The sequence below is a fragment of the Vitis vinifera genome, chromosome 7 (assembly GCF_030704535.1).
Source record: "Vitis vinifera cultivar Pinot Noir 40024 chromosome 7, ASM3070453v1".
NCBI lineage: Eukaryota > Viridiplantae > Streptophyta > Magnoliopsida > Vitales > Vitaceae > Vitis > Vitis vinifera.
In genome coordinates this window covers 29,315,090-29,459,268 of record NC_081811.1, presented here as the reverse complement: position 1 = coordinate 29,459,268, position 144,179 = coordinate 29,315,090, and the positions used below count along the sequence as shown (strand labels likewise).

The window sequence follows — 144,179 nt, the reverse complement described above, 5'->3', positions numbered from 1 at the left end:
ATTCAACATCTTACTATAGATAATTAACTGTACTCCAGTATCCTACGTAAACCAGTGTTTGTAATCTAACAAGGTAGTACTATCACCTATCAAGATTACCTCTCAAATCTTTGAGTTACAAATCCAAGTTCTTAGTGGGCTCAAGTCACTAAAGCCCAATGGGGAACCCCATAATAACCCCCTTAGGGGTTAGGGTCTCCAAAATTTTCCATAGAATTGTCTTCCACCTTCAAAGAGAAAAAAAACCATAACCTCCACCATCTCTTTCCCTCTCATCCATCTCTTCTCCCCATACTTGAAGTATGCTAAGATTAAGGAAGAGCCATCGAGTGGAAGATTGTGTGTCTATGAGACTTATGATCTTCCAGAGGATTTGTTTGTCGTCGTCATTGAGTGGATTAGATTTGGGAATGTCCAAATCTAAGGTATTGAAAATTCTATTTCTTATTAAATTTTAAAAATGCTTTTTTTTTTTTTTTTGTGCATAAGATTTAGAAAAACCTAATATAGTTTCACATGCTCCTAACCTGATCTGAGCATAGGGTATGGAAAGATCTTTGATAACCTATAATTAAGAAAACTTCATAATTGAATTTTGAGAAAGAAAATAGTGTCTTATGGGTCCAGTGGTTCCCACTCGAGCTTTATTCCTTTATGGCATGGTTTATAAGGGTTGGATGGGATTTTACAAGGTGCTTATATTCTACTTCTGCCAAGCAAAACATAGATAATGCCTTACAAAGACCTTTAATACATCCTAGAAAGAAATGATGGAGTTTTGCAAGAGTTAGTAAAACCAAGATAGATTTGGACCATAGAGACTAGTTAGAAATACCTTGCATAACAGCACATCGTTGCCAATATCCAACGTCATCAACTATTGGAAATGCATCGGATGGTCAAACGGTCACTTGTCCTATCATACATAGTGAATTTAGGGACCATAGACCCTTTAGGTTGCTCGTAACTAATGATGCGCGGGCTAAACGATGTGGTGAGCATGTCATCCACGTCTACTTATAAAACTAAGTGGGCCATTTCTCATCATGTCATTTGTTGGTGGTAGTTCTAATACTAGGTGTTGAGGTAAACAACTTGGTGATGTCTCCTCATTGGGTTGGCCCAATCGTGCCTTTAAGGCCTCTAACATGTGCGATAGTGCCAACACTCTTCTGTCCTAAGGCCCTAGACTGGCTTTCAAGGCATCAAATAAATGTGAACCCTATTCTTACCCTCTTTTTCATTTTTCTCTCACAGAACTTACGACCCCATTTGGTTAAGTCTAGTCAATTGGTGAATACACCAACTCAAGCAACGTTGGGGAACTGGTGGTAAATAGTTCCTTGTCCACTTGCAAAGTGACTCAACGTATCGCTGAGATGCTCTCTTCGTCTAGCTTCGATCCCATCTTGAAGTTGTCTACTAATTGAGGGTATGACAGCTTTTTGAGCGACACCCCAAAGCCATCTAAGCCCATAGTTCTTGGTTTTCTTGTTTTAGTTGTTTGCCTTGCCAAAGTAAGGATTGCATTCGTCGTTCTTTCTCTTCTTACTTATTTTCCATCTTTTCTTGCCAAGCTTGAAATCACTCGTCGACATTAGTTGATTGAGTTACAGGAGGCGTGTTAGCCATCGTGTTTTGTGGGCTTTTCTGTTCTATTCCCATAGACGACGCCAATGTTGGTGCACGACTAACAAGGAATGTTTGGATAGCCTTTGAAGCTTAGATGACAATTCGACCTACACATAGGAATGTTCAGATGGGTTTTTCGGGCATGCACCTCTAAAGCTTAAGTCAGAGAGAGAAAAGACTTGAGGAGGAGAAGAGTTTTTTTGGAAAAATGGCAGCATACCTTTTCTTATAGCCAAGTGTGGTTATTTATTCTTGCCTAATTGTAACGTATTATTTGGTGCCTTAATGGTGTCTTTGATTGCGTTTTATTGTACCTTACTGTCTTTAATGTCAATGATTGTTAGCTTATAACAGTTGTCACGTCTTGATGAGCCTTAAAGGCTAGCGTTTTAGCCTCGTAACGGTTACACTTAATGTCTGTTGCAATTAATGCTTATTAGGCATATTAGACGATGTATCCAATGCCTTATTGGTTTTGTGTCCGTCTATTACCCTTGGGCCAGACAGACAAAGCTACTTGGCCTTATGTTGTCAGGCTATGATCCAGATGGCTGCGAGTATCCCACATCAACGAAATATTCTATACAATATTTTTTTACAAAAAAATGATATATATTGATTAAGAGTTTTTAAAAATTCAAATTAGTTCATCAAACAAAAAATTAGACGTCAACCTTAGGAACGTGTGAGGTAAGCAATGTGGAGCAAAATATACACATATATCTATCTAGCTTAATAAGTCTAAGGAGGCACATATGACCATATCTAAGCCAACTTGAGGATGGATAGATGATCAAACCACCATGAATCAAGTTGGCTCCCTTCAAATTTTTATATTTATTAGATCAAGAAAAACTGAAATTTTACTTAGATTTATAGGTCACCGATGAAAACCGAACTTACTATCTGCATATTTATTTTCTAAATTCTTAGGCTAACCCATTACAAGAACACTAATAGTCAATGTCATTAGCCAACTCCCAATAATCAATATTTACAATAATACCACATACTTCAATGCTTTTTTTTTTTTTTACTTTTATTATTAAGTAGAGTGCAATAATGTTAATCATTTGGGTTTTGTAACAAATGTGGAAAGAAAATGTATGAGCCTAATTTTAACCTAAATTTAATGAATTGAATTAGAACAAACTAAAACGATATTAAGTTGTGTTGATAAACAAATGGGCTCTAAATAGTGTTTAGAAGTGACTCAAACCCATTTATAATGAATGAAAAACTAAGTTTAAAGTAAAAGGACACCTATTTTCTTTTTTCTTTTTTAGAAAAAACATATTCTTTCTAATAAGATATGCCTAGTGTCTTAAGACACAACTACTCCAACAAGCATCTTAAAGATACAACCTCTTTAATACTGTCACATACAACTATAAATAAAATAGTGTATTTATGATTTATTTATAACTTTCTCATATGCCTTCTCCATATAATAATTCCTCTTTCAAGTCTAATCAATTTTTCTTTCTAACACTCAAATCTAGTCTATAACTAGTTTTTTCTCATGACTTGAAGTGTTATTACCATAAGAAAAGTGATTGTTATTTTTAGGAAGATATTTGGCTTCATCTCATAGGAACCTAAACGACGTAAAATTTATCTTAAAGACATAGGGTGGTCTCTAATCACCCCAAGAAAATCCTCATTTCCTGCTCCTCTACAATTCCAAACCAAAGTCCTCATTGGTATCCCATCAGGTAATTCATTAAAGAAGAGAGTTGTTTCCCGGATCCAAAAGAGTACTTGGGTTCTTTCAATAACTAAAAAGCGTATCATGTCTAAATGTAACTAGGGTTCACGATGGTGGAGGAACTAGATTGGAATAAATAAATAAAAAAAGATTCTAATTGTAAAATATCTAATAAAGCTATGGCTAGAATTGAGATCTCATTCAAAGAAAAAAAATTATCAAACTTTGGCATCAAACAATCAATTATTTATGAAATTTATTTTATTTTACAAAAGTTTTTTCTTATAGGAAATTAAAGTTCATCTAATAAGCAAATCCGAAAAAGTTTGGAATCATTCTCACTTCATATGCAAGCTAGTTTTTTCTAACTGAAATACTATTGGTAGCGAATAGAAGTCAACTTGTCTTCATTGTGTTCAGAAATAGACACCAGAAACGAATTAAATTATATGCTACTATGCCTGCATGCCATCAACATCACAGTAAAGATATGGATGGCTAAAATTTAATGATTGAGATTAATTTGAAACATCATGGATCAAAAGCACGATATGAATGCCAAATTTTCTGATAAATATACTCGATTTTATATTGAAAAAAAAATTATGTTGATAATATTTGAAGATGAACATGGGATGTGTCGGCTAAATTCTAGACGGCTGGCTGAATGATTTGGGAAGAAGAAATATATATTGTTTGGACTTTAAAAGTGAGGGTAGAAAGTTGAATTAGTGGTAAGAGAAAAACGAGTGGTGGAGAAATGGTGGACTTGAACCTCCTCCCTACCGCAATGAATGCCGCTGTCCTGCACCACCTGCCCCTAATTGTGCTTCCTTCCCTCTCCCCCACCAGTCCTCTCTCCTACTTCTTCTTGTCCTTCTCTCAACTTCACTCTTTACTCTACTTGTTCTTTCTCTATTATCAATATGAATAAATAAACAAATAAATTTCTCTGCCTCCTCTCTCTCTTCCCAACGGCCATATAGATTCAACTCTAGTAGTCTGTCTTTCTCTGCATTTTTGCAACTTTGTGGTCTTCTTCCACAACACAAGAGTTGGAGTTCCGGATATGGCAGATGTGGGTGGCACTATGAGTGAAGTGAGTGCACCTGTTCGTCGCGTGCTTCTCATTTCTGCTGGTGCAAGTCACTCAGTTGCTCTTCTTTGTAAGCTTTTTGTTTCCCAGCCTTTTATGACCTTTTTCTTTTCTCTACTTTTTGCTGATGGGTTGTGTACTTGTGTGTTTATACCCACAATCATGGATCCTCACCTGGGTCTGGGTGTCTTTCGATTGTGTTCATCCAAATGGGATCTTGGTGATTTTGCTTTTCCCACCTTTTCTTTCTCTGCTTTTTACTAATGGGTCGTCGAATGTAAACCCACAAAGCTGGATCCAATAATTTTGTGTCTTTATATAGTGGACCTTTTCAACAGGGAAAGCAAGGCTGCTATTGTATGCATCCAAATTGGGTTTCACTGAATTGCCTTGTAGTTTCTTGTAGCCTTTTCCCCCCCTGTGTAATGAGTGACTTTTGTTTATGTGGTGGGTAGTGTGTTTTGGGCCATGTGTGTTTATCGGTGAGTGAGGATTGAGTGTCCCTACAAAATGTGTGCACTGAATTGGGAAGAAATCCAATTCTATAATGCTGCTCATGGATCAAAGTATTGTGTGGTTTTGGGGGATTTTGAAGAAAAAAAAAATGCAGTCATTTAAAAAAAAAGTATATATATTTAAATACGTTAGTTCGAAAACTCTTCTGTATTTTTTGAAGAGAAAACTTTAATTTAAATTTTGAAGTTGTCTTTCTTTCCACAGTTTTGAAATATTTTTCCAATTGTCATATATTAAAAAATAATTTTTAAGATTACTATAGATATACCTTTTTTCAAAATCCCGTGGTTTAGGTGATCTCACTCTGTGCTGGTGGTTCTTGTCTTTTATATGGAGCAGATCATTTGTTCTCTATAAATCAATTGAGTAAGCAGAAGAGTGGCAAAAGATATATATATATTTGGGTTCAAGTTCCATGGGAATTTCAAAACCAAGTGCTTATTTATGAAATCATCATCCCTTCTTGTGCATTGATTTTGTGGAAGCATTTATAAAGCCATATGATGTCCTGAAAATCACCACGGAGATTATCGTTACACACTTTTCTCCTCCTTTTTGGAGAGGGTCCTCCCAACAAAAAATTTCACAGTTTGTATTTGCCTTTGTGCTTATTGGCTGGTAATGACTTTATTTTGACATTTCTGTTCAGCCAGAAGTTGGTTTTGTTATTGTTGCACTTAACTCTGTTATATTCTGTATTATTACCATTTTCTGAGGGTATAATAGGATCATGATCCAAATTTGACCTGTCAAGATTGAGTTACAAGATTGATTAGGCTTTCACATTTGGATCTTATGGACAAGAGTTGATGATAAGAAGGATCAAGCTTGGTATTTAGTAGATTCAATAATTTTAAGCCTGTTATGGTATGTCTCTGGGCATGTAAAAGTTTTTTCTGAGATGTGGAATATAATATGCTTATTCAAAATTTGCATTTTCAATTTCAAATTTCTAATGAATCAGGACTTGGACTCTGATGCACTTATTTAGAATGTGCCAGATTTGGATTTGAATTTAGATATGGGCATGTATGATTGGATTCAAACTCCATTCCTTCCAGATCCGCACAAAGTTTGCCCGGTTTACCGCATTACCATTTGCATACTTACTGCCTATGTTCTTCCTCATTTCCTTCAATTTGTAATGACATTCACTTGACTTTACTGTTTGAAAATTTCTTAGTTCATGGTACTTCTAAAGGTAGCTAAATCCTTTTAGTTTCAGGCTCTTTGGCCTAATATTTAGCCCATGTCAGTTTTTATAGCTTATCTTATTGCATCAGGCTTGAAGATAGCTAAGCCTGTGAATTGAACATGCAATTTCCTCATGTTGGTTCAGCTTATTATTTGGTGCTTCTTTTTGGTTTTATATAGTTTGTGCTGGTAGCTTTGTTTTTGAAACTTCTTCCACCTCATTTTAGGACCTACATTTAACTTGAAAGAATTTCCATTGATCAAACAAATGATGTTGTGGTCCATTTTTTTACAGCGGGAAATGTTGTTTGCTCTTGGGGACGAGGGGAGGATGGACAGTTAGGTCATGGAGATGCTGAAGATCGACTTTCTCCTACATATCTGAGTGCACTGGATGGCCATGAAGTAGTTTCTGTTACTTGTGGAGCTGACCATACAACTGCATACTCTGAGTCATTTACACAAGTGTATAGTTGGGGATGGTCCGTTCTTCATCTATTAAATATCTCTTCTTTTGTAGATCAGTTTGCGGAAAAATAGTCTTTGGCTCTTTGCTACTTGAGAACATGTTCTTTAATTTGGAAGTTGACTTGGTCTGAATGATCTTGGCATTACACTAGCGGTTTCCCATTTGTTTGAATCACCCAGGGTCTATTGGGGTCTCACTATGGGGATTGTCCAGGCCTATGTAGAGGCATCTGAGATTTTTTTTTTTCCAGATGAATCCTCTGGTATGGCAGACTCTAATGGGGACTTCCGTGGCCATTGCATTTCAATTTCCAATCTGCATATGTAGCCACAACACACAAGAAAATCTCTGCTTCCATATCAAATGAATAAGCTTCATTTTCTGCTGAGTTTAGTTCTGTGGTTCAAGTCAAATTTCAGAAACTTACATGACTTAATCGGTATTGGATTTGTGTGTTGGTTAATGTTCATTCATTGTTGTGAAATTTATCATATGAAGCAGTGAGAGATAGTAATGTAAACACTGTAGTAATTGCTGTCCTTTGCAGTTCCAAGTTCCAACACTACTCTGTAGAGTTTCCATATTGAATTGACTAACTAGTGCTTTCTAGTGTAGGAAGTTCTATTTTTACTTATCTCACATTCTGAAATTTTCGGCAATTCATACAATGTTCTTGTCAAACTGGTCCATCTTCAGTTTAGTGAATGTTTTTTGCCAATTCTATTTGTCTTATAAAGCTCGTAAATCCTTTTTGTGATTTTCCAGGGGTGATTTTGGGAGATTAGGTCATGGAAACTCTAGTGACTTGTTTACTCCTCAGCCAATCAAAGCATTACATGGTTTGAGGATTAAGCAAATTGCTTGTGGGGACAGCCACTGTCTGGCAGTGACTATGGATGGCGAGGTGCAAAGGTTGGTGGTCTTTTTTTGTATACTTTCTTCTCTGTTATTGATCTCTTTATCTCTTTATTTATTGTTAGTGCACAGTGTGACTAGAGTAATGGTTCAAATCCACAGGGGTCATCTTGATATCTAGACATTTCTTTTTTATTTTTTGTCTTTCTATATAGAAAATGAAATCTATAGAGACTGAATCATGGAGGCTGCCTCCTGAAATAAATATGTACAAAAGAGTACAAAATCTAGTGCATGCCAAGGGGCACTCCTATAGAAGAACCAACTGCTCTGCCTAACATCAGTAATCTACAAATGTCATTTGCACCTCAGTTTGTGTGTATGTGCTCAAACACCATCTCCCCTCAAACACACAGGCTTTGAAAAACAAAAGATAATTATGTCAATAGACCATTGTCTGAATCACCTAGTTACGTTCGTCCCTTTTTGGTTTGAGCTGTCTCTTTGTCCATTTACATTTGATTTAAGGGATAGAAGGAATGCACTGTTAGTCAATGATATCTGAAATGGTAATCCTTTAAAACTCACTTGATCCAAATGAAGTGGTGGCTTGAAGTCTTTCAGTTGTCTTCCTTGAACGTGAGAGCTTATGGATGATGATTGTTTTATTAATCTTTCTTAACCATATATGAAAAGAGACTGTTGAATGCTTCCTTTGTCTCTGCAATAAGTGCAAAACATTCACCTTCTCAGTTACCTTACGCATTCATCCAAGCTAAGGTGTTGATTTTAGAGGCATCTTTGCAGACAAAAAAGAAGAGGTTTAAAGATGGAAATAGTTGTCATTCTGAACTAAGAAGGCTAAAATAAATTCTTGCTAGTGTAGTGGCCACTTGTTTTAAGATTCAGACTAAAGGTTCTTGGACCCTAATGTGAGATTTTGGGATTATGTCAAAGTGCAAACTCATGATAACAAATGGATAAGGTTTGTGAGGGATTCAATTCCAGCATCACCAGGGTGTGATCTTGATTTGAAATTCCAATTCAGATGGCAAAAGATATACAATGCTAGCATTTTTGTCTTTGTACAATAAAACAATTGGAAGCTAGAGTAGAAAGGGGCATCATTCCACTACATAGCATAAATTTTGATTTGATTTTGAGCACCAACATTTATAATAAGACACAAATATATTATGTTGGCATTCACTGCCTTGTTATGTTGCTTTGAGGAAATTCCAGTGCAGGCTTTTTTGGCATTCACTGCTTTTATTATGTTGCTTTGAGGAAAATATCAATTCTTAATATTTTTGAAATTCTTTCCAGATTTGATTTTATCCACTAAGTGCATTTGTTTTTTCTGTATTTTATTTAAGTTGGGGGCGTAATCAAAATGGTCAGCTCGGTCTTGGCACCACTGAGGACTCTCTTGTTCCACAGAAGATTCAAGCTTTTCAGGTAGTGGGCGTAATCAAAATAATGTACACTCACCTTCCTATGGAGCCTCCTCTTATCAGGAGTCCCTTAACCATTGCACATTCTTTGAATATGCCTTATCCCTGTATTTTCTTTTTCTTTTTTTGTAGAGTATATCTTACTATCTATACTCCCATGGGGACAAGTTGCTACATGATTTCTTGATGTTGGCACAAGCTGCACAACTAAGACTTGTTCCTCAAGTGCCACAGCTTATAATTAATGTCCCCTAATCTTACTAGTTGAGCGGCTATGCTCTTTGGAATAGTTGTCGTTTTTTTATGGCTCCCATTGAACTTTATTGTTTTATAACTCACTAATATATATGCCAATCCTATAAAAGAACTATTATTATCAGTTTGAAAATGAAGAGGAAGTGCAAGTTGAAAATTATTTCCTTTCATTTGCACAGGCTTTAAGGGATAGAAAAGTAAAATGTATGTGTGTGTGTAGTCTTCTAAAAATTGAAATTGTTTTAAGGCAGAGATGATCTTGTGTGGTTGATATTATCATTGATTATCATGTTCCCTGTCAATAGAATATCCTCATTCTAGTGAACATAGAAACACTTCTTTGAAATGGTTTAAGAACTTCACTTGATTTATGCATTTAGGGCGTATCTGTCAAAATGGTTGCTGCTGGTGCTGAACATACTGCTGCTGTTACAGAAGATGGTGAGCTCTATGGTTGGGGCTGGGGCCGATATGGAAACTTGGGCCTAGGTGATAGAAATGATCGCTTGGTTCCTGAGAAAGTTTCTACTGTTGAAGTATGTCAACGAATGGAGATCATTTTTCTTTCCAGTTTTTTTTTCCCTCTTTATCTGTCTAAGTTTTTAGGAATATTAATAAGCCTATCAAGATATATTTTACTATGTTAAACTTCTTTTCATTTCAAGCAGGCATAGTTGTCAATACCGTACTCCATGCAATATGTGTGGTATTGTAGCCTAACTGGTTCAGGTTATAATTTAACGTGCAGGGAGTGAAGATGGTTAAGGTTGCATGTGGATGGCGGCATACGATATCTGTTTCCTCTTCTGGTGGTTTATACACATATGGGTGGAGCAAATATGGTCAGCTAGGACATGGTGATTTTGAGGATCACCTCACTCCTCATAAACTGGAAGCCTTGCAGGAAAATTTGATTTCTGAGGTTCTCTTTTACTCCTATTTGAATTGTGTTGATTTTCTTCATTTATTCAGGTTGAAGATAATATGGAATATTAATGTTTTGTGTGGGAATAGTATTTGTGAGATCCCAACTTTTCTGTTCATTTCTTCCACCTTCCTTGCAACAAATTGTGTATTATTGAAAAATGTGATAAAAATAAATAAAAAAATTCAGCTGTGGTATATAAGTTGGTCCTATAGGATTGTGTTTTTAAGGATATAAATTTTCTATCTTTAACCAAAGAATTTTGCATACCTCTTGAGCTATATCAATAAATTGCACTTCTATGCTTGAACTTGCCACGAGATTTATGCATTCAAATGGAGAGTGCTTATTCAACATAACCCCCTATTGTATCAGCATCAGGCAGCTCTAATCTCATACCATGTTTTCTAAATAACAGAACTGACCCTCACTGGGTGGCAAATTTAAACTATATGGAAGTTTAGTTGGTCACCTCCAGTAAGGACTCTTTCATCCTAGTGACTCTTTGGAACGTTCATATTGAATCAACAGCTCAGGAACTGTGTAGAAGAATCCAATGCTTGCATTTGGAAGCTCCACTGTGATGGAGTCTGTAATCACATGGACTGATGGATAATTCTCTTATCAGAAGAAAGAAAAATAGAGCTAGACCACTATAAATGTAACGCCACCATAGTCTGTGAGGAATTTTGTTTTAAGAACCAAACTGGGTAAAGGACCATAGTGTCTAAATTTTTGAACAATTATGATTAGAGAAACAAACCGGGTAGAATATGGGAGCCTTGCATACACCCCATTAATACATGGTAGAGGATAGTTTCAAAGTTTTTGGATCCAAAAGTCTTGGTAGAACGAAAAGTTAGAGAGTTAGGTGAATATTAAATGCAATTAACTAGAAAATCTTTACAAGAAGTGCTAATGTAAGATACTTCTCAACTTAAGTTTGATGAAAAGCTTTAATGTCTAGAATTTTCAAATTTTCTTTTCTTTTTAATCTTTTCAGATATCTGGTGGTTGGAGGCACACCATGGCTCTCACGTCTGATGGAAAACTTTATGGCTGGGGATGGAATAAGGTTAATGTTACTGTTTTTGTTTATAGTAAAGATACCGATATTGTTGAATAGATGTCTGAGTCAGTGTTTGCTTCCTGGTTCCAGTAAATTTATTTTATGGATGAATCAACAAGCTTAGTGCTTAAATATAACTTCAATATTCTGGGCTTAGATGAGGTGGTAAAAAAAGTACCCTCTATCAATTATGTCAAGGCACTTGGCATCCTTATAATAAGAATACACACATGGCTGTTCATCATCAATCATAAGGCACAGCTCTTGTAATATGAATTATGGCTTTGACTATAAAGAAAAATTTTGCTTAGTTTTATTCATTAGGAAGGAAAGTAAGGAAAACCTTTCAAGTACTTCACCTTGTGCTCAAGGGTTCTGCCTTGTGTATTGCAGTTTCTTGCTCTCTGTATATTTCTTTTTTCCTAAAAGCAGTGATCTTCCTCAGTTGACACTGGCAAAAAACAATAATACAGGGGAAGGAGATCTTTAATTTAAGAATGAGGAATGACTTCTTGTTTATCTAATCCTTAAATTCTCTTAATTAAGTTATTTGTATGTTAGCTTATTATTTTGTCAAAACCTTTGCTTATTGACTGGAGCTTCTCTTTTCTTGTGCAGTTTGGACAAGTTGGTGTTGGTGACAATGTTGACCATTGCTCTCCTGTGCAAGTTAAATTTCCTCATGAGCAGGTACATTCTCTCCCCCTTCGTTCCCCAAGTTGGTAAAGATAGCCCATTGACAATAATGTTCAGTGCTTTGGAGTTTTTTTTTTTTTTTTAATTTTTTAATTAATTATTTTTTTAACCTTTTTTTGTATGGGGTTGTATTCTATTCTAGTTTATGTCTGGTTTTCACTTTTATTTTAAAATTTTGATATTTCCTCTCCTGCAGAAAGTAGTTCATATCTCATGTGGATGGAGGCACACACTTGCTGTTACAGAAAGGCAAAATGTATTTTCATGGGGAAGAGGTACAAATGGACAGCTTGGGCATGGCGAATCCATTGACCGGTAATAGCATTTGGAACTGGATCATGTTTGAAATTGACTGTCACTTGGTTATCAATATCTGAAAATTGTTGGGTTTTCATGTGATTGTCACTGTTTTGTCATTTGCATGAAATGCTGAAATTCCTCTGTTAAATGATGCATGATAAAATTGGATTTACTCATTGATTGTTTTCTTAAGCTTATGTTTGTATATATCAAACTGTAGCAGCATTGACAATCTTTTATTTTTATTTTTCATTTTTTGGTAGGAAATAAAATTTGCTTATAAGAAACAGATTATACAAGGAAAATAGAAGTCATTAAAAAAAGGAGATTTCTTTCTATTTCTTTTACGTTTTTTTAAACAGAAAAAAACATAAGGGGAAGACAGAAGACAAGAACAAAATCGAACAATCGAACATAATTGGACGAAAGCTAAGTATGATGAATAATTCCTGTTTAATATCCTTTTTGTTTTATGAGAGACTGCACCCCATTTGAAATATGAAGTCAGTATTTCAGTTTTTTTATCTCGAAATTGAGGCAAGTGGAAACACCAAGGATAAGGAAAACAAATTTCTGCACATAAACCTTGTGGGACTTTTGGGTTTTTTATGTTAGAATAAGCTGGTACCATTTTAGGCCTTCCTTTTCTTAAATAGGCAGGCAGAGGATGATTAAACTCCGACCATATATTATGAAAACAAGCTAAACTTATCCTCCACCTTCCTTAACACCAACATCACCACCAATCTGCATATATCTTATTCCAAATTCGCCTCCACGTTTACCTGACTGACCCCCATGTGCAGCACCACTCTCATGATTACATATGATACCTATATCACGTCCAACCATTGGACTGCCACTCCTTCCACCAACAGCAATGGGCACTTCACCTTCACACATGCCTCCTTTACCTCTGCTGTGGCTTCACTTTCTCATCAGAATTCTAGGAATTACCATTTCAAATCCCCAAAATAATCAGTAGGAAAAATTTCTAGTTCTTAAGACTAAAGTCTTGGACAAGTTGTGAAACTTCAAAATCTTCAAGACTTGAAAGTCTCGGGAAAAGAATGAAACCAAAAAGGAATTGTCGGTTAAGAGCAAAATCCCTATTTATGAGAGCAATAACACACAATAAATAGAAAAATAAACAGAACACACAGGATTTATAGTAGATCACTCTTAATGGTTCACTCTTATAGTGGTTCACTCTTAATGTGAGAGTTGTGTAAACTTTGTTGCTACAGATTTTCACTATGATTGAAAGATATAGGGTGATCTCACACCTTACATTTATTGTCTCTCCTATGTCTTCCCATAGAAAAATGGTTGCTCTAATAATCACCCTATATAATATGAAAATTAGGTCAGGCTAATATATATGTAAAACAACTAAAATACCCTTTAAAACAATTGAAGGGAAAAGTGTACTTTATAAATTAGGCTCCACACAACTCAACATTGCCAACTTTCTTTTATGATGTATGTCTGTACTTAATGGTCTTCCTTTTGTGGCTCATTGGGTGAGTCGAACCTGGGGTCCTTGGTTGCATCCATTATTAGTGTCAAACATATGTTGCCACCTGATTATTATAAGATTTTGGGTATTCCTATGTTTCCTTGCTCGTGAATATCATATCATCTGATGAATCTTTTAGGATTTTTTCCTCTCTTAAAGAACTGATTAGCGAAAGAAAACCCTTATAACAGTCAAAAAAAGGAATCAGATATTTTCCTAAAAAGACTTTGAGCATCACAAGGAGTTAATATAAATAAGATCACATTCCTACTTTCAGCTATGGTTTAACTCATCTTCTGTTTTGTGAAATTGAAATCAGATATGATCAAAATTTGGTAGCGTTTTATATTAAGTCTGGAATTAACGACTTCCTTTTTCTTTTTTGGGAAACTGAAGAAATATTCCAAAGATGATAGAGGTGTTGAGTGCGGATGGATCTGGTGGACAACAGATAGAAACCTCAAAAGTTGATCCATCAACAGGTTCTGTATATTCTTCCTGTGTTTAATAGTTATGCGGTGGCTTCTCAATATTTTTGAATTATTCCTATGTTTTCCTTGAGCAGGGAGAATCTGGGTCTCACCGTCAGAAAGATATGCAGTCGTTCCTGATGAAACGGTAAATTTTGTATAATTCATTATATTACTATTAAGAGACATAAGCAATCAATAAATCAAGTTTTTTCAAGTGAAAGCTATATACTAACTGCATATATGATGCTTTAACAACCAATATTGTAAAATGATCCATGTTTAATCAACCATTAAATGGATCATGGGGTCACTCATTCTCAAATAGGTGTTATTTTTTTAATCAACCATTCTTGGAAACTTCAGGTTTTTTTTGTCGTATTCCTTTTAGTTGTTATGTTTTTATTTAATAAAATAAAATTATATTGCTCAATAACCATAAATTTGCTATATCAATAATCTCAAATGTATACTCCTATTGTCCTTTGGTGTCAGTTAAATGTATTAAAGATTTGTTGTGGTAACTTTTTTGTTGCTTAGTTATAAATAAAGGATAAGGAGTGTTTATACAAGGTAGCTTATGATAAGAGGATAGAAGTAGTTTTTTATTTTTCTTTTTTGCTTTTCCTTAACAATGATAGAAACCCTTGTGCTAAATCCCTGACTAGACACAACCAAAAGCTAATCTTTTTCAAACTAAAACTACTTTAGCACCTCATTGTCTAAAGCATCAATAGATTTGAAACTAACCCTAAAATGCAAACACAATTGGTAAAGGAAATTTGAGATCCTTCACTTAATTTTAGACACTTGAGAGAGTGATAGATGTAACCCTCAGCTTGTAGATAAAATTACCTCTCCTATGGCCCTTGGTTGTTCTATGAAAAAAAAAAAATTATTTTTGTTTACTTCTCTTTAACCAAAGAACACAAGATTTCCACCTCCAAGACATGTCTAACCTGACAAGAGTTTATCTTAAAAAGTTGACCCCCTTAAACACAAAGCAAACAAAGTGTCAATACTTCCCCTATTATCTTAAAACCTAATCTACTCCAAAGCACAAGCTTTATGAGCTACTATATTCCCAAACACTTTCTCCCCTCCCCCCAATTTTTTCAAGTCTTTTAATGTCTTTTTCATTAAAACAAAACTTAAAGAGCTCATAATCCTATAACTTTTCCACGAACATTTAATCAAATCCCTAAACCCTACTTCCACCACTATCATGGAGAGTGAGGGAATAATCTAATGGAGGCCTTAGAAGAATTCTTTGGGATACACTGGGGAGATGCTTTCCATGGCAAAAAGGGATCATAAAGATAAAGAATGGTTACGCTAATCACCCCAACATGTGAACTCACTACAAGCCAAGGGACATCCAACAAATCAAGCTCCTAAATGAAATTTGAGGAGCCTCACATAGGTGAGTTCATCCTTTCATGAAGGAACTTGACCACATAAAAATCTCCACCTCTACATCATGTATCATCCCACAATCTTCCAATGGCGCTAATCTCCTCTCAAAAGGCCTCCCACTCTTTTCTCAACATAGGGTCCTTGTACACACCTAAAACATTCATTGAAAGTTATCCTCACAATTCCCAAAATTTCATGAGGGAATAAACCCAACAATTCCAACACCCTAACTAAATCTAAAACAACCCACAAACCCCACAACTTCTAACCAAATCTAAAGACATGCAACCTATTGTTAATCTAATCCTAAGAAGAAAAAGTAGAAGTTCATTCCATGAATAATGTATTTGACCTATTGTGTCTCTACAGGCAATTGACTTGTTATGTTTATGCAGGGGTCAACCCAAACAGGTGTTTCAGTCAAGGGTAATGGAAATGATGCAAGCGTCCCTGAGAGTGATGTCAAACGAATTCGATTAGCTGAATAACCTATCTCTCAACTTACAACATCAATCCTTTGTGACCGCATACCATGTCCTCTTCACCCATCACTGTAAATCCATGCTACTTTATTATTAATAATGATGTATTAGTTGTTCGTCTATTTGGAGGGAATATTATTTGAGCTTACTCATCTAGTTTCATGTAAAATAGTCTTTTTGCCTTGTTGATAGGCAAAATCTAGTTTAATATTATTCGAGTGTGTTTCTATGGCTAAATTATGGAATACTATTTTCATGTTTCTTGATGTTGTCTTTTTGCTAGAAAAACACCAAATCGAAAGGAACCCTTCTCCAAATCATTCATTGAAGAGTAGAGAGAGGATATTTGTGTCTAGGCACAGTTGTTGCTTGAGTTGGGGGGATCAACCTGGGAAAATGGGTTGTGTTCATAAGTAAAGATGAAAATGGTTTTTTGTTTTCAATTATTGAAGTATTTTTCTAAAAGAATGTGGAAGGAGAACCATTCACCAACATAGTCTTATAGTAGATAATCAAAATCTTATCTAATGAATTATGAATCTAATTTTGGCCAAACTCCATATTATTCATAATGGAAAGTAAGAAGGTCCAATTAACATGATTGTGGGCTTTCTCATTATCTAATTAACAAATCACCTTTCCTCTCAAATTCTTTAATTTAGATTTTATGACTTAGTTAACAAAGTTGCATCTAAGATTTGATAGCCCTTCATAAAAGGGTGCTAAGTCTTTGTGCTAACCTTTTCTGAGGGACCAACACTAAGAAGGTAGTGTTAAGGCTTTATTTAAAGGACGTGTCCTTAAAGAATTCTCTTAACATTGCCCAAAACATCCCTTTTGACAATAACCTAATAATTTTGCTAGAAAGTCAAAGTGAAACCATTTGAATTAGGAGCCTAGCCCCCATATAAAACATATAGAGCACTCTTTATCTCTCTCCTTAGAAAAAGGCAGCTCTAACCTCATAAAGTCAACTTTGTTTGAAGTTTTAAAAGCAATCTCTTCCAAAGGTGGTCTCTGATGGTTAAAAAGTCTAAAACTTGAAACTAATTCAAAGTTATCTAAGCCTAATACACAACAAACAAAAACTTAAAAGATGGAGTAGAGTACTTATCAAATTTTTTGGCTGATGTGTGATAACATTGTTCTTAGAGTAGATTTGCCCTCCTTAAGGTATCAACCTCGATGTAGTAGGGATCCAATGTCCTACCTTTAGGATTCAACAACCAAAAAACCTCACCTTAGGTGACACTATTGGCAAGGAATAGTACAACTCGTAACAATTAGAAGATAATTCCTCTAGGAAAAGTTAAGGATGAATGGTGTAATTGGAAGCTTGTAACACAGGGTCAGAAGGCAACAATAGTATGAGATGGTTGCAATATGACTAGAAGGTCTTATAAACTTGTAGTCAATCTAGTCTACACAGAAATCAAAATTAAACTGTCAGGAATTATTTGACCGGATGCAGTATGTAATGAAAACCAAAAAGAACAACGACGTGATCAATCGTATAGGTGCATTCTATGTCAAAAACGATATAGAACTGTTGTGACCAATTGGATCAGGTACAACCTATGACAAAAACCAGACAGGACAACGATGTGACCGATCATATAGGTGTGGTCTATGTTTTCATGATACTGAACTGTCGTGACCAATCGAATCGGGTGTCATCATTGACAACAACCGGATAGGATAACTAAATGACTGATCATATAAATGCAATTTATGTCGAAAATGAAACTCAGTTGCCATGACCAATTAGATCGGGTACGGTTTGTGACAAAAACCAGTAAATACAACAATATGATTGATCGTATAGGTGCAATCTACGTTTTCATCATGCTAAACTGTCGTGATCGATTGGATCAGGTGCCGACATTGATGAAAACCAAATAGGACAACTATGTGACTGATTGTATAGATGCAATCTACACCAAAAACAAAACTCAGTTGTCATGACCAATCAGATCGGGTACGGTATGTGATGAAAACCAGTAAGGACAATGACATAATCGAACATATAGGTCTAGTCTATACCGAAACTGAAACTGGACTATCAAGAATTATTTGATCGGGTGCGGTTTGTGATGAAAACCAGAAAGGGTAACGACATGACCGATTGTACAAGTGTGTTCTATGTTGAAAATGATACTAAATTGTTGTGATCGATTGGACCTGGTGTAGCCTATTATAAATACCAAATAGGATAATGATGTTACCTATCGTACAGGTGCGATCTACATTGAAAACGATACTAAATTATAGTGACTGATCGAATCAAGTGTTGATTGTGACAAAAACTAGATAGGACAACGATGTGACTTATCGTATAAATGCAATCTATGCTAAAAACGAAACGAGTTGTCATGAATGATTGGATCGCGTATAGTCTATGACGAAAACCAAATAAGACAACGACGTGATCGATCATATAAGTCTGGTCTACACCGAAATTGAAACTGAACTGTCAAGACCTATCTAACCGGGTGTGGTCTGTGATGAAAACCAGACGGGACAACAACGTGGTCAATCGTACAGGTGTGTTCTACACCAAAAACAATACTGAACTGTTGTGGTCGATCAGACTGGGTATAAACTGTGATGAAAACCAGACAAGAAAACAACATAACCGATTGTATAGGCATGGTCTATGTTTTAACGATATTGAACTGTTGTGATCAATTAGATCGGGTGTTGACTTTGATGAAAACCAAATAGGACAATTGTGTGATTGATCGTATAAATGCAGTCTATGCTGAAAACGAAATTGAGTAATCGTGACCGATCAGACCGTGTCCAATTTGTGACATAAACCAGATAAGACAACAACGTGATCAATTGTATGGTTCTAGTCTACATTGAAATCGAAACTAAACTGTCAAGACCTATCTGATTGAGTGCGGTTTGTGATAAAAACCAAATAAGACAATGACGTGATTAATCGTACAGTTGCTTTCTTTATCGAAAATGATATTGAACTATCGTGACTTATTGGACCGATTGCAATCTATGATAAATACCAGACATGACAATAACATGACCAATCATATAGGTGTGATCTACGTCAGAAACGATACTGAACTGTCTTGACTGATCGGATCGGGTGTCGATTGTGACAAAAACCAGATAAGACAACAACGTGACTGATGGTACAGATATAGTTTACACCAAAAACAAAACTAAATTGTCATTACCAATCGAATCGAGTACGATCTGTGACAAAAACCATATAAGACAATAATGTGATCAATTGTTTAGGTCTAGTCTACATTGAAATCAAAACTAAAATGTTGGGACCTATCTTATCGAGTGCGGGTTGTGATGAAAACCAAACAGGACAACGACGTGATCGATCTTACAGGTGCAGTCTACTCTGAAAACAATACTGATTGTCATGACTGATCAGATCGAGTACCGTCTATGAAGAAAACCAAATAGGACAACTACGTGACTAATCGTAAAGATGCGGTCTACATCAAAAACGAAACTGAGTTGTCATGATTGATTAAACCATATTCAGTCTATCACGAAAACCAGACAAGACAACAACATGACCAATCATATAGGTATGGTCTATATAGAAACCAAAACTTAACTATCGGGACCTATCTAACTAGGTGTAGTCTATGATGAAACCTAGATAAAACAACAACATGATCGATCATACAGGTGCGTTCTACATAAAAAACAATACTAAACTGTTGTGATCGATCGGATCAAGTGTAGTTTGTGCGATTTACACCGAAAATGATATTAAATTGTCATGATCAATCGGATTAGGTGTCGACTGTGAAGAAAACTAGATAAGACAACTACATGACCGATTCTACAAATACGATCTAAAACAAAACTAAGCTAGTGTGAACAATCGGATCGAGTACGGTCTTTGACAAAAACCAAACAAGAGAACGATGTGACCAATCATATAGGTATGGTCTACACCAAAACCAAAATTGAACTTTCAGGACCTATCTAATCAAGTGTGGTTTGTGATGAAAACCAAATAGGACCACGTCATGACTGATTGTATAGATGTGGTCTACGCCGAAACGATACTAAACTGTCATGACTGATTGGATCGGGTGCCGATTGTGACAAAAACTAGATAGGACAATGACGTGACTAATTGTATAAATGTGGTCTACGTCAAAAACAAAACAGAGTTGTCGTGACTGATCGAATCGAGTACCAATCGTGACAAAAATCAAATAGAACAACTACATGACCAATCGTGTAGATGCAATTTATGTCAAAAATGAAACTAGGTTGTAGTGATCTATCGAACTAGGTCTGATATGTGACAAAATTAGATAAGACAATGGTGTGACTAATTGTATAGGTGTGATCCACATCGAAAGTGAAAATGAGTTGTCATGATCGATCGAACCAAGTGTCATCAATGACGAAAACCAGACAGGACAATGACGTGATCGATCGTATAGGTGCGGTCTACGTTTTCATGATACTGGACTATCGTGGCCAATCGGATTAGGTGTCAACTTTGACAAGTACCAGATAGGACAATTATGAGATTGATCATACAAATGCGATCTACGTCAAAAAAGAAATTGAGTTATCATGATTGATCAGATCGTGTCCAATCTATGATGAAAACCAAACATGACAATGACATGACCGATCGTATAAGACTGGTCCACATTGAAACCGAAAATGAATAGTCGGGACCTATCTGATTGTGTGTGGTCTGTGATGAAAGCCAGACAGAACAGCGACGTGGTCAATCATACAAGTGTAATCTATGCCGAAAATAAAACTGAGTTGTCGTGATCGATCGGACTGGGTACGATCTATGCCAAAACTAAAACTAAACTATCGGAACCTATCTGACCGGGTGTGGTTAGTGAGGAAAACTAGACAAAACAACAGCGTGATTAGTTGTATAGGTGCAATCTACGATAAAAAAGAAATTGGGTTTTCATGATCGATCAGACCAACTGTAGTTTGTGATGAAAACCAGACAGGACAACGACATGACCGATCGAATAGGTGCAGTCTATGCTGAAAACGAAATAAAGTTGTCATGATCGATCGAACTGGGTGCAGTCTATGATTAAAACAAGACAAGACAACGGCGTGATCGATCAAATAGGTCTAGTGATTCGCGTGTAACTCCAAATGGGTCATTTAATCAAAAACATTTATAAAACCTATGACCTCATACTAATGTAGCAAAGCTACTATAGTATAGTGGCTCTAGGGTCGAACTCTGGGATGGGTTTTCATTCTACCAGTGATATACTCAAAATTAGAAATTGTATTTAATGATTTCCTTAATCAAAAACTTAAAGTTTAAAAGAAAATAAAATTTGTTTTGAAAGTGTTTGAAACTAAACTAACATAAACTAATTAAAAATGGAAGAAAGAAAGTCTCCCGGAGCTAAGGGTTGCTAGGATCAAGTTCAGAATAGAAAGTGGAAAATTCCGGATTTTTCTCCTCGCATTGGGGATTTAACCTATAGTTATTTCCCGAACCGGTATAGGTTTGACAATGAAGATTTAATCCATAAAAGATCAATAGAAATGGTAGTCAAGGTCCATTAATGGCTTAAGACACTATGGGTCTTCACCTTGAATCACTTTCCAATGACTCGTACATGATAACTAATGGACTAATATGAATCTAGCAATAAGCATCCATAAAGACCTGAAGCTTACCATGTATTGGTCATTCAAAGTGATTCTAAGGGGTTTAAAGCAAAACTTTGGATTTAGAAACCATTTATGAATTCCAACTACCTGAATTTAATGCATGGAAGCTTTCCACCTTTTCATCTGGACTTTTCACCTAGCTTCCTTTACTTCAAGAAACCGAAAGTTTAGCCTCTCATCCTCCGGGCAAACATCCTTAGAGGTTGTTTGGCTTCCAAGAAAAAGAAAATAATAAAGAGAAAAGAGAACGAGAGAGCTCTGTAAAATTCTAAGTGTCAAACGTAATACGTATTCTCTATATTCCAAGAGGTGATTTCCACCCCTTATAAAGTCTTTACAAAAGCTAAAGCTTATGATTGGTTAATTACAAGGATAATAAAGGAAATTACATCACAAAATACAAAGGAAAATATCTAAAGTGGAGTCGGCAAAGGGCAGAGCAAAATTCGCAACACGCATAGGTTATGCGAACCATATGCGAATGTTATGCGAATTTCGCATAACCTCTTGTGGAATGCGAAATTTTCGCATAACCTGGAGCAGTTGGCTTCCGAAGGCCATATCTTCCTCATTTCAGCTCCAAATCGTACACGGTTTGAAGCGTTGGATTCTTGACTTCCAGAGCTTTGAAATGGTATATAGCATGTAAAAAATGGACTTCGGGAAGTGCTCCAAAAGTGTGAAAGAAGACTGCAGCTGCTACATCTTGATTTTTTTTCACTTTGCTTCTCTTTGCTTCTCTCCTTTGCTTGACTTGTCTTAATGATCCAAAAAGCTATTAAAACATTAAAACTAGCCACAAATATGATTAGAAGACATTGCTAGGTCCTTAACATGCCAATTGGACTAAAGATGGAGAACTACTACACAAAAGTGCTTAAAACATAATGCATTAAAGGTGTAAAATAGCACTTTTTGGGTAGTAATCATCTAGACTACGCCGAAACCAAAATTGAGTTGTCAGGACCTATTGAACCGGGTGCGATCTCTTATGAAAATTAGAAGAGACAATGACATGATCGATTGTATAGGTGTAGTGTACGCCAATAACGAAATTGGGTTGTCGTGATTGATCAAATCGGGTGTTGCTTGTGACGAAAATAATGACGTGATCTAACGTAGAGATGCAGTGTACGCCAAAAATGATATTGAACTATCATGATCGATCGGATTAGGTGTTGTCTATGACAAAAACCAGACAAGACAACGATGTGATCGATCGCATAGGTGTGGTTTACGCTGAAAACGATATTGAACTGTCATGACCAATCGAATCAGGTGCTAATTGTGATTAAAATCATATAGAACAACTATATGACTGATTGTAGAGATGTCGTGAACAATTAGATTGCATATGTTTTATAATGAAAACCAGACAAAACAATGATGTGACTGATCGTATAAGTTTGGTCTACACCGAACTAAAACTAAACTGTCAAAACCTATTTGATCGGGTGTGGTCTATGACGAAAACTAGAGCGGACAACAAGGTGACCGATCGTACATGTGCGGTCTACAGCGAAAATAATAATGAACTATTGTGATAGATTGGACTGTGCGTAGTCTGTGATGAAAACTTGAAATGGCTAATGTTGGGTTTCTTGTTTTTCCAAATCTCATATGGAGTCTTTTTAAGTATGGGCCTCAATAATACTCTATTTAAAACATAACAAGATGTGTTAACTGCTTCGACCCAAAAATATTTTGGTAAGTTGTTTTCATTTAGCATGGTTCTTGTCATCTCTTGAAGGGTTCTATTTTTCTTTTCAACTACCCTATTTTGTTGAGGAGTTCTAAGAGCCGAAAAATTGTGGTCAATTCCATGCTCATTGCAATAATATTCAAAATTGATATTTTCAAATTTTCTCCTATGATCACTTCTTATACAAGTAATTGCAAAACCATTTTCATTTTGAACCTTATTGCAAGACTTTGAAAACTCATAAAAGGCTTCATTCTTTTGACTTAAAAACAAGACTCATGTGTATCTAGAGAAGTCGTCCACAATAACATACTCATAAGAGTTTCCTCCAAGACTTGGTGTCCTAGAAGGACCAAATAAATTCATATACAATAACTCAAATTGATTTAGGTACCCATATCTTTTTGGGTCCTTGAAGGTTAATGACCTTGAATTTTTCAATCCAAAACTTTTTAGTTTTTGCATTTGAATTCTTTTGAGAACCATTTCTTAAAGGGCATGTACTACTAATGTGTCATCCTCTTCTACAAAAGTTGCAAGTAGTGGAAGGACTTGCACTAATGGATTCCTTTACAAAATAGTTTTTAAAATACTTTTGATTTTTTGAAGATTTGAATCATAGCCCTTGTTTTTCAAAAACACATTTTTGGCTAGCTAGAATCATTTCAAAAGATTTTTGTCCACAAGAAAAGATTGAAAGAGAAGAGGTCAACCATTCATTTTTCTTTCTTAGAATTTCATTCTCTTTTTCAAGATGAGTTTTAAAAACTTCAACATTTGAAAAAAAAAATTTTACTTCTCCAAGTTCTTTTTCAAGTTGTTGAACTTTCTTTTTGAGAGAAATATTTTTCAAACTAAGTTTTTCAAAATCCTCACACAATTCTTCAAAAGCATCATGTATATCTTCATCACTAAGATTAAAGTTTACCTCATCAAGTTCATCTATTGCCATGAAGCACATGTTTGCCACTTCTTTCTCATTTTCTTCTTCGAAGGATTCATCTTCACTTTCACTCCAAGTAGTCATCATTGCCTTCTTCTTTCTCTTCTTGACTTCACTTTTGTAGAGAGGACAATCATATTTAATGTGTCTCAGTTTCTTGCACTTAAAACATACCAAGTCTCTTTTCTCTTCCCATCTCTTCTTGTCACCATAAGATGGAGATTCCTTTTTAGAAAAGTCTTTTCTAAAAGTGAACATTTTTCCTCTAAACCTTTCACCTCTCATGGATTTGTTGAACTTTCTTGTGATAAGGGCTAAGTCTTCATCTTCTTCACTTTGTTTTTCTTCTTCAACTTCTTCTTCCTTAGTTGTAACTTTGAGAGTTATGTCTTTCTTCCTTTTGTCTTCCCCTTCTTGTTGCTTCTTTGCCAAATTGATCTCATATGTCATCAATGACCCTATGAGTTCCTCCAAAGGTAGCTTAGTCAAGTCTTTGGCTTCTTGAATTGCGATGACCTTTATATGCCACTTTTATGGAAGTGACCTCAAGATCTTCATCACTTTTTCGGATTCCTTGTAGGTCTTTCCCAAGGCTTCAAGACCATTGACAATGTCGGTGAACCTAATGATCATCTCAATAATAGTTTCATTATCTTTCATCAAAAACAATTCATAGCTATGAACAAGTAAATCGATTTTTGACTATTTAACTTGATTTGTTCCTTTTTGAGTTATTTCAAGTAATCTTCAAATTTCTTTAGTCGATTTGCATTAACATATTATATTATATTCATTTCTATCCATAGAGTATTGCAAAGTATAAACAACCTTAGCATTTAATTGAAAATTTCTTTTATCACGCTCATCCCATTCTTGCTTAGGTTTTCGAACCATGACTCCATCAACTAGTTTTGAAGGAAAAGTTGGGTCATTTTCAATAACATCCCATACGTCTAAATCGATTGATTGTAAAAACCAAGTCATTTTAGTTTTCCAATAGGGATAATCGATTCCTGCAAAAAATGGAGGTCTAGTGGTTACAAAACTTTCAATGTGAGATGAGCTTGATGGATTAGTCATTTCCTCTTAGATGATTAAGTCTTAAACAAGAGGGCTAACTCTGATACCAATTGAGAAAATAAATGGTTAATCTAAATGGATAAAAACACCTAAGAGGAGGAGAGAGAGAGAGAGGGAGGGGGGAAAGGGTTGAATTGGAGTTTAAAAAAAATTCTTTTTAAACACAATAAGATTAAGCACAAAAATAAAGAGATAAGGATATAGAAGGCAAACTCGGATTTATAGTGGTTTGACACTTTCTTGCCTACATCCACTCTCCTCAAGCTCCTAACCAAGTGAGGGTTCCACTTATACTTAAAGCTTCAACCAAGCTTTTAATCATTTTTTACACTTAGATTCTAACCCCAATGGGCTCTTACACAATCTCTTCAAGTCTCTACTCACTTGAAGGCTTTAACACTCAATTAACAAGTATGAATCTCTTAACCTAACTCAACAATGGCTCAAATACAACTCAAGGCTAGGATGAATCACAAGGGTGCACTAAAGAATATGCAAATGGGGATTTAATGCACCAAGAAAAGAATGAGAGCTTTTATGGCAAGAATAAGTAGATAAACAAATAAATACAGGTGTTCTCTTACTCAAATGAAATGGAACTCTCAATTTATAGGTTTCTAACCTCAAGAGCCAAAAAATCAAAAAACAACCTCAATTGGTCGAGTTGGGGGTCGACCAGTTCACTAGCCATTAGAGCATTTAATGCTTGGCAGGTGACTGTTACCCTCAATCGGACCTCAATCGAGAAGACAAATCCCTCGATCGAGAAAGAAAGGCTACTGGAAGAGAGATAGTGTTTTTGCACCTCTAGACCGGACCTCGACCAGGAAGGAGTAACCGGTCGACCGGTATCCTAGCCAATTGAGCTGGTTTGGCCAGTGCCTCAACCGGTTTACCATTTTTGGCCTGAAAACCTATCTTTTTATGGTCTTTTTGCTTCTAGCACTTAGGCAAGGTTTTTAGGTAAAATAATATGTCAATTTTGAAACGTTTTGCCTAAGGTTCATTTAATAGAACTCGAATTTTGATGGAAATATAACTTTAAAGTATAAACCGAGTTTTTCAAATATGCATGAGATGATATGTAAATCCTAAGTGCAGTCATGCATTCATCTTACAATGTTTCCTATGATTGAAAGGTCTTTTAAAAATCTTGATCTTACATCCATTAGATCATTTGATGAATTTCCAAATTAACATCTGAAATTCTTTATAATTCAAACTAATTATTAACTTAACCATGGTTTGTTATCGTCAAAACATGACTAGGAGAACCATTGGGCTAACACATGGATTAATCAAGAACAACAAATGATTTCAAGAAAAATTACACACACTCATGGATCATCAAAAATAAAAAATATAGACTTAAATACAATTTATAACAAACATGGATTAATCAAGAATTATAAATAACAAATGATTTTTACCAAAAATATATATAGTCATGGGTCATCAAGAGTTAAAGCTAAAGACTTAAATAAAATTATCAAAATTAAAGATATAACTAAAATTTTTAACAAACACGGATTAATCAAGAGGTATAAGCAAGAAATGATTAAATGAAAAATTATACAAAATCACTGATTCTCAAGAATCATAACTAAAAATTTAAATAAATTTTTAATTAACATGGATTAATAAAGAATTATGAACAACACCTGATTCAGAGCAAAATTATGCAGAGTCATGGACAATCAAGAATCAAAAATAGAGATTTTAATAAAATTTTAAACTAAATGAATGAATCAAGGGTTATGAACAACAAATAATTTTGAGAAAGATTATATTGTCATAGATCATCAAGAATCGAAATTGAGGATTTAAATAAAAAATTTAACTAACATTGAGTAATCAAGAATCATATACAACAAATGATTTTGTAAAATATTAAATACCAATGTGGATCATCAAGACTTAACACTAAAGATTTAAATAAAATTTTCAACTACCATGGAATAATGAAGAGTTGTAAACAATAAATAATTTCGATAAAAATTATATACAGTCATGGATCATCAAGAATAAAAACTAAAGACTTACATACAATTTTTAACTAATATGAATTAATCAAGAATTATAAACAACAAATGATTTTGATAAAAATTATATATAGTCTTGGATCATCATGAATCAAAACTAGAGATTTAAATAAAAATTTTAAATCACACAAATTAATTAAGAGTTATAAGCAACAAATGATTTCAAGAAAAATTATATACAGTCGTAAATAATTAAGAACCAAAGCTAAAGATTTAAATAAATTTTTTAAATAACCTGAATTAATCAAGAATTATAAGCAACAAATGCTTAAAGAAAAATTATACAGTACCATATCATCAAGAATTAAAACTAAAGATTTAAATTAAATTTTTAAGTAACATGGATTAATCAAGAGTTGTAAGCAACAAATGATTATTTTTAGAAAAATTATACATAGTCAAGGATCATCAAGAGATAAACCAAAGGCTTAAATAATTTTTTTAACTAATATGGATTAACCAAGAATTAAAACTAAAGATTTAATTAAATTTTTTAACTAACATGGATTAATAAAGAATTATAACCAACAAATAATTTTGTGAAAAATTATATATAGTCATGGATCATTAAGAATCAAAACTAAAGATATAAACAAAATTTTTCAATAACAAGGATTAATCAAGAATTATAATAAACAAATTATTTTTTTTAGAAAAATTATCTAATCATGAATCATCAAGAATCAAAACTAAAGAGTTAAATAAAATTTTTAAGTAGCGTGGATTAATCAAGAATTATAAATAAAAAATTATTATTTCAAGAAAAACTATACAATGTCATGCATCATCAAGAGTCAAAACTAAATATTTGAATAAATTTTTTTAACTAACATCAATTAATTGAGAATTATAAACAACAAATGATTTCAAGAAAAATTATATACAGTCATAGATCATTAAGAATTAAAACTAAAGATTTATATAAAAAATTTAAATAACATGGATTAATGAAAAGTTATGAGCAACAAATGATTTCAAGAGAAATTATATGTTGTCATGGATCATCAACAATCAAAACTAAAGATTTCCATAAAAAATTTAAATAACATGCATTAATTTTTAAATCAAAACTAAAGAAATTATATGACCACTTTAGGGTCTCACCCATAGGTCAAAATCTTTTGTTGATTTTGGCACAGACTTAATATCCTCTCAAAGTAAAAAGTTCATGCAATGTAGTAGTTTAGTGAATCATGACAATTGATTGTCTTACATCATGATTCACTATAAGTCTTATCCAGTATACATCACATACACTAGTGCACTCATTATGGAAAACTCACACTAACGATCAAGACAAGTCATCCCTCCAATTATGAGGCAATGCATTATAGTCTCTACTGAATTGTCTGAATCTATGAACCGATTATGAACAACTTATCTACTTACAAGGAACTCATAACTTATATCTTCCGTGCAACTCCTAATGCACACAAGTCGTGTGCAATGTAAAAGACATGAGTTGAATGTTCAAATTCATGTCAATACGCCAAAGAGATAGCTAAGGGATAGTTAAGTCTAACTTTATTACATCATGTCTTTAGGGGCTCAATCCCAAAAAATACCCCCACCAAGGGTACAAAAAGTCAACATCTTTTCCCTTGTTGACTAGGGTTAGATATCCAAAATGCACACATAAGGAAAAAATATAGTCAAAATCAAAATAATTTGCAATTTTAGTATTTCAAACTTATCTAAATATTTTTTTTTAGAATTTGCAAAAATATATTTAATCATTTATAACAAAAGAAAACATATTTTTATAAAATCCCCTTACTTGAGTTGGATAAACCCAAATGAACAAAGTTGTGGAAAATTCCTATGAATATGACTTGAGATATTTAAAGGAATTTTTGAAATAAAAATCAATTTCCATGATAAATATTACTTTAAGTATATATTTATTTATTAATTAACTCTATACCAATATTAGGTAAGTTAATTCATCTAAGGAAATTTTCATTACTTAAGTTGACTTAACTTGTTTTTCCTAAATAATTACTCAAATTTCTTTCCTAAGGAATTTTAGCATAATATTTTTTTGCATCCAATTATTTAATATTTTATTAAGATTAATTCTTCTATACCTCAAAACTACACCAAAAACACTACTACATCCTAAAGGCTTAAAAAAAATACCCATTATTTCCAAACAATTTTTTTTTTCCATCCCAAAAACACACTTATAAAAATTTTCATAACCACATTGTACTATTCTCAAAGTTTCCTGGAATAATCCTATAATCTTCATATGCAATTCCCATGGATTTCCCAATAATAACAAAATATCAATAAGAGCGGGATTTGATCTTAACACTAGTACTTTTTTTCTTATGGTCTCTAACAATAAAAATTACAAATACATGAGATATTTCTACAAAATTCAAGCTTTCATGCTAGGGTTAATTTCTTCTTCTTCAATTCTCATTAAAAAATTCTAGTTTAAAAATTTATAAATTCTATATTCATATAAACACCCATTTATTCATCTCCATATTTTTTCTATTAATTATTTCTTTTTCTATTTCTTTGTGAAACCAAAATAACAATTATAATTTATGAAGAAGGAACATAAGTTGAAATAAAACTCTTTTCTTGAAGTTTTCTCAGAAAAGAGAAAAATAACTTCTCCTCACCATGGATTTGAAAATCTCAACTTTTCTCTACCTTTTGTTTTTTATAATGTCTGAAAGTGTAATCAAAACTTGTTTTAAGGTTTTGTATTATTATTATTATTGTTAATAATATATATATATGTCCTAAATTTAAGCTAGGGATTTAAACCTACGGGGCCAAAATTTAATTTTATTGGCCTTCTTTTTTCTTTTTCTTTTTTGGTCTAATCTAACCCTTGGGTGTTACAAAATTACCATCATGTGCAGGGATTTTTCCCATTACATTCTTTTACATCTTTTAGGATGATAATTTCCCATTATGTAAACTCTTCCTTCATAGTATATTTTCACTCAATTTTTTTTTATTAAATTCCTTTGTGTAGATATCCAAATTTTTAATGAATTTATCACTAAATTGGTATTCAAAATTATGGTCAAAAGGTGGCATGTGACAAAATTTGGTTTTATAAATAAAATAAAATCTTCCAATTGAAGTCGAGAATTAAAAAATAAATAAATATTATTTTGTTGACAAATTTTCTTAGTGAAGAAAACAAGTTACTTAAATAAAGAAATCAAATTTTTTTGAATTAAACAACTAAATCTTAAAAGATTTCAAATTTAATTCTCTAATTTCATCTATAAATAAGAATGACTTTCTTCAATGATGAGATTTCGAATTGATAAAAAAAACTTCATAGGAGAAAAAAGGTTTCACAAAGAAAAAAAAATGTTTCACAAAATCTCTTTATTATAAGTCCAAAAATTCTCAAAAGTGTTACATACATGTTGTTTGCCTCTCAGACAAAGTCATTAGAGCGTAAGTCACTTTAGGTCCTCAATTAACTTTCAAAATTAAGAAAATACTTTTGCGATCTACTTTCGGATTGTAATCGTAGTCATTTAGAAATAAACTATTCTAGGTCCTTGATTAATTTAAGACTTCACAAAATTTTCTTATAAGTTCAAGAAATCGTAGAAGCAAAACACATATTTTTTTATCTTTCCATAAAGTCATTTAAGAGTAAGCTATTCTAAACTCTCGATTGACTTTTAAATTTTATTTTTAAAAAAAAAACTTTTATTATTTGTTTTCGAATTGTGATCGAAGTGAAAGGATGAGAAGGAAAAATATTATTTTGCAAAGAATATTAACATTGATATTCTGCCCTATAATTAACAAATTTTTATTGATATTTTTTATATATATAATTTTGTTAATTTTACTATACTTACACGAGATTTGTACGTACATTTTGTTATTTAATTATTTATTTTGCCTTCCTCCGACCATTGTCGAGATCAGTACTTGCGTGTGGATGTATGTAAATGAGCCATAGATTGGTGGAACGATGTGAGCAGTGAGCACGGAGCACCACAGAATTGAAACAAGTTGAGACTTCAACTAATCAGAATTTAATACACAACCATCTCGGGATGCTACACTCTTTTGCATAGTTTTGCTCAAGGATAAGACCTGTCTGTTTTTCAACAGATTGAATGCAAATAGTGTTAGTTGGCCAGCCAAAAAAATTGTACAGAATAAAGAAAAAGACAATAAGCATCACAAGGGTTTTCAAGGATTCAACAGATATTTTTCACCTTTGTTTTTATAGCACTTGGACTCTCGTGAATTAGAATATTTTTTAAAAACAAGTTAATTAGAAAAAAAAAAAAAAAAAGAAGAAAAAAAGCAAGTCAGTCCTACAATTTTTAAAATATTTTTCAATTTCCTAGTAAATTAATTGCACTAATTGTGTTAATGATAATTTTTTTCCTTTCAAAAACAAGATAAATCATGTAAGAGTTTATGATCTGACAATTATTTTCAAGAATAGTTTTTTGTTTTCTAAAACAAAAAATTAGAAAACACGTTTAACAAATAAAAATTATTGTTCGTTTTCGATTCTCAAGAATAGAAAATAAAGTGTTTTCAAATAATATCTTTTAATTATTTTTTATTATTTTTTCACTTATTTTCAAAGGGTTATTTTAGTAAATAATTATATAAGTATGTAAAATGATTAAAAATAAAGTACTAGATATAAAAAAACTATTTTTAAAATATATTTAAAAATATTAAAAATAAGTTAAAAATATTTTAGATTTCCAAACATAATTTTGTTTTATAAAACGTTAAAAAACTATTTTTCAAAATTATTTTAAAAAGTGGTTACTAAACGGAGTCTATATTTCTCTTTAAAATGCATATGAAATTAATTGACATAGTTGGATATGGTTATTAAATGTTCTTCTTGTGTTTGAATTTCTTCTTATTTCCTTTCAAGGGTATGGAGTTGAAGATCTAATAATCTATTGAATCTAAGAATGCAATTTACAGTGTTTTATCTAAAATGTTTTTAAATTGTATTTTTATTCGAAGCGATTTTAATGAAAATGTTTTTTTCTTAAAAAATGTTTTTAAAAAAATCACTTATGAAATATTTCACCAAAAAACACTGAAATGATTTTTCAAAATTTTAAAAGTGTTTCTTAAATTTTGTCGAACTCTATATTTTTTTTCGAAATCTCTTTTTAGGTTAAAAACACTTCTTAAAATCACTATAAAATGAATTATTTATGAAATTATATTTTCTAAAAGTATTTTTAGAAGACTATTAATATATTTTTAGAAAATATTAAAAGTGATATTTCAACATTTTAAATGATTTTTTAAAGTATTTTTTAAAAAATTTTAAATTTATATATTTAAAAAAAAAACATATCTTTTATATTAACCACGGTTTCTAAAATCAACAAGTAGACACTAAATATATTTTCCAAAAATTTTGAGATAAATACAAACACTGTGATAGCATTGAACTTGAGCTTTGCAGTCCTTGAATGAATCTTTAGAACAAAAATGCCAAAGGCTATCTCCCACCACAACTACCCCAATAAGCACAAAAAGAGCAACAAATATCAATAATTTAATTAGTTTCCCAAATAATTAAACTGGTTCTTTTTTATTTTTGTGAAATTAATCATTATTCCAATTTGCTTAGCACCCAAAATTATTTGTCAACTGTGGATCTGGCAGGCTTCATTGTTGCAAAAGACAAGATTTCTCTGATCCATTTTTGGGAAAGACAAAAGGTTGAATTCTAGCAACCGCATTATTGCTCAGACTGCAACGCACCATTCACTAAAAATATTTGTGGTCACCATTAGCTAATAAGGACAGGCTACTTACCGGACAAAATCAGTATTAACTTCATCATACAAGAGGAGTAGAGACGGGGTTTGAGTTGGCCTTGTGATTTTATCCAGCAATCACATTTATTAAACACTGCCACCTACCAAGAAATCCATTATATAATCAAATAACTACGATTATATGTTTTTCTTGTGTAAGCAATAACTTAATGTTGTGATAACATTTTATCATGTCCGAGGATAGATGCGACTAATTGCTCGTTTGATCGTGTTTTTTAAAATTTATTTTTTACGGGTCTATATTTAAAAAAAAAAAACAGATAAAAATAATTCATACTTATTTTTTAAAATTATTTTCAAAGAATAATAGTTAATAGTGTTAAAAAAAATTAAAATATTCACATTTTTACGGTGAAACAGGTAGTTTTAGCCTTTAGGGGAAAGGATGATTATGAGACTTATGTCAAGGCTTACTGATGTCAACTGTGACCACCATGCATGGGATAATTAATATAATAATAATAATAATAGCAGAGAGACGTAGAGAGAGGGAATTATCAAAGGGTCACGGGCTGGAGTAACGAATGGTTGGAAATGATTAGAGTATACAGGGAATGGGGCCTAGTCACGGGTGCTACATGTACACATGATGTGCGGACAAACTGAAGAAGAAAAAGGCAGGTCTGGTAAAATCTTCTCTTCTTATCTCATCCACAAAAAAGATTCATCACATGTCACGACCTTTCCCTAACCACTAATTCTCACCCCCATCACCATCACCCTTGTTATCACTGCTCCATGTCAAATCTCACCTCTTCCGGGCCTCAGATGCTCAACCTAAATATAAAAATAATAGAATTGGCAGCAAATATTTTCACTTTTATATATGAATAGAGAAATGGAAAGTGGAAACAAATTATAAGATCCATGGAAGATGTTGAATGTGCGCCAACTCAATTCAAATTCTGATTATTTATTGAACAATTTCTTTGGAAAAAAGGGGAATTGGGTGGTTGTGTTGACTGTTGAGAACAAAGGGTACTTTAAATAATTAGAATATTTTGAGGCAGGGCTTTGGATTGGTTTGAACCACTAAATTACAAGATGATTCCAGCCACACAATTGAGGGCGGCCCCATAGGGGGGGTGCAATTGGCATCATACCCTGCTTTACATATACCTTCATGAAAAGCCTACGGCTTTGTACTCGAATGTGTTTTCTTTCTAATTCTTTTTTAAATATTTATGTATGGTAACGCCATATACATATACATATATATATATATATATATATATATATATATAGACTTAAAATATAGTCAACAGTGCTTAATTCAACCAGCAAAGTTCCAACTAGAAAAGTAGAGATTGCAGGTGGCACAGCACATGGAGTATATTTATATACATATACGAGTTTCCAAGACATGGATTAATGCATAAATAAATATGAAGAACAAGTTCACGTGAACCATATAACAGCTTGCAGGATGCAATGGTGATTGGAGTTGGAACTTGGAATCCGAACCACACATTCATAGATAGTAGTTTTGAACTTTTGAAGGCTTGAGAGAGCCAAGCCAAGCCAAGCCAATCCTAGCTTTGCCTTTTGATTAATACCTCTTATATACAAGTTGAGAGTTGAGAATCAAAGGGCGGTAGAACAAGATTGGAGTTAATTCGTGATCAATGAAGAAACAAGGGTGCGAGATTGAAGCAATTGGGATCAACTACCAGATCTACACACATAAAGGAGAGCAGTCCTCCCCTTTTAAGATCTTCAACAAACAAGTAGTGAAAGGTGGAACATTAAGCCCAGGCGTTAGGCATGTCCTGAAGGATGTCAACTGTGAGGCCAAACCATGGGAAATTCTCGCCATTGTCGGCCCCAGTGGTGCTGGAAAATCATCTCTACTCGAGATCCTCGCCGGAAAAATTGCGCCTCAAACCGCATCCATTTGTGTGAATCAGAAGCCCATGGACAAGGCTCAGTTCAAGAAAATATCTGGGTTCGTGGCTCAGAAGGACACCCTCTTCCCCCTCCTCACCGTTGAAGAAACCCTCATGTTTAGCGCCAAGCTGAGGTTAAGGCTTCCTCCGGCACAGTTGATCTCCAAAGTGAAGTCGTTGATACAGGAACTGGGATTAGAGCATGTGGCTGGCGTTCGGGTGGGTGATGATAAGGCGCGTGGCATCTCCGGCGGAGAAAGGCGGCGAGTCTCCATCGGTGTGGATGCGGTACATGACCCCAAGGTACTGATTCTGGATGAGCCCACTTCGGGACTTGACAGTACTTCTGCGCTTCAAATCATCGATATGCTTAAGACCATGGCTGAAAGCCGGGGTCGAACCATAATTCTGAGCATACACCAACCTGGGTTTCGCATTGTGAAGCTGTTCAACTCCATTCTTCTGCTGGCTAATGGCTCGGTTTTGCACCATGGCACAGTTGAGCAGCTTGGACTGAACTTGAGGCTGATGGGATTGGAGCCTCCTCTTCATGTTAACATCGTGGAATATGCGATAGAGTCAATTGAAAACATTCAAGAACAGAAACAGCAACGGCAACAGAAACAGCAACAGCAACAGCAAGCTGTGGTCCAAGAATCAACGGCAGCGCAACTGCAGGCAATCCCACGAGGCAGAAGTGGCAACTGCACTCTTCAACAGCTATTCCAACAGTCCAAGGTTATTGATGAGGAAATAATCATCAACACAAGCATCGATTTTGCCCGAGGTTTCGCCAATTCTAGATTTCGAGAGACCATCATTTTGACACATAGGTTCTCCAAAAACATTTTCAGAACCAAGGAGCTGTTTGCATGCCGAACACTTCAAATGCTGATTGCTGGGCTTGTTCTGGGTTCAATCTTTTATCAGCTCAAAGACAACCTAATTGGAGCCGAAGAAAGGGTAGGTCTGTTTGCGTTCATTTTGACATTTTTGCTGTCTTGCACAACAGAGGCCCTACCGATCTTCTTGCAAGAGAGGGACATTTTAATGAAGGAGACCTCCAGTGGAAGCTACAGGGTCTCATCATATGCCATTGCTAATGGGCTTGTTTATCTCCCATTTCTACTCATTCTAGCCATATTGTTCTCACTGCCACTGTACTTGCTTGTGGGTCTGAACCCAAATTTCATGGCATTCATGCACTTCTTGTTTCTCATATGGTTGATTCTCTACACTGCCAATTCAGTTGTGGTTTGTTTCAGTGCTCTTGTGCCTAATTTCATAGTCGGATACTCGGTGATATCGGGGGTGATGGGTTCGTTCTTTCTCTTTTCGGGCTACTTCATATCGAAGAACGGCATGCCGGATTACTGGATTTTCATGCATTATATATCTCTGTTTAAGTACCCATTTGAAGGGTTTCTGATAAATGAGTTCTCGGGGCCGGGAAAGTGCTTGGATTACATGTTTGGGACATGTGTTGTGAAGGGTGAAGATGTGCTGCGAGAAGAAGGATATGGAGAAGAGAGTAGATGGAGGAATGTGGTCATCATGGTGTGTTTCATATTGCTTTACAGGTTCATTTCTTATGTTATCCTCAGGTGTAGATGCTCTCAGAGGAGTCTCAAGGGCGTGCTTGTGTGAAGTGTGAAGAGTAAAGAGTCTCTCTGTGAATCTCTAATCTCGTTCACGTGAGTGTTTAGCAGGTTGGTTTGTTGGTTGGTTGGTTAGCTGGTCCACCTGCATGTTTTGGAGTTTGTTTACATAGAGGAAGTGTCATATTAATAAGCAAAACAATATATCTGTAATTTCCTTTCCACAAACATATTTTACCGGGATGAGATGTAATGTAAATTCTCTCTCTCTCTCTCTCTCTCTAAGAATAACTTTTGCAATTACCCATGACAAGCAAAATTTTCAGAAGTAGATAGTTATTTATGTGTAATTTTTCTCCAAATAAACAACAGGTAAGTTCACAGAACAAATAAATATATATTTTATCTTTTGAAATAATTTGGCAAGGGTGAAAAAGACTCGTGGTGGATATGTTATGGTCTATAAAGGGTTGTGCCTTTTGACGCTTTCTCTTTATCATGATGCGGCAACGTCCGTGGATATGGCATATGGGAGGCCCGAGAAGGACCCACTGGACTAAAGCTACCTCTCTCACCAGTCACCGCAAACACATTCCTTCACTCAAAAGAGTACGAGAGGCCTGCTTTTCGGCCCTTGGATTACTGCATGACTGATACCGTGCATCAACTTTTGGGATAATTGTGTTTTGGATTTGGGCCAAAAATTAAGCTTTGCACCGTATAAATTCACCATTTAAACCCAATACCTAAAAGAAATAGTATGAAAATTGAGAAGAAATATATAAATTTTTTATCTTTCCAAAAATGATCTTTATTGACAATGAAAAAAAAAAAGTAAAAAAACATTAATTTAAATTTTATTCCTTTTGTAAACCTTAATAAAATTTAATTTAATTTAATGATTTGAAAAAAAATACACCATTTTAAAAAATAAAAATAAATTATTATTATTATTTAAAAATCAAACATCTTGGAAAATATATATTTTTAAAATTATGTATGTAAAAAATAACTAAAAATATATCAAAAGTATTTTTTTTTAAATGATATATTTTTAGAATATATTTTTAAAAAAAATGGTTTTCTAAAAATAATAAATTTTCAGAATAATTATTAAAAAAAATTGAAATAAAAAAGTTTGTCAAATATTATGGTAGAAAATACTCAAAATAGTTTTGAAGGGTATATTGGTCTCTTCACAGTTTATATCATTTTCATCAATTATACAACTTTTATGGGTCAAATCTTAATTTTTGGGCCCAATTGAATCCAAATCACAATTGTCCCTCAACTCTTTTCTACTGCAATTGTAGAGTATGAGAGGCTACTTACAATTGTTTTAAAAAATAATTTTTTAAATTCTTATTAAAAATAATTTTATTTAAAATCTAAAATATTTTTACATCTTTAATATTTTTAAATATATTTTAAAAATAATTTTTATATCTAAAACTTTATTTTTAATCATTATATGTATTTATATAATTAATTTTTAAAACAACTTTCAGGAAACAACTAAAAGATATTTCATGAAAACATCATGTTTTCTATTCTTAAAAATTAAAAATTAAAAACAGTTTTATGGTTACCAAGGTCTGTGATAGTGTTTTTTAAAAAATTGTTTTTGAAATAGAGAACAAAAAACAGTTTTTTATCATTTTTAAAAAATTAAAGTGTTTGGCATGATATTTTAAAAAATAATTTTTTAAAACAAAAAACAAGAAACTTGTTTGAACCAAAGAATTTGTTTTGTTTTAAAATATAATGTATTACTTTTATTTTATAAAATTAATTTATAATAATATGAAATCAAATTCAAGTTAAGACTTATTAAAAAATTAAAATTAAATCCACAATTATATATGAGTTAAAGATAAATAATTTTTTTTAATTATGAAACAATTTTTTTATTGTAGTAAAACAAAAAATTTTATAAAATAAAAATAATTTTAATATTCATTTTTAATACAAGTCAATTAAGTACTTAAATTTTTTTTCTTTTTTGTTTGATCATGATTTCTTATGTTTTTTTAGAAACTTTTTTAAAGTTAAAGAATAAAAAATATTTTTTAATGTTTTATAAAATTAAGGATATTTGGTAAATTATTATTATAAAAGGATTTTTTAAAAAAAAAAAAAAAACAAAAGACTTGTTCAAAATATATATATTTTTTTAAATATTTTGATTTTGTAAAAACATTTTAAATTAAATTTATATAATATTAATTAATTAAATTTAATTGAAGTCTTAGTGAAAATTGTTCTAATCTATGTTCACCATGCTTGAAGAGGAAGATGCAATTCCTTTATTATTACATTTAAATTAAAGAATATAAATCAAAAGTTCATTCACAATTAATGTTAGAACTTTAATTCTTTTACCACCCTTATTATTCTCATTTTATACAAACAAAAATTAAAAATAATTCAACTACAATTTTTTTTTATGGTTAGTAACATTTAGTAACATTTATTAATATGTTTGATTAGCACTGCAGATAGTGCAATTTGAATTAGGGATGGCAATGGAGCGGGTTTTTTTTAGATTTTTTTTTAAAGCCCCAGGGCTTCCCACCTCGATTATATATAAAATTAATTTTAAAATTGAATTAATTTAATTTTTATTTTACTATTTTTAATATGTAGATAATAATAAAATATTTTTAATAAAATAAGTTATAAAAATATAATAATTTAATTATTTATAAAATATGTTTATTTTAATGTAATTAATTTTTTTTTAAAGTAATTTTTTTTTTAAAAATTAAAATTAAAAAAAAAAAAGTTAAATGGGGTGGGTATGGGAATTTATCATACCCGGCCCCGTCCCACCCCACCCTATTTAATTTTTTAAATAGGACTAGGATGAGAATTGTTTTGAATAAACGGGGCGGAGTTGAGATGGGGGCAACCTACCCCGAACCCACCCCGATGCCATTCCTAGTTTGAATGGTGATCCATTTTCGTTGTAATATCTACTCAATGTCTCTTTGGGTAAATCTTAAATTCTTGGTTTTAATAAATATGTAAATATTATAATATAGTATCAGTAAATTCCTAAAAAAATATTTTAAAACAACTATTCACAACACGATATAAAATATGTTTTTTTTTCTCTTATACAACCCGATAATATTATTACCCAAGGTTTGAAATATCGATAAACACAAATATAACGGCACGGTACTTGAATTTTGACAAAAATATCAGTGAAACGAAAATTATTCAAAATTCATGCCTCCAAAAAATGATAAAATGAGTAAAAAATAAAAAACACATATTAAAGTTATTTTATAAATGTAATTGATATAAGTACGATTAAGATAATATTTATCAAATTTTATAAAAAAAATTAACTTAAATTCCTTTAATATATTTATATTTATTTATTTTAAAAATAAAAAATATTTTTATTAAAACATGTTTTATTAACATTTAAATAAAAAAATCAAATTGATTTATATAAAATATTTTATTTGAGATTTAATTTCTAAATTTTTATTACAAATGGTGATAATTTTTTTATATTAACATTAATTTATTTAAATAATTAAAATTATTAATAATTTATCTTATCATATTAATTTTAATTTATAAAATATTAAGACTTCATTAATTTTTTTATATTGTAGCAATTTTTAAGTAAAATTATATTATTAATATTTTAAAATAAAAACATTTAAAGTTAAATAAAATTAAAAGGATAATTAAAAAAAATTAAGAATGAAGTTATAGTAATTTTTTAAAATAGAATTAATGAGACAAATATGAAAGTAGTTAAAAATAAAAGGATAATATAAAATAAAATGATAATATAAATTTAAAATAAAAAATAAATTAAAAATAAACAAATAAATAATAATAAAAGATAAATATAAAAGAAACTATAAAAAATTGCCCTTTTTTTGGACCGCCCTATGCTATCACTTCTATGTTTCGATTTTTCGTTTCAAAACCGAAATTTCGTCAATATATCGGTGATTTTTTTAACATTTTTGTTATTTTCGACCAACCAATCATCGGTAGCTGATTTTGTTTTGGCCAACGCTAATAATCGGTTTTTCACGGATGTTTGGGTAAAAAAATCCAATTTTTCGAACCTCGTATCTGTTTACAAATTCAATACACAATACCAAAGGAATGATCTTTTTACACCCTGCAAAATTGTAGGCAATGGAAATGCTTTTACAAACCGGTAAAAACTAAAATTTTTAAAAAGAGGAAGGTGAAACCGTGAAAGTACCATTATTAAAGCTTCTTTGTGGTTTCAACTTTTATCGGATTCAGTCATGCTGGGGCACAATACAATATAATAAAAAGACCAATCTTATGGAACTTGTCAAATCATTCAAATCCAACCCATATGAGCCACAAGTTTGTGAATTTAAAATTTTTGGTAGAAGATAAAATGATTTAAAAGGCCGACGGACGAGTTTTGACCCAAAATAGGATATTTAAAATAAAAAAAATCAAAAAGTAAATCAATTTCTAAAATAATGTTCAATCTAGTGTTTCTGTGCCACGTAGGAGTCCAGGTCAAGTAGTTACCAATTAAGGTTTTGAATTTTTTTAAATCAGTCAAAACCGTAGTTACCAACTACGATTTTGAATCCTTTTCAATTCCTTTCCCTTTTCGGTTAGGTTTTTTACCTTTAAGATTTTGCCTTCTTATTCGTCCTTCTCATTGTCTCCTGTGCATCAAGTTGTCTTTGGTTCATCCTTGGCTCAAATTCAATATTTTTTAAATTTTCATCTTGTTCCATCATTGGTCAGGTAAGATTTATTAGTTTTTCCGTTCATGTAAATTTTAAATTTTTTTTTTTTTTTTGTAAATCTGTTTGGTTTTCACATATTTTAGTTTGTTGTTGTAGATATATTTGGTTTCTGATTTTATTTTCATTTTGAGCTTGGTAAAGATGTGTTTAGTTTTTTTATATTTTATTTTGATTGTGAGCTTGGCAGAAAGAAAAAAGCTTTGTTTTGGTAAAGAAAATAGATATGAAATGGAGGGCCACCATGAATTTTTTTTGTTAAAGATACCATTTTGGGGACCACTGTTAAGAACTCCAAAAATGGAGGGGACCACTATTAAAAACTCCAAAATGAAGGGGACCACTCTTAAGAACTCAAAAAATGAAGGGAATGAGCGCTAATTTTTGTTATAGGAATAGAAAAAATAAGAGTACTCCACTTTTCAAAGGCCAATGAATAGGGCTTTATCTTAAGCTAGGAGATTAAAGGTGTGGGGTTGTTTTCAATTTCTATATCATTCTCCAAATTATGGGAATGTTTGGTTGCCCAGAAAATAGAGGAAAGTAATGCTAAAGCGTGCATGTTTAACCTGTCATTTGGGTGGGGTAGAACTCCAAAAAATGATATCAGAATTTCCTCTACAATGTGAGTCACTCCATGGACACCCGTTCCTCTATAATAAAATAGACCTGGTGCGTTGCATTAGTGGTCCTGAGTATTTCGATCTCTTTCTTACTTTGTGGGTTTCAAATTCTCTGTTGTTTGGTTAACCTTAAAATTCAGGAATATGGTCCAGTGGTGAGAGATATATAGCTAGAAAGGGGGAAGTTATGAGGGTTTAAACAGAGTCATCATGGGCTAGTTCAGGTCTAGAGATTTGAGGCATTATTTGCATCCTTTAAGAAGTCTCAAACTAAATAGTTTTATAACTAATTAAACTTTGCTTTTAAACAAACTTTACCATTAATTTGCTTCGAAAAATCATTTGAAACCCAAATATACCAAAATCACTAAATTTATCTTCTTCTTTACCTTGATTCTTCACTTTCTCTCTTTAGACCCACTAGATTGCTGTAGAGACAAGGCTGGAAATGAGGGTTGGTAGCCCTCATAAAGGAGTCCCTAAGCTAGCATGCATGAGAGGTCCCTAGTGTCAATCCAATTCTCATAAACCATGTCATCATAATATATGAGCTCAAAGCGAGGACCACTAGGACAAATAGGATTACTAGCTTCCTCAAAATCCAATTTTGAAGTTGATTCAACATTTTATTAAAGAGAATCAACTACACTCCAGTACCCTATATAAATAACAATGAGATGAAGTTAGGGTTTATGGCCTACTATCCACTGCATGCAAACTCCTCATAAACTACCATCTATAATTTAATAAGGTAGTGCTATCACCTATCAAAATTACTTCTTCAATCCTTGAATTACAAATCTCACTTATTATATGATCAATTGACATACTCTAACTCCAAGTAGCATATGTCAAATTCCATTAAAGGTATTATTATGGCTATAAATTTCATAATCACATGTACTTTAGATCACCCAAGGGGACCACACTGTCTCAATTTCATGAGATATCATGGTGTTTTTATTGAGAATACCTATTACCACCAACTTTCATCAATAGTGACCCAATTCATAAGGATATATGACCACTTTAAGGTCTCACCATAGGTTAAAACCTCTTATTGATTTTGGCACAAGCTTAATATCCTCACAAGGTTGATGGTTCATGTAGTATAATAGTTTGGTAAATTATGACAATTGATAACCTTACTCATGATTCACCATAGGTCATATCCAGTGTGCATCACATGTATTAGTACACTCACCATAGGAAACTCATCCCGATAACCAAGACAAGTCATGCCTCTAATTAGAAGGTGATGCATTATAGTCTCTAATGAATAGCCAAAATCCATTAATTGACTATGGACAACTTATCTACTTATAAGGAATCCATGACTTGTATATTTTTTGCAACTCCTAATACACCAAAGTCATGTATGATGTAAGATATATGAATTAAGTATTCAAATTCATGTCAATGCATAAAAATGATAGTAAGGGGATAGTTTAGTTTAACTTTATTGCATTATGCCTTACTCTTGGGTTTAATTCCAACATCAATGTGGTTCAACAGTTACCAAATTTGGACAAAGCCTTGAAAATTAAGAGAGGCGGTTAAATTGGGAATTTTCCTCGGTTAATATGGGTCAACAATTACCAAATTTAGTTAAAGCCCTAAAAAGTAAAGTGTCAAAAATTAGAGAGGGAAAATTCTTACCTCCAAACTTTTTTGACCGTCGGATAAAAACCTTTCAATCCAGGCAATCTAAATGGTTAATGAATTGAAAAAAGAAAAAGAAAAAAAAGGGTATATGGGTAGTCTGTCTCTCCTCTCTTTTCCCGCCTTGTTCCATTCACTTTTCCCTCTTCTCTTCTCCATTCCCTCAAAAATCATATGTTTTTTTATGCTCCCATCAGCAATGCTGGTTTTGAAGGCCAAGGCAGCCATGTCGGAGGCAATGGGGGTGATACTGAAGCTTGTTCAGTACCATAGCAAAACCCTAACCCATTTCGCCAAAACACCCTCTTGTTTCCTCTGTTTCTTGTGCAGGGATGGGCACATGAACACAGAGTCCATAATAGAGAGTCTCAAGGATTTCACGTTGTTTTCATTTGGGTCTCGTCCCATTCCTCGATAGTAAGGGTTTTGCAAGTGGGTTTAGCTTTTCTTGGAGAACACAACTTTGTTCGAGGGTCACCTATTTTTCTTTCTTTGTTGGTTTAGGGTTCGAAGGAGGATTTCTTTTCTCTTTTTTCACCCTACTTTCTTGCTTCTGGTGGATTTTTCAAGGTGAATTTGAAATGGTTCTTGAGGGGTGTTTGGTGACTCGAAAATGGGGTTATTTTCAAGAATTGGGTGGCTAGCTTTTTGTTGAAATATGGACTATGCAAGCTCCAAAACCGAGAAAAACGAAGCTCTTCGTTTTTGCAAGGAATGGAGGAGATTCATTAAGCAAGCTATTGATTCAAGGTACGGTTTAGTAGCTGCTCATGTTTCTTACACTGAATCTCTTCGAAATTTCGGCAATGCTCTGCGACGATTTGTTGAAGCCGAGGCATTGATAGAGCCATCTCTATCAATGTTGGCCACTAAACTTGACAAAACCCCATCAGAGTCCTCTTACCCTTCTCCATTTCCTTCGCACAACTCTTTCTCCTCCAATCTCCAGATTGAGTTGTATGAGATTAGGAGCTACTGCTGCTGTTACTATTAGTGTGAATCCTCCTAATAATGGCTATGTGGATGATGAATCTATATCATTTTCAATGCCACCATCCCCACCACCTCCTCCAAAAGGTTCTTCTTGGGACTGCTTTGCTCCCACTGATGATAGCGAGGACTTTAGATTTATCGGACATGATGGGATGAATATGAATTTTGAGGATTTGAAGGCCTGGAAAAGGGTCCAGGGCAAGGAAGCGGGTTTAGAGGGAATTGATGAACTATAAGAAATATCAACTAGGCCTAGATGGGAGAATAAGACTCCTGAAGGGTCAGCAGATTGATTTGAAGATCTCCATGAATTTCATATTCTAGTTGATTTCTATGGCATAATTTGCAGACATGAAAATATTCTAATTTTTAATTTGAAGGCAAACATGAAAAGACAAGAAAGTTCTTTTTTTTTTCTTTTTTCTTTTTTCTTTTTTTAAAAGAATTATTTTTTGACTTGAAATCACAATAAAATAATAATTTGAGTTACTATTAATAAACATATTGAAAAAAAAATTAAAATTAATACAAATTTAATTTTTTAGTACCTTAGAGTTAGGTGGTGTTTGTTTTGTTGGCTGAATAAAAAAAGTTAAATATTTTGATTTTTTTTATTCAGTCAAAAAACAAACACCACCTACGACATTGTGCTAGATGGCACATAGGTATTAATGTTAGATGGTGGTGAACATCTCACAAATTATTGGATAATCACTTTAGAAATGGTTTTTTCAAATACAAAAAGTTTAAACAAAAATTCATGCTTAAACAAAATGTATGAGTTAGAATAATGATTTCCTCAAATATTGAAAAATTAACATGATTTAATAAATAAACTTTTTCATCTCAAGAATCAAATCTTCAACTTTGGTATTTCTATCACAAATTCTACTAATTTCTCCATCCATTGCTCCATTCTCAAACCTTCTCCTTTCACATTCTCCGTTCCATACCAATAAATAGTTTATAAATACTATTTTTCACATAAAATTGATAGAAATTATGAGAATTTTTTTTTAAAAAAAAATCTTCAAAATTGGAAATGATACGAAGAATATGAGGAATCTTCACATTGTTCATACTCTTCCTCACATTCTTCGTATCATCGAAATTTTATATTTTTTTTCATTTTTAAGATTTCTCTTTTTCACTTGAGAATGCAATAATATTGTTTATCCATGCTAATTATGCTAAGAAATGATGAAAATTATCCTTAAAAAATTTTAAAAATTAAACACTAAAAAATTGGAGAGGGTACGAAGAATGTGAAGGGTATAAATAATGTGAGGAATTCTTCACATTCTTTGTACATTTACTCGTATTCTTCTATCCTTGAATTTTTGCATTTTTTTCTAATTTTAAGATTTTTTTTTTTTAAAACTTGGAAATACAATAATATTGTTTATCCATACTAACTACGTGGAAAATATCATCAATTTTTTTTAAAAAAATAAAATACTAAAAATTGAAAAGGGTATGAAAAATGTGAAGAAAGATACAAACAATTTGAGGAATCCTCATATTTTTCATACTCTTCCTTCGCATTTTTCGTACCCTTAAAATTTTACATTTTTTTTTCCAATTTTAAGATTTTTTTTCACTTGGAAATAAAATAATATTATTTATTTATACTAATTATGCTTAGAAATTATGAATATTATACTTAAAAAAAATTAAAAATAAAACACAAAATTATAGAGGGTATGAAGAATATGAGGAATCCTCACATTCTTTGTACCTTCAAATTTGACGTTTTTTTTTAATTCTAAGAAATTTATTCACTTGGACTTACCATAATATTGTTCATCCATAATGATTGAACTTAAAAATGATGAAAATTATGCTAAAATTTTTTAAAAATTAAAACACTAAAAAATTATAGAGGGGTACAAATAATCCTCACATTTTTCAAACTACTTCTCCCATTCATTGTACTCTCCAAATTTGACATATTTTTCAATTTTAAGGATTTTATTTTCACTTTGAAATGCAATAATATTGTTCACCCATATTAATTAAACTTATAAATGATGAAAATTGTCCTAAAAAAATCACAAAATTAAAACACAAAAAATAGTAGCGATTATGTAGAATGTGAAAAATGGCACAAAGAATATAAAAAATCCTCACATTCTGTGTACCCTTTCTCACATTCTTCATGTTTTCAAAATTATATATATATATATATATATATATATATATTTTTTAAAAGCTTTTTCCATTCAATTTTTAGCCAATCTTCTCAATAAATAAATTTAAATTACAATTTAAGAAATTATGAATATCATTTTCAATTAACAATAAATAGATCATCATTCTATTTTTTAACAATAAATACTTATTTTAATATATTTATGTATGCTTTTTTCACAAGGTTGGTTATAAGTTTATATTATAAAATAAATATTTTATCATCTCATAGCAATTATTCTTAAATTGTGAATATTTTACTACTTTTATTCAATAATTTCTCAAATAATGTAATTCATTGTTGTAATGAGAATTTTCATATCACATGCATGGGATCTTCTCCCATTAAAATATTGGTTAACCTACCGGTGACCTATCGAAGGAGGTTTTTTTTTCGTTCTTTTTTTCATTTTGTGTATCTTTTTACGTGTCATGCCATTATTGGAGGGAAAATGTGGGTATGGTGAAAGCAACCCATTAAAGAGAGGTCAGAATTAGAGCCTGGGTCATTCATGTAATCTATAAGTAGCTAACCATCAAAGCATCTTAGATATATAAATGTGAATATAATTATATATATTATTTTTATTTCAATAAGTACATATATATAAATATTCATAGGAAAAATAAGATATTAAAATAAATTTTAATAAATAAATTAATTTTAATTATTTTATTTTTAAATTTCTGGTTGCCAAGAATAAAGGTGTGAATAAAATTAGTTGAACCGAACCATTAGTCAAAGAGAACACAAAATCATACACCAGCACTAGCAAAGAAGCTTTGTCTAGCGACTAAATGAAAGCCTTCACATTATGTCATGATAATTAGTTTTTACGTAGCACAAAAGCGGTTTATTATTGGAAATCCTTTTCTGGGCGGAAGCGGACAATATTATTATTAAGAAATAAATATGAAGTATGTTTATGCATAACTTTGCAAAATCCTTAAAAAGAAACTATATATTAAGATTCAAAATGATAATGACTAGGGCCACGACTTTGGAAATCAGTCTATGACTCACAAGACAAGACATCGACGATGGCAACCAAAGTTGGAAGGAAGACAAATGGTGGAAATTTGGGCCACACCCACAGAAGACGGCAATGACCTTCCACTATCCCTATTAAAATCGATGTAGAAAATGAGATTGACTTAGTCTCCCCATGATCATGCAACCCAAATAAACTCACTTCCCATTTCACCCTTGAATGCTCTTTATCTTATTCCCCTACCCCTCAGACCATGCTTCACCTCCCAATCCATCCCACCATGAATGCCTCCCATGCTGGTAGCATCATGGATTTTGGCTTCCTGGCCAACAGGAAAACCCGAAACCATGGGAGTTTTGGCAGTGAAATTGAGTTTCAACCTCAAATCTGTGTTGAAGATGGTGTTGGGGCCAGCTCACCGCCCTTATGGAACAGGAAGAATATGTCAGAAAGTACTCGGAATGAAACCTCACATCTGCTGCCTCATGATCACTGTTTCAGTCATCTGTCACGGGCATCACAACTAGAGAGGATTGCGGATGGCAGGAGAGAGCTTATGGAGATGGTTAAAAACATGTCTGAATCTACTTATGAACTCTCCCTCAAAGATATTGTCGATGAGCAGCACACTTCACAGGAAGATGAAGAAGAAGGTTCAGTTGAAGACAGAAGTACGAGTTTCAACTCTGAAATTGAACTCTTGCAGCAGAGGAGCAAGACAAAGAGGAAAAACATTAAGTCGCCTTGGATAACAAGGAGTGCAAGCATGGAAAAAGAGGTTTTTCTTCTCAAGATGTTCTTCCCAACTTCTCTAGGAATGAAAAGGAAACCAGCAGTGGGAAACGGTTCAAAGGTTTCTCAGAAGTCATTGTGTGACAATCCTGAAGATAATGTGGACAAGGAGTGGTGGAAGAAAAGATTCCTAGGTGCAGGTCAAAGCAAAAACAGTGGAAAGAATAGCATCTGGGGAAGCAGTGGTAGCAGCAGCAGAAGCAACAGCAACCAAAGCAGGTATTTCAACTCTCAGGATGAAAATTTACCTTTGCACAATTGTGAAGGGCCATTCACAATCCCATAACATTCATATCATTCCATGATTTGCAAAGCATTTGAGTGTGCAAACAAACTGTCTGCATCTGAAAATTACTTAATCAGTCATAGATCAAATGATGATTTAAAAAACATGAACGAGATGATATCACAGAGAATATGCCCACACAGTTTTCTTTTCTTTTTTGTTTTTTTTTTTAAATTCGAAACAAACTATTTTATTATGAATTTTGAACTACAAGCAAAGGACTAGGAAATCCTTCAAATATACAAAAGCAGATCAAGATGAAAGAGGAGAAACTTCTTAAACAGAACAAGAAGATAGCTATCTGGAGCAAAAACATAATTTGAACATGTTCAAGAGAAACTTCACCGTGCAAGGGAGTAAAAAATCTCCTCTTAAATAAGCCCATTTCTTAGCTCCTCATTTCCATTACTGATCTACAGTATGATTAGCTGAACATAAAGACGAAGAGAAAGAGGCAAATAGCTAGCAACATCTAATTTGGTGAAATCATCCATCATAGTAATAGACTATATGGAGTAAACTTATTTCAAATGCTATGAGAAATGAAAGGGTTGCATCTCCCATGCTGAGGAAAACATAATGTTATATGCCCTAAGGACATCCAAAGTGCCTGAAAATCATATCTAGATACTGATCATGCCTTCCTACATCTTGCAGGCAAACTAACGGCGTAGTCTTACCTGGTTGCTGGCCCTTTTTCCACCCCAAGAAAGCGAGACCAGAGGACTGAGAGGATTACTCTCATGATAGAAATACAATATGAAGGTTCTAGCAAATGTATTCTAATATTGATAGAGCATACTCAGAGACATGGAAAAAAGAAGTCATTGCATTAGAAATCAGCAAAGTAATTCTTCTAGATTTTTGTAGTGTTGCTGCTTCAATTACCCTTTTTTCTCTTTAATTAAGGATATCTCATGAATCTACAGCACAAAAATTTGCAACCCTAATTACTAATCCAGCAATGAAATGACCAGAAAATATTGGGAGGCATTGCTACTAGCATGTATAATGAGGTGAGAACATAAATTGCATTTGCCAGTCAATGAAACTTTGGAATCTGAATTTACAGAACACTGCCACTGTTGATGATTACATAATGAATGATTTAAATCCATGCTGGAAAATCAACGTTGTCTCCACCAGAGAATAAATTGCATTTAGATTGAGAAAATCAAAAGGTTGACCAGAGAATAAATTAAACAGCAGCAAAAATAAAATCTTGATTAGAAACCAAATTCTTTGTCTCCACCAGAAAATGTTTTCAACTATTAAAACCGTTCAGTACATTAAAAGGAATTCAGAGAAACACATTGTATAAACTACAGAATTCCTTTTGAAAAAACAAGACTTAATCAAGGTATTCCATACACTCATGTCCAAGAATATATAATGGTTAATCTATCAGGTAACCCAACATTTGTCCCTTTTGCCTTTTTATTATTTTAAGAAACAAGGCTAACATGTACATACAACAGAAACCAGTATCTAAACAATGAAAAGGCATGTGGGAAACAAACTCCAAAAGTAGACTTGAACCCTTTTCCTTCATTTTTCTGTAATTTTTTTTTCACAGTACTATAAATGAAAATCAACATTGCCAATTTGAAACATTTACATGGCAAGCCAATTCAGATATCTTACCTTCTAGTTATCTTTGTCTTCAATATCCTGCAACAGGGCTCCCCTTGCCTTTACCCTGCCCAAACAAGGTGCTAAAAGATAGAAGATCAAGAAAATAGATTAATATAGTTATAAGAATCAGAGATGTTGAATTACCTACGATAAGCTGGCACAACATGCTTAGTGACTTTTGTTGAGCCTACACTTTGAGCAGCTAGCTTGTCTGCAGTTGAATAGATTAAAGAAAAAGAAGAAAAAAAATTAAGAGTAAGAAGAAATGAATACTTTATCAATAGTGATGTCCAATGTTTAAAATGAAAATTGTGGAGAAACACATTTCTTTAGGGGTTTTGACTTTGTATTTTATGTAAATAGGTTTACATCCGGGATATAATGTAATCCCTGATTTATAGGGATTAGGTTTAGGGTAGTTTCAGTTTCCTATAACACTCGTATGGCTTATCTTTTTGTATATAACCGGATGTGTATTCAATTCAGAATTAATGAGATTTTCTTCTCAATTTTTCCACATGGTATCAGAGCCTTAAGCTCTCAGAATTCACATTCTTTTGTCCGTTGTCAACCTGGTTTTCTTCTAAACCAATTAGTCTTCTTTAATCAAGTTTTTGGTTCTTTGAGCCTCATTCAATCTGAGTTTCTGGTTCTTTACTCCTACAATCCAAAAGAAAAAGAAAAAGGTCCACCATGTCTAAGAAAACCGAACCCACCAACATTCCTGCAGTACAGCTAATTGAAGCACTGCCAAATCACTCCAATGGGGAGCTTCAAAACATTCACGCCACATATCAATTGAATGGATAGAATTATTTGCAGTGGTTACAAGTTGTGAAGACATTATTTAAGGTGAAAGGAAAATCAATCACTTGTTGGGTACGGGTACGGAGCAGAGTGATCCCAAATTCCAGGCTTAGGACGAGGAATATTCCAGGATTATGTCATGGCTTTGGAATTTGATGCTACCCGAGATTAGTAGTACTTCCATGTTTTGGTCCATGGCTAAAAAAATCTAGGAGGCAGTGAGACAAAATTACACAAAGGTGCGTGATGCAACACAGATATTTGAGATAAAGACGAAGATTTCAACCACCAAACAAGGTGAGAGATCTGTGACTGAATATGCCAATCTCCTGAAAAATTTGTGGCAAGAGATGGATGATTATCAATGCATTCAAATGAAGGATAGCGAGGATGCTGTCATATTGAAAAGATTTGTTGAGAAAGAAAGAAATTTTGAATTCCTTGCTGGTCTAAATCTAGAGTTTGATCAAGTCCGAGTTAGGTCTTGGGCAAAGAGGACTTTCCATCTCTAAATGAAATTATTTCCATAATTCAAACAGAGGAAGGAAGAAGAGGGTGTAATGATGAATGAAACACCTATGGTAGAGAGCTTAACTACGCTATCAAATGCTAGAAATATGAAGAATGTGGGAGCAGAAAATCAACCCAATGCAGGAAACAAATGACCAAATTCATCCAGGTGGTGCAATTACTGCAAGAAACTGGGACACACTAAGGATGTCTGTAGGAAGTTATATGGAAGACCACCAAACTTCAACAACAATAATAAGGGATGGAAGCCTAATGGCGGACAACAGAAAAATGTTCAAGGACATGCAAATCTCACCAACAACAATCCCTCAAATGATGAGAATGAGACCCTAACACATGGAGAGTTCAAGGAGGATATTGAGAGGCTAAAAAGATTGTTGGGATCATTAGAAAAAACCATCCAGTGCTTGCTCCTTAGCACTTTCAGGTGAGTACTCTGTTTCCCCTGCATTTAATGTCTCACACTCTTCTTTCAGATTCTTGGGCCATTGATTCAGGAGCCATGGACCATACGACCAACTCTGCTTTGAAATTAAGTTCCTACACACCTTGCCCAAGTAACAAGAAAATTTCCATAGCAAATGGCTCTTTGACAGTAGTAGCCAGTCAAGGAAAAATTCATATAAATTCATGTTCCAAAACTTTCAACTAATCTTGTGTCCATACATTGGATCACCAAAGATGTGAATTGTTGTTAAGTCTTTTACCCTTCTCAGTGTTTTTCAAGACTAGAGTTTAGGGAAGACGATTAGACTTGCTAAGGAAAAAAACGGGCTTTACTATCTTGATGTACCAGGTGATCAAAATAGGATCGAGAACAAATTTCCTTTGTCATACCTAATCGGAAGCTTCATCTAAAATAAGGACAAGATTTGGCTTCATCAACTCCGTTTAGGACACACTTCCTTTAATAGACTCGGTTTTATTTCCTTCATTGTTCTAAGAATTGGATATAGAGAGCTTTCATTGTGAAATTTGTGGACATGCAAAGAACCGTCGTGCTTCCTTTCCAATTAGCAACAAAAGACCTCTATTCCTTTTTCTCTGATTCATAATGACACTTGAGGACCCTCTAAGGTTCGTAATATTTTGAGGGCTAGATGGTTTGTTGTGTTTATTGATGATTGTACTCGTGTATCTTGGATCTTTCTTCTTAATCAGAAATCTTATGTGAGCAGTGTCTTTCTAAACTTTCATAACATGATCAAAACTCAATTTGGTGTAAGCATAAAAAGGTCCAAGTCTAACAATGCTCGAGACTACTTTAATTAGGTTTTGTCCCCTTATTTTGTGAAAAAAGGGATTATTGATGAGTCATCTTGCATTAGTACACCCCAATAAAATAGGATTCCTGAAAGAAAAAATGGTCATCTTCTTTGTTACTTGTGCCTTCTTGTTTTAGAAAAATGTTCCAAAACACTATTAGGGGGAGGCAGTGCTTACAGTTGCCCACCTCATCAACTGGTTGCCTTCTCAAATTTTGGGGTTCAAGAGTCAAATCCAAGTGTTTTCTTAGTTTTTTCCCAACTTCGATACCTCAAATAATCTTAGTCCTAGAGTCATTGGCTGTCTCTATTTGTCCACATACATGATCATGGCAAAGGAAAGTTAGACCAACATGCACTTAAGTGCATTTTTATAGGATATTCTTCAATACAAAAGGGTTATAAATGTTATTATCTCCCTTCTCAGAAATTCTTTGTTCTTGTCAATGTGATCTTTGTTGAAAGAGATGATTATTTTACTAGTCCTTATCTTTAAGGGGAGACATCATTCATGGAAGATAAGAATAAGGATTCATTCTTACTTAACTCGCCCTCCATTTCACAATCTCCCTCATTCAAGCCCATGTTCAGTCCTAGTTACCCTCTAGTTTTGCCTGCTCTCAATAATTCTCTTCTAGTCCCATGTCATTGACTAATGAAAGTGTAGCTCACGATCCTTTTGGACCACTACAGGTATACTCGAGGAGAAAAGAATCCTTTGTTGAACATGTGCAAATCCAAGAGTTGGAACCAATCTTTGGAAATGAGGTTAGTGCTTTACCTGAATTTTTTGTTTTTTATTTGTTTATCTTTTTTTTTTTTTTTTTGATAATTTTTGTGTTGCCATGGATAATGAAAGGTACACGAGTGTACCAAACATTCTTCATACCCATTAGCTCAGTTCATATCCTATGATAGATTGTCACCTTTCTTTTTATAAATACATTTTACCTATCAAAAAAAAATAGATTGTCACCTTTCTACCGAGCCTTTCTTACCTAATTAAACACTATTACTATTCCTAAAACCCTATCCAAGGCATTAAATAGTGAAAAGTGGAGACAAGCCATGAGTGTTGAGATGGAAGGACTAGAAAAAAATATAACATGGGACATAGTGGAGTTGCTAAAAGGAAAGAATCCAATGGGTTGTCAGTGGGTTTTTACCATAAAATACAAGGCAAATGGATTAATTAAGAGGTATAAAGCAAGGCTTGTTGCCAAGGGATATAACCAAACTTATGGAGAAGATTATTTAGATATCTTCGCACCCTTGGCCGAGATTATTGTTATCCTTAGCCACTAACTTTGAGTGGAATTTGCAAAATTTGATGTTAAGAATATTTTCTTACATGGGGGGGTGGGGGGATCTTAAAGAAGAAATCTATATGGAAGTTCCTCCTGGATTTGGCAAGAATCTAAAAGGTAGAAGAGTGTGTAAGCTTAAGAAAGCTTTGTACAATTTGAAACAATCTCCTCAGGCTTGGTTTGAGAGATTTGCGAAGGTGATGATTACCAACAGATACAAGCAAAGTCCAGGTGATCACACTTTATTTATCAAGCACTTGGCTTCAGAAGGGGTTACAACCTTGTTAGTCTATGTGGACGATAAAATTATGAATAGGAATGATGAGAACGAACGGGATAGTTTGAGAAAGTGTTTGAGATTAAAAAATTGAGCTAGTTAAAGTACTTCTTGGGTATTGAGGTGACACGGTCACAATAGGGAATTTCTATATATGTGCTAAATTTGTTGAAAGAAACTGGGAAGTTAGCTAGTAAACCAACAAACACACCTATTAAGCTCAATCACAAGCTTAGTAATAATAATAATGTTGCTAGTGTGGATCAAGGAAACTATCAATGATGCTAGCGTGAACCCAAATTCGATTTCCTTTTGGGACCCTGTGCTGGATAGAGTCTTTAGGAGGTTGGGAAAGAGCTTTCAAGTACTTAGGTGGTAGAATCAACCTAATTCAATCGTGTTTGTCGCACATCCCGAACTACTTTCTTTCTCTTTTCAAGATTCCAACTTCAATAGCTTTGAGGATAGAGAAAATACAAAGAGATTTTCTTTAGTCAGGTTCTGGGGAGGGCAAAAAGGATCATTTGGTGAAGTGAGGCTTAGTCCACAGGCCCAAGGAGTTTGGTGGTTTAGGGTTTGGGAAAATTTCTCTGAGGAACCAAACTTTATTAAAGAAATGGCTTTGGAGGTATCCTAAGGAAAGTTCTGCCCTTTGGCATCAGGTTATCTTAAGTATCTATGGGGCACATTCTAATGGATAAGACACTAATAATATAGTCAGATGGTCACATCATTGCCCCTAGAAGGCCATTGAACATATACTCCAAGTTTTTTCTACACACACTCGCTTTGTAATGGGTGATGGGACCATTATTTGTTTTTGGGAAGATCTATGGTGGGGGGATCAACCTTTTTGCTTACAATTTCCAAGATTGTTCAAAGTCACCACAACTAAAAACCGTCCTATTTTAGCTATCCTGGGTAATAACACTTCTCTGTCTTAGGACCTCACCTTTCATCGCAATCTAATTGATGTGGAGAATGTGGATCTTGAAAGACTAATGTACTTACTTTCAAGTGTTCATTTATCTCCTTTTGTTCTAGATGTGAAAGCTTGGGTTCCTTATTTTTCAGGAGTTTTCTAAGTAAACTCGTTTTTTTACGCCTTATCCAATTTCTCAGATTTTGCTCTTTTCTATCCTGCTAATTTTTTGTGGAAGTTAAGAGTCCCTTCTAAAGTCAGGGCCTTTCCATGGTTAGTGACATATAAGAAGGCAAATATCAATGACATGCTATAGTTGAGGACGTCTTTCACAACCCTTAGTCCTTATTGGTGCATCATTTGGGGAGGGTCTCTTCTTGCATTGTCTGATTACTTTGAGTTTGTGGCATAGGATTTTCTCACAGGTTGGGATGGATTGGGTTTAGCTAGGCAATATTCGTGATATGATGGTGATTTCCTTCAAGTGCTTTGGGAATTCTATCAGAAGCAAGACTCTTTGGAGGATAGTGTCTCTCTTTGTTGTGGAGAAAGAGGAACACTAGGATTTTTTAGGATACTTGGAGGTCGCCGAAGTTGATGTAAGACTCGCTTCAGTTCTTTGTTTCTATTTGGGTTTACTATACAAACATTTTTAAACCCTATCATTTGAGTGTAATTTCAATTTAGCTAGTTGTCGATTTGTACACCTTTGGGTTGGGTCCATAGGGTTAAGGTTTGTCATTCGTGTATAAGCCTTTTGTCCTTTTTGTATAGCCCTCTCGATTTAGTGGAGGTTTACTTTATTTTTGGTCAGGTTTATACATCATGGGGAGGACTTTTCATCTTTCTCATGTTCTTCTTTTTTAATACAAATGTTCATTTCTAATAAAAAAAAATTAAAAAAAAAAAGTTCTAAAGATTAACTGGGAAGTGCCCATAACATTCTACTACAACAACAAATCAGCAATCCATATTACACATGAGCTTGTGCAATATGGTCGGACCAAACATGTGGAGGTAGACAAACACTTTATAATTTGTACAGAGAGTCATATATATACACATATTCCTAACACTGAAATTAGTATCCTTCCTAACCTAATTACACAAAATCCCTTTGATTATGGGATTGTCCTTATTCACTTCCCAATTGCACTATTATACAACTACGACCTTTTGATTTCATACTTTCACACTCCCCCTCAAGCTAGTGAATAGATGTTTTCCATTCCCAGCTTGAATACACTTGCTTGAAACATTGTATTGTTTAAACCTTTGGTGAGTATATCTACAAGTTGGTGGTTAGTAGACACATAAGAGTACAAATCAATCCACTACCTAATTTCTCTTTAATAAAATGTTTGTCTATCTCTATGTGCTTCGTTCGATTGTGTTGCACTAGATTGTGTGCAATACTGATTGCAGATTTGTTGTCCTAGTAAAGTCTCATTAGGCCATCCTATTGAATCTTCAAATCTTCCAAAATGATCTTCAACCATAGTAATCCACACACTCCTTGAGCCATTGCGTAAATTCTGCTTATGCATTGGATCTAGCCATCACACTTTGTTTTTAACTTCTCCATGTTACCAAATTTCCACCAAGAAAGGTACAATACTCGATGGTTGATCTTTTGTCAACCACAGATCCAGCATAATCTGCGTCTGTGTATGCTTCCAATACTAGTCCTATGTTTTGTTTAAACAAGATGCCTCTTCCTGGAGACTCCTTGGGATATTGTAACACCATGTTAGCAACTTGTCGATGAACCTCTTTTGGATTATGCATGAACTGACTAATCACACTTACAACATATGCTATGTTCAGTCTTGTGTGACAGAGATAAACGAGTTTTCCTACTAAACGTTAATACATTTCTATCTACAGCAGCATTTTCCTCAGCCTCTCTAAGCTTATGATTAAGATCTATTGGTGTGCTTGCTAGCCTACACACCAACTTTCCTATTTCTTTGAGAAAGTCCATTACATATTTCTACTGAGAAATAAAAATGCCCTGCATCAAATGTGCAAACCTCGATTCCTAGGAAGTATTTCAACTTCCTAACTCTTTAATTGCAAATTCCTTAGACAAGCATTGCCTTAAAGTTTCTCTCCTTTTCGTCATTTCCCATCATGATGATATCGTCTACATTTACCCCCCTTGAATTTGAATGCTTGATGAACAACGTGTGATCTCCTTGACTTTGTTTGGATCCCATGTTTTTCATCACTTTGGCAAACCTTCCAAACCACGCCCTTGGAGACTATTTTAGCCCATATAGAGCTTTCTTTGATTTACATACCTTTTAGCGACTAGGTCACTTTCAAATCTAGGAGGAACTTCCATATAAATTTCTTCTTCCAAATCTCCATGAAAAGAATGCATTTTTTATGCCAAATTGTTGTAGATCCCAATTATAGTTAGTTGTTAATGATAACAAAATTCTTACCGTGTTCATCTTTGCAATTGAGGCAAAGGTCTTTAGATAATTCACACCATATGTCTTAGTATATCCCTTAGCCACCAATCTCACCTTATATCTCTCTAACGACCCATTTGCTTTATACTTAAAGAGTATAAACTCACTTACATCCCACTAGTCTATTTCCTGCAGGCAAATATACTAACTCCCAAGTCTTATTCTTCTCCAAGGCCTCCATTTCTACATTCATGGCTTGTTTCCAATTTTCATCAGATAAAGCCTCAGATAAAGTGGTAGAAATATGAATATTGTTCAAACTTGCAAGAAAACTCTTATAGGATTGAGACACCTTTTTAAATGACAAAACATGGGAAAGTGGATACAAAGGACGTTTAGTGCATTCCCTGGTTCAATTCTTGATGGCAATAAGAAGTTCTAACTCAAACTTAATTTGTAATGTCTCGATTTGTAAAGGAGGATGAAAATTTTTTACTTCATTTCCATAAGCTAGTTTAGATTCTTGGACTTGTCTAAGTCTAGGGACTACAACTTTCTTCCTTGAGTACACTTTGTCAATCATTCGATTCTTAGGAGCAGGCTCAATGGATGGTGACTCAGGTTCAGAGACAAGCTCAATGGGTACAAATATTGGACTAGAGACTTTAGGAAGGTCAATGAGAAAGGGATCAATGAAATAGGAATCCCGATCCTTGTCTTTCTCAATAGAATTCTTCCCCTGAAGATAAGGAGCAGGAAAATAAGACTCACTTTCATTGAACGTAACATCCACTGAGACAAAAAATTTTGGATGATGGATGGTAACAATTATAGCCATTTTGAGTTGAGGAATATCCCACAAAAATACACTTGATTGCTCTTAGGTCCAATTTTCCCCTGGACTGTGAACATGCACCAAGGATACACGATCAAATATCTTAGGAATGAGATGGTTTGTAGTTCTCACATTAGGATAGAATGATGAGAGTATTTTCATAGGACTTTTGAAACCTAGGACTCTAGAAGGTAATCGATTTATGAGATATGTGGCGATGAGGATTGAAACCTAAGACTCTGGAAGGTAATCAATTTATGAGATATGTGACGATGAGGACAACTTCTCCCTAATAAGATTTAGGCACATGTTTTCGGAACAAAAAAGCTTGTGTTGTATCTAGGAGGCGGCCATTTTTTCTCTCAGCAACTCCATTTTGTTGAGGAGTGTTAACACATAATGACCCATGAATTATTCCCTCATGTTGAAAGTATAAAGTTAGGACTTGATTGAAATAATCTCTAACAGTATTGGACTGAAACCTCTTGATAGTGACACCAAACTGATTTTTTTTATCATGTTATGAAACTTTGGAAGAACAAAACTCACATCAGATTTGTGTTTAAGTAAGAAAATCCAAAAGACCCTAACATAATCATCGATGAAAGACACAAATCAATGCACCCCAAATATATTAAGGACAAAGGAAGGGCCCTAAATATCACTATGAATTAGAGGAAAAGGTTCTAAACTTCTTTATTATTGATGGGGAAGGTTGAACATTTGTGTTTGGCAAGTTCACATACATCATAATGGAAGCTCTCAACATCTAATTTACTAAATAGAGAAGGAAACAAGATCTTAAGAGTTCTAAATGACGAATGTCCAAGCTTACAATGATGAAGCTAAATTTTTTTTGTTATTTAAAAGGTGATGCTCAAAAAGAAAAGATATGGATGACTCGCTTGGTGTCTCAAGGTAGTACAGCCCGTTTCATTCCTTAGCAAGTCCAATCATCTTCCCCAAGCCCTAGTCCTAAAATACACCATAAGTAGGGAAAAAGGTCACAAGGGAACCCAAATCTTGTGTAAGCTTTTGTATAGAAATAAGATTGTTGGACAACTTTGAAACATTGAGCACATTTCTAAGTGTGAGTATAGGCCTAATTTGAACATCTCATACACTTGCGATAGTGGTTAATGATCCATGTGTTATGGTTATTTTCCTACTACTTGAATAATAGTTTTTAAATTCGTGTGATGAATGGGTCATGTGATATGTGGCAACTAAATCTATAGCCCATGAATTGAAAAAGGTTTCATCCAAGACTCTTAATCCAATAAGAAACTTACTTGAATGCGCCAATAAGCAGGTACTTGAAGGTTTCACAAGAGTTTCCAACAAAGCTCTTAATTTTTCAATCTCCTCTTGATTGAATCCACCTTATTCCTAGGATTTTTCTTCAACTGGCTGAACAAAAGACAAGCTTGTTTGCCCATTATCCCTCTATTTCCCTCCATTGTAACCCCACTCTTTACTAGATGTGGTTGGCTTACCATTAAGTTTCCAACATTTTTCCCATGTATATCGAGGCTTCTGACAGTAAGTGCACCATAACTTATCCCTATTATCACGGTTTGAAGCCCTTAACCAATCACTCCGTTTGTTATTAGTGGTGTTAGCCTTCTGATCACTACCTTTGTTAGCAACCATAGTCAAGCCTTCCATATTCTGAGGTTCAAGCATGACACTTCTCCTTCTTTCATCCGCTCGGATAATAGAGATAGTCTCATTCAAAGTTGAAAGCTTTTTGCTAAGTATTTGAACTCGAACTTGATCAAACTCAGCATTGAGACCAACTAAGAAATCATAGACTCGATCTTTTTTAACATAATTTTTCAAGATTGCTACATCCTTAGGACATTTTGTCTCAATGCATCGATAGTGATCAAGTTCTTGTCATAGGTTTTTCAACATATTGTAATACTCCATGATTGTTTTGTTTCCCTATTTCATTGCTCCGATCTTGACTTTAATTTCGTACACTTGTGCTACATCTAGTGCCTTTGAGTATGTTTAGTGAACTGCATCCTAGATGTCAAGAACATATGTGTCACTAATTTCAGGCGTCATTGAATTCCACAACCATGCCATAATCAGTGAGTCTTGCTCATCCCAAGCATCAAATCGAGAGTCTCCTCTCCTTGGTCCCATTCCTAAGAGATGACTTAATTTCCCTTTTCCTTTCAGAAAGGTATGAACAAGCAACAACCATTTTAAATAATTTTTCCCATTAAACCTGTATGCTGCTTGAATATTCTGCAACTCTCCTATGTTGTGACTAATGATCACTCCTTCAGATTGAGCAATGACAACGATAGTTTCTGATATCTCAGACATTTTTTTTTCTTTTTTAGAAATAAAAACAAACTTTTTAAAACTTTTTCTTTTAGAGATATAAAAAGGAAGCTAATGGTTTAAATAACAGGTTTGAGTCGTGTTATAACTCTTCTGGACAGCAAGTAAAGGTCCCAATCTCCAATTGTATCAGCAATGTAGAACGACATCGATCTTCGGCTGCTTTACAATGACTTCGTGATTTGTACCTGTAGTGACCGTTACGAGGGTGAAGATGACATGATGGTAATGCAAGGTGGAGATGACTATGGCATGAAGTTGAGACATTTTGTGAGGAGCGACTGCAAGGCAAAGAGCAATGATGCAATCTCTGATCTATAATGTGACGATGACAGTTGTTGCTAAGGTCACTGGTGCGAAGTTAAGGGTGCGATCTATGTTTCGTGATGAGTTTGCAAGGATGTCAGTGGTGCAGGCATGATGACTACAACGTGACGACAATGACGGCTTCGGTGTTGCATTCATAATCTGATTTGTTGTGATGGCTCAACTTAGACAAGAGGAAACTCTAAGATCAACAATGAAGGCTGAAAAAAAAATTTTTTTTTTTTTTCCTTTTCCCAAATTTACTAGCCTAAAGCTCTAATACCATGTAAAAGAGATATTTGAAGGAATAAAAGGGTATGGAATTCCTTTTTATAATTCTCTTATAATCAGTATAAAGAGTCATATATATATACACATATTCCTAACACCAAAATTAGTAACCTTTTTAACCTAATTACACAAAATCCCTTTGATTACAGTATTATCCTAATTCACTTCCCAATTACACTACTATACAACTATGACCTTCTGATTTCATACTTCCACATAATGTAATCCCTGATTCATAGGGATTTAATCCTTGATTTACAGAGATTTAGTCTACTAATTTTTAGGGATTTGATTTAAGGTAGTTTCAATTTTCTATAACACTCTTATGGCTTATCCTTTTGTAAATAATCGGATGTGTATTGTATTCAAGAATGAATGAGATTTTCTTCTCAAATTTTCCATAAAAATGTCAACTACTAACACAGGTACCAAACAACTTAAAGCCCCAAAGCCATGTATGCAAAGGAACTAACAGCATTCGGGAACTAATAACAGAAAAACACAAGCAATAATATTGTTAAGCATAACTTAAACTTCCTCCTAAAAAATAGGCAAAAGATGTTTTAGATGAACAAGAAACATTTTGATTTAAACAAAAATAAGATCATATTGACCCATAAAGAATAAAAGTTCACCACAATGTAACAATTCCTTGAAAAACTACACAAAAATATGGTTGCATTTGACTATGGTTATAATCAGGGAGCTAATAGGATCCATCTTCGAGCTAGATTAAATTTTAAAAGGTAGGCACTAGGATTTAACTTCGCATTAGTGAATAGGCAACAAAATTACTGAGATATACCCTTTAAACATAGGCTTTAATCCAAACCTCCTGGCCTATCTTCAGTGTTTGAGATAAACACACTAATATTCTGTAAATGCAACCTTATCATGGATACTTCTATCAATCACTAACTAATTACAATTCAAAAAGAGCATATTATAGACAACAATTGTCATGCATTTCACATCTTTTAAGTAGTAATTATGCCTAAAATGCCCAATTAATACGTTGTTGCCCTTACAAGAGTTACTAACGATTTTTGTGAGGTTTGGAGTCATTTCAAGATGTGATTTTGATGCATTGAGTGACAAAAGAGGTGAATCGAATTGAAGAGGGTGAATAATGTGGATGATGAAGAAGAAGCAATGCAATTAGTTTAGATCAGCATTTGGGCTGATTGGAGGTAGCTAACTTGGAGTCAAAAGAAGAAAATGAAAGAAATGATAGAGGAGCTCAAAAACCATATATTGCAAATTCGCATGATCATGCAAAAATTTCACATGACTGTACGAATTGGACTAGAGGAGAAAAACTATGTTGTAGGCTAAGGAGGATGTTTGAATTGATTTCGCATAGCCATGCGAAATGGTCCAAAAAGTGTTTCAAACATGCTACTACGACTCACCTTAGAATTTCGCATGACCATGCGAAATGGGAATATCTCATGTGAAAGTGTTGCAATTGTGCAAAATGTTCAAATTTCATGCAAAATGTTAAATTTCTAGGTTTCTTTGAATTTAGAAGATTCTGAAAGACTTCTTAGATGATGCCAAGTATCCAATTATGTAATCTTCTTATAAATAGGACTTGGACACTCTTATTTAAACAACCTTTTTAACACTTTGAATTTTGGAATTTTCTAGAAACTCTTTCTCTCAACACAATTCTTTATTTTCTTTCATTTTCCCTCATTTTCTCAGTAGCCAAACAGGTCTTGTAAGACCAAATCTCTAAGCATGAGTGGCTAAATCTCGTTTTTCTTGGACGAAGGAAGATCTAAAGGCAAGATCTATGGTGAATTAGAGAAATAAGTTTTAAGTGCAAAGGTAATTTGATCCAATTGATTGATTAATTGAATTTTAGAGATTTTTCTCTTTAAATTATCTTGAATGACTACTACGATGCAAGCTAGGTAGATTCATTAAATTCTTAAATCTAGATTTAATGAGATTGAATAGTTGCATTATGTGAATCATTGGAAGATGATTTAAGATGAATTGAATATATAATTTAAATTGATCTTTTGGATTAAATCACCTAATTTGAAGAGAAATTAAATCTAGACTTAAATCTAAATAAAAATTGGTCCATATGAGAATTTAGATTTTCAATCTAACTTGATGAAAAATAGATCTCAACTCCTATTTACCATATTGTTTGTTTTCTAGAAAATTCTAACTACAAGATTTTCTTTTTCTATTAATTTCTTTCTCAAAGTTTGATTGTTTTCAACTTTTCATCTATAATTTTTCACTATCTCATTTTTTCATCATCGTTATCATCTCAATTCACCCCACTTTCTTTCTTGATTGCTAAACACATTCATCATCCTAGTGGACAACACCTAAAACTGCTATATTATGGTAACTTTTGCTAAAAACCCTTTTCGATCGGGTAGGAGTTACCTTAGCATAGTTAAATTAGGTTATAAATTTTGTTTTGATACAAGAAATGACGAAAAATCAATCGATCACTATCCTATAGCCAAGTTTGTTTGAATAATATGAGGTTGTTTGAGCAAGCCTTGGTCAATCATTTGTGGTGAAGTTCTCATGCAACCAAAAATGAAATATAAAATAAAAATAGTTTAGATCAATAACCTTTTTAATTAGAACCTGCTTCATATCATGTTGTGCATACAAAGGAAGGATGCGATATCCTTTAAAAAGGGAAAATATGCATTAGTATATAAAAGAGAAAAACATTGTCCCCACAATAAGAAACCCTTGATTTCCCATCCCTAAGAAAACAAAGCACCAAAACTTAAGGCATATGAAACAAAATGATAAGACAAAGGATTCCTCTGTTGGCTTGGTTAGCCTGGCAACTTCCTGATTAGCTAATATAGGTTCCCATAAGAAAGAGCAACCCAATCTTCTACAAGGTCCACAATCCCACACATCCAACGGTTATATCTCAAGACCCTCTATAACCATTAGTTACCCAAGAGAAACTCCATTGAATCCTCTTCCACTAGTAAATCAGTAGCATTCAACTCTTTTATTGAGACCCTCAAGTTAGAAACTATTCCCACCTCAACTGCTAGCCCACATCAGGGATCTCTTTAAAGATCAAAGAAACCCAACACTATTATCTTTGAATGAGTCCAATTAATACATATCTATTCCAAATTGCCCAAGGAACATCATTGAAATTACGCTTCAAAACACAACCATTTCGAGCACCCCTTGCCTAAACTATGAGGCAGACCAAACTCCAATCTTGTAAATTACGTTAAAGAAAAAAGAAAATTCTGGAGAACTCCTCGATAACTAGCAACCAAAGAGTTATGAGAGAGTATATATACTTCCACAATTCAGTTATTGATTCCTTCCTATCCTTAATGAACTTAATATCATTTCTAGTCAAACAATCCACAAGACTACTCCAACCCCAGTTGAGCAACAAGGCCTTGCCTTCAGGGTATCTTTTCCTATCCTCAAAGATCCCCATGTTATTTTCTAACCAAACAGACACAAGGCCCTCCCCCACCCCACCAATAAAGCAAAGTCCTCCCCCCAACCCCCACCATCAACACAACGAGGCCCTCCTGAACCCACCCACACAACAAGGCCCTGCCTTTGGGGCTCTTACCAAAACCTCACAAAGATATGACTGTCACAACAAATCACATATAAGAGCTACCTAAGCTATCCCTACTGTTGAGAAAAGTCTTTACAATAACTCTAGAGCAAGAGGACAACAGAGGCAAAAATGGTTTTTAGATCCCCCACCCTAAGCACAAAATATAGTCATGTGAGATAATTGTTTAATAAGGTTTTTGGAGTTGAAGCAAAATATTCAATCAATAATATCTTAGCAAAAAAGATTTGAAAAATGTCCTATAAGCTTCCATGGAAAGGATACATCAAATCCATCAACATAAGATAAACATGACAGTGTTTTTGTGAATGCAACTTTAAGAAGGACGGTTTGGATCAAACCATCAAGTAGTAGCTCAGCTGGTCTGAGTGTTGTGAAGTCATGTGAGAGGCCTCTGATTCAAACTAATGTAACAGAAAGGTAAGCCTCTCTCATCAGTCATCCCATTGAATATCAAATTTGATCACATATCCCATACATCAAGCAAGTTTCCACTCCATTTGAAACCCAACCTAATTAAACCATACTCTAGTCTCCAATGGAAATATTTTATCATGGGGAAGAACTCAAGAATTGCTCAGAGTTTACTACCAAATTAAAACGGAAAAAAACGTGGGGGGGGGAAAGCAGAAGTAACCACCAACTTTTAAGCAAAAGGAAAAACACTCTTACAACACAAAATGCAACACATACCTGGAGAATTTTGTAAGCCATTAAATGTATCTGAGCTCACAAGAGAAGCAAAAATATGTGTCTTGTCTAAGGTATTAGTCTTTTGTAACTTTTGCCTCCTTGAGGACGACTCCAATTGACCCTGCATACTTTCATTCTTTCCCTGACAAATAAAGAACAAAGTTATATCATATAAAATAGTTCTATGAACATTATGCAACAGCAGATATAAGCCATAGTTTAAAAAATACAAGGAGAGCAGATTAATCCACTATCTAGCTTCAAGGAGGTGGAAGGTAAGCTAGTAGGAGTATCTGTGAAAGAAGTAAATGCTTCTCTTTTTGGATAAAGTTTGGGGATTCCAACCTTGGGCATTTGTTAGCTGGAGTGGAAGCCTATTGCAGAGATGATGGAAGGAAGTTGTGCACTAAGGCTTGGGTGGAAAATGGTAAAGAGTTCAAGCTGGAGTGTCGTTCTAATAGGGCAGGTAGATTCATTTTCCATATGGTGAAATCAGTGGAGGGGAAGAGATTTACTTTGTGCTTCCCTGAAGGAAGAGGGATACCCGGGGGGTGGTCTGTGCTTGCTGAGAAGCTTCATTCTTCGGGGGTGGGCTTTTCTGGCTTGGTAAGGTTGACTCTTGGGTCAGTATTTCCTAGTGTCGTGGATAGTGGGGATGTCTTGAAGAAGGTGGCAACTGTTTCATACGTCAAGGCTACTAACTAGTCTATTGGAAGAGTTGGTGAAGCAATATGGCTGTAGGTGGGGGCGGAAGAGGTTCAACAGAGAGGATTAGTTGAAGCGTTGTCTGGTTGGATGGTGGGAAAAAGGACCATCTTCTTGTCCAGGTTTAAGCTCTTTAAAGGGTTAGATTCAATTCAGTTGGCCTTTGCAAGAGGGAGTGAAGATTTGCTAGTTGGGAAGAGCCCTCTTGTTGTTTGAGTTTGAGACTGTTTCTGATGCTGAGAGAGTTCTCTCGAGGGGGGCTTGAAGGTTTCAGGACTCGGTGTTAATGTTGCAGAGGTGAGCCCGGAGATGGGCTGTTGTTGGAAGAAGCAAGCGAAACAGGTATACGTAAGGGTGATGGGGCTCCCTCTTCATCTCTGGAGCAGGGAGATGTTTAAAAAAATAGGTGATGGGTGTGGAGGCTTTGTGGCAGTGGATGAAGACACCGCTAGTTTTCGACATTTGCAGTGGGCTAGTGTGCTGGTGCAATCAATTGGGAGAGAAAAACCAAGAACCCTGCAAGTGGTGGAAGGTATAGCAGTGTATGTTGTTCAACTCTGGTGGGAAATCCTTCCATGGATCTCCAATGTGGAGCCAATGTGTTATTGCACAGAGAGTGTGGCAGGGGAGAGGGGAGAAGGTAGTTCATGTGCTGATGAGGGAGTAGGGAAAAGGAGACTATGGAAGGAAAAGGGAGTTTTGGACGTGTCTCCCTCTGATTGTTTAGGTGGGAAAGATGGTATGGTGTCTGAAAAAGGTTTTGTAGAGGAGGCAGGGGGCATCGTTGACTTGGAAGAAAGGATGACAAAGGGATGTGGTGGCTTAGATTTGATTAAAGGGAGTTTTGTGCCTATGAGCAAGTTGTTTCCTGAAACCCCGCCCAGTGGGCCGATTGGTGAAGGTTCTTTAAATTTGCCCAATGAGCCTTTAGTGTTAGCAGGTGGGCTGGTGGGTGAAGGCTCTTTAAATTTGGGCCATAGGCAATCAAAGCTTAAGTTGCTTAAGTTGGGGAAATAGGGCTTTTGGTGGGGGTGGATGGTGCGACAAGGGCAGTTGGGGGCATTTTCAAGTTGTATGGGTTTTCCAACGTCGTTGGTCGGTCGTTTGCCCATCGATAAAGCTTTGATGAAAGAAGGTGATAGATTCCAAGGTAAGTCCCAAGGTAAGTCCTTTGGGGGGGGGGGGGGGGGGGGGGGCGCTATTCTTCTTCTATTCCTTCTTTGGTGGGTGGGATTGAAAGGGATCAAGGGCGGAGGGGTCATCTTCCTGCTTCCAATTAGTGGAGGTTGAGGGTAACGTCGGGATGGCCTCGGAATCCCTTCGGATGGTATTGGTTGATGGAAGTTCAGTGGATTGCATGGGTTTTAAGGGTAAGGAGATTATGGTAGAGGAAGTTATTACTTACAGTGAGGAGAGACAACCCTGGTTTGAAGGTGAGGAGGTTGAGGGATGGGAGAAGAGGGAGTTTTTTGATAGGTTAGCTACCGTTAGTAGATTTTTGGGAATGTCAACTGAAGGCCATGAGGAGGAGATTATGGTGATGCTTAAGCAAATAAAGGCTCGTAAGGGTCTTAATGGGCATGAGTGTGACATTTGCATCTTCACAGTCTAAAAGAGAGCTGAAGAAACTGGAATGGTCGGTGAGCTATAAGGGCACAAACTCAGAGAGTGGTAGGGTTAATGTTTGGGGGGCAATTTCTGCAAGGGACTCGTGAAGTTAAGAATTTTGTCTTAGAATGTAAGAGAGGCCAATGACAATAACAAAAGAATGGTGTTGAAGTCTTTCATCAAAACACATAAGGTAGATTTGGTTTGCATTCAGAAGACCAAAATCCAAGATATGTCCTTAAGAATGGTGAGAAGTCTAGGGACAGGGAGATTCATTGAATGGGGTGCGGTCAATGGGAAGGGGGCATCTGGGGGGATTGTAGTGTCCTGGAATAGTAGAGTTCTTGAGTTAGTGGGTATGGAGGTTGAGGTTTACTCAATTTCTTTCCGGTTTAAGAATTGTGATGATGGTTTAGTTTGATTTTTTATTAGGGTGTATGGCCTTACACAGAGAGGTGTTAAAAGAGGATTTTTGGGCGGAATTGGGGGCTATAAGGGGACTATGGAAAGACCTGTAGTGTATTGGGGGTGATTTCAATGTTATTAGATTCCCTCAGGAGCGTTCTGGTGGCAACCAGAGGCTGACTGCAGCAATGAGAAGATTTTCAGATATCATAGACGAGCTTCAACTAAGAGATCTTCACTTGTTAAGGGGTCCTTTTACATGGAGGGGGGGGGGGTGGTGCAAAGGCCCTTCTCCTTTCAGGTTTGAGAATATGTGGCTCAAGGAGGAAGGTTTTAAGGAGTATCATAGTCATAATTCACAGTAGTTAAGCATTGAGATGCCAGGAGATGCACCAACTAAATGCTTATCTTGATGCCGAAAACTGTTAAAGATATATCCATATGCTGATTACATTTGAAAATAAAAGTACTTAGATCTGACCAAAAATAGAACTACTTTGTTGAATGCATACTTTAACCAACATGTATGAATACCTGTTCTGCAGATAATGCCTTTGCCAGCCGATCTGAGCACTCTTGCTCTGGAGGAACATTTAAAAAATAGACCATTAGTTAATTCCAACATAAGCAAATACACACATATAAACACACACACACACATGCATATGCATAAAATAACTTCAAAAAAAATTTTTCTTACAACCCTCAATAAATCTTTATGGAATCCACTAATCCATGCTAGACTGCATATCATTAGGCCCTATCCATAAACCAAGTATAGAAATTTTAAACAGACGCCTAATTTAGAGTACCGTACAGATGGCACAGTTTCAGATCGACTTGAAAATGAGTGTGACATGCATGAGAGAGACATCTAATTCAACATTAGGCTTCCCAATATATGGAATGTTACACCATAAATATTGTTATAGAGATTTACACAAGCTTCATATAACACCAAAAATTAGACAAGCAAGTCTCCTAAAAGGTGTACCAAACAATTTAAAGCTTTAAATAAATCTTTATGGAATCCACTAATCCATGCTAGACTGCATATCATTAGGCCCTATCCATAAACCAAGTATAGAACCCAATATCCAAGACTATTTAGAGTAGTCGTGGATAAAAACATTTCTATTTCTTCAGTTCTCGGTCCATCTCGGCCTTTCTTGTGGAATCTGAATTTCCGCCGTAACCTGTCAGATTCTGAGATTGAGGACTTAGAAGGCCTCATGCGGTCTCTTGATGATTTGTATCTCTCTCCTTCGGTCCCAGATGCCAGATTATGGTCATTATCCTCTTCAGGGCTTTTTTCAATCAAATCCTTTTTTCTAGCATTATCTCAATCTTCTGGATCTCCTCAGAACTTTCCTTCAAAGTTCATGTGGAATTCTCAAGTTCCTTTCAAAGTGAAGTCCTTTGTCTGGTTAGTGGCACACAAGAAGGTGAATACTAATGATATGTTACAAGTGAGAAGACCCTACAAAGCCCTTAGTCCTGATATTTGTATCTTGTGCATGAAGCACGGGGAATCAGCAGATCATCTTTTTCTTCATTGTTCCTTGACGATTGGGTTGTGGCACATGTTATTTTAGTTAGCTAAGATGGATTGGGTTCCCCCAAGGAGCATATATGACATGATGTCCATCAAATTTAAAGGCTTCGGTAATTCTAAGAGAGGGATAGTTTTGTGGCAAGCTGCGAGCATAGCTCTAATTCGGGTTGTGTGGTGGGAAAGAAACGCAAGGATTTTCGAGGATAAAGCAAGGAATTCAGAGTTCCTTTAGGACTCTATTGTTTTCCTTGCTTCCCTTTGGGCTTTCTGTTCCAAGGCATTCAAGGGGATTCCCCTTAATGTGATTCAACTGGATTGGATAGCGGTGTGTACTCCATAGGGATTGGTCCTTAGTGAGAGTTCGTTTGTTTTATGTGTATTTTCCTGTAATTTAGTTGTCTTTGGTGGGAGGATTTCTCATCCTTCTTCTTGTACTTCTTTTTTATATTAATATATCTTTGTGGCGTTTCCAATCAAAAAAAAAATAAATAAACCAAGTATAGAAATTTTAAAACAGACGCCTAATTTAGAGTACCGTACAGATGGCACAGCTTTCAGATCGACTTGAAAATGAGTGTGACATGCATGAGAGAGACATCTAATTCAACATTAGGCTTCCCAATATATGGAATGTTACACCATAAATATGTGTTATAGAGATTTACACAAGCTTCATATAACACCAAAAATTAGACAAGCAAGTCTCCTAAAAGGTGTACCAAACAATTTAAAGCTTTAAATATATCTTTACATTTTGTAGCCAGAGTTTCCTATCTTGAATATTAGACACTTTAAAATCACTGCATGGTACTTGACTGCCAAATATTCTACATTGAACTCCCTTAAATAGTTGTTTGGATCTCTAAGATTAATGGAAATTGAATAAAGAAGAAATAATGATAAATATACCCACAGCTAAAGAGCTACTGAGAAGGAGGAAACCAATTAAGAGGGGTGGAAGGGTATAGAAAACCAACAGACATTTAAGTTAGTTTGGTTGTTGTAAAGTGCCAAGAAAAGTGCAAAAACTCGGGAAATAGTTTTCTTATATTTGAACACCATGAAAGAAGATAACAAAAAAAGATTAAGGAAAAGCAAAGAAAATAGTAAAAAATTCTTCTCTATATTGTCCTTAAAGAAAAGGTGAGGAAAGTTTGAGTAAAGTGCATTCCTCAACGATTTAATTTTCTTTCCCTCAACTTTTCCATGAACAACCAAACAAGAGAAATTATTCACAATTTTTCCTTATATTTGTCCTCTCTATTTTGTTTCCCTCGTACTTTCTAGGAACCAAAAACATAGCCTTACTCTATTTACCAAAAACAAGCATCAATCTAGTAAATATCACCCCCTCAGTCATCCCAACACCATTTTATGAATATCTTGGCACAACACTCAAGAAGTGGTTATCCACTTAGGCATTTACTTTAACCCTATGGGCAAAATTCTCTTCAATCTACCATCCTAATGGATGAACTATTCAAAATAATGAAAAAATTGGTCAAATCTAGATGTTTATAGACCACATAATTTTTTTGTTGTTCCTTATTTCCATCAATTAATCATTCAAGACAATGAAAGCTATCTCTAGGCTAAAAATCAATATCAATAGAAGTGAATTAATTCTAGTTAGGAAAGGTAGCTAATACAGAGGTTTGGTTTTTGCACTTGGATGCAAGGTGGTGCAACTTCCTACCACTTAGGTCTCCCTTCAAGTGCCCCCTTTATATCATCAATAGTTTGAACTATGGTGGAAGAGAGATTTCATAAAAAAGACTTGTTATTTGGAAAAGGCAATATCACTCAAAATTGGGAGGCTTACTTTGATGAAAGGCTCTTTGTCTCATTTACCTATTTATAGAATCTAAGAAGAATTCGAGGTAAGAGAATAAATTTCTTCCTTGATTTCAATTTGTACATCCCACATATTTACACAAATATTCCTAATATAAAAAATAGAAACTTTTCTAACCTAATTCTATCAAATTCCCTTGATTATATCTTCTCCTTAATTATAAAAATATACAGCTATAATCTTCCCACATATTTATACAAATATTCCTAATATAAAAAATAGAAACTTTTCTAACCTAATTCTATCAAATCCCCTTGATTATATCTTCTCCTTAATTATAAAAATATACAACTATAATTTTTCCTAATTACATTCTTCCACACTCCCCCTCAAACTAGTGAATAAATGTTTTGCATTCCCAACTTGGATACACTTACTTGAAACGTTGTACCACTTAAACCTTTGGTAAGTATATCTGCAAGTTGTCAGTCAGTAGATACATAAGGAGTACAAATCAGCCCACTATCTAGTTTCTCCTTAATAAAATGTTTGTCTATCTCAATGTGCTTCGTTTGATCATGTTACACTGGATTATGTGCAATACTAATTGCAAATTTATTATGGCAATAAAGTCTCATTGGGTTATCCCATTTATTCTTCAAATCTTCCAAAATAATCTTCAATCATAGTAGTTCACAAACTCCTTAGGCCATTGCTCGAAACTCTGCTTCTACATTGGACCTTGCCACCAAACTCAGTTTCTTACTTCTCCATGTTACCAGATTCACACCAAGAAAGGTGCAATACCCAGTATTTGATCTTCTATCAACCATAGATCCAGTATAATTTGCATCTATGCATGCTTCAAGTATCAGTCCCAAGTTTCATTTAAATACAACTCCCTTTCCTAAAGACCCCTTAAGGTATTGTAGCACTCAACTAGCAGTTTACAGATGAACCTCTTTTGAACTATGCATGAATTGGTTAATCACACTCACAAAATATGCTATATCTAGTCTTGTATAAGAGAGATAAATGAGTCTTCTTACCAAACGTTGATACATCTATCTATCTACCGCAACATCTTCCTCAACCTCTCCAAACTTATGATTAGGATCTATTGGTGTGCTTGTTGGTTTACACGCCAACTTCCCTGTTTCCTTTAGAAGGTTTGTTACATATTGTTGCTAAGAAATAAAGATTCTCCGCTTAAAATGTGCAACTTCGATTCCAAGGAAGTATTTCAACCTTCCTAACGCTTTTAAACTCAAACTCCTTGGTCAAGTATTGTCTCAAAGTCTTTCTCTCATTTTCATCATTTCCTATCACAATGATGTCATCCACATACATCAAAAGAGTTGCAACTCCCCCCCAATCTAGATGTTTGATGAACAACATATAATCTCCCTGACTTTGTCTATATCCCATGTTTTTTACCACTTTAGCAACCTTTCAAACCATGCCCTTGGAGATTGTTTCAACCCATATAGAGTTTTCTTCAATTTACACACCTCTTTAGTGGCTAAATCACTTCCAAATCCAGGAAAGACTTCCATATAAATCTCTTCTTCTAGATCTCCATTTAGAAATGCATTTTTAATATCGAACTATTGTAAATCCCGGTTATAATTTGTTGCCAATGATAACAAAACTCCAAATGTGTTCATCTTGGCAACAGTAGCAAATGTCTTTAGATAATCCATGTTATATGTTTGAACATATCCTTTAGCCACCAATCTTGTCTTGTACTTCTCTAATGTCCCATCTGATCTATACTTAACAATATAAACCCACTTACATCCCACTAATCTTTTTCCCATAAACAAATCTACCAACTCCCAAGTTTTATTTTTCTTCAAGGCTTCCATTTCTATATTCATGGCTTGCCTCCAATTTTCATTAGATAAAGCCTCAAATAGAGTTGTAGGAATATGAACATTGCTCAAACTTGTAAAAAAACTTTTATGAGATGGAGACAACTTTTTGAATGACACAACATGGGAAAGTGGATACAAAGGATGTTTAGTGCATTCCCTCATTCCCTTCCTAATGACAATAGAGAGGTTTTGGTCTATGGGTTTTTCAAATTGAAGTTCTAACTCAGTTTGTAAGGGAGGATGAGAGATTGTTACCTCATTTCCAAAAGTCGGTTCAGATTCTTGAACTTGTATAAGCCGAGGAATTGCAACTTTCTTCCTTGAGTACACTTTTCTAGTCATTCAATTCTCAAGAGCAGGCTCAATGGATGACTCGAGTTCAAAGGAAGATATAGATACTAGATCGGACACTTTTAAGAGGATCAATACAATCAATGAGAGTTATAGATATCGAATCAGACACTTTAAGAGGGTCGATAAGGTCAATGAGAAAAGGATCAATGAAATAGGAATCATGATCCTTGTCTTCCTCGATCGAATTCTCCCATTGAAGGCAAGGAATGGGAAAATAAGATTCACTTTCATTAAAAGTAACATCAACTAAGAAAAAAAAAAATGGATGGTGGATGGTAACACTTATACCCTTTTTGAGTTAACGAATATCCCACAAAAATTCAGTGACTACTCTTAGATCCAATTTCCCCTTATTTGGAGTGTGAACATGTCCAAAGAACACACCCAAATATCCTAGGAATGATATGGTTTGTGGTTCTCATATTAAGATAAAATGATGAGAGTATTTCTATGAGACTTTTGAACCTAAGACTCTAGAAGGTAATCAGTTTATGAGATGTATGGTGTTAGAAAGGCTTCCCCCAAGAAGATTTAGGCACATGCTTTTGGAACAAAAGAGCTCGTGTTGTATCAAAGAGATAATCATTTTTCCTCTTAGCAACTTCACTTTGTTGTGAGGCATTTACACACAATGACTCATGAATTATACCTTCATGATGAAAGTATGGAGCTAAGACTTAATTGAAATAATATTTGGCATTGTCTGACCAAAACCTCTTGATAATGACACCAAACTGGTTTTTTATCATGTTATGGAAATTTGTGAGAACAAAACTTGCATTAAATTTGTGATTAAGTAAAAAGATCCAAGAGACCTTAGTACAATTATCTACAAAGGACACAAACCAGCGTGCCCCAAATATATTTGGGACAAGGGAAGGGCCTCAACTATTACTATGAATTAGATGGAAAGGCTCTGAACTTCTTTTATTACTAATTGAAAAGGTTGAACACTTCTATTTGGCTAGTTCACATACATCACCGTAAAAGATCTCAACATCTAATTTCCTAAATAGAGAAGGCAACAAGATCTTAAGAGTTCTAAACAACGGATATCCAAGCCTATGATGATGAAACTAAATTTTTTTCTTTAAAAAGATGGTGCTAAAAAAAAAAAAAGATATGGATGATTTGTTTAGTGTCTCAAGGTGGTATAACCCATTCCGTTCTATAGAATCTGAAGAATTGGAAGTTAAAGAATAAATTTCTTCTTCTTAAAATTCAATCTATACATTTCCACATATTTATACAAATATTCCTAAACCAACAAATGGAAACTCTCCTAACCTAATCTATCAAATCCCCTTGATTACAAGATTGCCCTAATTATCTCCTTATTTAAAAAAATACACAACTATAATATTTCCTAATTACATTCTTCCACACGTTCCTTAACAAATCCAATCATCTTCCCCAAATGTTGGTCTTGAAATACACAGTGAGTAGGGTAAAAAATCACATTGCAACCCAAATCTTGTGTAAGTTTTTGTAAAGAAAAGATCAGTGGACAACTTTGGAAAATGAAGCACATTTCTAAGTATGAGCGTAGGACTAACTTGGATATCTCCTATACCTGCGACAATGGTTAATGAACTATTGATTGTGACTATTTTCCTGTTGCTTGGAAAAGGGTTATAGTTGTTAAATTGGTATGATGAATAAGTTATGTAATCTGTGACATTTGAATCTACAACCCACAAGTTGGAAAAGATTTCATCTGAGGCTTTTAATACAATGGGAATAGGAAACTTATCTAAAAGTGTCAATGAGTAGGTACTTGAAGGTTTCTCAAGATTACCCAACAAAATTTTTAGTTTTTCAATCTCCTCTCAATTAAATCCGTCTGGTTTCAAGGATCTTTTTTCAACTAGTTGAACAAAAGACGAGTGTGCATGTCCAATATCCTTTCATTGCCCTTCATTGTAACTAGTTGTCATTCCTTCAAATTAAGTGGTGGTTTTTTATACCTCATAATTTTTTTTCTCCTTTTTCTTTTCTTCCTCATTTTTTTATTTTCCCACCTTCTTCCCCCCCCCCCCCCCCCCCCCCCTTTTTTGGGAAATATAAAAGGGCTCTAAGTTAAAAGAACTTACTTGTGTTAGGATTCCAAGACCGTGTTAGAGTTCCTCACTAGAGTCAATGTGGAATAAGGTGGCCGCAGCAAGGGCATCATCGGTCTGGCACTCTTGATAATCATAGAAGTACGTTGAAGGTCCGACACTCTTAGTTTCCAACAATATCTACAATGCAAGGAACGCCTATAGTAGGAAAAAAATCTTCATTTGCAACAGCAGTAATAGCGCAATTTCTTTTTTGATAAGTTTGCAATGAAGCGAGGGTGGAAACCTAAGGTAAAAGGAAGGCTAACGGCAAGGAAGATCCAAGGGCGAAGCGAGGTTGAGACAAAATGAAGGCCGCACAATCTATCAACGATGTGATTTCTCTTGCAATAATGGCACAACATGAGCTTTGTGTGGTGCAACGGCGGTGTGAAGCAAAGATGAAGATGACTTCCAACAATGGCCATCAAAGGTGACAGCGTGAAGCAAAGGTAAGACCAACGGGGTGAAGCAGAGGCGAGGGCAACGACGTGAAGAGGCTGCTTTAGTGTGGGTTTTGCAACAATGATGTGATTCAAATGAAAGAAAAGCTTTTAAGGTTGACTCTGATCTTCAAACTCGACAATGAAGGCTGAAAATTCTTCTTCTTGATTCCCATATTTACGAGCCTAAGGCTCTGATACCATGTTGAATCTAAGAAGAATTTGAAGGTATGAGAATAAATTTCTTCCTTGATTTCAATTTGTACGTCCTACATATTTATACAAATATTTCTAACACAAAAAACAGAAACTTTCCTAACCTAATTCTATCAAATCCCCTTGATTATGGCATTGTCCTAATCCTCTCCTTAATTACAAAAATATACAGTTATAATCTTTCATAATGACATTCTTCCACACTATTTATTTTGTCCTCACTCGTCATACCAAGGAAGGTGAATTTAAGGCTTGAGAATATTCAAAGAGATTTCTTCTAAGGAAGGGGAGCTCTTGAGAAAAACCTACACTTGGTGAAATGGTGAATCACCTGCGTCAAAAAGCGAAAACGGGGCCTTGGCATTAGAGATCTTCCTACACTCAATAAGACACTTCTTGCCAAGTGGAGTTAAGAGTTATGCTATAGAAAGTGAGTCTCTTCGGAAGTAGATTATCGTTGAGAAGTTTGAGGAAAAAGGAGATGGTTAGTGTTCTCAGGAAGTGAGTGATGGTTTTAAGGTAGGGTTGTGGAAGACCATTAAAGACAATGGAATATTTTCAAAAGTAGAACCTCTTTTGTTGCAACAAATGGAAGGAGAGTGAAGTTCTAGAATGATAGGTGATGTTATAATTCTCCTTAAGGTGTATGTTTCCCCTTGTTGTATGTCATAGACTCATAACATAATAAGAGGGTGCTTGGGTGACAAATTTATGAGACCAATGAGTTGAGAGAGCTAATAGAGTTCCTACTTTATAATACAATTGAATGATTAAGAGATGGAAAGTGTAGAAGAGTCCCTCTCAAGTTTGAAAGAAAAATCTATGAATAGGGATAAGGAGCATAGAGTGGTCTATATGGATTCAAGGAATGAACTGGGTGCTGGGTGACAAATTTATGAGATCAGTGAGTTGAGAGAGCTAAGAGAGTTTCTGCTTTATAATACAATTGAATGATTAAGAGATGGGCAGTGTAGACGTGTCTCTCTCAAGTTTAAAAGAAAAATCTATGAATAAGGATAAGGAGCATAGAGTGGTCTATATGGATTCAAGGAATGACAACTTTTAAGTTAAATCTCTTTTATTCCTTTCCAATGTCTAAAAGGATAATGTTGGTCACTCTAAGAGTAATTTGGAATTCTTAAGTTTTTTTCAAAAGTGTAGTTTTCACTTGGGAAGTCAACTTGGGTTTTGATTTTGACTTTGAACCAGCTATAAAGGAGATGATTGACCTTGGTGAATAAATGCTATCTATGCAAGAGGAAGAAGAATCTATTGATAACATTCTCCTTCATTGCACCAAAACAAGTTTTATGGCAAATTGTTTTCTCCTTGTCATGGTACAAAAGCAGATATGGTCCAGTATTCCCTTGTTCCCTATATTGGTTATGTTCCTCATTTCTCAAGGATGGGAGATCCATATTGAGATAAAGATCCCGCGCCATTAATAGCTTGGATATCAATGTTTATCATAGATTTTGTACATTGGTTAGATAATAAGGAGAGGGAATTATCTTTTGTTGCTCTCTTTTTTCTTTGCCTTTTTATGCCCTTTATAAAGGCACTATGGACTTTGGTGCACCTCTTTGCCACAAGTTGTTAATATATTTTTGCTTCCCTATCAAGAAAGGTCACTTCTTGATATACTTGTATCTCATTTCTACCTCTTGCTTTATAAAGTCACATCCCAAACATTTACGCTATAATTATCATGAGTTTAGTTCTTTTTTTTTTCTCCTTTTTTAACCAACAGGTAGAACTATTCAAAAGATAATCAAAGCTCTTTTATTTAATTTCAATTTCAAAGAAAAAGTTCTAACTTTTCAGAAAACCACAACCAATTCATTACATGCTAAAAGAGTATTAAGACATAATGATAGAGTTTTTACAATTCTCAAAGAAAAAAAAAATGAACCTTTGTCAGTAAAAAGCAAGTACAACCATCAATATATTTACTATAAATAGCATGCATGAACAGACCAGATTACCCCTTCCCTCTAAGAGAAACATGTTCTTGAGTAAAGACATTGTGGATGAAACAAAGAAAAGAAACGGAAAGTAAAGGGGAGGGGGGTGGATGGATAGCAAAGCATCTTATGACGTTTTTGACATTTCAACCAACCTTCTTTGCATGATGCCTCCTCTCTCTCCCTCCCCTCCCCCTCAGCTCTCTCTTTCTTTTCTCACACACACAATCCCAACAACTTAGTAAATCAATAGGACATCAATTCAATGTGTACATAAAGTTGTGCAGACTTCCAATCCAAAGTGGTAACTGGCTTAGAATGTTAATCTTAATTTATCTTGCACTCATATATCAAGAGTCAAAACTTCATTGGTTCATCATGATATCATACTTGGAGGTAAGAAGAGTAAGCCTGTGAGAAGCATGGGTTTTTCTATGCATGGAAATTCAAACAAAATCTTGAGTTTATATTGGATGGTCACAGGGGCATTTCCAGAAAAGCTGAAAAGTCCTTGGAGCTGTATTGATCAATTGGGTACAATCAAGCAATCAGTAAAATTGCACATCACTACAAGGGTCTATCAATCAACCTGAGTGGTGCTGTACTTTCGCAGTTTCAGGTCTTTTTCAAGGCACCAGATGACTACCTTAAGTAATCTAATTAGACCGCCTTGCCAAATTTATGTATAGATTTCCTAACTACCTTTCATAGCTTCCAAAGAAAGCTTGAGCTAGAAAGAAAATTGAGCATCATAAATAGATCTTAGCTAAGGTTTCTAGAAGATTCCATCAAGTCATTATTGATTTGAAAATCCACACCCATTCTCTCAATTCTTCTTGACATTGGCATTTGAATTCAACCATGAAGCAAGTTCAAGGAAGTAATCCGTGCCACACCTTGGTGAGACATCAATGAGGATCTCTAAGAGTTGGTTATAAGGGTATTGGGAATCAAGTACAAGTTCAGGTTAAGTAAGCCAAAGGGATGGATTGATGATCATGGATATGATAATTCTCTCATATTTTCTTTGTGGATTTTGTAGTAGTCCTTATCATTTTTTCTTTGTGGATTTTGTAGTAGTCATTAGGTTCACAGTTTTCCACCTAAACTTGGTTTCTTGTGGTTGTGATCTATATCTTAATTCAATAGATGATCATTGAGATGATGTTGGATCATTGTGGTTGAAAACTGGGGTTAATCACTTTTTTCCTCTAGGACGTTTCTATACAATTAAGAACAGCTTGAGGCATACTAACTGGTCAACACACCAAAAATTCAATCAAATCATCTTAATGCTCCACTTGGTTACAAGTGCATCTACTAAGCTCGATTTGTGCTATTATATGATACTACGAACCTTGTCAAATAGTGCTATATAACAGTTAAAACTCTATTAGGATAGAGTATATTAAGTTCCAGTTTTTGTTTGGAGGCTCTGCCTCTAAGTAATAGTGGTTGTAGCATTGCTGGTATGGCTGTGGGGGTTGCATTGGTGGGAGTAATGGTTATTGTGGTAGCAGGATTTGGTCGTGTGGTTTTCCAGCCTTAAGCTGGTCATCCTCACCCCCGGATTACTTTTAATTATGGTCTTGTGGTTTCTTGGTTGCTTTAAGTTATGAAGCGAAAAATCCAATTGCTGAAGAATCATGGTCTAAAAAGGTTTTACGACAATGCCGGTAACTTCCCCTGGAGGTAGGTGTTGTTTGGTGTTGAGTTGAAGACTTTTGAGATTAGCATAGAAGAACACAAAGGAAAAGTGCGTGGAAAGATCTGTGAAAGAGGCCCTAAGTTTTCTTCATAGGTCATATTTGGAGGGAAAGGTTTATCTCTGCTGCTAAAAGGGGTTGAGTCATGTTGTGGGCTAAAGGAAAGAACTCCTTTCAGGAAGCTATGGTCGGAAGGAGATAGAGAATACAGTCTGGAACTCCAAAATAATAGAGCAGGGAGATTCTTGTTTTGCGTTGTAAGAGATGCAGAAAACAAAAGATTTTCCTTGGCTTTTCTTGAAGGGAGAGGGCTTGTTGGAGGCTGGAAAATTCTCGCTAGAAAACTGAGAAATTTGGGAGTCTCTCCCCTTCAATGGAAAAGAGCTCTATTGGAAAACCACTTACCTTCTCAAGCTTCGCCCAGCAGTAGTGTAGACAGAGACACGTCTTCTCTTCGGGATTGCCCCGCGCCTCGCGATGCCGTCTAGCTAGAAATTGAGAAAGAAACTCTAGATAGGAATGAGGAACTGTTGGGCAAGTGCCTTGTGGGCTTTTGGGAGGGAGACTCTAATCGCCTTTCGAACCTCGTTTCCTTCGAGTCGTGGGCAAAGAACTCCTGGTTCTTGGAAGGGAACCTCTGGCTATCAAATATGAGAGAAAATCTCTTGCTTCTGGAGTTTGAATTTGAGAACGAAGCAGAGAGGGTGTATAATTCAAGGACAAGACGCTTCAGAGGAAAAAGCTTTTGCCTAGAAAAATGGAAGCCATCTGTGGGATGCCTTGAGGGAGATAGAGGGGATGCGCGCCACGTGTGGGTCAGAATTTTAGGTCTCCCTCTGCATCTTTGGGGAAGAAGTCTCTTCAAGAAGTTTGGAGACTCTTGTGGGAGGTTCATGGCTGTGGACGAAAACACAGCTGAACGTCAGAACCTCAAGTGGGCCAGAGTCCTCGTCGAAACCAGAGGTTAGCAACACCCAAGTTCGCTGCAGGTGGTTGTCAGTCCCTCTTGTTTCGCTCTACAACTCTGGTGGGAAGAAGAGCCTTCCTTCTCCACTGTGATCCCCTCCCACGGGTTTGGTGTTTGGAAGATTGGGGAAGACGAGGTGGCCCCTTCACTTGCTAAGGGGAGCGTGGACTCTCGACCCTCTTCCACAGTCTTTCCGCAGCCTGAAAAGTTGCCCCCGCCGGTCTTGGGGAGTGGTGCCCCTACCTCGAACAAGACGGGTGCAGCTGCTACCCTTTCCCATGCTCGCGAAGTAGAGACGGGCCAGCGTCCCCTTTCCCCTGCCTGTGATATGGACATGGGCCAGAGTCTGAATGCCATGGCCCATTCGAGCCTGGCCTGTGGTAGTTCCTTTGGGTCTGGGCTAGAGAAGGCCCAAGTCTCAACCACTTTGGGGTTTCCTCTTAAGCCCCTCGGTCTAGCCCTTTCCAAAGATTTAGGGCAAGGAAGCCCTAAGTGCTCGCCGTGCTGGAGGAGAGGAACCCCCGCTCCAGCTCATACCATCGCAAGGACTCCCCAGATGGAAGCGTCACCCCTTTTGGATGCGTCAACGCCTGCGATTGAGCCTTCCCTCCCCGTCGAAGCTCGCAATCCACAAGGTATGCTCTCTCTACCCCCGATCTCCTTGAGAGGGGAATCATCCTCTTCTTCTACTCCATTCTGGGATTTGGGGCTTGAGAGGGGAAGGGGACCATGCTCTGGTCTGTTGAAATCGACGACAAGGGAAGAGGAAGCGACGCCGAACCCTCTGTCCATGATGCTCAAAGATGGGTCGACAGTGGTTCTGACTGAAGCCCCGAGCTCTGATCCGGAAAAAGACGTGGCGAAGCAGAGAGACCTGTTGGCTGCTCCCCCATGCAAAGAAGAATGGTTAGAAGAGGAGCTCTCCAAACTATTTCATTTTAGCAAAGTCTTAGGAATGTCTGTCGAAGGTCATGAAGTCGAAATTCTAGCCTTGCTTAAGAAATTGAGGACTGGAAGTAACTCCCTCTGCAAGAGAAGGAAGAAGAAAAAATCTTGCATCACCCGCTTTGAAAGAGAGTTAAAAAGATTGGAATGCTTTGTTAGTTATGGGGGGACATCAGGGATAACCAAAAAATCCGATCAGAGCTCCTGGGATTTGATTCTAGTTGATTAATGAGAATTAAAATTCTCTGTTGGAACGTTCGAGGGCTTAATAATAGTGAAAAAAGAAAACTGATTAAGGGAGTGGTGAGGAATCAAAAACAAGATTTGGTTTGCCTCTTGGAGACGAAGGTGAAAGAAGTTTCTCTGCAAATGGTAAAAAAGTGTGGGAGTAGGAAGATTTCTTAATTGGGCTTCAGTGGACGCTAGGAGCGCGGTAGGAGGCCTTCTTCTCTTCTGGGATAACAGAGTCTTGGAGAATTTGGAGGTAAAAAGCGGGGGGTACTCCATTTCTGTTCGTTTTAGAAACTGCACTGATGGCTTCTCTTGGATTTTCTTTGGAGTGTATGGGCCAGTGATAGGTAGCGAAAATGAAGAATTTTGGGAGGAGCTTGGAGCCATTCGTGGCCTCTGGGAAGACCCTTGGTGCATAGGAGGGGACTTTAGTATTGTAAGATTTCCAGAGGAAAGAAAAAATGCCCCTAGACTCACAACTGATATGAGGAGATTTACAGAGGTGTTAGGGGAGCTGGGGCTGAGGGATTTCCCATTGGTTGGAGGTCATTTCACTTGGATAGGGGGTTTGAACTCTCAAGCTGCCTATAGATTGGACCGTTTCCTGATCTCGGACCAATGGGAGGACCACTTCTCTGCCATCACACAATCTGCTCTCCCTCGCTTGGTCCCTGATCACAGCCCCATAGTTCTAGAAGCTGGTGAATTCTCTTCAGGCAAAAGCCCCTTCCGTTTTGAAAATATGTGGCTAAAAATAGATGGTTTCAAAGACCTAGTAAGAAGCTGGTGGAATGGCTATTCTGTCGAAGGCTATAGCAGCCATTGCATCGCTGAGAAACTCAAAGCACTTAAGAAAGACCTGAAAAACTGGAACAAGGAGGTGGTAGGCAACGTTTCTTTCAATAGAGCAGAGGCCTTCTCCCGCCTACAGCGGTGGGAGGCCAAGGAGAATGAGAACTCTCTTACTCCTGGAGATGTGGAGGCTAAAAATTTGGCTCTTGAGGACTATAAGAAATGGGCTCTTCTAGAAGAAACTTCTTGGAGATAGAAGTCAAGAGAAATCTGGTTAAAAGAAGGTGATAAAAATACCAAATATTTCCACAAAATAGCCAATGATAGGGCAAGAAGGAACTTCCTGTCTAAAATTAAAGTGAATGGGGTGAATCTCTCTTCCTTGGAAGATATAAAAGAAGGTGTTTGTAGAGCCTACCAGTCCCTTCTCTCAAATTCTAGGGATTGGAGGCCTAGTATCAATGGCCTTAACTTCAAGGAGCTGAAAAAGGCTTGGCCAGCAACCTAGAAGTTATGTTTTCTGAGGAAGAAATTTTTGCAGCCCTAAGCAGTTTCTGTGGTGACAAAGCCCCAGGCCCGGACGGCTTCACAATGGCCTTCTGGTTGTTTTGTTGGGACGTTGTAAAACCAGAGATTTTAGGTCTCTTTAGAGAGTTCTACCTCCATGGGACCTTCCAAAGAAGCTTAAACTCCACGTTCCTCTTGCTTATTCCTAAGAAGGAGGGGACCGAAGACCTAAGAGATTTCAGACCAATCAGCCTAATAGGGAGTGTATACAAATTGCTTGCCAAAGTCATTGCCAATAGACTAAAATCAATGATGGGGGAGGTGATTTCTGATTCTCAGCATGCTTTCATCCATGAGAGACAGATTTTGGACGTTGTTCTTATTGCTAACAAAGCCCTTGATTCTAGATTGAAAGACAACATCCCGGGCCTCCTTCTCAAGATGGACATTGAGAAGGCTTTTGACCATGTCAATTGGGACTTTCTCATGGATGTGATGTCTAAGATGGGATTTGGGCATAGATGGATTAATTGGATGAAATGGTGCTGCTCTACGGCTACCTTCACGATCCTCATCAATGGAAGCCCTTCAGGCATATTTCGTAGCTCTAGGGGATTGAGACAGGGCGACCCTCTATCCCCCTATCTTTTCCTTTTTGTCATGGAAGCTCTTAGCCAATTGTTGTCTTGTGCAAGAAATGGGGGCTTTATTTTTGGTTTTAGAGTGGGAGGAAGAGGAAGAGAGGGGTTGTTCGTGTCCCATCTCTTGTTTGCCGATGACACCTTAATTTTCTGTGACGCCAATGGAGACCAGTTGCGATATCTTAGCTGGACCTTCGTGTGGTTTAAGGAGATCTCAGGATTAAAAGTCAATCTGAGCAAAACAGAGGCCATCCCAGTGGGGGAAGGCATTCCTATGGAGACTCTTGCGTCGGTCTTGGGATGTAAGATAGGGAGTTTACCTACCTCCTACTTGGGTCTTCCCCTTGGAGCCCCTTACAAATCCACTAGAGTGTGGGATGCAGTGGAAGAAAGATTCAGGAAAAGGTTGTCTCTCTGGAAAAGGCAATACCTCTCCAAAGGTGGTCGTCTTACCTTGCTAAAAAGCACCCTCTCTAGCCTCCCAACCTACTTCCTTTCTCTCTTTGTGATCCCCAAGAGGGTGTGTGCAAGGCTTGAAAAGATCCAAAGGGATTTCTTATGGGGCGGTGGAGCCTTAGAGAATAAACCTCACTTGGTGAGTTGGAAGGCTATTTGTGCCGCTAAAAAGGAAGAAGGCTTGGGCATTCGCAATCTAGCTACTTTTAACAAGGCCCTTCTTGGGAAGTGGTTGTGGAGATTTGCTAATGAGAATGAGTCCCTATGAAAGCAAATTATCTCTAGTAAGTATGACCTTCAAGAGGGGGGATGGTGCTTTAAAGGTGTAAGAGACCGTTATGAGGTGGGGGTTTGGAAGGCCATCAGAAATGGTTGGGAGAACTTTCATTCTCATTCCCGCTTCATCATAGGGGAAGGCACTAGAGTAAAGTTTTGGAAGGACTTGTGGTGTGAAAATCAATCTCTGGAAGAAACTTTCCCCATCTTGTTTAATCTCTCCGTCAACAAAGAAGGCTAGGTTGCTGAGGCTTGGGAGGAAAACGAAGTTGGGGGTAGCTGGGGGCTTCGTTTTAATAGACACCTTAATGATTGGGAAGTGGGAGAAGTAGAAAGCTTATTAAGCAAGCTTCATCCTTTGACCATTAGAAGAGGTGTGGATGACTTGCTCCGATGGAAAGAGAACAAGAATGGGACATTTTCTATCAAGTCTTTTTATAGCTTACTCTCAAGGGGCACAAAGCCCCCCTTCCCGGCTAGAACTATTTGGACGCCTTGGGTTCCAATTAGGGCTAGCTTCTTTGGGTGGGAAGCAGCTTGGAGTAGGCTACTCACCACTGACCGCCTGAAGAGATTTGGTTGGAGCATCCCCAACAGGTGTTTTTTGTGTAAATATGAGGAGGAAACCACAAATCATCTTCTTCTGTTTTGCGAGAAAGCCAGAATGTTATGGCTTCTAATCTTCTCCCTTTTTGGGATGCAATGGGTGATGCACTCCTCTGTGAAAAGAAACCTCCTGGGTTGGCATGGATCTTTTGTGGGCAAGAAAAAGGAGAAAGCTTGGAGAGTTGCCCCCCTCTGCCTGATGTGGACCATCTAGAAAGACAGGAATAGGAGGGCCTTCGATTATATTGAGAGGAACGATCATAATATTAAATCCATTTTTTTGTACACTTTTGTGAATTGGGTTAAGGTGTATATAGAGGAACACACTTTGTCTTTGATAGATTTCGTAGACTAGCTAGCCACCAAGTAAGGGTCAGGCTTGTTTGTTCCTTTGCTTTTTGCTTCTTTGCATTTGGTATACTCCATGTATACCCTTTCTCTAGCCTTTTGGCTCTTAATGAATTTACCTTACCTATCAAAAAAGAACAGCTTTCCAGACTGCCTTATTAAATAAATTCTGAAATAAAGAACATCTAATCCTCAGGTTTCTCTAATATCCTCAGGTTTCAAAAGGATTATTAACAATTCCTCCTTTCGGGCCTCAACAACTACAACTTTCAAAGGCACTCCCCTCAGTGTTTGTATATATGGAAAGGATTTTTCATCCTTTACATGTACTTTTAAATCCTTATTGATTAATATTTTGTTTCTGATTAAAAAAAAAAATCAACAAAATACGGGTTAAAAGATCTCATGTGTTTATTTTCCACTTATCTAATAATTCCAATAAATTCTGACAAAAAGAACATTAATTGATGACCTATAAATACAGGTTAAAAGATCTCAGGTTTTTTTTTTCTGCTTATCTAATAATTACAACAGATTCATCAGCATAATTAGTAAGATACATTGGATGAATACTCCTAATCTTTCTTGGGGGTTATATAAGTACCACCACCAAGAGTTTTATAATTGAACACCTCCGCAACAAATTAATGCAATATAATATAAAAATGGAGGTGCCAATTATATTTTTCACATGTAAAAGACAAAAACATTCTTTAACTAGATAAAACATGAGAAAGATATAACAACTTCATCCTTGAAAAACAGAACGCAACCTTTTATGAATAAATTCTGCATGTTTTTGTATGATTTGAAGAGCTCCAATGACAGATTCATCATTGCCTCACTAGCAGCGGAGTTTTCCAGTTTAGCAAGAGAAAAGCAAATCAAAGGCATTCCCTTGGATTTCTGAGCAACCAATTTTGCATATGCAGCACCTGATATGCAGAAAGCATAGATATAATTTATGCATCAGATTTAGTTCCTTTTTCAAAATCTTCAAACCCACATGTGGACAAATAATGAATGCACCAAAAGAAGATGCCCAAAAAACAACAATATTGTATCCATTAACCTATCCCCATATATGATACAAAGATGAAAATTTTTAGGAACTGTTTACACAGCATCCACCACAAATATTAATTCTTTAGAATATCTTAAGTTTTTTTTATTAGCCATGCCTTAGAATAAGATTCATTTCAAATCACAAAAAGAAATCTGCACTAGAAACAGTTTAAACCCATACCAAATGTAACTCTCTAGGACAAATAGGGGGAAAGTGTTGGTTTGGGGTAGATTTGAAATCCTTTGAGATCTCAATGGAGTTGGTTAAGGGAAAGATAGTTGGTTTGATTGGGAGAGGGGGCGTGGTTTTTCTTCTTGGATCAGATTTGGTGAGAGAGGTCTCAGTTTGCTGTTGGAGGGGGGTTGAACTTTGCTGTGAATCCTGCAATAGTGGTGGATTGGAAGGAAGGGGGAAGGGTTTTCAAGTTGGAGCTCCGAAGCAACAATGCAGGAAGATTTTTGCATTGTTCAGTTTTGTCGTCCAAAGGGAAGAAATTTTCCTCAATCTTCCTAGAAGGACAGGGGGTCGAAGGGGGCTGGAAGACTCTAGCAAGAAAGTTGAGGAGCATTGGGGTGGTGCCAGCTAAAATTTCTTCGAAGTTGCCACAGGGGAATGTCTGTCCTAGGAGGTTGTGAGTAGAAGAAGCACCATGCAAGTTTGTTTCTTTTGTAGATGCAATCACTAATGGCAAGAAGGCAGAGGAAGAGGATACTTGGATCTAGTGTGGGCAAGAGGATATAAAGAGAAACCTGGAGCAGTTGAAGCTCTGTCTTGTGGGCAGTTAGGGTGTTTCTGCTGATGAGGCTCCAGATTTGGGTACACTCAGTTTGTGGGTTAGTAGCAACTGGACCTTGGATGGGAATCTTCATTTAAAGTGGTTGAGTAGTGCATTGATTTTGTTTATCTTTGATAACACTAGGGATGCTGAAAGGGTGTAGAGCTTGGGGTGTTGTTCTATAGAAGGAAAAAGGTTAACATTGGATTGGTGGAGCCCAAAAGTGGGTTGTCTCAAGGAAGGGGCTCTAGTTAAAGAAACTTGGGTAAGAGTTCTTGGGCTTCCATTGTACTTGCGGGGAATGGAGTTCTTCAAGAGAGTGGGAGACGCCTGCGGAGGTTTTGTGGGTGTGGAAGTGCCGACAGCAGAGAAATGACATGTTCAATGGGCTAAAATCTTAGTTCGCTCCAACAGGAAAGGTGGAGGTCAGGGGTGGTTATGAGGTTAGGGGTGCCTAGGCTCTTACAGGTGGTTGTAGGGTCTTTAACCTACACTGTTCAGTTATGGCGAGAGTCTTCTCCAAGTCTAGCAACAGTTTTCCACAAAGGAGGGTTGCAGGGAGCTGGAGGTCAGGGCTGGTTATGAGGATAGTTCACACACAGCTAGGAGAGTGGGGGCTGACATTGGGAGTCATGTTTACTGCCAAGCAACGTCAACAAGTTCTTTGCATGTTGACCACGCTTTGAAAGGATCAAGGTTCTCTTCCTGTAGCAGTGCATAGGAGGCAAAAGGAGCAAGTGAGAAGTTCGCCCTTGGGCCTTCCTATATGGCCCATTCTAGGCTATTGGGCAGTGTTTCAAGCACTCATTTTCCATCAGGTCTAGAAGGGGGAGTTTTCAAGCTGATTAGGCCCAGTCAGCCTCCAACTGCTTTGGCCCCTTGTTTTTTGGGCTGGCCCACTGTGGACCCCTGGGCTCCCAATTTTGGGACAAAACTAGTATTGGACTACTAAAAGCTTAAGTGTGTATCATAGGCTCTAACACCCTCCCCCTTGTGTGACCCCATATCTACATATGGAGAAGCACATAAGCGCATATGCAAACAAACCATGGACAACTTTCTTTAGACTTAGATGTGAGCTCAATAAACCAGGTTAAATAAACATGCATTGAGACTCAAACACATAACCTCCCACCAAAAGAGGCTTTGATACCATGTTGGACAACCCATTTTCCTAAAAGCTTAAGGTGTTAGGATTTTGCCCCTTCATGTATATTATGATTAGAATGAAACTCTAGGAACTTATAGTAGTCTAAAACCATGACTACAAAAATAAAATCGACTAAACTAATTAAAAGAAGAGCATGTAAAAATGGTAATTCATAAAATAGAATGAAGACATAAGATGTAATAACTTGCTCTCTCCCATATAGATATGGTATGTTCTAAGCCCAATGGGCCCTCACCGCTTTACAGCACATCTACACAATTAAGAGGAGTCCACTATATAGATAATGTCAGGAACTTCTTCCTTTATCCAATGTGAGATATCACATTCACCCCTTCCTCCTTCCTCCCCCACCAAGCCCCCCCTCCCCATCCCCCAATTTTTCCTCCCATGTAGATAATGTCCTTCTAAGCCTAATGAGCCCTTACAGCTTTAAAACACATCTACATAGTTAAAAAGAACCCACTGCATATATAGTGTCAAGAACTTCTTCCCCTATCCGATGTAGGATATCACATGCAACCTCAATGCTTCCTTTTTTTTATAGTAATTTTTTTTTCTTTCTTTTTGGACCTATTTTTTTTATAGGATTTCTTTTTGGACCTATTGAGACTAAAACCCGGAATCCCCCACAAACCCACCCCAATCCTTTACCACTTGAGTTGGGCCTTAAAGGCCCTCAATGCAATATTTAAAAATGGAATGAAAACCAAAAAATCTAAACAATAATAGTAATCCGCATATCCACATTTCTTGTAGAGCAAGAAACACTAAGTATGCTTTACTCACTTCCACACCAATCACAACATCTACAATAGCACTAAGGTTAAAATAAAGTTAGAGTATCAATTACCATCAGATTTAGCATTTTCTTCTAGAACAAGCTTTACATCTTCGGATTTTATAGAGGCTATGACATAATCAACAAACTCAGACCATGAGCCTCCAATTCCAACAGTGTCTCTCTGCACATAAAATAAAAAGAAAGAGACTAATAACACTAACTCATATTTAGCATATATATCACATTGTTTTTATGCTATGTATGTGTGTGTAAACCATACACAAAGCAAAACATCAAATGGTTTTGAAATTTCACTTAAACACTTAAGTTTAGTGGCTGAAAAAAATGTAGCAACCCACCATTTTCAAGGTTTTGTATGTGTAAGCATCTTTGTGTATAGGCAAATTCCGGGTCACAATTCTCATTGTGTTCTCCTAGCTTAATTTCTCAAATCCTCCCTTGGACTCTTGTCATTTCCAAAGTGTGTGTTCGTGATTGAAGATTGCTAGAGGAGATGATAAGTGATTTTGAGGTGATGGATGATATCAAACATTGGTCAACCAAGTTTTAAACTTTTATTCTTTTGTTAAAAATTGGAGCTGAAGCTTAAAGGTATCAAATTTTGTGTTTAAAACATTTGGATCAATTACTTATCAATCAAACTAAAGGGTTACAAATCCTATTGTACCCAGAATTCACACTCATATGATCAATCAAGATTTAGTCACATCTGCAAAATTTATGTTTTTTTTTAAAAAAAAAAAAAACAATTCTCAGTTGTTTGATGGGTTTTAAACCCTAGTATTTAAGCCCTTTTCCAGATGAGGGAAATATGGTTGTGAGAGCTAGGTGACATCTCCTTGGGCTTCAAGTGCTTTACCAAATTAGGGGTGTGATTGGTTTGAGAGAAAATTTTATGGGTTGAGTTGAAAATCATTTTTGAGTGAGAAAAATTCTTTCAAAACAGGTTGATTCAGTGTAGGTTTCATCTCTACTCTCATATATGTGATTTTTGGGGTAAAACTCAAATTTCTTCTTGTGTGGATTCAAGAAGAAGCCAAGATCAAGCTTAGTATAGACTACAAGTATGCTCTAAAAGAAGAAAGTGGCCAATTAAAGTTTGAAGGTCCCATGAAAATGGTCTAGGAAAAGATTGAAGGCTTGGGCTAGATAAATCCTTGTACTTGATTATTTTTCTTCATAAGGGATGTTTTTTATTGCTTGGAGGTTCCTGGTTTTTTTATATCTTTGGAGGTTTTCCATGCTAAAATCTTGAAGTCAATATCTCTCTATCTCTCTCTCTCTCTTTCAATATTTTATCTTAGCTTAGAAAATTTCCATTGATTTATTACATTGGTTGATTGAGAAAATGAGATGGAATCAGATCATTTAAGCTTTAAAATAGTTTGAGATCATTTTTTATTTGGTATTGATGCTAATGGATATGTGAAAACGTGTTTTTGAGAAGATGAAATATCTTGTATATCTTGATTTTAGAGTGTTGACTCATTCTCATGCACATTACACTGAGCACCTTGTTGGGAGAGTGTTAGTGCATCCATTCTTACTAGTGTTTTTACTTGTTTGTTGATAAGATTAAAAAACAAGGACAAAAAGATTGAAAAATCAGGTGAGTGTTTAGCATTTGTGGGTTCCACCTCAAATTGTTCTGTAAAAAACACCTATTCACCCCCTTCTAGGTGTTAGCGATAGTTGAGATTCAACTACAATATGTTTTCTCAATTATTTGTCAGCAGCCAAATAGAATTGTCAATGCTGCATGGTTTACCAAATCAGAGTTTTAACCCCAAAAATTTTCATTATTTTTAACCTAGAAGTTGAATGCAAACGCATGTAACTGAGCTTACTACAAGGCTTCGATCTTTATGAGAAAAACAACAAAAATAACAGGACTCATTTTCCACCTATTTTCCTTTAATTCTTGACAACCAAACAGAGCATAGAATAAACAACAGAAATCAAAGGTTTTGAACCCTAAACTTTCATTGTTTACAATAAAAAACAAACACCACCATATAATCGGGTAAAATACAAGTTCGCCATTTTTTATGAGAAACAAAAACAACATAAAGTAGAGGAGATAAAACAAAATCCTATCAAATTAAAAGCATTTTGAACCCCTAAAATTTTCATTGCTTGTGACCATTGCCTAACACAAGTTCTCCATTTTTATGAGAAATAAAAGCAACAGAAATGCAGGACCCTAAAATTTTCATTGTTTGTGACCATAGCCTAACCCAAGTTCTCCATTTTTATGAGAAACAAAAGCAACAGAAATACGGGATCCATTTTCTTCCTATTTTTCTTGGTTTCTTCAGCAACCAAACAGAGGATAAAACAATGAAACAGGAATTTAAGGATTCTGAAATTTCGTTGTTGTTTGTGACCCTAGTCTAACACAAGTTTTCCTCGCATTTTCCTGGTGTTAAGAGCAACTAAACAGGGGATAAAACAAAATCACAGAAATTAAAGGGATCACCATGTCCTCGAGCTGCTCAACCGACCGAACTGCTTCCCAAGTACTAGAGTGGAAATCAGTGACACGAATTCTGAGCCGAGAAGGATCAATAGCATCAAAATGAAACAAGAATCGACGCGATTCATTCGCCCACTCTGGTTTGGCTTCGCCGAAGATGGCTTCAAAGTCTTCGAACCCCATTGGAATTCAAGGGAGTTGTCTCAGAACCAAAAATGTCATAAAACAGCAAGAATTTGCTTTTCGAAGGGAAAAGAGAAAATTTAGCAAACACCCTTCTGTTTGGTCGCCCAGAAAAAATAACTAGTGGAAAAGAATGTTAGAGAATTTCCCGTCTTGTGTTTGAGTTTGGTTGCCGAGGGAGTGATGAAAAAGAACGATACATGAAATGAATGAGTCTTAAACCAGAGCTTTCACACAGAAAAGGAGAAAAATATTTGGCACAACGGTATGGAAATCTTTCCCCCTTTTCGAAAAGTAACCCCTCCCCCTTTTTTAACCTAAAAAATACTCATTTTTACTTTTAAAACACACATAAAAATAATAAAAATATTAAAAAATATTTATATAAAAAAAATAAAAAATAAAAAAATTGGGTTATTCTTCAAGGTAAAAAATAGGTCAATTAGTTTTACAAATTTAAGATGCTTTCATCATTTTTAATCTATTAATCCAAAATATTTTAGGCTTTGACAAGATGATGCCCATTTTTGATATATATATATATTATGAAGCACAACTATGAAACTTGAAATTTACTTTAAAAAATATTAATAGGAAAAAAAGGCATTAAATCAAAATTAATATTTGACATATATTAATATTTTTTAAGCACAATTTCAAGTTTCATTTTGTCCTTGGTAATAGAAAAAACAAACAAAAATGTGAAAGGAGATCAAAACGAACTTGGAATTGTGTTTAAAAATAATGAAAGTTGAAATTGTGTTTTAAGAATGAGATGATGGATATATATATTGAAAACATCATATTTTTCTCAACAATGTCTTTGTAATTTGATTTTGACTTCGTCGAAGATGGCTTCAAAGTCTTCGAACCCCGTTGGAATTCAAGGGAATTGTCTCAAACCCAATAATGTTATAAAACAACAAGAATTTGCTATTTGAAGGGAAAAAATAAAATTTAGCAAACACCCTTCCGCTTTCTCGCATAAAATGAGAAAAATATTTGGAATAATCGATTAAAAGGGATGAAATATTATTTAGTTTGAAAAACTAACCCTTCATATTTTTTCAATCTAAAAAATACTCATTTTTGACAAAAATGTCCTTATTTTTTTATTGTAAATGTAACTATTTCTTTTCAAACCCACATGTAAATAATAATAAATATTGAAGAGTATTTATATAAAAAAAATTAGTTACTTCTCAAGTTAAAAAATGAGGAAGGCTAGTTTTACAAATTTGGGATGTTTTCATAATTTTCAATCAATTAATCCAAAATGTTTTAGGCTTCGAACTTGCATTATGAGGCCTCAAATTGTGAAACACAATCTTCACTAATTGTGAAGCATGTATGGAGAGTAAATCATTGTCATGTGGTAAAAATTTTAATCACTTATGCATATTTGTCGTTAATTATATTTGCTTATGATTTTATATAAAAATAAAAAGCTAACAGAGCATGTTGTTGTATGTCTGTTTTAATTTGATTCAAGTTGAAGAGGTTAAATTTCTCTTGAGATATTACATGAAGTGGTTGAACTATTTTTTTGTCAGAGGTGATCTCTGCCCTTTCTTTATATTGTAAGTATCACAAGCCTCTAAATTTTACATTTTGTTTTATTTTTAAGATTTAGATTTTCAATTGAAATTACAACAAAATTGCTTAATAATTCTATTTTGAGTCACAATTGATGGAATTTTTTAAAAATAAAAATTTGAAATTGCAAAAAATAAAAATAAAAAATAAAAATTGAATACAATGCGAAAAATGAGAAGAAGGTTTGAAGAATGTTTTCATATTTTTCTTCACTTTCTTTGCACTATTCAAATTTGACTTTTTAAAATCTATTTTTTCACATGAAGTAACAATAAAATTGCTTAATACTTAATAGTATTATTTTGAGTCACAAGTGATGGATTTATTTTTCTAAAAAAATAGGGTACGAAGAACACGTGGATTTATTTCTTTATATTCTTGGTACCCTTCAAATTCTTAGTGCTCTCCAAACTTAAAATTGTAATTAATTTTTTTCCTATTTCAATTTAAAAAAAATAAAATAATTTCAATATTCTATCCAATCTTCTTCATTTAAAAAAAAAAAATTAAATTACAATAAAAAAATTAAAGAAACTTTTTTTCAGTTAATAATAAATAGACCATCATTCTAATTTTTAACAATACATACTTAATTTAATATATTTATAAATATTTTTTTCATGAGGTCTTAGGGTTATGAGTTTATATTAATAAAATAAATATTTTATGATATCATAATAATTATTCTATTACGAAATTTTTATTATTATCAAATTTTAAATATTTTGTTATTTTTATAAAATAATATTTTAAATGATATAATTGATGGTTGTAATGAGAATAGAAAAACTAACATTATTATTATTTTGACCATACGTAGGAGGGAGGGGCTTCTGGTCGGTACGAAAGCCACGTCTCGGCCAAACCGATATTATTACTCAGTTCTGAGAAACCGATATCATTACTCAATTCTGAGAATCGAAGCTCGCAGGCATATTTTGTACGAGAGTGAAGAGGGAATTGATTGGAATCAAAACCAGAGGCAAATGACGGTGTCCTCCACCTCTGTAAGTGTCCTCCTGGTATTTATCCATTTTTCATCCCCGTTAATCTATCAACTGCCGTTTTGGATACTTTGAAACTTGTTCTTATTTTTAAGAAATTTTTCGCTTTGCCTTTTCTATTTGTTATCATGATTATGCGAGGATGTGGAGCAGTTATGTGAAGACTTTTGATTAATCGAATGCCCATGTTCACCAAAAACTGAATTCGTTTGAACACTAAGATTTGAAGGAATACTGTGTGCGAGGTGGTGAGAGTTTATGTGGTGATTAATGAACTGCAATGACCACGTTTATTATTTGAGAAAGATAGTTGAACTTACTCCCAATTTCTGAAACTTTTCCGGGAATTAGCTTGATGGTTCAGGGAGCTCCAACGGGAAATCGGGAATTAGAATATTTTTCCTTGACATGTTCTATGAATTTCATCATGTGCTTGTTTTCTAAAAAGTTAGGGTTATCCCACAATTTCCAGAAGTGGTAATAATAAATCCAGTATTACCATTATTAACATAAAATTAAATGATGGAAACCCTATTTGACAAATCTGAAAACTATTCTATTAAGCATGTAAAACAACACAAATTTTCATAAGCTATGTTAATTTAATAAGTTCTTTTCTTTAACAATAATTTTCGATTATAATGAAATGCTTGGAGCTTCAATCTTTAAATCTAAAGATCCAAGCTTGATTCAATAATGGAGCAAAGATCACATGTTGTTATGACATGTGAATAATCTATCACCAGCTCAACCGAACTCCTAAAATACACAAAGCATGGGGTATTCCTTAAGGGTTTAGGGCATTTAACCCAAGCGGTTGGAGCCCTCTAACTTGCTCCTTATGGATTCTCACCCAAGGCTTGTAGCCCTCTATTTGTAGATCCATGCACCTTAGATCTCCACTAGAGATGAAACACAAATCTGGAGTTGTGTATCCTTCAATATTTAAACACAGTGAAGCACAAAATTACCAACCATGAAGGTTGTATCAAAATGCACAAGATCATGCAAATAATTCAGATCATATAGACATGTATCCATGAGTGAAAAGGAATTCCAATACAGCATGGTTTGATAAAAATAAGACAGTATCCATGCAAGAGATTGGCAATGCAATCATAAAAATACCACACTTTTTAAAAAATTAAGATTTGAGAACACAAATCATGTAGACGAGTAGACAGCTCAAGTAATCTAAGAAATCAAGATATCATACAAAATAGATTTTAATTGAGTGGAAAAAAAATCTTGTTATACGAAAGACTAATTAAGACTTACATAGATTCTTCAACCATTCTCTCCTGCTTCATATTTCTCTAATCTTTGTGGAAAAGGAAAATACCTATTGTTTTTGGTGGGAAAAATTTTCAAAAATAGAATCACTTGTCGAGTATTAGAATTTTCCCACAAAAATTTTTATGTGGGACAAGTTATTTTTGGTGGGGAAAATTATAGTACTCGACAAGTGATTCCATTCCCTGCAAGGGAACCTCAAAGAGCTTTCTTTTCAAGAATCATTGATATCCCTATTGTTTTTCTCTATGTTATTTTTATTTTTGAGAAATTATATTTGCATTTACTTAACTCTCTACACACCCACCTATGATTTTTTTGAGGACAAAAATACTCATCACTAAAAAAATCGAAATGCCCTTAATACATAATTTTATTCAAATCTAAAAATCTTAATAAATAAAAAATAAAAAATAAAAAATGGACTTCTAAAAATTTAAACTTTTAACTTAAAAAATTTATATTAGAAATTTCACTTAAAAAGTTTACAAATAAATATTAAAAAAGATAAAGAAGTACTTGAAAAATAAATAAATAAAGGAGGCATGCATGTGCAATGTTGAGGAGCCACATGGCTCCAAGGTGTTCTACGCTAAGGAGCTGAACAACTCCTCAATGTCCAACACATGCACACCAGACAAGGCTACATGGTTCAACCCTTCAGGTTTGGACATCCCTAGGTCATTCTCGCTTTTTTTTTTCCCAACTTTTTTCTACTTTTTCTAACATTTTTCACCTCTAGATCTTCTAAATTCATCCTAATTGTTTCCTAATTATTTTTACAACAAATATTTGTCAAGAATTACATAAATAATAAACCCTAAATATATTCATGTGAAATAAACCTAATATTATTGTGTGGATTCCAAAAACAATACATCAAAGAGGTTGGAATTAGCTTTTAACTTATCTCAAACACTTTGTGTGTGTGTGTGTGACAAAGAAACTTGGGAAAGGAGAATTTTTTGCCTTAGTGTTTTATTAAGAAGAAGAAATGAGGAAAGAAGGTAGAAGAAGGTGTAGAAGAGAGAATGGGGAAGGGTATTTCAGCTAGATTGGAAATAATTAGGTAAATATATTAATAGGATTTATGTTTTGGGGTGGATATGTAGAGATCTTAGGTAGATACGAATATAAATTCTCTTTAACTTTGTCCTAAATTTTCTTAAACAAGTAACTTATATAGAGATCAAAGAATGCTTTATATGAAAAAAATAAGGAATTTGTCTCAATTGAATTTTAGAAGAGGTATTTGATAGAAATTAGGTTCTCTCATAAATGCATTTGAGAATATTATACAATAAATTCTTGAAGGTAATAGATGTTGAAAATACTTGAGTTGTGCAATGTTGTAATTTGACATTCCGTGCTAGTTAAACCAAAATGGCCTGTCAATTACTTTTTACCAAGAAAAAATAATTTTCAACCATTTAACATTTAAACTATAAACTCATATTTGTGATTGTCTTTTTAGCCTTTATGAAAGTATAGCTATTGAATTATTAGTTTGGTACCATTTTTCTGTAGCATTTAATTGTAGTAGGGAATAACAAACACCAGTCTACTCTTTGGACTTGCAGATCTTCAGAAGTGTGAGGAAAGTGTTGGGGACAGCAGTGACAGGCAAGTGTGCTCATGTTATATATAGATCCCTTCAGCATCATGAAATTCCCGGCCCACATTACACAGACACACACACATATATACATACATACATACATACATCATATACACATATATGATTAACATTCTATGTTCTTGGTATTTTTGTGTTTATAGATACTATACAATCAAGTAGCAAAAATTGGCAATCACTGTTCAGAGTAAGAAGTGTCCTACCTTTCCAGGATTCTGTGAAGTTTGTCCAAACATCATGCCGAATCTCAGTTCCTGGGACCTCATCAGGAAGTGAACAGAAAGTGCCCTCAAACTTTCTAAGGGACAAGAAGTTGGTTCCTGAATCAGATCCTCCAAACATTGAAGATATCAAATTTCTATATCAATTCTTTGATAGCAGGTTCCTTTTGGATGTCCTCATATATGGTTTTATCACAGAGCTTAAGATTGTGCAACACCTTTTTGTCAACGACACTAGTTTTAAGATAAAATATATATTATTCTTACTGAATTTTAACAATATCGATGAGGAAGTTCTGCTATATTAGTTTTTACCATTGTGCAGTAGCAAGGTTGTGGTATTGACTGGAGCTGGAATAAGTACAGAATGTGGCATTCCTGATTATAGAAGGTTCTGTCTTCTCTCTGGAGTGTGGATTCAGCATTTATAATCCATTGTCCTTTTGCAACCTTAAAGTATTGATTGCCATGCAAAAATATGCATATTGTAACCAAAACATGCATAACTAGGAGATTCTTGTAAATTGATGTCAGTTTCTTAAACTTTCTAGGAACCTTGTAATCTTTTCAAGCATGGATGTGCATACTTGATACCTGTAAAAGCAATAGTTTGCACAATTTTGCTATAAAAATTATTCTCTTCCTATTTATCTGGATAATAGGTGGCAACTAGTTGTTCATATCCTCTGTCTGAACTTGTTTTACCTGTTGTTTTCATTTTAAAAGGTAGTTTCTGCTGTGCTCTTGACCATAAAGGTTTTTGGTTGCTCTTGATTGCTATGTGAATTTTTATTGATTATTTGCTTTTGTGTGAGGATCTTGTGGTCAATAACATTTTTTTTTTGAAAAAAAAATAATTAAGAAAGGAAAAAGAAAAAAAAAAGAAAGAAAATTACCTAGCCATAACTATCGTGGCAAACCACTTGTATTGCTTTAATTTGGGTTGTGTGGTGGAAAAGAAATGCTAGGATTTTTGAGGACAAGGCAAGGACTTTAGAGGTTCTTTGGCATACCATTCATTTCTTTGCTTCTGTTTGGGCCTCTTGCATCACAACTTTTAAAGGGCATCCCCCTTAATGTGGTTCAACTTGATTGGTTAGCAGTGTGCAGTTCCAAGGGTGTGGGTTAGTAAGGAGAGGTTGCTTTTTGTAATTACCTTATGGTTTATGGTTTTTTGTATTCCTTGTGTTTAGCTTTTGCTTGTGGGAGGATTCCTCATCCTTTTATTGTACTTCTTAATTCCTAATTCAATATATCACATTATTGTTTCTCATAAGAAAACTATCGTGGGCTACCTGATTCTCATTTACTTTTGGCCTAAAATTTTTTCTTGTTCCTCTTGGTTGAAGATGAAGCAAGACCAGTCAGTGTGCTTCTTTGCTTGTTCCTGCAAGTATAGTGCCCTGAATATGATGTAATCTCTATTACTTCTTGGTTCCAGAGTTGCATTTCAGTTTAAAATAAATTTCTACAAATTCTATGTTTCATCGTTTCTGAGGATTTTGTGAAATAAATGTGATCTAACCACTGATTTATCCCAGTTGGGCCAAATGACATAATAAGACCTTTTAAGCTTAAAAAGGATTGCAATTTCTTCAATTATAAGTTTTCAAAATTGCTTTTGAACCTTGGATTATATCATGCTTTTGTTTAGAGCTTCTGAAAATGCTACTTCTTATACTAACTGGTATTATTTTGCTGCAGCCCTAATGGAGCTTATAGTTCTGGTTACAAACCAATTACCCATCAGGTGATTTGAGGCATGCTCACATCTCTCAATTATAGCACCATTTCAATATTTAGGGGTTAAATGTTTTAGCCTTTGAAGGTTTATTGACAGGAATAAGACTAAAATTTAGGAAAATTGCATATAGAGAACCACGACAATGAGAAACAACTCAGGGGAAAGTTAAAAAATGGGAAAGAACTATGAGATGAAATTTTTGTTTCCTATTAAAAATACATAAAGAAACAAATGGAACGTGGGAGATGCATAGCACAATGTGTCCTAGGTTTTTTTCTTGCACAAGAAAGGCTATGCTCCTTTAGTGTATCATTTTTTTTTAATCTAATACCCAATAGATCTTTCAATTAATTAAAAAGATCAAGAAGGATGAGACATCCTTCCATGATGTACAAACTTAGATCAAGACATGGAATAGACTCCTTAACAAGGAACCATAAAAGTTGAACAAAGAAGAGAAGTTACAAAAAGTGTAAGCAACATTTGAACAACCATTAAGTAGACTCAAGGAGGTACATAATCTCTTAAAAAAAAAAAGATACTGACTGCTTTGCTTCTCTTTTAGCTAGCCCATCTGCCACCTAATAGGTTAAGGAACCCATCGAATGGAGCATCCCAACTCCTTCAGCGTAACATCTTTAATCTTTCCTGATTTTTTTTTCCTTCCACTTGAGTAGGATCTATAAAGAGGTATTTATCCAGTCCATCTGTTATATAAAATGGATCTACATATTTATGCAATTTTCTTGTTGGTATTTATTATCGAGAATAGATTTTAACATTTTCTGTCTGGTATTCCCCATTGTTGATCTAGTTGAGCAAAATCTTTGAAATAATTTACTCTATTAATTGATTTTGTTTGTTTTATCTAGCTCAAACAATTTCTTTAACTATTAGTCTTGTGAGATATTTCATATATAGGAGTTTGTACGTTCAAGTAAGGCCCGCAGGCGGTATTGGGCAAGGAGCTATGCTGGATGGAAACGATTCATTGCAGCACAACCTGGTGCATCTCATAGTGCATTGGCATCTTTAGAAAAAGCTGGTCGGATAAATTATATAATTACGCAAAATGTTGACAGGTGAAAGCTCTTCCTTCTGCCATTTCCTTTACCAGAGAAACTTTCCAGATGCCTTTAGTGAGTAATATGGAACTAATTCATCGTTAGCTTGCCTCAGGCTGCATCATCGTGCTGGTAGCAGCCCACTTGAATTACATGGAACTGTTTATTCTGTAGTTTGTTTAGATTGTGGTTACTTGATCAACCGGAATTTATTTCAAGATGAATTGAAGGCCCTTAATCCAAAGGTTAGGCTTCTGCTGTAAAATTTATTTTTCAGATCAACTATCTAAACTAATATTGAGACTTTGTCTGTTAATTTGGCCATAAGGCTATGGAAGTGTGTGAAATAAGTTTGACCCATGATATATATGTATTATTGATAGGCAAATGACTAAAATATGTTAATAAAAATGGCAATCAGAATGAAGGACTGTTGGGTTGGGGTGTGGTGGCTATCCCTAAGTAGAAAATGGATACACAAGGGAGCCAAAGGGAAAGAAAATGCAAAGTAACCACTGCCACACTAGCAAGACCATATACCGTTAACAAAATCTAAGAAGGAAAAATAGTTCTCCCCCAAGAAAAATCTAGACTAAAGAAAAAGGGCCTTGATAATAAGGTCACATGATGCTTGAATGGACCACTTGAACTGTTCAAAAGTTCTTCAATCCTTTCCCACCCAATGGTCCTAAACAAACACAATGGACCATCCTCTAAACTTATCTTGTTTCTTACCTAAAAAACTTCCAAATCATCTTAACAATGCCTTTTTCACCAACCAAGGTAAAACCTAACAACAACGTTATGGATAAAACTCAACCTCTTCTCTTAAACTAACCCACAGTTGTGTGTTTTCTTTTTGTTTTTTTCTTTGTTTTTTTTTCACTCTTGGGACTTGAACCTAGAACCTCCCACCTTCCCACATTAAACTCTTACCACTTGAGCAAGGCCTCATGGGCAAGCACCCTCCCTTACAACATCAATAATATGTATAAGTAAATAAATAAAAATGTCTCATGGGAAATGTGCAAACCTCACCCTGTTTGGTTGGAAAATGATCACTTAACTCAAAACCATTAAGCCATAAAAGGATATAACAATGAATTTCTTGTTGACTAATCTAATTTAAGATACTAAGGAATCTAATTTTTGAGATTTAGTTGAAAATACTAGGGAATTAATTCCCTGATTTTTAGGATTGCATAGCTGTATAATTACCTAATTTCCGACATTTTATAGTTTTATAATTCCTATTTAACTTTTTTGATTTCCAAGGAAGAGGATTTCTAGGAATTAGTCAACTTTCTTTATCCAATTTAGTTTCCTAATTTTATAAGATTGTACACTATAAATACTACATCATTTTACTTCCATGTGGCATCAAAGCTTGCTTAAAGTCTCTAAGTTCTCTTCTAAGTTTTCTTGATGGTTGTCATTACCATTGATTTCCATTAGCCTTCATTGTTGTTATTCTTTGCCTTAAGTGGTCTTTATTGTCATCGCCATTTTTTTTCTTTCTTTTCTTCCCGGCAACCTTCTTTACCGTTGATCTGTCTCTATTTCACTATCCACTATGTCGAAAATCTAAGAAAATCCAACCTCAAAATCTACATTCTAGAACTAACCACCTACTAGTGAATATTGTGAAAAGAGAGAAAAGGGAGAATCCCTATTTTTTGTTATTAAAAACTATTAATAATACACATTGGACTTGGGTATATATATACATGCTAGTGGGACTTACAATACAATAAGGAAAAAAAGAAAAGAAAAGTAAATAACTGAAATAACTGTATACTATCTAACACTCCCCCTCAAGCTGGAGCATATATGTTATATGCATCAAACTTGTTACAAATGTATTTAATTCTAAGACCTCTGAGAGATTTAGTAAAAATATCTGCTAGTTGATCATTTGAATTGACAAAACTAGTCGCCACACATCCTGATGCGATCTTCTCTCTAATGAAGTGACAGTCAACTTCAATGTGTTTGGTCCTTTCATGGAAGACTGGATTGGATGCAATATGCAAAGCGGCTTGGTTGTCACAGATGAGCTTCATCTGTTCATCATTTCCAAATCTCAACTCCCAAAGAAGATGTTTCAGCCATATGAGTTCACATGTTGCCAGAGCCATAGCTCGATACTCGGCTTCAACACTAGATTTGGCCACTACATCTTGTTTCTTACTATTACAGGATATTAGGTTACCTCCAATAAAAACACAATACCCGGAAGTGGAACGTCTATCTGTGGGTGAGTCAGCCCAATCTGCATCCGTGTAACCAACAACCTGGGTATGACCTCTGTTCTCGTACAACACACCTTGGCTTGGTGTGCTTTTGATATATCGAAAAATGCGGATTACAGCATCCCAATGGCTATCACATGGTGACTGTAGGAATTGACTAACAACACTTATAGGAAAAGAAATGTCTGGACGAGTAATGGTGAGGTAGTTCAGTTTACCTACAAGTCGTCGATATCTCCCAGGATCTCCTAAAGGCTCCCCCTGTCTTGGTATAAGTTTGACATTTGGATCCATAAGAGTGTCTACCGGTTTCTTCCAAGATGTCTAAAGCATACTTCCTTTGGGAAAGAACCACACCGGAACTGGATTGAGTTATCTCAATTCCTAAGAAATACTTGAGTTTCCCCAAGTCTTTAGTCTGAAAGTTGGTGAAAAGGTGTTGCTTTAGTTTCTTAATACCATTCTGATCACTGCCTGTAATGATGATGTCGTCCACATAAACTACCAGATAAATACACTGCCCCGAAGAGTTATGATGATAGAAAACGGAATGGTCTGTTGTACTGCGAAACATGCCAAACTCCTGAACAACAGAACTAAAACGGCTAAACCATGCTCGAGGAGATTGTTTCAAGCCATATAGAGAACGGCGTAACCTGCACACTAAACCAGACTCCCCCTTAGCAACAAAACCAGGTGGTTGCTCCATATAAACTTCCTCAGCAAGATCCCCATGAAGGAAAGCATTTTTAATATCTAACTGATAAAGAGGCCAAGAGCGCATAGCAGCCATGGAGAGCAATAGACGAACAGAAGCTATCTTGGCAACAGGAGAGAAAGTGTCACCATAATCAAAACCATAAACTTGAGTATAGCCTTTAGCAACTAAGCGGGCCTTAAGGCGATCAACCTGACCATCAAGGCCAACCTTAACTGTTTAGACCCAAGGACAACCATCTGTAGATTTACCAGAGGGTAAAACAACAAGATCCCAAGTGCCATTGGAGTGTAAAACAGTCATTTCATCTACCATTGCCTGTCGCCAGCCTGGATGGAAAAGAGCCTCAGGGGTGCGCTCTTGGGAAGAGAAACAGAAGATATAGCAGAAACAAATGCAGAATAAGGTGAAGATAATCGATGGTAACTCAAAAAATTGTAAATGGGATGGGGATTACGAGTAGATCGATTACCTTTCCGAAGAGCAATGGGTAAGTCAACAGAAGGAGGCAGAGCCGGGGCAGGAGAAGCCGAAGGGATAGGAAATGAGTCAGCAGGTACCTCGGCCAAAGAAGGGGAAGGTAACCGGAATGAAATACGGTCACTGAAAGGTTTCCCCGAATTGATTCACGGATAAACCGGAAATAATTAGGTTTTTTTTTTCTCCTTAGGCTTTGATACCATGTGAAAAGAGAGAAAAGGGAGAATCCCTAATTTTTGTTATTAAAAAACTATTAATAATACACATTGGACTTGGGTATATATATACATGCTAGTGGGACCTACAATACAATAAGGAAAAAAAAAGGAAAAGTAAATAACTGAAATAACTGTACACTATCTAACACTTTTTAATTACATTATCTGTATCTTCACCACTTTGAATGCTTTCTCTTACTACTGTTACCTCTGAACTAACATAGCCACTTCCAAAGGGAATCCTTTTCCATGTCTGGCAACACTATACACTACAATAGCTTCATCTGGCACTGTTATCTCATGCCTGGACAAAATGCTGGGTGAATCTGACATGTGGTCAAGTGAGAGCCATATCAGTTTACAAGGTTCAGAATTTGTTATCAAATCAGGATATCATTATTTCTTTCAATAGAAGAGGAGTTTGAAGGCAAAATTTATACCATAAACTTATGAAAAAATGTACAATAAATGAAGGTTTCAACAAAAGAAGGGGGATGATCTATGCATAGTATATACTGTACCATCACACATCCATGCCTTATTCTTTTATATTTTACATTCTCATATTGTATTTATGTTGGATTTAAACTTGTATCTTCTCTTGGATTTTCATTTTGGATAAGTTATAGATTAGTGGGAAAATAATATATGTTTTATTCTTCAGTGGGCAGCAGCAATTGAAAACCTGAAGCATGACAGCCCTGGGTCAGACAAGAGCTTTGGGATGAAGCAAAGGCCTGATGGTGATATCGAGATTGATGAAAAATTCTGGGAGGAGAATTTTTGCATTCCCACTTGCCAGAAATGCAAGGGGGTATTGAAACCTGATGTGAGACATTTTACCTTTTATGTGCTTTGTCTGCTTACTGTTTGGGAGTATCATTAAAATCTCTAGTATATAAAACAATTACTTAAGGATGTATACACATCAAATAAGGCTGTACATGCATTGGGATTGGCTCAGGTTAAACATGAATAGCTACTAGTACTCTGCAAAATAACGGTCAAAATGAAGTACTGTATGTTTCTGCTCATAGTTTGTAATCTGAAGTTCTTTCAAAATTTTAAATGTAGAAAAAAAAGAAAAAAAAAGAAAAAGAGGCTTCACTGGGACTGCATTATAGATTTGTTTATGGGATGACATTTCTTGCTTCTGTGGCACTCATGGCAGCCTTTTGGATGTGAAAGGCCATAGAAGCAAACAAGAAGGCCCCAGCCAAAGCCACCCCCCTTTTTTTTTTTTGTCCTTTTTTTGTGTATACTAGCTATATGATTAAACAGATACATCTAATAAAAGATGGCTTGTTTTCTACTTGGAAATTTTACATTTCATAGGTGTGCATATAGCTTAAGCTGACACTGAAAATTTTACAAGTTTTAAAATGCTCCTAAAATTTAAGCCACCATTTTTATAGACGAATCTTCGTATCACTACACAACAGAACCAATGAAAGTTCGGCGTTTATTGAATCTATTAAATTTTATTTCTACATGAACAAAGTTAATGAATTTTCACCTACATTATTTCCAAGGCTAGTTTGTCACTCAAGTTAGTCTTTCTTATATCTTAATGTACGAAAACTGGACATAAACTTTGTTTATGAGTATTATAGATCATATAGCATTAGTTTATTCCATTTAGAACTAATTCGTAAATTGGATACATGAAGGCTACAATAATTAGTCATTAGTTATCTATAATTGTCACCAATGATGAGGGTCCTCAGTTTTCCATCTTATCCAGTGGACAATGAATTTTCTCCAATCCCTTTTTATACCAGTCTCTGCTTGCAGTTGTTCAAGAATTTGTAACACCAGTAACCACAATAAGAATATCCAGAGGTGATCTTCTTAATGTTCATTTTACTTGATAACTTTAAAGGTTGTCTTCTTTGGTGACAATATCCCCAAGGATAGAGCTGCTGACGCAATGGCAGCTGTGAGAGGATGTGATGCTTTACTGGTAGTTGGATCATCTCTGATGACCATGTCTGCTTTCCGACTTGTCAGGTACAAATAGCCCTGCACTTTTTTTTTCATGCTAAAGTAATAGACAACTTTAATCCATTAGTTACGTTAAGAAGATTCATTTACATAAAAGAGTTATTATTTATCTCCACTTGGCCTTGGTATATTACAACTGAACAAAGCTAGACACCATATGTCGGTTTCATCAGTTCAGTTTCCTTAGTTTGGTATGTTTCAGTTCTTCAGATTCTTCCATTTAGTTCTTATTATTAAGCAAAGAAACCATGAATGCAATTATGCAACCTCTTTCCACTTGCTCTGTAATCTTGAATTGGAATTTGGCAGGGCTGCTCATGAAGCAGGGGCTGCTACTGCAATTGTGAATGTAGGTAACACAAGGGCTGATGATTTCGTGTCCTTGAAAATCAATGCACGATGTGGGGAGGTATGCTTCTCTGAGATTAATTTAACAGCTGGTTCTACATGCTGCTATGTTACTTTATCTTTGCTGACGCTTGGGTGTCTTGAGTTGTTCTTGCAGATACTGCCAAGATTGCTAGACATTGGATGCCTAAGCATACCTGTGATCTAGTGTTGATATCATTAAAAGGTATAGTACTTCTTATAATTATAATTTTAATGAGTCTCTTTGTTGAAATGATTGCTCAAAAAATGAAATGATTGCTTCCTTTTTGAGCAAATTATACTTCCTCACCTTTTTGGTTCCTAATATATTCCTCAGTACCTGTAATGTTTTTAGAACATAAACTAGATTCTCCCTGTAGTTTGTCATATGGTTGGAATATGTGTTTTGAAGATTACTGAGTATTACCCCTTATATTTGGTTATCTAGTTGTAGAGTGCCTCTCATTACAATAGTGCACATTGTACCTTTTTTATGAACAATCTCGGGAATTATAACATCAGAAATGAAAGAAAAGTTATGTGTTGTGATCCATTCATATTCACTTTTGGTAACCACTCTTTTCTAAATGAGTGATATGTGCCTTCATATGCTATGAAAATTCAGCCAAATGATTTCTTCTTCAATATGATGTTAAAAAATACTCCCTTCCCAAGTAAGGTGAGAAATAGGGTCATCTTGCTTGGAATGGAATTGGGGATGAGAATTTTGCCATCCCACAGAACATAACAACCCATGCCTTGCTATAGAACTGGGATGGGAACCTTGCCATCCTCCATTGGAACACAATGCCTCATGCAGCCTCTCCATGCAAATAAACACTCATCTTTTTCCTTTATTTATTTACCTTCTTTATTTTGGGTTTGCAGAAAAGGAGGCAATGGACTATTATACAAACACACACACACACACACACACACATACACACAAATTAAAATACCCGATGTCAAATTCTCACTGATCTCTAATGTGATTTCAGTTAAGTATGGGAACAAGTTGGAAACAGTCGCACAATGGAGTTGTCCATGCAGAGACCATTTGACTCAAAATGAAAGCAAATCAGTGTGTTCACAAAAGGAGTTGTGCCTTAATACCTCCTCTACCCTACTTGTATTTGTAGCCCACTCACATTGTTTTATATCTAACCAAAGCCAGGAACTGTTGTGATATATCATGTGGAACTGTACATTTAATAATTTATCATTAATTTCTATATCAAATAATGGTTTTTAAGAAATGGAAGTGAACTTAGCATTCATTTGAGACTGTTATGCAATAATGATAAGGAGGGAGTCTAAATAGGAAGTTGGAGTATGCATTCCTTGCAGTGATCATCAATATACCAACGAACTTCTACTTTGTTTCCTGAATGGGATAAGAAACTCACCAAGTGATAGACCTTCCTTTCCGAAACTTCACATTCAAATGATGTGTTGATTTGATGTATTCCTTTTTTCCTAAATCTTTGCTCCCCTAGGTCTATTTCTCTTATTTTTAGGTTATTTTTTATTTTTGGTTTTGATTTTTTTTTCTGAAGGGTAAAGTTGAAAGAGCAAAATTGCCCTCTTCTTCAACTCACACCCATACAAAAACCCTATTACTAACTCTTATAACCTTTTTCTTTCCTTTCATCATTGTTTTCCTTTTTGTTAGTTCTCAAGGTTTGATTAAATTTAGTTTTGATGATCACAAATAAATGTTGAAATTTAGCATATAATTTCAAGTGTGATAGGTAAGAAAAACTTTATGAATCAATCAAGAAGAAACTATATTTAAAAGGAACTTAAAAGGGCTTATTAAAATGAAAAAGAAACTTGTTAAAGGCTTATACTAGATATCGATGGTATTAGGTGCATTAAATTAGGACTTGCAGTCAAACGAGTATAAGTATGCCTTAAAAATTGGAATTAATTACAAAGTTATTTTTTTTGAAATAAAATAAAATAAAATAAAATAACTTTTTAAATGGACTTTTTAAAAGAATTCACTTATGCATTAATGATGATTTTTATGAAAAATCAAAAACTCATATTTTGACATATATTTTCATGATTAAAAACGATTTTATATTCTGAAGATTTTGAATTAAGTTAATTCGAGTTATTAAAGAATGCTAGTACAACAATTTTTTTTGTTAGTTAGGTAATTAACCTAAAGTGATCCACCTAGTCACCTTAGTAATCTTTACCACTAAGCAACTAATTGACCAATTCGACAACTAAATGACAAGTTGGCTCTTAATGATTACTTACAAATGCTAATGACGAGTAAATGGTCAACCACTTAAGCAATAATGTGTCTCATGACTAATTTTTTTTTTTCATTTATAAAATGCTATAAATATGATTATTAAAATTTATTTATAATGGATCGACAACTTTTGAATCATTATTACATTAAGTTCATCAAACCCTAACTTGCACAATCTTTGATTACGCACAAGTCCAAGCCCTTTTCACTTATATATCTACTTTAAAGAGAGTTCGGTTGAGGTCCCTTGATAACCAAAAAACCAATTATCAATATTCAAATCTTGGTTAGAAAACCCTTAAAGAAAATAGTAGAAAAATTCTTAAAGCTTGAAAGAAATTTGAAAGCATGAATGGAGTTAGTGTTTTATTTTTTTTTTTCGTTTTTTTTAATTTATTTATTTATTTTTTTTAACAATGAGAAAATCTTTGGCTCTTTTTAGGAATGTTTTCAAAAATAATTCTCAGAGAACAACTTTCGAAAACTCTATTGTGTTGTTTAAAAAAACAAAATGTCTTTGAAAATTGAATTTTGTAAAATGGTTTTCTATTCTAAAAAACAAAAAACAAATTTGATTGTACCAATAAAGCAATAATAATAAAAACCAACTTGTTTGGAGGTTAATTTTGTAAAATGAGTGTTTTTTACTCATGATTAACATGATGTCGTAAAAAACCTAATTTCTAAAATTAAAATTTTAAAATATAAATATATATTTGATTATAACATAAAAACACATTCATTAATTTTAAAAATTATATGAATCCATCTTTAGAAGTGTAAAGCACATCTATTTATAGTCAATTTCCAACATTCTTATTCAGACATGCAATTGTTAAACTAATCAAAATCTTAGGAGCATTTCTAACAGAAAAGATAATGCTTAGCCACTAAGTGATAATGCCCATCTGTTAAGTGATAATATCTATCTGTTGTAAGTTATAATGTTTATCCTTTTAGTTAAACTAGGAATAGGAATGTTTATCCTTTTAGTTAAACTTGGAGTAGGACTCTTTATGTAAATATCCACCTCTCTTTCTATATAAGTTGTACGTGTTTCACATTCTGATAATAAGAAATTTTCAGCCTTTATTCCACAACTTTTGTCATGGTATCAAAGCTAGATACCTGAAGAAAATATATCATGGCAGAAAAACCTTCGACTCACACAAAGATGATAGAACCATCTTCACCTCTTTACCTACATCCATCTGATAATCCAGGGGCAACCATCACGACATGTGTGTTCAATGGTGAAAATTATGATATGTGGGAGAAGGCTGTTAAAAATGCATTGAGAGCGAAAAACAAGCTTGGGATCATTGATGGGACAGTAAACAAACCAAAAGGAGAAAATGGAAACGAATTGAATGCATGGGAAGCATGTAACTCGATGATTATATCATGGATGTTTAATGTGATCGACAAGAGTTTACATTCGAGTGTAGCTTATGCGCAGACTGCAAAAGACATGTGGGAGGATCTCAAAGAAAGATATGCTGTTGGAAATGCTCCGAGGGTTCATCAACTCAGAAGTGAAATCGTGAACTTGAAACAAGAAGGAATGACAGTTGCTGCATATTATGCCAAAATAAAAGGCATGTGGGATGAATTAAATCAATACATTGAGATACCTGAGTGCACTTGTGGAGCAGCTCAAGCAATAGTGAAAAGCAGAGAAGATGAGAAGGCACATCAGTTTCTCATGGGTCTAGATGACACTACATTCAGGACTGTGAGATCGTCTATCTTAGCCCTTGATCCCTTACCTACTTTGGGAAAAATATATGCAATGGTTACACAAGAAGAACGCCATCGTAGCATGGCCAGAGGAGCTGATCGTGCTGAAATAACAGTTTTTGCAGCGAAGACGGAGAAACCTGGGGGACAAACAAATAAAAGTGGGAGCTGTACACATTGCGGAAAGACGGGACATGATGTTGATTGCTTTCAACTAAAAGGATATCCTGACTGGTGGCCAACACGCCAAATGGGACGAGGAAGGGGACGTGGACGTGGCCGCAACAGTTATGCTGGAAGAGGAGCAACTTCAGGACGCGTTCATTATGCAAATGCAGTTGCTGAAGCAGATACGCAAGAAAAAGGACAGTGCGTTGGACATGATGTGGAACGTAGTATAATCCCAGGACTGAATGATGACAACTTCCAAAAACTCATGGCTCTACTCAGAAATGGAAGTAGTAATGCAGAAAAACTGACCGGTAAGAATAAAATTGTGGAAGAATGGATATTGGATAGTGGTGCATCCATGCATATGACAAGAAGGAGAGATTTGTTCGATTGGCTACGTAAATGGGAGACGGCATTCGTGAGACTACCTGATGGAACAAAAATAGTAGCAAATGAAATGAGATATGTGAAGCTCTCTAAAGATTTATGCTTAAAAAATGTTTTATATGTTCCTTCCTTGAAATGCAATTTAATCTCTATAGGCCAATTATTAAAAGAAAAAGATTATATAGTCACATTTACTGATTCGTTTTGTGTGATACAGGACCGCACTTCGAGGAATCCGATTGGAGTGGGTAAGCTAAGGAATGGAGTGTACTACTACAAGCCATTACAAGGAGAGAAGGTGAACACAGTGAAAGTAGAAGAAAAGTACGAATTGTGGCACAGGAGGTTAGGGCATCCTTCAGATCGTGTTTTAGCTTCCATTCATAGTTTAGGAAATAATGTGATGAAGGGAATTGAGGACTATGTTTGTGATTCATGTTGTCGTGGAAAACAAGTACGAAATTCTTTTCAGTTGAGTAATAAAAGAGCATTTGAAATTTTTAATCTCATACATGTAGACATATGGGGTCCATATCGAACTCCCACTACTTCAGGGGCACATTATTTTCTTACCATTGTAGATGATCATAGTAGAGGGGTGTGGATATATCTCATGAAAGAAAAGAGCGAAACCAAATATATTTTACAAAATTTTTGTTTTATAACCAAAACGCAATTTGATAAACCGGTTAAATGCATCAGAAGTGATAATGGATTAGAATTTTGCTCAGGACAAATGATGAGTTTCTATAAGAGAGAAGGAATATTAAGGGAGAGCAGCCTAGTAAACACCCCACAACAAAATGGGAGAGTGGAGAGAAAACACCAACACATATTAAATATTGCTAGGACATTGCGATTTCAAGCTTGTCTACCAATAGATTTTTGGGGAGAATGTGTTTTAACGGCAGCATACTTGATAAATCGAACACCCACACCTATTTTAGATGGAAAGACGCCTTATGAAATATTATTTGGCGAGAAACCGAATTATGAGCACCTGAGAGTCTTTGGTAGTTTGTGTTATGCCCATAAAAAGTCACGTAGTAATGATAAGTTTGATGCTAGAAGCTGGCGATGCTTATTTGTAGGTTATCCCTATGGAAAGAAAGGATGGAAACTTCATGATCTAGAAACCAAAGAACAATTTGAGAGTAGGGATGTAATATTTCATGAAACAACTTTTCCTTTTTGTCAAAGCAGCAAGAGAGATAAAGAACAAAAATTCCAGAACAATGGGAACATAGAATCTTACATTGAAGATGATGATGTCATAGTAAAGAAAACATGTGAAAGAGAGAGTGAGAAAAATAGTGAAACGGAGAAAGGGGAAGAAATAATGGAGACAGGAGAGGATCAAAGCCAGGGGGAGATGCTTGGTAGGGGACATAGACAACACAAAGAACCGAGACATCTCCAAGATTATATATGTTATTCGGCTAGAAGTTTAAGTACACTTTGTTCCAAGGCAAGCTCAATCCAAAAGGTACCCTCAGGTGAGCCTTATCCTATTGCGAATTATGTGACTTATACAAAATTTTCTGTTGGCCATCGAGCTTTTCTTGCAGCAATAAATATTGAAAAGGAACCAAGAACTTACAAAGAAGCGGTTACAGACAACAGATGGAGAGAAGCCATGGCAAAGGAAATTGAAGCATTGGAGACTAATCAGACGTGGAAAGTAGTTGACCTATCGCCAGAAAAGAAAGCAATAGGATGCAAGTGGATATACAAAATAAAATACAACGCAGATGGATCAATTGAGCGGTTCAAAGCGAGGTTAGTGGTGCAGGGATTTACACAGATTGAAGGAATAGACTATCAAGAGACGTTTTCTCCAGTGGAAAAAATGACAAGTGTAAGGTGCTTTCTAGCTGTAACAGTGGTGAAAAGATGGGAATTACACCAAATGGACGTAAACAACGCATTTCTACATGGAGACCTTGAAGAAGAAGTATATATGAAGCTGCCAGAAGGGTTCAAGGCCACTGGAAAGAACAAAGTTTGCAAGTTACAAAAATCGTTGTATGGATTGAAACAGGCATCGAGACAATGGTTTGCGAAACTCACGTCGGCTTTGAAAGAATATGGTTTTCAACAATCATTGGCTGATTATTCACTCTTTACTTATCGACGTGGAAACATAGTGATGAACCTATTGGTATATGTGGATGATTTAATATTGGCTGGGAATGACAACAAAGTATGCGAAGCTTTCAAAAACTTTCTTGACAGAAAATTTGGAATCAAGAATCTGGGACAATTGAAATACATTCTTGGAATCGAGGTGGCAAGAAGCAAGGATGGATTATTTTTATCACAACGAAAATATGCTTTAAACATTATAGAGGAATGTGGGCTGTTAGGAGCGAGACCAGTGGAATTTCCAATGGAAGAAAACCACAAACTAGCACTTGCTAATGGGAGATTGCTAAATGACCCAGGAATGTACAGGCGACTCGTGGGACGATTGATATACTTGACTATAACAAGGCTAGACCTGACGTATGATGTTCATGTTTTGTCACAATTCATGCAAAGCCCACGGGAAGAACACCTAGATGCAGCTTATAGAGTTGTTCGATATCTGAAGAAAGGACCAGGTCAAGGAATAGTTTTGAAAGCAGAAAATGATCTTCAGCTTTATTGTTATTCAGATTCGGACTGGGCAAGTTGTCCATTAACAAGACGATCAATTAGTGGATGTTGCGTTAAACTTGGGACATCACCAATTTCGTGGAGGTGCAAAAAGCAAGGAACTATATCAAGATCTTCAGCAGAAGCAGAGTACCGTTCCATGGCAATGGCAGCAAGCGAGTTAACATGGCTAAAATCACTTCTTGCATCATTGGGAGTGCTTCATGATAAGCCAATGAAATTATACTGTGATAATAAGGCTGCTTTACACATTGCAGCAAATCCTGTATTCCATGAGAGGACCAAACACATCGAAATAGATTGTCATTTTGTTCAAGAGAAGGTGCAATCCGGTGAGATAGTGACAACATATCTTCCTTCAAAGCTGCAAGTAGCAGACATGTTCACCAAAGCCCTTGGAAGACAACAATTCCTTTTCTTATCAAGCAAGTTGGGCATTCGAGATCTTCATGCACCAACTTGAGGGGGAGTAACAGAAAAGATAATGCTTAGCCACTAAGTGATAATGCCCATCTGTTAAGTGATAATATCTATCTGTTGTAAGTTATAATGTTTATCCTTTTAGTTAAACTAGGAATAGGAATGTTTATCCTTTTAGTTAAACTTGGAGTAGGACTCTTTATGTAAATATCCACCTCTCTTCCTATATAAGTTGTACGTGTTTCACATTCTGATAATAAGAAATTTTCAGCCTTTATTCCACAACTTTTGTCAATTTCACCTATAATTTCATGGTATTTGACAAAACTTTTTATTGATAAAATATTCATGTATGATTTATTGCAATTAATAAACATCATAAAACAATATCTCATAAATAAGTTACAATAATTACATGTTCACCTACTCAATCAACATTAAAACATATTAAAACTATAAGTATTATAACGCAACTACTACATTTAATATAACATTATGAATAAAAGGTATCGTACATCATACAAGCAAGTTATAAAGTTTATGATCACAATTTTGTAGATGACATGCATATACATTCACTTAATGATAATGAAAATAAGAAGAAGAAAGATGATAAATGACAAAGAACAAATGACAATGTTTATAGACAATAAACATCGCAACAATTAGTGTTTGAGATCGTTGTGAATTAGACTCATAAATCCAAATAAAGCATAAATATAATATTTTGTACATCTCATCATTTAACATCAATTTATTTTTATGAATTAGTTGGATATGTTTTCATAATATAATGGGCAATAATAAAACCAACTACCATAGTTCTTCCCAGTTTTAGACATGAAAAGGTGCATGTGTCCATAAATAAAACAAAAATAAGTAGTGACTCCAAGTCTTTTCTAAAAATCATATTTTCATCAAACAAATAAAAAGTGAGTTTCGCCTTCGAATGGGAACGCATCGAGCAAAATATAGGATCCACAATCTTATTTTTTTTAATAATTATTTTAAATATAATATTATTAATATTTATCATTTATCAAAATATTATTATTTATCTCTAATAAATAAATATCATTTATAAATTTATTATACTATTAATATTTATTGTTTATAATTTTTAGCAAAATATTACCATATCTTAACAAAAAAAAAAAAACATAATTTGTATTTTTTTATTATGTGCAAAATTTATCATTCCATCATTTGTCAAAACAATTACCTTCCATATATTTTGCATTTATTCCTTACAATTCATAAATTTTAAATTATTATGATTTATTGTTAGAAAATTTTCAATGTTGCTATTCATTTTTAATGAAAAAAAAATATACAACTATAATGTTTATCTAAAAAATTGATAATTTTGAAACCTTTTATAAAAGACAAAAACTAAAAAAAATTAAGAAAAAAAGAATTGATGCATTTAGCAAGCGTAGGGATGGTAGAGAAGATAAAAAAAAATGATGCACTTAAGAAGATGAGTGAGTTTATTAAGTAAAAATAAAAAATAAAAATAAAGACAAGAAAATGAGTGAATTTACAAGGATGATTGAATTTGCAATGTAGAAAGCATAAAAATAAATAAATAAACGGTATATTTACAATATAGAAGAGTTTAAAGTAAAAAAGATTAAAAAATATAAAATATAAAAAATTCTAAATAATAAACAAAGTGTTTTTCAATAGTAAGTGCTAAAAAGTATAAAACACCATTAGTGACGTAAATAAATTTGTAAAGTAGCTCATGAGGGTATTTCTTACTAGTAAACAATTGGAGGAGACCTTTTTTTTTTTTTAAGTATGTTCAATTTTTCAAGTTTGGGTCCTTCATAAAAAATAAAGACAATACAGTTCCGGGGCAAAGCAATTGAACCGTTGACAAATATGATTTCAAAACTGCCTGAAATTAAATAATAATAATAATAATATTTAAATATATGATAATCACCAAGTTATTTAAACATATATATAATGTCAAAATAAATGTTATGAAATTAATTTTAACCATTTTTCTTTATTTTAATGCAAAAATTTGAGTACATGTAGTGGTTGTTTAGTGATATAAATTCCTATCTAAGAAGAAACATTGCATGGCAAGAAACTTGAAAAGGAAAAAAAAACAAATCAAATTTTCAAGGCAAAGAATCTAATGATACACTAACTACAGACCAAATAGTTAAATGCCCAAATTCATCCCTCGGATCATGTTCCACATTGAGTGATCAATGAGAGCAAAGCATCACATTACTTCCATTATAGCAGACTTACTCCCAATTCCAAACCAGTAAAGAGTATAGTTAGTATGGTTAAATCCTAAGTACAAAACATGAACACCATTTTCTCACTCAAATTCATCACCATTCTCTCATGGCCAAAAAACAGTGCAATACAATCCAGCATTCACAGCATTTCTATAGTAGATATCAACAAGAAGCCACAATATGCTAGCACCCTAAGCATTGTCAGCAACTGCCTCGTCAATTTCATTGACGTGATCTCGAAGAACATTCCACTACACAACACAACACAAGATGGTAAAATGTCTTTAACAGCCATCAAAGAAAACAAGAAAAATAGGGAACAAATGCTTACCTGATCCATGGTTAGTGAGATACCTGAAACAGTGAGCAACATAGCCATCATCAATTTGCAGGTTTCATTTATCAATCAAAATGCAAATCCAATTTTAAAGAAATTTCTCAGTTGCACTATGCAGATGTAATCAACCCAAGCCCTTTCACAACTGTAGTATGTTTATACACATACAAAACTTAAATGGAAACTCTTTAGGGCTTGTTTGAGTGTATTTTTAGTTTATAGTGCTTGTATGGAGAAGCAGTTAGCTGGATATATAAACTAGACAAGTCCCTTTAATATTCACTTAAAAGTATTTTGGTGATGCGTATGTGAGCGTGAGCATATTGTAATTGTCAAAAAAAGTATCTATATCATCCAAAAAACTAAATAAAAATTGTTTTATTAAGCCAACAAAATTTTCAAGAGACTTAAAAAGAATCAATATTGACAAAAAAACAAGCATGATGAGAATAATTTCATTACAGCCAAAGAGGAAAAAAAAACCTTTCTTCTTTACATATTAACTTAATAAATAAAAGACAATCATTGATTTAATAATTAAAAACTTAATGAGATATAAGAAGATTTGTAATTCAACCATGTTCTCTCATTGATCTCTCATTTACAATTGTGTAGAGAGAATCCAAATGGTAGAGAGAAAAAAAAACAGAAGAGTTTTTTGAGAGAGAGAATATGCTAGATGTGTGTACATTTTATTTGAATCTTAGTACCCTGCATGTTTTTTATTTCAAGAGAAGAGGTGCTTCTCTTGGGAGCACCACTCTTAATGTGTTTAAAGCAGTTTTTACAATTTTTGCCTAATGCTTAATCTTTATTAGGAATGCTTTTAACCTTTAGGAAAGGTCAACGAAAGGTATTTAACAGGAAAATATGGCCTTATTGAGAAAGTTTGAGGCTAAGAGAAAGACAACACTGAATGCCTCGAGGAAGCACACTATGGGAGGATTCTCTCACAATGAAAGGGAAATGCGGAAATTGGAATGCTCTGCGAATTATGATGGCAATCTAGGCCAAGAGAATTTTGTTCCTGGAATGTCAAAGAGCAAGAGAAAGGTCATCAAATATTTTATTAGGTCTCAAAGGGCAAGGCATGTTTTGTTTACAAGAGACCAAGCTCAAATCTATGTCAAGAGTTGATTAGATACATTTGGGTTCGGTAGGTTTTGGAATGTGGAGTTTGGAATAATAATGCGCTGGAATTATTTGGGGATTGAAGGTGCTTTTTCAATACAGAATGCATCAACCACATGTTTTCAAATCTAAAAGGAGTTGGCCCTCACTTAAAAGGGTTGGTGTCTAACACAATTAGGCAATGATCCGAAGTCAAACTGGATGCTTTGAGGGAAACCTTGCTCCCACTCATTAGAAATAGGAATCCATCCAACCTTTTGCAAATAGGGATTTCTTGCAAGTTTGACAAGGTGAAGGATGCATTCCTAAGAGGAGGATCAATTAACTCACAATCTCTTATAAAGTCATCAAAATCCCTCATGCTTGTAGTTGGCCTAGAATCCCCTAACTTTTCGGAAATTCTTCTTATAACATTAAAATCCCCACCAACACACCAATTTGGAAAAGTTAAGCCTGAAAGATCATGAAACTCCAACCAAAAATCCTTTCTCAAGTAAGACGAACTAGGACCATAGACCGAAGTTTACCAGAAAGCTCTATCATCCTTTGACTCCAACTTGACTGTTATAGAGAAAGACCTTAGAACAACCTCTAAGCACTTAAACCTCAGAGCATCCCAAAGGATTGCCACTCCTCCCAACGCCCTGCGAGTTGGGAGAATTCGCACTCTTTATTTTTTACCTTCCACATGCTACCCACAAACCTCCTATCACAAGACTCCCTCTTTGTTTCCTGCAACAGAACCACATCTAAGTTTTCATGACAAATACAATAATCCTTCATGACCCTTCTTTTCTTTCTGGAACCAAGACCTCTAATATTCCAACTAATGATTTTCATCATTATTGAAAAAACCCAGAAAATACCAAAGAACCCAAAAACCTAAAGAAGCCTAGGGGCAATAGAAGAAATTCTATTCTTCCTTCTGGAATAAACCTGTTGCATGGAGTTGCCTTTGCTTTTGGCCATCTGAGCTCCACTCTCATTATATTTGACAATTTTGATTTGCAACGTTTACAAAACCGATTTAATGGAAGCTAATTTTGAAAAAGAGATGCCTTCAATATGGAAATCTTCCAACTGAGCAGGACCAAACTCCACAGACAGACTCCTCACTAGGGAAGAAACTCCACTAGGGTTGTTTTGAGGTAACCTGAGAAAAGAAACGCCCTCTAACTCTTGGCTACACTTGCTTACTGGAGACACCACACCTTTGGGACAGGAACAACCCCCAAATGAACTTGAAGGAAACTTCTCAGACCCTAAAGGATTGGCCGATGAAGGCAAAAGACAATCCGAAGAGCTCAAAGGAAGGATCGAAGAAAGCACAGAAAGACCCAGGGACCAAAGAAAAGCAACTGGGGATAAAGGAGAAGAAGAAAGCTCAAAAGCCCTTTCTAAAGTCTGGCCTTTAACCATAGAGAATGGAGTAGAAGTCTATACTTGGGCTTATCACCTACAGTGAAGAGCACCCCCTCTAACCTTAACCCCTCTTGGGCCATCCCCCAAACAAGGGCTCGAAACTCCCTATGCCTCCTCCATCGACCCTCGAGCTTTTGACTGCCTTGATCTCTCCATAAGGGATAAGCTCTGGCTCTCTCTCCCTAAGAAAATCTTTGCCTTCGAAGAAAGCTCTCTCTCTTGAAAACAATTTTCTGCACTCGCAACGACGCTCCCATCCAAAGAGCTTGGCGGCTTCTCAAGGAAGGGCGTAGGGGGCAAACTTCTCACACAACTACTGCCCAACTTCCTGTCTGGACTAACATGAGGCTTCGACACATGGAGAGAGGAGCTAAGATTCCTTGGGAGAGAAACCTTCAGCGAGTTACCTATGTTGTAGCACAAGCTTTTGTCTTTAAGGCTAGCCAAAAGGGCTTGCTTTTCAGAAAAAGATGGCCCAAGGTCTAAACCGTGAAGTGGGTCTTCCTCGGAATGGGCCCTACTTGAACTGGGCTCGCCCTTAAATAACCTAAGTCCATCATTGAAAAAGGCTTTGGACAGGCTTGGGTTTTTCCTCCGAGATGAGCCTAAGTTTCCTTCTACACAGGCTTCCTTCTCCCTTAAGTCATCAACCCGCTTAATATTCCCATTTGAATTTGAAATGATATGTGAGACAAGAGAAAGTGGGTGGCAGTTGTTCCCCAAATTCTCTTCTGCCCCGCCATGTGTCCTCAGTTCCTGTGAAGAACCTTTCAGCACATCAACTCCCACTGAAAGCAACTAGCTTCTGCAATGAGTTAACTTAGTCCTCCGCTGCAACCCTTCTCCTTCCCCTCTGATAACTGATGTTGCTACTGTAAAAACCCAAGCACCATCTATCACTTCCAATAGTGTTGGCAACATCACATTTAGGTTCATCTCCACCTTCAATTTGACCTTTGACAAATCTACGAGCTTTAAGGTGTCTCAATCCACCTCTGTCACCTTCCCCCAATTCTTCATAATGAACTTTAACTGGTTTTCATCCCATAGATGGAATGGAAGACCCCGTAATTCTATCCAACCCTTCCTAAATTTTCCAAGAACCACTGTATTTTCTATTGGAGATCATTTCCTCAAACAAAAAACTGTTCCTCCTCTCAATACCAATCTTCCTCGCTCTTGAAACCACTCTGCTCTTTCAACGGAGTCCACGAAGAAAACGCCTTTGTAATTTGTAAAAGGATTAATGGAGATCATTCCCCTCGCCCCCATCATTCTCGCAAGAGCCTTACCAGCAATACCCCAATCTTGAACTTTTCCTTGGCACTCAAAGATCACAACCTTAGCCCACTTTCCAACTGGCAAGAGAGCTCCTTTCCTTGGACCCTCCTTTTCCACAACTTTAGCATAAGAATGGTTCCCACTACACCATCCCATACCCACCCTTGTTCATCATCACTACTTCTACCTTCTCTATTCCATTGACAAAAAGAAAATAGCACTCCGACATTAAGGACAACGATTTCCTTAAGGTTTCCCATCCTCAACCTTTGACACCTTCAGGCACAATCAGAGAAGTAGTTTTTTTGTTTGTAACGAACTCCATAATTCTAATGAATCTTCCTCTGCTATTGAAACAAACCTCCAATAAATGTGCCCTCGATTTACCCCTAAACTTTCAAATGAAACCTCGATATCCTACCAACTCCACAGCTTTCTTCAACTATTCCATTATCCAAATGACTTTCTCCTCTTCAAAAGCCACCGAAAAAGCTTTTCCTTGCAGCCTCTCTATAATCGAGATACAAAGACCCCCATAGATGCCTTCAAACTTGACCTTAAAAACCTTTTTCTCCACTTTGAAACTCTTCTCACCCATGAGACCTTTGAATCACCTTTCCTTGTTTCTCAGAGGCTTTCTCCTAGTACTGCCATAGCCTTTTCAAACAATTGAAATACTTGGTGATGTTGTCTCCTCCTTGTCATATCTCACCAAGTTGTAGTTGCAACTCATAAGCTTGAGACTGATTGCCAAGATCAAAGTACATCTAGTTGATATTGTACCATCTTTTATTAGTTCTTTGGAAGCTTCTTTTGCAATTTCTTTCCCAATAAAAGAAGTTTGATGTTCGAGGGCCTCTAAAAACGTGTCTTTGGTTGGGAGATTGTTTGAGAGAAGATCTTAATGATGAACCAATTAAGAAGATGAGGAAGGCAGGCCTCTAGCTAACTGGTATTGTTTGTGTAGAAGCAACAAGAAGCCAGTTAACCATATTTTTCTCCATTGTGGCATGGCAAGGAGTTTATGGCAATTGGTGGTGGAGCTTTTTGGAGTCTCTTTTGTGCTTCCTAAGTTGGTTAGAGAGACTTTATTGAGGCGGAAGGAGAGTTTTGGGGGGAAGAAAAGAAGGTAAGGTTTGGAGATTGATCCCTCCAAATTTGTTTTGAACTATTTGGCAAGTGTAAAATGAATGTTCAATGGGTTAGGGTGATTGGTTCAACCCTTACTCCTTGTTTCCCTCATCTAGAGGTTATTTGGATGTTGATGTTTCCTTGTTTCTTTTCATTGATTATATAAGGAACCATTAATTTTTTTGTTTCCTTATAGTCTTTCAGCACCCTTTGTCTACTCCCAATGTATTAAGGGTGTGACCTTCATTATCGACATTTTTCAATACATACTCTATGTTTGCCTATTAGAAAAAAAAATTAGGAAACGCTTTTGGCCCTCCTAGAAGCACTCTTAAACAAGGCTTAGTCAAGCATAAAGTAGCTACTCCAGACATGACAAAGTAGATTGATATGAGAGCTTTCTTAAAACTCTACTTCTTTTTTTTTTTATAGGAAACAACAAATAGATATATTGATAGAAAAAAGAAGTACAAGAGAAGGATGAGGAATCCTCCCACCAAAGATAAAACTAAACAACAACAATAAAAAAAAAAACCAGAAACTACACTACGACAACTACAAACAAGCTCTCTTGGCTAGACCATCCCGTTGGAACTACACACATTGTCTGTTACGAACAAACAATGTATTACATTAAAATTAAAAATGGCAAACCTTTCTATGCATGTGAGATATGAAGGCTACCAAAGAAATGAAATATTAACTAGAGGCCAAGGGAAGAAAACCCTCTAAAATCACCAACCATTAATAAACATAATTATAGTGATTTAAAATTTTCAATAGTAAGCTTGGGATTTTTTTAAAGGATTCTCTCATCCTTCTCCTTCCAAATGCCCCATGTAATGCAAATCACCTATGCCATGCCTATAGTGTCATTAACAGAACTAATTAGAACAGCATCCCAAACAAACAGTATAAGCCCTTTATTCTAATATGAGAGCTTTCTTAAAACTCTACTTCATTGTCAGTTACAAATAAACAATGTATCACATTAAAATTAAAAATGGCAAACCTTTCTATGCATGTGAGATATGAAAGCTACCAAAGAAATGAAATATTAACTAGGAGCCAAGGGAAGAAAACCCTCTAAAATCACCAAACCATTAATAAACATAATTATAGTGATTTCAAAATTTCAATAGTAGGCTTGGGATTTTTTTAAAGGATTCTCTCATCCTTCTCCTCTCCATGTAATGCAAATCACCTATGCAATGCCTAGAGTGCCATTAACAGAACTAATTAGAACAGCATCCCAAACAAACAGTATAAGCCCTTTATTCTAATATCAAACTAAGAGAACATGCATATACTTGTAAAGGAACTATAGCCATGGCTTCCCTCTTTGCAATGAAAGGAGATCATAGGAAAAGCAATCCATCAGTTCCACGACTTACTTACCTCACTTCCCAATATCTAAAACGTGTAAACTTAAAATGATATTTTCTAATTAGAGAATCCATATAGGAAGATGAATTATCCAGTCCATAATCCAGAACTAGTTAAAAAAAGAATAAAAAGCCCTAGTGCTGCTATGAAGCGAGGATCAAATGAAGAATTTGGCCCAACAACTAAAAAAGATCAGATGAGGATTTCCTTATCTAAGTCTGTAGAAACACACTGACTAATAAAAGAACCCATACAGGGAAAAAAAACATAGTGAGCCTTGCCATAATCCAAAACTACTTAATTTTTATTGTCAGCATACAAGGGGATCCCCACTCTCCCCTATTAAGTAGATCCATAGTATCAACAACAGGATTCCAATGGAGTTTCAAATACTTCAAATTTTGCTTAAGCCATTTTAGCATGAGAAGCAGCCATGTCAACCAAATGAAACTATGTACTAGCTAGTTCAACCACAACTTTGTGCATAGCTCATCCAGAAAATAATATTTCACCTAAGTGAAATCTTGGATGAACTAATCAAGTAGTACTTCAGGTTGTTCTTCACCAGAAAATTCTTGCATGTTATACCTAAACCTTGATACCATATAATAATCTTGGGACTGACAAAAATAAGCTCTTTATAACTCACCAAAAAGTAGCAAGACTAAAAGTCAAAGGAAAAATCTTGTCAATACCAAAACTAGGTCCCCCCATCCTGAACAAATTCCTTTTCATTATCAGGCTTAAGATAAAATTTGACAGCCTGTCCATGGAGGCCTGCTGTAGTTCTGCCTTGCTCTCGCATGAATATACACAACTAATAATTTTCCTCAGAAATGCTTCTTCTCCTAGTGGGAATCATTCTTCTCAGACTTGTCATACTATTTCAAAACTATGTTAGACACTACTGCAATTGTAAGCACTCATTCTTCAAGGCTTGTTTGGTACAAAGTTGATGCCAGATGAGGGTAAAGATTTCCCTACTACTGTGGATAATGGGCCAAAATATAAGATCCAGAATTTTAAACAAAACCATTGTTGAAATAGTTGATTGGTTTTTGGTTTGTGAAATCATAAAAACTGTTTAGGGTCTACAGACATAACATGAGTAGCATAACATAGGAACAATGACATATGTAGCTGAAATTCATAAAGGCAAAACAATGTGCTACTGAAATTTCTAAAAAGCAACCAGTTCAGGATTCAGGGTGTTTAGGTCAAAAGCTTAAACGTGGAAAGTGGTTAAGGGTAGCAAAAGCAGGCTATTAGAAAAACAAAACAAAACAAATGATCACAAGTTGTGGACTTAAATTGTGATTTTAACAGTACTATGAATTAAAAAGATGAAATAAAGATAAGAATAAGAAGAAGAGCTGGGTTTTTAAGAGCAAGATGAAATGAGAAAACTAGGCCCTGTTTGGAAACTATTCATGAAAATAATTTCAAGTTCTTTAGAACAGAAAACATGTTTAACAAACTTTTGATAAAAAAATAGTTTTTTTAGAAATTGTTCTAACAACAGATTGGATTTTAGACAAATTTGAAGTGTTTTTAGTTGTTTCTTTCTTTTACAGTAGTTTGAGCAACAATTGAAAATACAAAGAATACTTTGAGAACTTTGACATTATGTGGAAGTGAGAATACCTTCATAAACAGGCCCCAAATCGTCAAAGCTAAATAATCAAATTACACATCTCAATTAATTTGGGAAGATTGGATTTAGCTACAGATTAGAAAACTTACTAGTCAAGAAAAATTCTAAAAGCAGCACGGACAAAACATAAAAACTATTTCAGAATTCAAATTTCATAAGGAGAAAACTTCTAAAACACTAAGCACTACTTTGCAACCCAATAAGATGCCACTAACTCATACTAAAAAGTCTTAGAAAATAAGAAGAGAGAAGTATAATAAACTTTCAGCCAAAAGGACCTTCAGAACTCCAGTGGATTACAAGCAGAAACTATAAGAGTATGAAACTCAAGAAAATAAAAATTATTGGAAAATAGATATGCCAGTACTGCAGGAATTTTACAAGCACTTCTTGTGAATTCCAATCCTATGCCCTTCACAACCTTAATCTTGATGCTCCATCATGAAATCTTATTAAATGCCCAATCAGATTAAACCACAGTAATAGAACCCCTTCCAGTATCTATCATGAGCTCTCCTTAAAACCACACATCATGGCTCATTCTTAAGTTAAGTGGTCATGCTGGAACATTGTCTACATGCTACAGCCCTTAAGTCTCTAAATATTCTCTTTTGTTATTAAATCAGCAGTACTAATATTTGCAAAGGGTAGATTTTTAAGTTTCACTATATAGCTTCCAAGTCTCCACACATAAAGCTTCATTTTGATCAAGCATATCACCAAAATATAAATGTGTCACTTGTTATCCTATACCAGTTCATTATTATGCCTAAAATATTATAAGCATTTTCACTATATATATTGCACCACAAACCATGTAAAATTTATGAGAATTGGTCATAATGGCACACACATACATGTTTTTTTTAAATATATATAATTTGGTTAACAAATGGGATTTTACATCTGATTTTAAAAATCAAAACACCATATCTGCTCACACACTGACTCAGTCAACCAAGGAACCATTTTGTTAGCATGGAAGTTCTTTTCTTGTTTTAGAAAGTCAAACTTGTATAATTTTTGTTGCTCTTTGTAAAATGCTAACAAATCAATACACATGAAAGTGTCTCAAATTCTTAATTAGCATAGATTCCTTTTTGCAAAGAATATCGTATAGAATATTTCCTAAGTTGACATGTTATTGTAATATTATATATCTTCATAGAATAAGGAAAATTATTAGGAATATATCTATAAATATTACAGGTCATGAAGGGAAAAGGTCATGAGTTAGAGATAGATTTGTAAAAACTTTATAAGATGGATAGAAATGTGAGGAAAAATGGGAAACACCTAGTGGAGTAAGAGGCTCGTGGTTTAGGGTATAGATACAAGGAGTGGGGAAACATAGAATGTTTCAGGAACCAAATAGTTGTATTTATTTTTGTCATCTATAATAGTTTTTATAGGATAGTGAAATGATTATCTTTCATCCGTTGATGTAAGCATGGTTGGCTAAACCACATTAAAACCTCATGTATCTTTGTGTGAATTGTTTTGTTTGCATTAAAGTTTTCGCTAACACAACAAACTAGTATCAGAACCCAAGTTAAAGATTTCTAGAAGAATCAAAGAGAACAGAGCACACAAGAGGATGACAAAAGGAATTTTAATTAAAGGAGTAGTCAATTGTTCTCTCTTAGGGATGTGACACAAAAAGTGTGCATCATGGAAAGATGGAAGATTGACTTAATGGAATTTGATCCAAAGTAAAGATTGTTGGAAAATGCCCCAAATTCTATCAAAATATACATTCCTTTTTGTTAAGAATATTGTATAAAATATTTCTTAAGTTCATATTTTATTGTAATATTAGATTTTCTTATAGAATAAGGAATGTTATTATGAATATCTCTATAAATATTAAAGGTCATAAAAGGAAAAGGTTATAAGATGAAGACAAACTTATAAAAACTATACGTGGTGGATAGAGAGATGAGATATTTAAATAATCCAATACATGACGAACTTATAAAAACTATACGTGGTGGATAGAGAGACAAGATACTTCAATAATCCAATAGTTGTATATGTTTTTGTCCTTTGCAATATTATCCGTGGTATAATGAGATGATTCTCTCTCATCCGTGCATGTAAGCATAATTGATCAAAACACATTAAAACCTTGTCTATCTTTGCATGGATTATTTTGTTTGTATTAAAGCTTCCATTAGAACAATAAAAAAGAAAGACTATGAAAACCAGCAAAGTAATAAACCCCAATACATGCTAAGAATGAAAACCACAAAGCAAAAAAAAAAAAAAAAGGAAGGGGAAGAAGAAAAAAAAGTCTCATTAGAAAAGATCAGCCAAAATTAAAGCCCAAAGGCAACCAAAGCGCAAATTCGATAATCACCACAGACGCAACTGAATGAAACCAAAAATTGGAAACCCACTTTTAAAAATAAAAATAATATAAAACAATCTAAACCTAAAAAAAATGAAAACCGACATAAAAATAAAAATAATAATCATGATAATTGTATTGTCATGTTTCTGCAAAACGGTTCTAATTTCTGCTCCGAAACAACTAAATTCAAATAAAAAAGGAAAATGAAAACCCGCATAGAAAATCCATCAGAAGAAGAAAAGTACCTTTTTTGCCAGGCATTTGCTTGCCATCTTTGACGTAGAACTCTCGAATATCCACCTGAACCTTCCCTTGCCAGTTCCTCACTGAAACCCTCCTGTTCCTCGAAATCTAAACACCGGCATACAATCATATACATATATAGTCAAATGTATATGAAAAAAAAAATCAAATAAAATAAAACAAAAAATAAAAAACCTCGCAGACGATGATATTGTCGGGGTCATCGGAGTCTTTCATAGAGGATTTCTTGGACGGCGCGTGGTCGTCGGAGTCGCCGTCTGAGGCGTAGCTCTGCTTCCTCTTTCCCCACTTCGACATCGTTTCGTTTTCTCTTCCCTCTTCTCCGGGTGCGAGTGTAAACAACTACAAAACCCTTTTTTAATTTTCTTCGGCTTCTATTTAATTTTCTTTTTTAACTTTTCTTAAAAATAATAATTTAAAATTTTTTTAATTACATTATTTAAAATAAACATTTATTTAAAATTATCATCATCCCTATCTCATTAAAAAAAAATAGATGAGGTGGAACGAGAATATGAATTTCCTATGTCTACGGCTTGTCTTGTTTAATTATTCTTTTTTAACATTTTTCCCAAAAGTATTTTTAAAATTTTTTAAAAATAAATATATTTTTTATATAATTAGAATAATTATAATTTCTTATAACTTATTTTATTAAAAAATAATTTTATTATTATTATATATCAAAAATAAGAAAATAAAAAACAAATTAAATTAATTTTATATATAATCAGGACGGACCATATAGACAAGACAATACTTAAACTCGTCCCGAACTTTATCTTAAGTCTTAAAAAAAATCTTAAACACTTAACCCATTTATTGAAATTTTAAACTCATCCAATTAGAAGCGAAATGCGACTTAGTACTCGAAAAAATTTACCCTATTATTATCCCCATTACTTGTATACATTGTTACTATACACATCTACTTTATTTACATTTTTGAGTGTTAACTTTAAAATGTTAATTTTATTAATACATCAATTTTTTTTTGTTAAATCTAACTAATGTATATATATACAAAAATTTTTACTATACCTAATATATTCCTTTCATTATTTTGCCTCTCATCCAACGTCTGCTTACTTCTTTCAATCTTTTTCTTCTAATCAACAAACCCAAGGGCAAAAATCCTTACCCGCAAGCAAAATATTTTCTTTGAAACTTGTTTGTTAACAAAAAAAAATATATCTAAGATAAATTCAAAATTAATTTCAATCTTTTTAAACCATGTTTTTTTTAGATCTACACACTAATACTATGTTTATATCATCTTAATATATTTTTGGACTTATGATTTATGTAAAGCTTGATACAAATTGTTGTAAAGTTAGTTAAAAACGTTTAGGAATAATTTAAGAAGTGTTCTAGAAGTAAAAATTAAATTAAATTAAAAATTTTTAAAAAATGAGAAAAAAAACACATAATATATGTCAAATAAGGTTAAACTTTAAAGGTATTTTGATAATTCCTTCAAGATTCATTTTTGTTTTAAAAAACCTTAATTATGGTGGGTATGTAAAGATATCTAGTGGATACAAATATAACTTCTCCCTTTCAAAACATCAAAAATATTCATCTTGATAAAAAAAATGCCCTTTTCTTTTTGTTTCCTTCCAACACACAATTATCCCTCTATTTTCATCTCACATTTTTTCTCTTTATTTCCCTTGTGCTATTATTTTTTCCTTCTCTTTATTCTCTTATCATAAAGAAAGTTAAGCTCTCACTTTTCTCTCCACTCTTCATTAATTGTAACAACCCTAATTTTTAATAATAATACTTTGAAGTTTCATTTTAATTGCCTTTTTACTAAACAAGCGTGAACATCACCTTCTTGTTTATCCCTTACCAAGCTTGAGATGTCACAATGCATACAACCAAGGATGAGGTGTTGGAAGGCATGCAACTTAAGTATGAGGTGCAAAGGCATGCAACCAAGTATGAAGCTTCGAAAGCATGCAACTAGGTATGAGATGTTGAAAGCATGTAATCAAGTATAAGGTATCAAAAGCATGCAACGAATTATGACAGGTTGAATATATGCAACCAAGCATGAAATGTCCAAGGCATGTTACCAAGAATGAGGTGTCCAAGGCATGCAACCAAGCATGAGGTGTCAAAGACATGCAATTAAGTATGAGGTGCCCAAGGCGTGCAACCAAGCATGAGCTGTTGAATTAACATGTCAAAATGCATGTAACCTAGAGGACACTAAGCCGCCTTGATCATATGACACCTAGTAGGGCATAATGACTCATCAAGTTGTTGTACCTACTCAAGCAGGTGCCAGGATCAAGCACGTGCCATGTGTTGTCTTGATGCTACAAGAGAAGCACTAATCATTTCTTTTTGAGCGACGCCTAGCTAGCCCATGCAACGAGTCACCTATATGTTCACTTGCTTTATGTTCCTATAAAAAGGGTGTTCACCTACCAAGAAAGGAAAGTAGAGAAGTATGAAAAAGCTCCTATAGTGATGTTATTTCAAAGGTTGAATCTTTAAGTCATCATAACGGATGTAGTGCAACAATTCTAATATAAAAGGTGAGTGATCTTATAATGCATGATTTTACATGGTTTTAGAATTATATATCTCATGTTTAAAATGTTATATGAATTCATTATTTTTTTTTAAATTTCATGAGATATGCTTTAAAAATGTGTTGGTCAAATGCTATGTTTTTAATAAATATGTTTTCCTTGTATCTTTGATATATTTGTATATAAATAGTTGAGATGGTTCGATGATCATGAAAGGATGGGTACAATTTAGGGAAACTTTGTCTAAGAAGGCTGGATTTTAAGCGAGACTATTGTGACCCCTCCAATCTTTCCTAGAAGCTTACCAAGTACGTACGATTCACTAAAAATCATTGGTACTATCATTACAATACTTTACATTGTTATTATGGATGTGATTGTAATATATCCTAGACTTATATCGTGCTATAGAGATGGAGAGGCACATTGTAGTTGATTGACCTTGTGATATTTTAAGCCAAGAGATAAAAGAGCATGGGAACAATTTGTATGAGAAGCGTGTCCGGAAATGTTAGGGCATTGTGTCTATGTGACACCATGTTATATGAGATTTATATCATCTGTGGACAAATATATGATTTATGTCGATAGAGGAAAGTTCATAGCATCTAGAGCCTTAAACTTACGACCCGAAGTTGTTCATGTCATCCACAACCTTGAGCCATTCACAGTATTTAGAGGCTTAAGGTTATGACATTGAATCGATCATATCATCCACTGCTTTGAGTGGTTCATAGCATCTAGAGTTCTGAGCTCACAGGATCTCGAGTTGTTCATATCATCCACAACACTGAGTTGTTCATAGCATCCAAAGCCTTGAGCTCACAACCCGGAGTCTTTCATGTCAACCACTACCCTGAGTTGCTCATAGTATCTAGATCCCTAATCTCATAACCTAGAGTCGTTCATGTTATCGTCAACCTTGAGTTGTTCATAACATCTAGGGACCTGAGCTCATAGAATCATTTATGTCATCCACAACCCTAAGCCATTCACAACATCTAGAGTCTTGAGGTTATGATGTTGAATCAATCATATCATCCACAACCTTGAGCGGTTCATAGCATTTAGAGCCTTGAGCACATGAGGTGCCAAGTCGTTCATATCATCCACAACATTGAGTTATTCATAGCATCCAGAGTCTTGAGCTCACGACCTAAAGTCTTTCATGTCAACCACCACCCTGAGATATTCATAGTATTTAGAGCCCTGAGCTCATAACCCATAGTTGTTCATAGCATTTAGAGACTTGAGCTCATGACCTAGAGTTGTTCACGTCATTTACAGCCCTGAGTCGTTCATATCATCTAAAGGTTTGAGGTGATGTAGAATCGTTCATGTCAACCATAGTCCAGAGCTATTCACAGCATCTAGAGCTCTAAGCTCACGACTTGGAGTCTTTGATGTCAACCACAACCCTATGTTGTTCATAATGTCTAAAGGCCTTAGCTCATGACCCAAAGTTGTTCATGTCTTTCACAGCCCTGAGTTGTTCATAGCATTTGGAGCCCTGAGCTCATGACCCAAAGTCGTTCATGTCAACCATAGCACTAAGGTGTTCATAGCATCTAGATCTCTTATCTCACAACCTGAAGTCGTTTTTTATCACCCACAATCCTGAGTCGTTCACAACATTTAGACGCTTGAGGTCATGACGTTGAATTAGTCATATCATCCACAACCCTGAGCGGTTCATAACATCTAAAGCCTCGAGCTCATGGGATCCCAAGTCATTCATATCATCTACAACACTGAATTGTTCATAACATCCACAACCTTTAGCTCATGACCCGAATTCTTGCATATCAACCACCGCCTTGAGATGTTCATAATAGGCAGAGCCCTGAGCTCATAACTTGGTGTCGTTCATATTATCTTTAGCTCTAAGTTGTTCATAGAATATAGAGACCTGAGCTGACAACCTAGAGTCGTTCATGTCATCCACAACCCTAGGCTCACAACTCGAAGTCGTTTATGTCATCCAAAGCCTTAAGCCATTCACAATATCTAGAGGCTCGAGTTCATGATGTAGAATCGCTCATGGAATCCCGAGTCATTCATATCATCCACAACTCTGAGTTGTTCATCGCATCCAAAGCCCTGAGCTCATGTCTTGGAGTATTTCATGTCATCAACACTCTAGACCTATGTATAGCATCTAGAGCCCTAAGCTCACGACCCGGAGGCTCTCATGTCAACCACAACCTTTAGCTTTTCCTAGAATCTTGAGGCCTAAGCTCATGACTTGGTGTTTGTTTATGTTATCCACAACCCTGAGTTGTTAATAACATATAAAGCCTTGAGCTTACAATCCAGATTCGTCCATGTGAACCGCAACCCTGAGCAATTCATAGTATCTAGAGCCCTGAGCTCACGACCAGGAGTCGTTCATATCGTCCACTACCTTGAGCAGTTCATGAAATCTAAAGGCTTAAGGTCATGACGTAGAATCATTCATATCATCCACAGACCTAGCGATTCATTGCAATAAGAAGACTGAGCTCAAGGGATCCCAAGTCGTTCATATCATCCACAACTCTAAGTTGTTCATAACATCTAGAACGATAAGCTCATGACCCAGAATGACTCATGTCATCCACAACCTTGAGCTATTCATAACATCTAGAGTCCTAAGCTCACGACTCAGAGTTGTTCATGTTAACCACAACCTTGAGCTCTTCATAGTATCTAGAGTCCTGAGCTCAGAAACTAAAGTCGTTCATGTCATCCACAACCCTGAACTTTTCATAGCATCTAGAGCTCTTAAAAGCATGACACGATGTAATAAAATTAGAATTCATTATTTATTTAATGATGTTCTAGTTCACTTTTATCTATCCTCATTCCATGTATTATACTTTATGAGCATTGTTGTTCTTTTGCATTGTACGTGATTTAGGTGCATTAGGAGTTGCATAGAAAATCTAAGTCATGGGTTCCTTGCAAATAGATGACTTGTTCACAACCAGTTCATGGGTCTAGGTAACCCATTAGAGGTTGTAATGCACCACCTCCTAATTAGAGGGATGGTTGGTCTTGGCTATCAGGATAAGTTTCCCATGGTGAGTGCACTAGTGTGTATGGTTACACATTGGACAAGACCTATAATGAGTCATGACTTAAGGCTATCAAGTAGTCATGACCTCACCAAGTTGCTTCGTTGTGTTATCTCTCAACCTTGAGAGAATATTGAGCTTGTGTTAAAGTTAGCAATGACTTTAACCTACATATGAGATCGTAAGTTGATAAGATATTCCCTATGGATTAAGTCATTATTGATGGAAGCCGGTAGCAATATGTATTCTCAATAAAGACACCATGATATTTCTTAGGATTGAGACAGTGTATCCCCTTATTATTATCAAATAGAATTTAATCAAGAAATGGTAACTTGATTCTAAAGAATAAGATTGAGTAGAACATACTTGAAATTGCGATGAACCCACTTTGATGGAAGGTACCCTTGTTTTTGCAAAATGTACGCATGATTAGGCTAATGGCAGTGGAGATGGAGAGTTGCAACCAATCCACGGCGACGTCTTTGCTTTGTGAAGCTAAGAGCTTGAGAATCACTTTGCATTTTGGCTTGGCACTCTGTCAATTACGCACAGGTATGTTATAAAAGCCAACAAATATAACTTACACCTCTATTATCTTTATCACAAGAATTGACGCTCATATCTCAACTTACTAGGCTTGATTTTTGGGCCCTTGCTTTGGGTAACTTTTGAGCTTGATATATTTGGGTAATTGAGTAATGATATCAAGGGAATTGTTTGATTCACCAAAGCTATGTTTGGTTCCCATAAAATTTGAGGGAAAATGTAAGGGAAATAAAATATAAAGGAAAGAAAAAACGATGGAAAAAAAAAAATTAATGTCGATAAATTTTATTTTATTTTTTTGTTACTTCAAACTCATTTTATTTATTTTAACTCATCAATATAAAGATTAAATAATTTAAAAATACATAAGTTTTTAATTAGTTTTAATTATATTTAATTTTCTTTTATATTTTTCATAGGCCAACCAAACATGAAAAAAACATTTTCCTTTACATTTTTTTTCTTTCCTCTAAGGCTATGTTTGGTTCCCGGAAAATTTGAGGGAAAATGCGAGGGAAAGAAAATACAAAGGAAAAGTAGAAGGAAAGAAAAAGTGAAGGAAAATAAAAAAAATAGATTAAAAGTTGATAAATTATTTTTTTTGTTATTTCAAACTCATTTTATTTATTTTAACTCATCAATATAAAGATTAAATAATTTTAAAATATATAAGTTTTTAATTAGTTTTAATTATATTTGATTTTCTTTGATATTTTTCATAGGACAACCAAACATGAGAAAATCATTTTCCTTAGCATTTTTTTTCTTTCCTTTGTACTTTCCGGGAACATGTTTGGTTCCCGGAAAATGCGAGAGAAAGAAAATCGGGAGGAAAAATGGAAGGAAAGAAAAAACTAAGGAAATGAATATAAATTTTTTCACTTGTTTGGTTATCTATGAAAAATTCAAGGAAAAAAAAAAAGAATTCATTTTCTTTTGTTTGGTTAACCACGAAAAAAAGTTAAGGAAAAATAGAAGGAAAACAAAATCAATAATTTGTCTTAAATGATTATCAATTTATTAAATAATAAAATAAATTTTATGCTCTTATTTTCTAAAAAATAATTATAGAAGAACGCATTTTGTGGGAGCCCATTGTTCAATAACTATTGAAAACTCACCTTTTTTAATGGTACCTAGCATTCTTTTTTTCTTCTTCATGTATATACAGTTCAACCCTCTCACCCTCACCATACCAAAATTTTAAAAATAAAATAAAACCCATGTGATCCCAGAGGCAGCCCAGAGCCGTTGATTAAACTCATCTTGCATCTCATCAAGTACAACTTCTGATCGTGATCCATCCAATGGTCCATACAGCTTCGGTGGAAAATGTGTTTACAATTGGTCAACCACCTGATCTCTTCTCCTACCTCGAAGTCGTACAGACATACGGCGCGTCGCCGTCGCAAACCGCCTCCCCGAACTTCATCACCAGCAGGATTTCATGAATCAGAACCGTCGATACAGGCGGGTATTCTAGCACTTGCGTCTGCGTTTCGGACCACGAAACGTCAATTTCCAGGAAATCGAAGAGACCCAAAAAGTGAAAGAGCGAGAAAATGAGTTTCCTGATTAAACCTAGAGCGATACAGCCACTGCTCCTTCACCGTCTCCAACGGTTAAACAATGATGGAGTTGTAGAAAATGCGCTGCAAAGTGGTCCCGACGACCGCCGACGGCGACTCATCTGAGAAGTTTGATCAACTTCTCCTCTCCTCCGCCATCTGCAATAATGAAGATCTCGGTCCCCTCGTTTGCAAAGCCTTCACTTTTGGCAAGCCGATACCACCCCGATAAAATTTTCCCCAACTTTTCCCCTCTCTTTTCTCTTATTTTCCTCCTTATTTTTTAAGGAAACTAGTAAGGAAAATATTATGATATTTTCTTTAATATTTTCCTTTCTATTTTTTTTCCATCGTATTTTCCATGTCACCCAAACTAAAGAAAATCATTTTCCACATGATTTTTTTTCCTTTCCTTAACATTTTCCGGGAACCAAACATAGCATTAGTATTTTTTAAGGAAAATAATGGGGAAAATATTACCATATTTTCTTTAATATTTTCCTTAGTATTATTTTTCCATCATATTTTCCATATCATCCAAATTACAGAAAATCATTTTCCCTTGCATTTTTTTTCCTTTCCTTAGCATTTTCTGGGAACCAAACATAGCATTAGTATTTTTTGGAATCAAACATAACCCCAAAGGGTATTTGTGGGGGAAAATTTTAGACAATTTACAGGATATCTTATCTTCTCAACAGGAAAATGAATATAATTTTATTACTAATATAATTATTTAATAAATATAATTGTTTTTAAGCAATGCCATAAAATATATTCAATCACCATTATAATAAAAAATTAATTATTATTATCAAATAATTAAAACTAAATTTAAAATAAAAATAATAGTTCATATGCCTTGCAAATGCACTTACCAAGCTTGTCTTACAAAAGCGAAGAAGATTGGACTTACTAATCCTGTCTTATGAGAAGATGGAAGAAACGAAGCATGCTCAAGCAAAGATGTTATCAGGCTTGACTTTCTCAGTTTTCTTTCTCCTCTTTCACTCACCTATCTCCTCTGCCACCTCACCCCCGTCGCCGCCCATCTTCTGCATCGTCGGCGGCGGCATCAGCGGCTCATCCGTTGCCCACTTCCTCCGCCGGTACTCCCCTCATACAGCACTTACACTTCGGATCTTCGAGCGAAGCGGCGTCGTCGGAGGCCGGATGGCCACAGTCGTGCTAGCCGGAGAAACATTCGAGGCCGGGGCCTCAATTCTTCATCCCAAGAACTTCCACGCCGTGAATTTCACCAAGATGCTTAATCTCAGTGTGAAGACACCTCCTTCTTCTGAGTCCTCTTTGTCTCTTGGGATTTGGGATGGTGAGAAGTTTGTGTTCAAAACCCTAGATTCCAATTCCAAGTCTTCCATTGTTCAAAGAATTGTGGCAATTACCAACTCCGTGCTTTTGTTCGTGCGTTACGGCTTCTCTCTCCTCAAAATGGATAGCTTTGTTCAGGTCTATTTCTCTGCTTTGTCTTTGTTCGGCTGGTGAGACATGGGAAAGAAAGGGGAAGAGAAATTTGAAACGTTTTAACCTCTTTGGTATGGAAATAATCACTATTTTGCATTGACACGAGTGAAAATTATTCAGGAAAAAAGTTTTTAAAAATAAGTTATTTTTTAAAGAAGAAACAAATGTTGATTGCTTCATTTTTTAAAGTGAAAACAAGTGTTGATTGCTCCACTAAAATGTAAAATGGAAAAATTAAGCTCATACTAAGCAAATGTTTGGATCAAGATTAGGTGGTTGGGGATGTTGATTTCCAAATAGGGAATATTCAAAGATTCAACATCAAATTTCTTTTGTTCTCCTCCGGCTTCTTAGCAAGAGCATGAATACGCCTTTGTATTTTGCTGTTTGAATGTGTTGCGATATTTGTATGTATAAATAATGTTGTTGACTGTCCTCTTGAAGTGTTATTCAAGCTTTTTTTTTTTCTCTCTTCCATCATCTCTCTCTAGTTATGTTTAAAGATCATTGGTTTAGCTGTACACAAATAAAGTTATGTATCTGTATGGTGCAGACTACAGTTGATAATTTCTTGAAGTATTATGCAAGCTTTGAGTCAAGACCGGTTTTTGAGACTGTGGATGAGATGCTTAAGTGGGCAGATTTATACAATCTCACTGCTCGGACATTGCAAGATGAATTGGTTGAGGCAGGGTTATCTCCCTTGCTGATAGAAGAGCTTGTCACAGTGAGAACTCTGACTAATTTCCTTAGTTGTTTCTTGAATTAATCTTCCTGCATCTTTTGCTGGGGTGAAATTTGCTTTCTCGTGCTAATATTTTTGTCTTCTCTTACATCTTTTATATGCAGGGTTTAGTGTCATTTCTAGTTGTTTATAGAAGGTTCTTTGCTAGGCAAGAACATTAGCTATGTGAGTGGTGAACCATCAAGGTTTGAGTGGAAAAGAGTATAATAGAGTGAAGGGAAGATGTAAGAGAAGATTGGAGAGTGGAAAAAAACAGGAGTGAAGATCCCAAACTAGAAGCTTGAGAGTCTTGGACAGTTTTATACTAATAGGTCGAATGCTTATTAATAATCCTCTTGTAAGAAAATGTTCCCTTCAAAGCAAGTCTCCTTGAGCTCTTCATATATGAGTCCCAAGGGGAGATGCCAAGCATTGGACTAGTCAATGGTATGTAGAACTTGGTGGATCTTAGCTTCATTGGTATAAGTACATTGCAGTTAACACCGTCCCATGTGGGTTCCTTTGCCTCTCAATCCAAATGAAATAGACTCAACACGTGTCTAGTTTATCTTGCTTTAACTAGCCTCAAACCTTGGCCACAAAATAAAGACTCCCAAATCCACTATAAAAGGTGCATCCAAATTGTTTTGGATCCACAAGCTCTACTCCCAACTTGCATAGATTTAGCAATACTGGGGTGCTATGACCTCATATAGTAGGAGTTTCTTTAGGGTGTAAGGAAATGATTAGAGATGGTCTTGGAGTGAGGCGAGTTTGCTAGCTACCCTTACTTGGAAAGAGAGATATGGCTTAAAACTTGATAATGGGTTGTTTGGGTGGTGTAGTGTTGGTTTTTCTACCTCTACAAATTGAAGGGATACCTTCCATCTTACTTAAAGGAAGTAACTCGCTTTGCCTTGACAATTCTAGAAGGGAGGGTGTTTCCTTTACGTCTTAAGGAAGAGGTCCTATGCCCCATCTCTACTAGGATTGTTTTGTAGTGTATCTTCTCTCACATAGGTGTGAGCTAGGATGACCTTGCTTCTCCTTGAAAGGATGTTTATATTGTACAACTATTTAAGATGTTAAATGTCCTCCCGAAGTGTGTTAGTTGGTGCTCATGCATCATTTCGACTTAGACTGAGAAGCAAATGATTGTAATCATGTGATGTGCATTTAAAAGGCATGAGATCCATCATCACACTTCAATTGAGAACTATTAAAAACACTTAGCAAACTCTTAGGATATCAAGACAAAACTAATTTTACCACATCTCTAATTAGTAATAGGAGTAGTTATCGTATGCATTTGAGCTTCACGATAGCCTTCTCATTGATTATCTCTTGGAAAAGACTTAAAACTGCATGGCTATATTTTTAACTTGGTTTTCACAAATTGAGACACCAACAAGAAAGTAAGTTTACTATAGATAAATCTTGCATTTCCCACTCAACAAGGTTATACAACCTCTCAAACCACATATCTTGCTTATCAAAGCTTCTCTAGTAAAGTTCAAGTCATATTGTTATGCAATAAGTCATGCCCCATGTCAAGAATCATAATTAACAAGTATCGCCTACCTTGGCGATCATTTTATACCTTGTGACAAGGAGAATGGAACTTGATTCTCTAAGACAAAGATGATCCCCTTCTTTAAGGGTGAGACTATTGTGGATAATTGATGTAGGACAATAGAAGCATTTTTTGTATGGTAGATAAATTGGGTAAGAGAGAATTAGATGAGAAGAAAAGAAGAAATTAGAAGAGACAAAAAAAGATAGAAATGTATGAGAGAATAACAAAGAGAGAGAGAGAGAGAGAGAGAGAAAGAGGATTCAACTTTCTTAATATTTCTCAAATAACAACAAAGAAATAATAATTCCCTTGCATTGTTATAATCAGTCTTATTTATAAGCAATTCAAAAAATCTAATAAAAATAAAATATTGTTGCAAAGGAAATAAAATACTAATTCTAGTTATATGGCTACTGCAAATGTGGGGAAAATTGTATTGTCTACTGGTGTATCTGGGAGGGATGTAGAGGAACCACTTCATGGGTTAGGTTTGGGGAAGTTAGTTTAAGTTGTTTTTTGGATGGTGTTGAAGCTTGCTGCGGGGATAATGGAAATAGAAGGTGGGTTCTTGATTGGGAGGAGGGGGGAGGAAATATAGGTTGGAGCTTCGATTGAATGAGGCGGGAAGGTTTCTTCTCTGTTCAGTTTGCGATATTGAGTCCAAGAGGTATTGTGTGATCTTCCCAGAAGGAAGGGGTTTGTTAGGAGGCTGGAATATTCTGGTGGAGAATCTGCATGATCTTGGAGTCGATTCTTTGGTCAGGTTTCTAGATGCAGGAGGTTCAGTGACTCCTCCTGGGGAGAAAGGTTCGTTGTCAAAGACTTATGCGAAAATGGCAAAACCAAGGCCAGGGAGGATAGGTGATTATGTTTGGTTGGAGTTAGGAGAAAGAGAGTTGCTAGGAGGGAAGGATCAGTTGGACCAGTGTTTAGTGGGCTGGTGGGGAGTGGATTTTGTTCCTGCCCCTGACCTGGATTTAGTGAGGAGTTGGGCGAGCCACCTCTGGTTGTTAAAGGGTAGATTGAGAGTGGCTTTTTTGGGTAAAGGGCTTTTATTGTTTGAGTTTGAGTCTTTGAGTGAAGCTGAAAGGGTTTTGGCTAGAGGGAAAAGAAGACTCAAGGAGAACATTTTGCATCTTACAAGATGGAATCCAGAGGCGGGGTGTTTCCTGCAAGGTGCTGGCATTAAGGAGGCTTAGGCTTGGGTAAGGGTGGTGGGTCTTCCTCTTCACATGTGGAGTAAAGAGGTGTTTAAAAAGATAGGTGATGGGTGCGGAGGTTTTATTGCAGTGGATGAGTATATAGCTTTCTTCATGGAGTTACAGTGGGCAAGGATTTTAGTGAAGTTGGAAGGCAAGGAGCTACCCAGCTCTCTAGAGATTGTGGTGAGATCAGGTTGTTTTGCCATTCAGTTATGGTGGGAAACCCATCCTAGTTTTGTCCAGGTGGTGTCGGCGAGCAAGAACTGCATGGCTGGAAGTTCCAGGGTTAGGGAAGCAATTGAGGAGAAACCACGCGCTGATTATTGCGGTGATTTAAGAGAAAGGGTGGTGTTGCCTGAGGTACAAAGGGGAGTACAAGACGTGTCGTTGCATGAGGGGAGGCAAGAAGGAGTTGGTGCCAATACTACTGTTGTTGCTATTGCTTCCTCTCTTCCTCTGAACTAGGGTCAGTGGGTAGGTCTGAAAAGTGGAATACTGATTTAATTCTTGAGATTAGGGGATAATGACACTTTTTTGAAATCGCTGAGCGGGTGCAGGGGCGGGTTGATTAGAGAAAGAAACTTAGAAAAGTGAAAGAGAGATTGGGCTCAGTGGAAGACGAATCTGTTATTAGGCTTGAGTATCGGCAAGGGGAGGGAGAATCGGAGGTGGGTTTAAGGCTCGTTTCTTTAAAAAGATCTTTAGTGGGCTGTGACGAGGGCTGGGCCCAGTAAAAGTGGTTTGGGGTTCGATGGCCTTTTAAAGCCTCAGTTCTTCCCGTGGCTATAACTTTGAAGCTAAGGCTCAGGAGGAGTCCCAAAGAGAAGCCGACAATGGTAGAAGGTCAGTCTCCGACATCCTAGAGGGGGACCCGATGCTCGCGCTGGCTCCTTTGCTTACCCAGATTGAGTCGACTCTGTTAAAGATCGCTAGGGCAGAGTTTACAAACGGGGCGCTATTGGAAGAGGCCTCGAGGTACGATACTCTTTCCCGTGGTTGTGTAGAGACCCCCTTTCTCTCTTCTACTCCTTTTCTTTTTGGTCGGGCCTTGGGCCTTGGTAGTGAGGGGGTCCTCTGGCCAAGGTAGGTTGGTGCCGACATAAGAAGAGAGTTCCCTGGATTCTTTGTCCATCGTCTTGGCTGACGGCAGTGAATGGGAGATGGCAGAGGGAGAGGAAAAGACTATGGATGAAGGGGAAGGGAGGGTCGTAGCAAAAACGGCTGTGAGCGTTGAATCAATGAATATTTGGAGCAAAATTGATGACTTTAGCACAATAAAAATCTATTCTCAACTTAGTTGAATTCCTAGGCAATATAAAGTCAAAATAGGTATATTAAAAAAAAAAAAAAAAAGATCTTAGAATGATAGCAAATTCCATTAATCTGTCTTAGTAGTTTTACCCTCCATAAAGGGTTTCTATGAAAAACCAAAACCTCAAGGGTAGGTGCATGTTATATGTCAAATGCTCTTAGGGGAGAGGCGAACTTTTCCATGTTTATTAATCTACTACATAATGTAATGTCTTGTTTTATTGGCTATAATCACGCCCACCCTGTTATGCAAAATTCATGTGATCAAATAATTATTTGATATGGTACGACATAGAACCACAACATTTTATTATATTACCTGCTTAATCTTTCTGTTTTGAGATATCTAAAATATTAATAACAATAGTTCTCTCTCTTTCCTGGATTGCACAAACCAAACATGGCCTAAGTTTAGGACTGTAGCTTTTTTTATGAGAGATCCTTTAATATTGGATGTGCACTAAATGAGAAGAACCCTGAATCACTCTAAACCTGTATTTTTTTTGTGGGGAGTCTTATCTATTGGATGTGTACTGTAAGAGCACCACCCTGAACAAGTCTCTAGGATCCCAGTTCTTGCCTAGAGGAAAATGTTGGAGTTAGATGAGATTTTCAAATGTTGAAATTCCAAAATGACTAAAAAAAATTGGAGCAGGTACTCTGAAATTTCTGAAATTTTATCGAAGTTCAGAATTCTGTTTGTCTGTGAGGGTTGTCACTCATCACAAGAATCAATTATGGATCAATGTCAACTGTTGTATATGGGGAAAAGTAGACTATTATGTTTACTTCCATATCCAATGCAGTGCATTCAGTAATCTTGGACTGTAGTTGACAAGTTTCTGTGAACCTATATTTTGTCTGGGAGTTCTCTATGGGATGGACAAGGAAAGTCAAGCAACACTCAATCCCATTTCATGCCAGTCCTAAATGAAAATGTTGGACTTCAATGAAACTTTGAAACACTGAAATTCCAAAATGGCTAAAAATTGGAAGCACATTTAAATTTGGGAAATTTTATCGAAGTACATAATTCTGTTTATCTGTGCAGGTTATCACACGAATTAATTATGGTCAAAGTGTCAGCATCAGTGGACTTGCTGGTGCAGTTTCCCTAGCAGGATCTGGTGGAGGGTTATGGTCAGTTGAAAGAGGGAACTGGCAAATTGTTGCCGGATTGATTAATCATTCAGATGTTGTATTGCACCGTAATGAAGAAATAGAATCTATTTCTTACCACGGAGAGTATTATGAGCTTAACTCCACAAAAGGAAACAGTTACAAGTGTGAAGTTGCAGTGATTGCTACTCCACTGGATGAGCTGAATATTCATTTTAACCCTCCAATT

General features: G+C 35.2%; 7 protein-coding genes across 12 annotated transcripts in view; 5 read left to right on the top strand and 2 right to left on the bottom strand.

Moving 5' to 3' along the window:
* Window positions 1-4,409: 4,409 nt before the first annotated feature.
* UVR1 (probable E3 ubiquitin-protein ligase HERC1-like) lies at window positions 4,410-16,062 on the top strand. Its single transcript, NM_001280986.1, is given in 12 exon segments — window positions 4,410-4,506; window positions 6,442-6,628; window positions 7,381-7,527; window positions 8,847-8,928; window positions 9,560-9,715; window positions 9,928-10,101; window positions 11,108-11,179; window positions 11,792-11,863; window positions 12,066-12,184; window positions 14,085-14,170; window positions 14,254-14,306; window positions 15,970-16,062. Coding segments are annotated over 12 exon segments (1,338 nt in total).
* Window positions 16,063-34,660: 18,598 nt separating this feature from the next.
* On the top strand, window positions 34,661-37,073 carry LOC100250895 (ABC transporter G family member 5). The gene has a single exon (XM_002274586.4). The coding sequence runs from the start codon at window positions 34,956-34,958 to the stop codon at window positions 36,861-36,863; it is 1,908 nt and encodes a 635-aa protein (XP_002274622.1). The 5' UTR covers window positions 34,661-34,955; the 3' UTR covers window positions 36,864-37,073.
* A 10,840-nt stretch (window positions 37,074-47,913) lies between these two features.
* Window positions 47,914-49,985, top strand: LOC100853376 (uncharacterized). Its single transcript, XM_003632490.4, has 2 exons — window positions 47,914-49,057; window positions 49,782-49,985. The coding sequence occupies exons 1-2, from the start codon at window positions 48,300-48,302 to the stop codon at window positions 49,852-49,854; spliced, it is 831 nt and encodes a 276-aa protein (XP_003632538.2). The 5' UTR covers window positions 47,914-48,299; the 3' UTR covers window positions 49,855-49,985.
* A 380-nt stretch (window positions 49,986-50,365) lies between these two features.
* On the bottom strand, window positions 50,366-93,641 carry LOC104879936 (uncharacterized). Of its 2 annotated transcripts, XM_010654628.3 has the most exons (7): window positions 93,171-93,641; window positions 90,740-90,851; window positions 87,651-87,812; window positions 69,634-69,680; window positions 66,382-66,523; window positions 50,904-50,970; window positions 50,366-50,823 (listed from the first exon to the last, which is right to left on the bottom strand). In XM_010654628.3, the coding sequence occupies exons 1-7, from the start codon at window positions 93,348-93,350 to the stop codon at window positions 50,772-50,774; spliced, it is 762 nt and encodes a 253-aa protein (XP_010652930.1). In that variant the 5' UTR covers window positions 93,351-93,641; the 3' UTR covers window positions 50,366-50,771. The 2 variants fall into 2 exon arrangements, with proteins under 2 accessions (XP_010652930.1, XP_019076895.1); XM_019221350.2 differs by lacking the exon at window positions 87,651-87,812.
* A 2,102-nt stretch (window positions 93,642-95,743) lies between these two features.
* LOC100242368 (NAD-dependent protein deacylase SRT2) lies at window positions 95,744-109,226 on the top strand. 4 transcript variants are annotated; one of them, XM_010654626.2, is made up of 12 exons: window positions 95,744-95,953; window positions 98,824-98,866; window positions 99,023-99,260; window positions 99,426-99,491; window positions 100,805-100,850; window positions 101,766-101,926; window positions 102,024-102,153; window positions 106,241-106,405; window positions 107,459-107,586; window positions 107,890-107,989; window positions 108,086-108,154; window positions 108,948-109,226. In XM_010654626.2, exons 1-11 carry the CDS (start codon window positions 95,933-95,935, stop codon window positions 108,134-108,136), a joined length of 1,149 nt encoding a protein of 382 aa, XP_010652928.1. In that variant the 5' UTR covers window positions 95,744-95,932; the 3' UTR covers window positions 108,137-108,154; window positions 108,948-109,226. The 4 variants fall into 4 exon arrangements, with proteins under 4 accessions (XP_010652928.1, XP_010652926.1, XP_059594720.1 ...); XM_010654624.2 differs by having other exon boundaries at window positions 95,744-95,968; XM_059738737.1 differs by having other exon boundaries at window positions 95,753-95,953; window positions 99,429-99,491.
* Window positions 109,227-117,823: 8,597 nt separating this feature from the next.
* On the bottom strand, window positions 117,824-129,892 carry LOC100245748 (RNA polymerase II transcriptional coactivator KIWI). Of its 2 annotated transcripts, XM_002275090.5 has the most exons (4): window positions 128,992-129,892; window positions 128,799-128,904; window positions 118,190-118,212; window positions 117,824-118,109 (listed from the first exon to the last, which is right to left on the bottom strand). In XM_002275090.5, exons 1-4 carry the CDS (start codon window positions 129,112-129,114, stop codon window positions 118,050-118,052), a joined length of 312 nt encoding a protein of 103 aa, XP_002275126.1. In that variant the 5' UTR covers window positions 129,115-129,892; the 3' UTR covers window positions 117,824-118,049. The 2 variants fall into 2 exon arrangements, with proteins under 2 accessions (XP_002275126.1, XP_059594718.1); XM_059738735.1 differs by having other exon boundaries at window positions 117,824-118,212; window positions 128,992-129,178.
* Window positions 129,893-137,332: 7,440 nt separating this feature from the next.
* The window catches only part of LOC100268071 (farnesylcysteine lyase), an 8,465-nt gene continuing 1,618 nt past the window's right edge, over window positions 137,333-144,179 (top strand). Inside the window, exons 1-3 of the mRNA XM_002275186.5 lie at window positions 137,333-138,003; window positions 138,572-138,745; window positions 143,883-144,179. The exon at window positions 143,883-144,179 is cut by the window's right edge and continues 63 nt beyond it. Of these exons, the coding sequence (XP_002275222.2) occupies window positions 137,473-138,003; window positions 138,572-138,745; window positions 143,883-144,179 (1,002 nt within the window). The 5' untranslated portion in view covers window positions 137,333-137,472. The remainder of the gene's footprint in view (window positions 138,004-138,571; window positions 138,746-143,882) is intronic.

Excerpts from the sequence above, each read along its gene's own strand:
- LOC100242368 (XM_010654624.2), top strand. The coding sequence starts at position 95,933 with ATGACGGTGTCCTCCACCTCTGTAAGTGTCCTCCTG. Across the intron at positions 95,969-98,823 it reads CCTCTGTAAGTGTCCTCCTG|ATCTTCAGAAGTGTGAGGAA; the intron begins GTATTTATCCAT and ends TTGGACTTGCAG. Across the intron at positions 98,867-99,022 it reads GTTGGGGACAGCAGTGACAG|ATACTATACAATCAAGTAGC; the intron begins GCAAGTGTGCTC and ends TTGTGTTTATAG.
- LOC100250895 (XM_002274586.4), top strand. The coding sequence starts at position 34,956 with ATGAAGAAACAAGGGTGCGAGATTGAAGCAATTGGGATCAACTACCAG.
- LOC100245748 (XM_059738735.1), bottom strand. The coding sequence starts at position 129,114 with ATGTCGAAGTGGGGAAAGAGGAAGCAGAGCTACGCCTCAGACGGCGAC. Across the intron at positions 128,905-128,991 it reads ACAATATCATCGTCTGCGAG|ATTTCGAGGAACAGGAGGGT; the intron begins GTTTTTTATTTT and ends GCCGGTGTTTAG. Across the intron at positions 118,213-128,798 it reads GCAAATGCCTGGCAAAAAAG|GTATCTCACTAACCATGGAT; the intron begins GTACTTTTCTTC and ends TCACTGTTTCAG.
- LOC104879936 (XM_010654628.3), bottom strand. The coding sequence starts at position 93,350 with ATGGGGTTCGAAGACTTTGAAGCCATCTTCGGCGAAGCCAAACCAGAG. Across the intron at positions 87,813-90,739 it reads AGAAAATGCTAAATCTGATG|GTGCTGCATATGCAAAATTG; the intron begins GTAATTGATACT and ends TCTGCATATCAG. Across the intron at positions 50,824-50,903 it reads GTTGTGCCAGCTTATCGTAG|GGTAAAGGCAAGGGGAGCCC; the intron begins GTAATTCAACAT and ends TTGTTTGGGCAG.
- LOC100853376 (XM_003632490.4), top strand. The coding sequence starts at position 48,300 with ATGCTTCACCTCCCAATCCATCCCACCATGAATGCCTCCCATGCTGGT. Across the intron at positions 49,058-49,781 it reads AGCAACAGCAACCAAAGCAG|GCAAACTAACGGCGTAGTCT; the intron begins GTATTTCAACTC and ends TACATCTTGCAG.